This window comes from Castanea sativa, chromosome 6, assembly GCF_040712315.1.
Source record: "Castanea sativa cultivar Marrone di Chiusa Pesio chromosome 6, ASM4071231v1".
Classification (NCBI taxonomy): domain Eukaryota; kingdom Viridiplantae; phylum Streptophyta; class Magnoliopsida; order Fagales; family Fagaceae; genus Castanea; species Castanea sativa.
The window spans coordinates 20,532,673-20,676,851 of record NC_134018.1 but is presented as its reverse complement, the minus strand read 5'-3'; the positions used below and the strand labels follow the sequence as shown (position 1 = coordinate 20,676,851).

Sequence of the window (144,179 nt, the reverse complement as noted above, 5' to 3'; positions counted from 1 at the left end):
GGTATTGAATGCTCTTTTATGGCTTCCTTTATTGCGTCCAGGCTGGGAAGGGGTGAACAAGGATGCCTTAAGGGTTCGTCTGTACAACAGTATTTACTGGGCCTATCAGCTGCCCCCCCAGATTTTGTGGTCGTCCTTACATGTAATGACGATCACAAGAAGATGGAAGGTTTTTTTTTTTTTTTTTTCCAGATGTGACTGTTAGGGTTCTGTTCCAACCGCATTTAATGCGTAGTGGCGGCGACGTACGCATCGTGGTCACGTGGCATGCTTTGACTGGTGGAATTCAATACTTCACTCATGTGTCTTTTGGGTTTCTCGCCGATTTCCAGTTTTCCGTGCCCAACTCTATTAAACTGTCCTCTTTTTCTCATTCCTCCTTACTTTCTCCTATTTACGCCATTGTTGCTCTGTGTTCCTCTTCTCGGAGCTCCTTATCGCATTTCTCCTTTCTAGGATTTTTCCTTTTGAAGTACGGTTTCTTTCCCCATGCTTTATTCATTGTAGCAAACTTTATTGGCAAAAGATTACTGGTATTTTCCTTTTCTTGTTTTGGGATTTGGAGTCCCCCCCCCCCCCTTTTTCCTTCTTTTGGGTTCCATGATAGATAGCTCTGAGGTTAGGAGACTCTGTCCTTCCCTTTCGTTTTTCTTTGCATGTTTAGGGGCTTCTCTAGGCTCCTCTCATTCTTTTGGCTCTTTAATTGAGGGTTTTGTGTTTGGGGGTAGTGGCTTAGGTCTAGCGTTGGCTAATCTACTTCCTCTGCTTCATGACTCAATGGATTGGTTTGAGGGAATAATGGGTGAACGGAGAGATGTCAGAAGTGAGGTCTAGTGAGTTAGAAACTGGGTTGTCGTCTAGCGATGACCCCGTTGAGGTGGAGGAGGATACCATGACTTGTGGCCGAAGAGAGGTTAGGGTTTTTCATGCCCTCGGAAAGGTGTATGGTTTTGACTCTGACACCCTTTCTGGGTTTAGGGATAGGTTCCAATTTCCTGAGAGGGTTTGGATTTGTCTTCCTTATGGAAAGGAACGGGCCTGTCATATTTTGCCTAGGGAAGTGTGTTTTTATGAGGCTACTTTCCTGCGTGGTCATAGGTTTCCCATCCACCCCTTCATTATGGAGCTTCTAAATCATTTCAACATCACTCTTGGGCAACTTATGCCAAATTCGTGGAGGATTGTGATCAATTGGATGGAGATATGGATGGCTGTCATTGAAGGGGACATGATTAGGGTGGATGAGTTCATATATTTGTACCGTCTAAAGGAGCCAAAGGAAAATGGGTACTACAAACTTGTGCCCTGGGTTAGAAAGGCTAGGATCATTACGAATCTACTATCGTCCTTCTGATATTAGAAATCGAGGTTCTTTTTTGTATCTGGGGACAGATGGGAGACTCATTTCGATGAATTCTAGGGTGATGTTCCTAGGTTGCTTCGTCGTTGGAGAGCCTTGAGTTTAGGTGCGTCGTCCTTCTGCAAGTCATTTTTATTTCTTCTTGTTGTGTCTGTGTAGTTAAGAAGTGTCCAAAGTTCAAGAGGAGGTACAAGAGGCGTGTCAAAGTAGCTACTGAATATGCCAAGACCATTGACGACTTCGACGACTTGGTTGACCTAAGAACCTTATCTCATCATTACCTTAGTCTAGAGCCTTCCTTCTTCGTCCTGCGTGCCATTGAAATCGAAGAGAAGAAGAGTAAGTGTTTATTTGGTTCGTTACTGACTTGGATTTTTTTTACAAGTGTTTCTCTTTTGCAAAGATGACAACGAAGTTCAATTAGGGGATGTATGCCAAGATGAGGGCCAAGAAGAATGAGCCCCTCTCCAACCTCGGGAAGAAGGTGATGCGTGTAGTAGAGAAGGGGACTCCCGTCACGCCTATTGCCTCCGTCCCTAGGGCTATGAGGGTTGTGTCTCTTGCCACCTCAGTGGAAGAGATTACTCCTTGCCCAAAGAAGCAGCGAGTGGCAGACATAGGCAAGGAGAAAGCCGACTCACGCTCGTCAAACATCTGGGACGATGTTGGCCTGGTGATGACGAGGGCGCAGGATGCCTTCACTATTGAGGAACTCAAGGCCCTCATTGACGTGCCATCCAATGAGATCGTGAGTCGTCACATTCACAAGCTCGTCCAGGTGAAGTACTTGTATCACTTATTTTTCCTCTCTTTTCCTCTTTTGCATGGATCTGAAAGTTGGATGCTCTGTGTGATTTTCTTTTTAGCTGCTGGGGGAAACCATTCACATTACATCGGAGTACCTGAGTCAGGAGGCGAAGGCCACGTCGGTGGGATCCAAGGTGGAGGCTCTGAAGGTGGAGAATTTGAAGCTGAGGAAGGATCTCATTTCTGCCATGGACAAGGCCAACACTTCCAAGGAAAAAGCTAAGGTTTTGGCTGACGACTTGAGGGCTGAAAGGCAGCTGACCTTTGGAGAAGGATGAACAACTCCAAGCTGCAAAAGAGAAGGTCAAGACCATTGCTGCCAAGGCTTTTAAAGCCTTTCAACAAACTGATGAGTACAACATTGTGCTTTTCAGTTGGTACTACAAGGGCTTTGAGCTCTTTCGGCGGCATCTTGTCAAGTACCCCACTAGCGTGGACTTGGGAAGTTTGGACCTGGAGGAGGTAGACAAGGAGATGGAGGCGAATGGGGCTTCTTAGTCCGTTGTAGTTGCTCTCGAAGGGAATGCTCCAAAGCCTGATCCTGCTGGTGGTGACGAGGCTGCTACATGAACCTTTCCAGTGCACATATATACTTTTTTTTTTAGGTGCCTAGTGTGTTTTGGGGCTTCTAATTCCAAGACAATGATTTTTGCCCTGTGTTTTTTGGGCTTTTAATTTATGTTTAAGGACAAGATATGTTTATAATATTGCTCATTTTCATACCTTTAATGGTTCTTTTCTTGTTATGTTTGATGTATGTGACTGGCGCTTTTGCAAGAGTCTTTGTCTGCTTACCCCTGTCTATGGGTACTTAGTCACTTGTAGATGATTTACATCCTCCTGTGGAGTTCACTTAGGCTTCGTTAGTGACTTACATCTGTCTAGCGGAATTTTCTCTTTGGCTTCGTCAGTGATTTACTTCCGTCTAACGGAATCTTATCACTTAGCCTTTTTTAGGTGACTTATATCCAACTAAATTTTGTCACTCTGGCTTCGTCAGTGATTTACATCTGTCTAGCGGAATCTTATCACTTAGCCTTTGTTAGGTGACTTACATCCAACTAAGGAATTTTGTTACTTTGGCTTCGTCAGTGATTTACATCCGTCTAGCGGAATCTTATCACTTAGCATTTTTTAGGTGACTTACATCCAACTAAGGAATTTTGTCACTTTGGCTTCGTTAGTGATTTACATCTGTCTAGTGGAATCTTATCACTTAGCCTTTTTTAGGTGACTTACATCCAACTAAGGAATTTTGTCACTTTGACTTCGTCAGTGATTTACATCCGTCTAGCGGAATCTTATCACTTTGCCTTTTTTAGGTGACTTACATCCAACTAAGGAATTTTGTCACTTTGGCTTTGTCAGTGATTTACATCCATCTAGCAAAATCTTATCACTTAGCCCCTGTGTTCTAGGCTTGCGTATAATAAGCTGGAATATTGGCTAAATAGTGCTTTTATTACTTTATTTCAAACAAGGATACAATTGTCTTTTACATTTATTGATGATACTTCTTCAAATGCTTAATGTTCCATGGCTAGGGCAATTTCTTCCTGTCCATCATCTCTAGGTGGTAGCTACCTTATCTTGAGTAGTGGATAATCTTTTAGGGCCCTTCCCAGGTTGGCCCAAGCTTCACTTGGGTTGGATCCTTAGTGGTTGGTGTGACTTTGCACAGGACGAGGTCTCTTATGTCGAGTCTTCTGAGCTTCACCCTCTTATTGTAGTATTCGGTCATCTTCTGCTGGTATTTCGTCATCTTCTGGGATGCTCTTTCTCTCACTTCGTCCAGGCAGTACAGGTTGACTCTCAACTGATCGTCCTTGCTATCTCCACTAAAAACTTCCCTTCTCATGCTGGTGACCCCTACTTCGATTGGAATTACTGCCTCGGTGCCATAGGTGAGCCTGAAGGGAGTTTCTCCTATCAGGGTTCTTACCGTAGTTTTGTAAGCCCACAAGACATTGGGCAATTCCTCTGGCCATGCCCCCTTTACTTCTTCTAGCCGGGATCTGATGATCTTCAGCAGTGTCCAGTTCGTCGCTTCTGTCTGTCCATTGGATTGGGGGTGTCCTGGAGATGAGAACTGATTCTTGATCCCGAATCCCGAGCAAAAGCCTCTGATGTCTTGGCTGTTGAATTGTCGTCCGTTATCCGATATGATTATCTGTGGTATCCCAAATCTGCAGACTATGTTCTTCCACACAAAGTTCTGGACCTTTGCCTCCGTGATGGTTAGTAGTGCTTCTACTTCAACCCATTTTGTAAAATAATCAATTGCAACCAGTAAGAATTTTACCTGTCTCTTATCTTGGGGTAGTGAATCCACGATGTCAATTCTTCACTGGGCGAATAGCTATGGGGAGGTTATGGGTGTCAACTTCTCTGCCGGGATACGTGGAACATTTTCAAACCTCTGACATTTGTTGCATCGTTCAACGAACTCTCTTGTGTCCTTCTGCATAGTAGGCCAGCAGTAACCGTTTTGATGATCTTACTTACAAGTGATCTTGGGCCTACGTGGCTACTCTCTTTCAGACTTTCCTGGCCTTCTCGACATCTTGCGGAAGTCGTCTATCTTGAAGGAAAGATAGAATTGGGGTCATCAAGCTGCTTTCTTTTTGAATTGCGAAGGTGTGGATCTTTTCAATGCTTGGACGCTTCTAAACTTCCATTTTTAAATCTATGCCCATTGATCCCGCCTCTAATGATGCCTGCTTTGCTATCTCGTCTGCCCCCATATTCTGACTCCTAAGGACCTATATGAACTTTACCTGATCAAATTCTTGGGCCAAATGCTTTGTCAGCCTCAGGTATTTCTACATTCTCTCCTCATTTTCCTTATACTCTTCCTCTATCTGTCCCACGACCATCTTAGAATCGCTTTGGAGGAGCAAGTTTTTAGCGCCCAACGCCTTTCCGACCCTTAGTCCCGTCAGTATTGCCTCATACTCCGCTTCGTTGTTGGTGGCGAGGAACTGAAGCTGAACTCCGTATTTGAGCGTATCTCCTTCTGGGGTAATGATAATGACCCCTACTTTGCCCCTTTTTCAGGCTGATGGCACGTCAGCCTAGATCGTCCATCTCCCTGTTTCATCCGGTGCCTCGTCTTCATCAGGGATTGTGAATTCGGCGATAAAGTCTGCTAGCTTGTGCTTTTATAGCTTTTCTAGGGTGGTACTCAATGTCGAACTGGCTAAGTTCGATTGCCCATTGAACCATTCTTCCTGCAGCCTCGAGCTTGCTCATTGACTTCTTTATGGGTTGATTCGTCATCACCAGGATAGGATTCGCCTAGAAGTAGGGGCGCAACTTTCGTGAGCCTACAATCAAGGTGAATGCAATCTTCTCAATCAATGGATACTTTGTTTCAGCTCCTTGGAAGGCTTGACTGGCATAGTAGACTAGGAGTTATGTTCCATTCTCTTCTCGAATCAAGGCTGCACTCACGGTTGTAACCGATACTGCTAGGTATAAGTATATGTCTTCCCCTTCTTTGGACGGGCTCAAGAGAAGTGGATTGCTCAAGTAGTGTTTAAGCTCCTAGAAGGCCTTCTCGCACTCCTCCTTCCAAGTGAATGCTTGCTTCAGAGTTTTGGAGAAAGGTAGGCATTTGTCTATCGTTCTAGAGATGAACCTGTTGAGTGTTGCTATCATTCTTGTTAGTTTCTGGACTTCCTTCACCATCTTTGGTGATGCCATCTCTAATATGACTCGCACCTTTTCTAGGCTTGCTTCTATCACCCTCTAGGACACCATAAACTCTAGAAACTTCCCCGATACCACCCCAAAGGCACACTTGCTGGGGTTTAGCTTCATTTGATATTGCCTAAGAGTGGTGAATGTCTCCTTGAGGTCGTCTAAGTGTGCAGATTCTTCCTTGCTCTTGATGAGCATGTCATCTATGTATACCTCCATGTTTCTCCCAATTTGCTTACTGAACATCCTACTTACTAACATTTAGTAGGTTGCTATTGCATTTTTTAGTTCGAAGGGCATTACCTTGTAGCAGTCAAAACATTGACTTGTGATGAAGGCAGTTTTCTCCTGGCCTTCTTCTGACATCTTGATCTGGTTGTATCCCGAGAATGCATCCATGAATGTAAGGAGCTTGTGTCCTGCCGTGGAGTCCATCAGCTGATCTATTCTTAGCAGGGGGAAACTGTCTTTCGAGCAAGCCTTGTCTAGGTCTGTGAAGTCTATGCACATCCTCCGTTTTCCATTCTCCTTCTTTACTAGGATGACGTTAGCTAGTCAGTCTGGATAATAGACCTCTCGAATGAAGTCTACTACCAGTAATTTGTTTACCTCGTCCATGATTGCCTTGTTTCATTTTGGAGCAAAGACTCATCGCTTCTACTGGACAGGCTTCTTCTCGGGATCTACATTCAGTTTGTGTTGGATGACCTCAGTTGTTATCCTTGGCATATCGTCGTGACTCCATGCAAAGACATCCAAATTACCCTTAAGAAATTGGACTAGTTTCTTCTTCATCTCTTGGCTCAAAGTAGTCCCTATCCTTGTAGTTTTTGCTAGTTCTCTGTCTACCAGCTCAACGGTTTCCAGGGCTTCCACTTTTTCTTCTTCTTTCTCTTCGATCATCCACGTATGGTTCTCCTTTGCACTTAACACTGTTTGGTAGCATTTCTTAGCTAGCACTTGATCTCCCTTGACTTCGCCCATGCCATTCTTTCTTGGGAACTTTACTTTTAGGTAATAGGTGGACGTGGCTGCCTTCTAGTAGTTGAGTGTAGGCCTTTCATTTATCACGTTGTATGAGGAAGGACAGTCTACCACTAGGAAGTCGAGCTAACGAGTCAACTGTCGGGGGTAGGATCCTACCATGACCGTCAGTGTCACTATGCCTTTGGGATACACTATCTCCACTGAAGCTGACGAGGGGGGACTCAAAAGGTCGTTAGCTTTCGGGATCTACCTTAACTACTGGAAAGCAAAGAGGTAGATAATGTCCACAGAGCTACCGTTGTCTACGAGGATCCTCCTGGTGTTAAACCCCTTTATCATAAGCATTATGACCAGGGGGTTGTCCTTCAGCTACTTTACCCCTCTAGCATCTTCCTCTAAGAATAGGATGTCCTTGTTCTTCCTTCTTTGTTTCAGGGGTGGTATCCTGTGGATGTTGTTTACCTACCTCTATTACGCCTTCTTGAGGGATCTGAAAGACCCAACTGTGGATGGTCCTCCTGTGATCATCTTTATTTCTCCTATTACACTCTGTTCCATTTCCCTTCTCATTTCCATAAGAAGGCTTGAGTTTGCTCCCTCAGGAGTAGTTAGTCGCCGGTGGTCGTTCCTTCTTTGGCTATCTCCCTCATCATTTCGGTTGGTCCCAGAAAAGGTTGTCTCCTTGCAGAAGCTGCAACCTCATCTCTTCGTTCTGCCTCATAAGCTCCTCTACACTGGCTGTGAGTGTTTTGATTTGCAGGGCTAATGCTGGAGAATCTTGTGGCGTGCTGGACTCCATTTGGACTCTAGAGTTAAATGGACCTACACTCTCGAACCTAAGTACGAAAATGTCGTTCCCATAGACGGCACCAAACTGATGATGCTGAGATCGTCAGTCAAGTAAGTTTGTCCAAATTAAGTCGGCATGAGCTCCATCTCTATACCTGCAAGGTCATGAAAGGAATCCTCTTTGGATGGTCACCGGTGTGGTGCCAGCCACGGAGTCTTCGATGGTAAAGTCAGCAAATGGAAGCTAAGAGAGATTATAAGAACTAGGAAATATCAGTGCTTTAGCATGTGTGTGTATCAAAAAATGTACCTCCTTTAGTTCTGAAAGGGGGATATATATATATATATATATATATATATATATATATATATATATTCCCTTCTTCTAGCTGTTGTTCCTTATTTATGGTGCCTTTAGTGCTCCATCTGTAACGCCTTTGGGCTCATTAATATGGGTTTTGATGGGCTTTCAACAGTCGCTTGGATATTTTGTAACTGTCCAAGGTATTGAATGCTCTTTTATGGCTTCCTTTACTACGTCCAGGTTGGGAAAGGATGGACGAGGATGCCTTAAGGGTTTGTCTATACGATAGTATTTACTGGGCCTATCAAAAACTAACAAACTTCTTATGTGAAGGTAAAAATAGAAGAGAGAGAAACCTTCATTCAGTTTAGAGATAGGATCTCCTAAATCCAACTATGACATCCCTTAACATTACCGCTGATCTCGCCACTATGATTCTACCAGAGCTAGAGTTCTTTGTCTTGACAACGCCTTTCGTGGTTTTGTCGTGCCACTCAACAGCAATCACTAGAAGTTCAAGGAAGTTTAATTCACACCCTTGGAATCTTCGTCATCATAAAGTCATGTACAAGCGGGTTGGTGATGTCAACCTAATTATTTAGTGGGTTTGGGTTTGAAAGTAACCAAGACGGTAAGGTTCTTCGGCAGTACAACATGTTAGGAAATATGTGGAACTTGTTATGAACATATGTCATTTAGAATTGGCTAATTCTTTGATAAAACACACTTTACTTGTAATTGGGTAGATCTAGGATGGTTTAAGTCTTCAAGCAACATTGTGTTCAAGTCAAGAGTTAAAGCCATGCAAGTTTGTTCAAGAATCAAGTGAAGAATTGCTGTATTTTAAAAATCGATAGATAGCTCGACAGATTGTATCTATCGAGGTTTAAAAGGAGCTTTTAGCCTGAAGATCGACAGCATCTCGACAAATAACCTATCTATCGAGACTTACGAAATCAGAATTTCCAAATCTGATTTTCGGCCCATGCTGAAATATTTGTGTAGGGTTTATTTTCTCACAACCCTAGACATATATAAGGCTTATTTAAAGACCGTCATAGTGGGTATGCACATAGAGAACATATGCAAAAAGTGACCGAGTGCCTTATTCTCTCTGTAAGAAGTCACTGCGTCTTTTGCGCCTTAGGGTTTTGTAACTAAGTACTTCTTGATCTTCATTATTGATGAAGTGAAGAATTTTGTAGCCAACAATCTTCTTCAAGTTGGTGGGTTAGTCACGTACTGGGATCCGTGCATCATTGGTTAGTCACGTACTGGGCTTCGTGCAAAAGGGTGGCATTCATATATTGAAGAGTTCATAGGTTCTAAAGTGGTAGAAGATTTCTGCTGTAAGTTCATCTATAGGGATTGTAGAGTCTAGGGACAAAGGTTTTGTACTAAATCTAAAACTTCTCTTTACTATAGTAAATTGCTTTTCGGGAAGGTTTCCCCCCAGGTTTTTTATTGTGAAATTAGTTTGTTTCATTGGTTTTCCTAGGTCATCATATATTGTCTTATTTACTTTTCCGTTGTGCTTGATATTGACATGATATTGATGTTTTTTTGTTTTAACAAGGTTTATTCATAATAAATCTAATTGACAACTTGGATTTAAAACTTGTTAATTCTATCAACCGGGGTTTAAATTTCCCAACCCAATGGACTCCTAATTATTTAATGAAATAGAAGCCGTAACAACATTCATACCACTAAAAAAAAGAATATAATATTTCATATCTCATTACATTAGATTTTAGATTACACATTGCCATCTCTCAGTTTTTGGTTGCTTGGTTTTTGGTGCTGAGTCATCCAAGTCATGTACTCAACCTCTGATACAAAACCTTCCTCCTAACACTTCTTCAATAAAACATTTTAAATAAGCTTAACATCTCCAAGTTGCTAATAGAATGACCATGAACCCATGAATGACGATTTCTTGTAGAAAATTTAACCCACGAACAACAATTTCGTGTATAAAATTGAACCCATAAATGGAAACAAGACAAAGAAATCCAGCTCTGGCAAAATCAAAAAAGGCGAGATCAGTGGTAGGATTGAGGGATGGTGCAGTTGGATTGAGAGACATCCTCTCTCTCTCTCTCCTAGGTCTCTTTCTCTCTCTAAACTAAATGCAGGTTTCTCTCTCTTAGCTCCGCTGGATTCAAGTAATTTTTTATGTTTACGTGTGATACATGTGATTAGTTTGTTGGTTTTTTAATGTCAAACTAACTATAGTACTAATTTAGCACATGTGCAAAGTTTATGGAGTAAATTGGCTGAAACAAAAGTTCAAGGGGTGTAATAGCCACTACTCTAAATAATGTTACACCTTTCAATAACTTGTCATTAAATTCGTATTTTGAAAATCCAAACGTTAAATTGCATGTTTTAAATGTTCTAAATATGCATGCCAATTTTCATACTAATCAGATGTAAGTTATCATTTGATTCATAAACTCATCATTTATACATTATTTAAACTACAAAAACTTGAATTTAAACAATTGATTGATGACATGGCTATTGATCTTTGATTATCTTTAATTATTTTAAGTATGGAGAATATACAAAAATAATGTATATCTCTAGAGATGATCATCTTTAAATTCTTCATATCTTTGATGATCTTTAAATTTTCTAACCCTCTTGGATACAGTAGGTGATCCTGGAAGCTCTTCGAAGAATGATCTCTTGTTCCACACACAATAGCAGACATATTATCGTCTTTCTTTTGCAATCTACAACAAACAACAATCCCAATTACTACTCCTACAACTAAACGAATCTCGGCATTCTCTTACAACCTTTTGTTGCATCATGCGCATCATTTCGACCAATTGATCTTTCAGAAGAGCGATCTCATGAGTGTTTTCCTTGACAGGGGAAGGACCACTTGTAGACATCTCTTTAGCACGAGACCTAGTGATGATAGGATCACAATGTGACAGTAACTTGGATTGTTTCCTTTGAGCAATCTTTTCTCTTTATAATCCTGGAAAGGAAAAGAATGGGATGGGTAAGAAATGGGGTACATTTGAAAATTTGACAATGTGGAAATACAAAACAAACACGAAGTTAGTTTAGGTTCTTTCTTATATAATATGCACCTATTATTTTCGAAAATATTGGCTTGAACCTTGAGCGGGTTTTTATCATGGTGAGTTTCTATAGTGATGTAGAATTAATGCACAAGCTTGGAAAGTAACCGGAACTTTCATATAATGCTTGAAATTGTGGGATGGACCCTTCTCTTTTAATTGCAAATAAAGCAATGCTTTTACAAAACTTTGGCATTTTACAATGCCCCCAAAACATGGGTTATATACAATGGCTCCAACAGTGGGCCATTTACAATACAAGGGAATTCAAATTTACAATGAAAAGGCTTCATTCTAGATGGCCTTTCCTTCTCGGAGAAGATCTTGAACTCTTGGCAATGTCCTCCTTGGCGTGGAGTTCCAGCTACTTGCCAAAAATTTTATCTGTACGCATTTACATGACGAACCATTAGTGTTTGCATGCATGCCCTTGTAGGGTTGGAAACCCTTAGGGATTGGGTATGATCTAATGTGCAAGCAACGGGGTTGCTTTTCCCTAGGGATTAATCACAAATGCTGTGGGAACAGGATGGATAGAACCTGGAGTAGAGCACATCTCCTTGACACAAGCAAAAAGGGCAACCTGCAAACAGAAACTAGACACTTTCCCCTTGACTCATTTTAAAAGCAATCCTAAAAAGGATATTCTACCCTAGGCTTGGATGTTCACTCGGCTTTAGCTCTTCCTAATCCTCATGGGTTTTGACTTAGTCTAGGCCAATTATATGAGACACAGCTTAACTAGTAAGTTGGTCCTATTCATAGGGGGAACCTCGATCATCTAATAATTCCCTTCATGGAAGTTGTGGGATAAAGCAGATCAAAGGGGCCCTTTTCAGCTACTCTTGACCACCCATGGACCCAGAAGTGCCTACAAGTTGGCCCTTAGTAACTATCTAAGGTATACGTATCCAACATTCGCCTTCAACGCTGGGTTTGGGTTCGACCCAATGTGAGGGGTGATGTCATGCATTTTGAAATTAAAGGGGAAAGACTTTCCAAGCACAACAAATATATGAACAGATAAAGGTGTAGCAGAAAATAAGTCTACTACCCTAGGTTTGCACATGTGAAGGAAAGCTATAAAGCATGCTTAGGAAAGTAGGAAAGCTTTACATATAAGAAAATACCTCAAAGCCGGTTTTGGAAAACCATTTGAAAATATTCTTGAAAAGACTTTTTAAGTTTTGAAAATAGTTTACTAAGGATATAGAAAAAGCATTTTTCAAAAAGAAAGCCCCGAAGGCTAATGCCAATTTCAATGTTTTTGAAAGCCAATGTCCAAAGATTAAGATCTTATCGAAATCTCTAAAGGCTAAACTCTCTAAGTGTCTCCAGTGGAGTCGCCATTCAGTTGATGCCTCGCTACGGTTCGACCACTTATCACAGCGATGCTCACGCACTTGAAATGTACAGGCTCGGAGCTTGGGTGCTGTGAAGAGAGGTATACCTCTGGTGTGTGACCAGAAAATGAGTCAATTTTAATCGAGTTATCAAAGGTAAGTGAAGTCGCCACTAATCATTGGCTTTTTTCTAAGGTGTGATTGGTCACCTAATTCTATTTGATTTTATTACCAATCCTAGGCAAAGAAAAAGGGCGTTTTTTTCTAATCTAATATGGATGGATAAAAAATCTTGATTCATGAGTTCGGAAGTTTGGTTACGTGTGGGGAAGGTGTTAGACACCTCACAACGCCTTTCCAAGGACAGTCCTTTATTTTGGTAAAATATTAATTTAAGGATAGTGGTAACTAAAAACGAGCTATTAGCATTAGCTTTCGGGGTTTTAAAAGAATTGGGCTTTGAGGTTTGGTTTCGGAAAGGGTGTGATCTCGATCAATGCTTCTCTAATGTGTTTGGAATAGATGCCAAACTCCACAACGAAAATCCAGCAGTGCTTCGCCTCAAGTGCGTTATAGCACATAAAACGCTATGGCGCTCCAATAGGGTTTCATGCTTGTGTATACAGCACGTGCCAACATGGTTGTGCTAGGACAAGCCGAGGCCCTTAAAAGCATCAAACATATTAATGTGCATCGCATACATGGAGAAACCAATGTCACTTGGTGACATGGATCGACAATCACACCGCGATGATCATGCACACAATATAACACGAATATGCACCTACAGCAATAGCCTTGGGCACATACCCACTCTACAAGGTCAAGAGCACTCGTGACTAGAGAGGATCACTCACGTAGCCATGAGAGTCTATCATACAAAGTGCATAATCACCCACACACACACACACACACATATATACATACATACATACATACAAACATACATCATGCACAATGCTATCACATAGAACGGAAAAGTACAGTAGACATTGCCAACGTCCCAAGGGTATGGCCTAGCAAGGTACAGGAAATGTAAAACAAACATTATCATACCCAAGGAACGTAGCCCAAGCAAAGTGTAGGAATGATAAAGGGTACATGGAGAGGAAACCCTAATACGATGCTCTAGAGAAGAGGCCAAGAGAGAGAGGGAAAGATGTAACCACTCGGGGAGGCTAGGCCTTCTAATCTACTGAACATTGCCCTTTTTGGGCATGCTTCTTCTTGCTTGCGTCCTTTCCCTTATTGCCTGTTGTCTGTTTTTAGACCCTTTAACACAAGTTGTTTAACCTAGTTATTTAGCCAAGTGATTACTTAGATAAATTATGTAGATCTAGGTTAACATAATAATATCATATCATGTAAATAATGCGGAAAAAACAAAGAACACATTGATATGATAACCTAGGAAAACCTAACCGGTAAAAAAAACTGGGGAGGATTTAACCTAGCTATCCTCAAGGTAAAACAGATCTACTATGAAAGAATTGAAGTTTGTACAATAAAACTTAGACCACTAACATCCTATTGCTACCTCGTGTAGAAAACTTACTACCACGACCACGTGACAGCTCCAAGTCCAGGATTACTTCTTTCCTTGATCTGCAGCAACCACAAGTTCACCTACTTGTGACTTTAAGACTCCACTCAAAGGTTTAAGATCTTCTATAAAGTTCTTTATACACCCTCTCAACCATCAAGTTCTTGATGTGAATCTTGATCTTGATAGTTCAAAGTGTGTGTTTCAAGGTAAACACCTGTAGATGTCATAGAAGATTCAACACACAGCACTTCAAAGACTTATAAAACGTAGTTAAGGTTTTTCCTTTTATATGTGAAGTAAAACACTTAACCTTACATGTCACATGGGCTTGAGTTGAATTGAAAATTCTACAGAAAATTAAATTTGCACGAGTTTTGATCGATTGAGTCTAATTTTCAATCAATTGAGCCTTGCAGATTTTGTCTAATAAATCTTGCAATCACTCGATTCCAATTTTACAATTAAACACACTTGGAGCAAGCCTAAATCTAGACTCTATGTTTTGATAATGGTTTTCTAACATAATACATATTGAAGTTCTAATACATTAGTCTCTAAGGTCTTAGAACCTAACACCTGGGCCTAAGAGGTCGTGCCCTCACTGCAAGCGTCCTTGCTCCATGCATGTACATGCAATGACAAAGGAAACAAGCTAGCAAGCTAGCAAAGAAACAACTAGAAAGAAAGCATGCAGAGGGATGAACTAACAAAGAGAGCTAAACAGGGGTGTAGACACCGCATTTTGTACCTCTTACAACTCAGGCCCCCATTCCCCAATGATGCTAAAATTCTAAGGCCCAAGGTTAGTTTAGGGCCTGATCAAATTACAAATTGATTTAAGAAATGTTAAAATGGAAAATATAACTCTTTATAAGAAAATAAGTCTATTTTTGGAAAATAAAGGCCAAGGAGACCCTCGGCCTACGTATGCAGGCAAGGACCTGTGTATGCAAGTCTGATTTATGTGTATGCAGGCACATACTTGTGTACACAGCTAGAGTTTCGGAAACCTATGAAAAACAAGTTTTCTGCATTAAATACTGAGGTTTGGAATAATTTTCACATCGTCTAGGGGTTGTTTCAAACCTGCTATTTTCCAACTATAAAGCCTTACATGGTAAATTTCAAAGACACTGAAAATCCTAATGGAAAACCTAGGATTCACTAGAAATAGTGAATCAAAAATGGAGTTTTTCACAAAACATTCTCAAGTCAATTTTATTTTGATTGAGATCTTTTCTAGTCTTGATCCCAAGTTTTGAAGTTTACTAATCATTTTTGTTTGGTTGTGAATAAATTTAATTGAAGGGAATGGTCAAAATTGTTGGGAAATTTAGACCTTAGTTGATAGATTTAACAAGTTTTAAACTCAAGTTGTTAATTAGATTTATTATGAATAAAAGTTGTTAAAACAAACAAATATCAATATCATGTCAAAAATAAGTGCAGCGGAAAAGTAAATAAGACAAGATATGATGACCTAGGAAAACTAACGAAACAAACTAGTTTCACAATAAAAAACCTGGGGGGAAACCTTCCTAAAAAGTAATTCACTATAGTAAAGAAAAGTTTCAGATTTAGTACAAAACCTTCGTCCCTAAACTCTACAATCCCCTTAAATGAACTTACAGCAAAAACCTTCTACTGTTTCAGAACCTCTGAACTTTTCAATATATGAATGCCACCCTTTTGATGCACGAATCCCAGTACGTGACTAACTCCTTTGCATGAATCCCAGTACGTGACTAACTCCTTTGCATGAATCCCAGTACGTGACTCACTCACCAACTTGAGGAAAAAGAATGTTGACTGCAAAGTTCTTCACTTCATCAATAATGAAGATCAAGAAGCACTTGGTTACAAAACCCTAGGGTGCAAAGACGCAGTAGCTTCTTTCATAGAGAATAAAGCTTCGATCACATTTTTCATATGTTCTCCTTGTATTCTTATGTGTGACGGCCTCTAAAATAAGCCTTATATATGTCTAGGGTTGTGAGAAAAGAAACCTTACACTTACATGTCAGCATGAGCCAAAAATCAAATCTGAAAATCTAAATTTCGTAAAGCTTGATAGATACAGCTGTCGAGCTAACTGTCGAAACCTTGATAGAGCTATCTGTCGAGGAGTTGTCGAGCTTTAATGAATCAGCACTTCTTCACTTGTTTCTTGGACAGATTTGTATGGCTTCAATACTAGTCTTAAACTCTTGTTCTTTGAAGTATTAAACACATCCTAGATCTACCCAAATACAAGTAAAGTGCGTTTTGTCAAAAGATTAGCCAATTACATAAAATAATGACATATGTTCCTAATATTGAATCACATATGTCCAAACAATCTCTCCCTTTGGCATTCCTTGACAAAACCATAACAACAAATGAACATATGAGAGGAGTCATAAATCACTCAACTCATACTCACTTGTTAAGTACAATAAAATCTATCATAACATAAACTCTTGACAACCTGTATTTTCGAAACACTTAAACAAAACTCATCAAGACATCTTTGTGTGAAACAGAAATAATAGATTGCATACAAAATATAAGAAACATGTGCATAAAGAGAGAAAAGAAACAACACATATAGAGATAGGTGAAGAAAACATACATCATCACATATATATCAAAGATAAGCACAAAGTATGTAAACATGGTCACACGATTGGTGTATAAGAAGAAGAAGCTAAAGTAGCTCCAACAACAACAAGGAGGTAAATACTCTCCTTAACAAGAAAACATACATCTCCCCCTTACAAGGGCATGTATTTCTGCCCCTAACTTATAGAATCTTAAAAGGAAACCACTATTTCTCCAATTTCTCTCCCTTTTTGTCATGATTGACAAAGGGTACAAGAAGCTATAAAGCCTCATTTGAGAAACATAAAGATGATAAAAAATGATCAAGGGGCACAATGAATCAATAAAAATGCATGAATGTAATGAAACAAGATGCTATGGATGACAAGATTAAAGAAATATGTAAAACATGTGAAAAACAATGCATGCAAGAGAATCTCGATCGATCGAGAGATGTCGAGAAGCTATTGAGGCAACCTCGATGGATCGAGAAGGTGTCGAGGATCTATCGAAAAGATAGAAACTTTCTCGATGGATTGAGAAGCTATCGAGAAGCAATCGAGATTGCGATATGAAAAAGTTAAAGAACTCGATAGATAGCCTAGTAGTCGAGAGGTATTAGGAGCTGTCGAGAATGCTTAAAAAAACAAAATTTCAAGAAGAGAAAAACACAGATATGAATGCAATCAAACATGTAACTCAACTAAGGATCCAAACAACATTTTAAGCTCTTAAAATCATCTTTCAACAAAAAAATGTCATGCATTTTGATTCAAAACACACACACACACACACACACACTAAACAAGTCTAACCAATTTTATATTTCAAAAACAAGTTAAGACAGTTTAGTGAGCATACATTAACACACGTAAACCTTGTGATGGCCAAATTACATTGTACCTGCACATGTATCAAAATTAGCAAAGAATATTGCGTGCTGTGTGTGAAAACATCGCAAGACTGCATAAATGTATCTATGTTATGACGATTTGAGATATGAGTAAATTAATTTAACTCACACACGATCATAACTATTTGATGGAGACTATCACTTTCAAGGTACATCCTATAACTCCCACATCTCCTAGAATACACGCTTGCAATCATATATAAAGCATTTTAATCTTTTTGCTTTTTATTTTTCTTTGCATATTTTTCTTTTAATTAAGCAAATCATGCATGAGTATATAAAAGAAAAGAAATACCCAATTATGTTAAGCTTTTTGACATTTCACTTTTGCTATGCCGAAGCATACGGATGTCATTTCATGATTGGTGGGTAACAGTGGTGAGATGGTTATTTATGCATTTCTCTTAAGATTTTCTAGTCCTTCCCGTCAAAAAGAGTGATACGAGTGTTAAGTACAAGAGATTACTTAACCTTACTCATCACAAACAAAGAGTCATAAAACTCACTTGCTTAGTTATGCATAGAGATGCTCATCTAAACTACAAGAGATACAAAGTTTAGAAAACTTTGTTTCATTGGTCATTCAAGGTACACAAGTACTAAGCAGAGGAAAAGCAGAAAGATAATTAAGTCTTAGGATCCTTTATCACCCACACAGCATGAGTCTTTGGCCGTGAAAATGAAAAGGCACGTGCCCTAGTATATCTACTAAAGGACATAGAAGAATTAAGATTCTTCTGAAATTGAGTTAAAAAGCTCAAGACTTTTAATAACTCTCCAAACAAAGGTATAGGTCCTTAAGAGGAAACTTGTGACCATTTAGACACTTGCTTTTGAAGATACAACTTAAAGAAATTAGGACGAATGTATCTAGGAACACCACAATGGTGACAAACATGAGGTCTAACAAAGGATTTAGAATTAGCCAAATCAGTCTTGGATTTCATACCTTTATTACCTTTCTTAGATTGAGGCACAATGACAGTCCTTGATCTAGAAGCCGTGGAAGAAGAGGGGCCGGAGGAAACAGCATATCCTAAGCTAGTCTTATCAAACCTAGGCTTTTGAGCACTCAATACCTCATTAAGCTTTGCACTAGACATCCTCTCTATTTGAGTTCTAGCTTAACTAAGCTCAACCTCGAGATTCTTGACCTTTTCTTCTAATAAGGTGTTCTCCACAACAAGAGTCTCAACTAACCTTGTAGTCTCATCTAGTTTGACTAATAGATCAGTTTTTTCAATTTTTACCTCATTAAGCTCTTTACTATAAAGATGAGAAGTCTTTTCAAATTTTACGAATTAAGTGCATAGATTATCATAGGCTTCTTGAAGGGTCATCTTCTTGGGTACTTCATCATCAGAAGAATCCTCACTATCACTAGCACTTTCCACAATCACCTTATCAGTTGAGGCAGCAAAGCCCATAACGTGACTACATTCATCCATATACTTATCAGAAGAGTCATTCTCAGTGTCACTCCAAGTAGCAACCAACCCTTTATCTTTTGACTTTTTGGCCTTTTCCCCCATTAGGTAGCTTGGGCTCTCTATCCTCATATAACCAAAACCCTTGCAGTCATGGCATTGGATGAGGGGTTTCTCATTCTTACCCTTCCTAGAGGATTTAGATTTCCTAGGACGTTTGCCCTTATCCTTTCTCCTAAATTGAAGAAACTTGATAATCTCATTAGTTATGAAGATTAGATCCTCATCCTCATCCTCATCATCATCTTTAGAGTCCTCAATCTCTTCCTCTATACCTTTAAGAACCAAATTTTTACTCTTTCCACCTTTTCCCATTGAGCCTAATCCCATCTCATAAGTTTGAAGGTTTCCTACAAGCTCAATCAAAGGAAGTTGATCAATGTCCTTCACTTCTTCAATGGTAGTGATCTTAGCATGGAATCTTTCAGGTAAGGACCTAAGGATTTTTCTAACAATTTTAGATTCTGCTATAGATTCTCCAAGGTTGAAAGCAAAATTCACAATATCCTTGAGTTTATCATAGAACTCATCCAAGGTCTCATCCTCCTCCATCCTTATTTCTTCAAAACTACTTATGACTCTTTGAAGCTTCACAGTCTTTACTACCTTGGTACCATCATAGGTGGTCTCCAGAATGGTCCATGCTTCCTTGGCAACTTCCGTGGATGATATTTTCTTGAATTCCTCATTGGTCACCCCACAAAACAAAGCATTCAAGGCCCTACTGTTGAAATTTGCCGCTATGATTGTTGCATCATCCCAATCCACTTGCGCTTCCTTTAGTTTAATCCAGCCAACTTCAATAGCTTGCCATACCTGTTCACTTAGAGCCTACAGAGAAACTTTCATATGAACTTTCCAGTACGCATAATTAGTGCCATCAAATAAAGGAGGAATCAAAAGAGATTGTCCACGATCCATGACAACGGGGGTCAAGGATCATACTTAGGAAATTAATCCAATTAGAGTGTACCCGCTCTGATAACACTTGTTGAAAAATTTAGACCTCAGTTGATAGAATTAACAAGTTTTAAACCCAAGTTGTTAATTAGATTTATTATGAATAAAAGTTGTTAAAACAAACAAACACCAATATCATGTCAAAAATAAGTGCAGCGGAAAAGTAAATAAGACAAGATATGATAACCCAAAAAAACCAATGAAACAAACAAGTTTCACAGTAAAAAAAACTGGGGGGAAACCTTCCCGAAAAGCAATTCACTATAGTAAAGAGAAATTTCAGATCTAGTATAAAACCTTTATCCCTAGACTCTACAATCCCCGTAGATGAACTTACAGCAGAAACCTTCTACCGCTTTAGAACCTCTGAACTCTTCAATATATGAACGCCACCCTTTTAATGCACGAATTCCAATATGTGACTAACTCCTTTGCATAAATCCCAGTACGTGACTCACTCACCAACTTGAGAAAGAAGAATATTGGCTGCAAAGTTCTTCATTTCATCGACAAAGAATATTAAGAAGCACTTGGTTACAAAACCCTAAGGTGCAAAGACGCAGTAGCTTCTTTCAGAGAGAATAAGGCTTTGGTCACCTTTTTCATATGTTCTCCTTGTATTCTCATGTGTGACGGCCTCTAAAATAAGCTTTATATGTCTAGGGTTATGAGAAAAGAAACCCTACACAAACATGTTAGCATGGGCCAAAAATCAGATCTAAAAATCTGAATTTCGTAAAGCCGATAGATACAGCTGTCAAGACCTCGATAGATTACTATCTGTCGAGCAGCTGTCTAGTTTTAATGAATCAGCACTTCTTCATTTGTTTTTGGGACAAATTTGCATGACTTCAATACTAGTCTTTAACTCTTGTTCTTTGAAGTAATAAACACATCCTAGATCTACTCAAATACAAGTAAAGTGCGTTTTGTCAAAAGATTAGCCAATTACATAAAATAGTGACATATGTTCCTAACATTAAATCACATATGTCCTAACAAAAATCAAGCTAAAGAGCTTTTTTTTTTAGGTATATGTTCTAACCTTTTTTTTCCTTTCATTTCTGCTTTAATCTTGTTTTCAATCTTTTTTCTTTACTTTGTTTGTAGTTAGTAGGGGTGTAATCGGTTTGGGTCGGTCGGTGTTGAATGCAATTTTCGCACCAAACCGAAAATTTTGGTTTTAATTTTTGAGCACCAAAACCAACTTGTAAGGAAAGGACACCGAACTGACCGATTACATTCAATTTCAGTTCCATTCGGTCAGGTTTCAGTGTTTGGAATGTGAGAAACAAAAGCAATAAAAAAAAAGATTTTTTTGCATCAAACGGAGATATTATTGAAAGACAAACACAATAAAAACAGACCCTGTTTTCAACACAAAATACAAAGCAACACAGTAAAAACACAGAATCTGTTTTCAACATAAAATACGGAGCAACAAATTAAAAACCATAAAACACAAACTAAGATTAGCAGCTACAAAGTTTCTTTAACACAAACATCACGGGATGACACAAAACCCAAGGAATCCCATTACAAGCATGGGTGATTTGGGATGAGAGAAAAAAAAAATCAAGAAGAAGACATACTATAGCAAGAAATGAAAAGACTGAATCGGTGCTGAAAGAAATCAAGATAATAAGATGTATATGGATATAAAAAAAGAAAAAGATGTAGGGTATATGTTTGTGAGAGGGAGAGAAAATTGGATGAGGGACTGAGGGGCATGTGTTTGTGAGAGGGAGAGAAAATTGAGTGAGGGGCGGCTAGGGTTATAATTTTTGAAGGGTGGCTAGATATAAGTTTATATATAAGATGTTAGGGTTTAAAATTTAAATCTCAAAATGGAGTGGCAAAGGCTCGAACTAGTGAGCAAGTGGCTGATGCGTGGACGACATTCCACTAAGCTACTCACTATAATATGTTTTAAACTTACATAAATATAAATATATATATATATATATATATATCAGTCGGTTCAGTTGGTTTTGGGGTGAAAAAATCCAGTACCGAAACCAAAACTAAAATATTTTGGTTTCAAGAAATTCAAACCAAAACCGAACTGTACCAAAACCGAATTGAAAAATTGAACTCAGTTCAGCCGATTTTGGCCTGTTTTTTTGGTTTATCAGTTTTTTGCACACCCCTAGTGTTTAGATATGTTTGTTTAGCCTAGGGTTTAGTAGTTTTTGTGTTTAATAGCATGTTAGATTGCTAGATTTATCGTTTTAAAGTTCTGCTTTATATGTGTTCTTGGTTTCTAGGTTAGGGTTCTTCAAGGTGTGTCTGCATGTGCATGCTTTCTGCATAGGTACGCAAGCTTGAAGTATGCGTACGCCACAACTGGCCTACGTACACAAGCCTATGTATGTGCATGCATACTTGTGCCCAAAAACCCTAATTTAAGTTTTTAGCTTTTGTTTCTTCTTTTCTTTTACATAATATGCCTCTATTTTGACGTTCTTGTATGTTTTTGAGTATCTATTCCTCTATTTAACCATGTAAGGTTGAATTTATTTAACCATGTGTTGCCTTTATTCCGTGCCAAATTTGCTTGTAATTTCAGCAATTAGATATCCTGTATTTAGGTGGGATTAATGTAAGGATTGTGTGTAAGAGAGTGTGAAGAAATTCAAGTGTGTGTGTGCATTTAAAGGATTCTCGCCAGTGACTCGTGACTGGCAACTCGCCAAAATGCCACAAGTATGAAGCATGCAGGAAGCTAAAGGGTCAAGACAGCTAGAGCACTACAGGACAAAAAATACAGCCTGGCTTGGCAGTTATCTCGCAACTCAAACTTGCGACTCATTCCAGTCGCGAGAGTGAGTCACCAGAATGCCCTGTTTTGCAGAAAAATGAATTTTCACATTCCTCACTTACCCTACTATAAATACCCTTATACCCACGAAATGTGTAAGGTGGATATTGAGAGAAAAACCCTAAGAGGGGTTTTTACAACACACCCACCTTATTAGAGAGAGAGAGCTACTCATTCTTAGAGAGAAATCTTTGTAGTCTCTTCTCCTTCCTTCTCCCATTGTTATACCCATTGAGAGGAGATTTGTACCCAAACACAACCCACACCTATTTAGAGTGTAGAGAGTGTTTTAGAGCTTGGGAAGTTTTGGGTATTTGCCAAAAGAAGCCGATGAGGCTTGGTGGATGCAATCAGGTGTATTGCGGGATCTAGAAAGCTAGAAAAGACATGACTCTGTGAAGTCTGTTGGTAGCAGGAGCTTGGAGAGCTCAAGTACATTGGGTAAAGTAGACTTGGAGGGTCTGTTGTTATTCGTGTACTCCAAATTTATTCTCTGGTGGATCATTTTACCGCTTGGAGGGCGGCGGAGAGGTTTTTCACTGAGTTCTTCTGTTTCCTCTTCGATAACATGTGCCGATGTTATCCTTGTGTTTGCTTCTCTCTTCCCTTACTCTTTAACCATTAATTGCTGTTGTGTTTGTGATTAATTATGTGTTAAAGTAGTTTGCCAAATTGGGTATTGCTTATATTTCATATTCCGCACATATATTGTTTGATTATAAGCTTGTTTTGGTTATTTTCAAATTGGGGGTCTAAACATTCACTAGTGTTTTACACGCCAAGTGAACTTTCAAACCACTTGTTTGCCTTTAACATGCTAGATTAGGATTTTCCTTGTATTTCCTGCTTTGATACCATGAACATGCTTTCACATGTCCATTCATTGATGCATAGGTGTTGAGATGCAATAAGATAAGTCATGCATTCACATGAAAATGCATTTGTTTGTTATAAGAGCTTTATCTTCCTTTGATGAACATGTATATGCAAGTCTATATACCATGCTTTGAATGATAATATGATTTGTTTGCTGCCTGTGTTTCTGCCTTGATATATACATGTTCCTGCCTTGGTTGTAATTTAATGATATGTATGGCAGATGTATGCTGGGTTTGATATGATGCCATGATAGATGTATGCTAGTGTTATTTGATATGATGAGATGTCATCATAGATGTATGCTAGGGTTATATGATATGATGAGATACCGTGATAGATATATGTTTGGATTTGTGATGATATGAGATGCATGATAGATGTATTTTAGGGTTATGGGACGTTTGATGCCATGCTGATTGTTAGATGCATGTTAGTGTGTGTGTGTGTGTGTGTGTGTGTGTGTGTGTGATACAATGTTGAACATTCCTTTAATGAGATTAAGATGTAAGACACAATAACTAGAAGCCGACCCATGGGTTGGGTGGGGTCGGGTGCCTGACACCTTCTCATCCCTATACCTAAACTACAAACCCATAATTTAGTAGAAAGATCGGTCCTTCCACATAAGGGCGCTATATTCAAGGTTCCTAGACCATAAAACTAGGTGGTGACTCCTTTGTTTCTCCGCACCAGTTCACTTGGCTGAGGCATACTCCCTAAACACTGCGCGTTGCGCCCACAGGAGGTAAACAAGCATGTTATCAAACAAAAGGGAGTGTCTTAGGAGGATAAATGTAGGTTTGGATTGGGTGTCCATAGTTCCATTGATTTAGAGTATGGATGACACGTGTCATCAAACAAAATTCCTATAAGGGACTCATGTATCAAAGACGGGTGTGAACCCGCATGAGATAGGAATTAGGCTTGATGACACAAGTAAGCAAGGACCCATGCATGAACATGTAGGCAAGCGTGCAAAGATGCAAAGAAGCAAAGAAAGCCAAATGGGTGGCACAAAGCAAGCAAGGCAAGCATAACATCATCGCACGAGGCGTAGAAAGGTATGTATCAAGCACACCAACATCACAGAGATGTGTCTCACAAGCCGTCACATCCAAACAAGCCACAAGAGGAACTAATTCTACCACATAAGCAAGTGGCCCTAAAGACCGACAAGCGCAAGCCTACGGTGGGCAAAAAGCATGGCAGAGCCTAGATCTAAACAAGCAAACATGGATATAAAGCATAGAAGCAAGCGTGCATACACATGCATAAATGAACTGATCCAGACCCTTTGATATAGGCCTAGGTGTGTAGATGTAGGCCTAGAACACCAGATCTAGATCTACACCCTACCTAAAGGGCCAAAACGCAAGAAAGAGATATATCAAGAGATAAAAAGGCTATAAAAGTACATCGCATAGCAACCAACATGTACATCAAGACACATAAACTTGGTAAGGAGCATATAAACATGTAGATCTAAGCATAAACATGGCAAGGAACACATAAACATGTAGATCTAAGCATAAGCATGGCAAAAAGCACCTAGGCACATGGATCTAAGCACAAACACAGTATTTAGACATATCCTAGCCCAAGAAGGTTGGGCCAACATCATCAAAGTCATAAAACATGATAGAAAGCAAGGAGACGTGCTAGAAATGCTATAAAACATGCTAGGAAGCAAGATAAAGCAAGAGATATACTAAGGAAAGTAATAAAGCATGTTATGAAGCATGATAAAGCAAAGGGTGTAGATTGTAGCTAAAAAGTTACATCTACACCCTTAAAACCTCAAATCCAAGGTCCTAAGACCAAAGAGAGGAAAAATAGTGTAAGAACACTACCTCTTGATTGTTGAGAAAATAGAGAAATCAAAGGTTTTTTTGATGTGTTTAGGAGAAAATTTAGAGAGGAAAAGAGAGAGGGTCTGCCTAAAAAAGTGCTCCAAAATGCTCAGAATTGTTTTTTTTTTTTTCATCTGAGGGGGGTTTGGGGCTATTTATAGCAAAAAAGTGACCCTTCGACTTTCGACGCACATTTAGTGGTCGCCGGGTCCAATGCTGACATCAGCAATTTAGGCTTCTTCCCTAGTTCAGCTTTGGATGCATATTTGAAGGCATTTCCAAAATCCGATTAAGCTAATCTTGGTTTCCCTGGAAAGATCTATATGCCTAGTTTCTAGAACACTAAAGAAAATGAAATTTCAATAGTCAGATCAGAAGTTATGACCTCGAGAATTGAGTTGATGCACTTTTCACAGTTTTCAAAATATCTCAACTGTTTTAACACTGATTTCGACCCATGAATAGTCATTAGAAAAGGAATTCAATAATCTTTATAGTGACGCTAGTCTTAACCCATTTTGACTGCCAAATCAAAATTAAGGTTTTTGGGGCCCCTAAGAGTTAACCTCTGATCAAACTTGGTCAAAGTTAACGAAAATCACTGAGCAGCTTGGGTTTGATGTAGAAACATGAAAAATGTGTTTTTGGGATGATTTTGATCAGTTTTAACTTTCGGTCAACCCAAGGTTGACTAGGGGTATTTTGGTCAATTTGACCAGAAATGGCACTTTGAGTGCTCTGATGCCCAAACGGATTGCGCCACATCAATCTAGGTTTTTCCGCGGCGCCATGAAGGAAAGTAAATATTTTTGGAATTTTTGGGGTCTAGCATGCAAATCGAGCACGAACAAAATATAGTATTTACAAGGTAAAAGTAAAGTAAATGGGCCCTAGAAGCCCAAGAAAATAGGTGAAAAGCCCAATAGGCCAACATGACATGAATGGCAGCCAGTAGGCCCTTAGGCACAACAAGAAGTAAAGGTAAAGTAAATGAGCCCTAGAAGCCCAAGAAAAGAGGTAAAAGGCCTAATGGTCCAACATGGCAGGAATGATAACTAGTAGGCCCATAGGCATAACAAGAGGTAAAAGAAAAGTAAATGGGTTGTGGAAGCCCAAGAAAATAGGTAAAAGGCCCAATGGGCTAAAATGGTAGGAATGACAGCCAATAGGTCCATGGGCATAGCAGGAAGAGAAGTAACAAGAGCAAAACCCAACGGACTACATGGGGAGGGACTTCTGCCAAGCCAATGTCCAAGCCCATGGGGAAATAAAAGGAAATAGTACAAGCCAAAGAGCCCACACCCTCCATGCCGTGGAGGATAAGCACGAACACAATAGACACACAGCAGAATGAGACATGGTAAGAACAGCAGAATAAGACATGGTAAGAATAGCAGAAATGGCGTGGGAGTAAAAGAAGATAAATGCAGAGGGTAGTGGAACTCACACACAAGGGCTAGAGCACCACCCCCTTGTACCCAGTCAATATAGGGAGGTAGGCCCTCGGTCAAGGGTGGTTTGGTGGTGGGGGAAAAGTGGTCTATTTTGGGATTCCTACCAAGACTTATTTTGGGAAAAATGCCTTTCTAGGATGGCATTTTATCGAAAAGAGGTAAGCAAAGGGCTGGGACCACCTTATGCATGTCATAAAGGTAGGTAGAAAGAGGAGCTCAAGCCCTTATCCATTCGGGTAAGGCAGGAAAGGTAAGGAGAGAAACAAAACAAAGTAGAGTTTTGTCCTAGAATGGAGAGTGGTGTAACAAGCACACTATGAATAGAGGTAGTGCCTGGGAAACCAACAAGTTAGTGGGCAATCTTGAAGGAATGCCCGCAAGAAACCAAAAGCGGTTGGTGAAGCCTTAGGGACAAAAGGGAGAAATCTCATTGAATCAATTCACTATAAAAGGAAAAGGTAGCCATAGATGAAAGGGGGAGGAACCCACGGTGAGAGAATAGCAAGAAACTAAGAGTAAAAGAACTGAGAGAAAGAAATAAAGAAAGTGGTAAAAAAAGAAAGAGAGAAAACGCAACAAAATAGGGGCATGCATCAATAGATCATCTTTTCCCTCCTCTTGACAAGCCCATTCATTGGAACTCTATAAGTCATAACCCATAACCATTTAGGCCATTTCTCGAGAATGAACGACTTTGATGGCAGAAGCCTATAACAAGGTTGTCCATGTTGTATCAGTTGTTCTACTGTAGCACCTTTTATTATATTTGCTATATCAGTTGTTCTGCTGTAGTAACTTTTATTACTTTTGCTGTGTCAGTTGTTCCGCTATAGTATCTTCTATCATTGTTGTAACATTTGTTTTGCTATAGCATTTTCCTTATTATATCTGTTGTATCAGTTATTCTGCCGTGGTGTTATCTGTTGTGTCTGCTGAGACGCCCAGTCTACTGTAGCACTTTCCGTCTCGTTTGAGCATTGGGAATGTTTGCCTTACGCACAAGCTGGCCTGTGGTATAATCCCATTGGCATAATAGGCCAGTCCCAACTCCTGGAGCCATCAATCCACAGGCCTGAGTGTAGCAGAACAGGCCCTGGCCCATTAACACAAAAAGGCCAAATTTGCCCCTCTCTTTCTCCCTTCCTATCAATCTCCCGTAAGAATCAATAGAAAACTCAGGCCACCAAAACAAATCCATTGCTGGCTGCCATCTCTAATCAAAGACTAGCCCAAACACCATCAACTCTAATCAAGCTAACTCCTAAACAAAATCTAAATTTACCATAATTAATCACATGGACAACTTGACCATCAAAACTGAAACTGTCATTATCTAATATATGAATATCCAACTTTGACTCACAAGACGATATTGAAAAAAAAACTTGAATAAACTTGTTTCAATGGGCATTTCATTTAAAAACTTATTAAAATGGTCCTCCACGTGTTATTCAAACGAGGACCACTTGGTGAGTCACTGGGCACGTGTTAATGCCACTCTGCACGTGTTAATGCCACTCTGCGCAATAGCAAAGGTACAATAGATAGAGATTTTAGTTGAATCTCTAATTCGCTTCTTATTGGTAATAATGAAGGAAAAATTGAAATAAAAAAATATGTAAAGAGTTACAAATTAGTGCAAATCTGCTTTCATTTTCTTTTAGAAAGAAAATGGTAGAGGTGGAGACGCATTTGACTTGACGACCGGTGTTTGGACTTTGGAGTTGGCCAGTGATAATGGATCCTATCATTGAAGATTGAAAGTGAAAGAAGAAGAAAGGGAAATATTTGAGTTTTACCGTGAATGATTTGAAATTTTTATGAGAAATATTACAATTTTTTTTTAATGTTTTTGCCAATGGGTTCATGACATGGCGTAATCTTAGCCTTTTATTTTAAATTGATGGTGAGTATTTAAAAAACTCTACATAGTAGAATATTCTAAGAACTTTAGAAGATTGTAATCCAAAGTTAATACAGATGAGAGCCCTTCAATTGCAACCGGTTATGGGATTAGAACTTCTGAACTTGGAAGCATCCCGACTATCATAATCTTCAAGAATGGTGAGGAAAAAAAAAAGACAAAAACCAAAGCAAAATAAATAAATAAAATTATAGGTGCTGTTCCCAAATTTACCTAGGCTACCAACGTAGAGAAATTCTTTTAGAGGATGTAAGTAAAGACTAAAAAAGCGCCTTTACTGGAATAAATAAGTTGTTTCTAGTGCTTGTTCCTTTTCTTTTAGCTTCTGAGTCCCAAGTGTTGATACATTGCTCCCATAATAAAGTCATATTAATTCCTCCTGTGTAGTTATCAGATGTAGGGGGTGTTCGTGGTGCGGTGCGGTACGGTTTTAGGCCAATTTTAGCACCGCACTTTACGGTGCAGTTTAGCTAAAACCATAACTGCACCGCATCTTATTTTTGCGGTCACATGTGTGGTGCAGTGCGGTTTAAAGTTTAGCCAAAATCATAATCACACCGCACCTCATTTTTGCAGTCACATATGCAGTGCGGTGTATAAGATGCGGTTTAAATGATTTGAAGTTAGTATATTTTTCAAATTTTGAGTTTTTTCTATCCAGCCCAAAACTAATTTTTCCCTTTATTTTGATCCAAGTTTTAAACTATTGAGTTAGTTTTTCTTTATTTTGGGTTAGCTTTTCTAATCAACACTTACTAGGGTTATCAAACTTTTTTTTTTTTTTTGAAAATTAGAATTATTAAATTATTAATAATATATTTAATATTAAAAATAATTAAATATATTAATATATAGAGAGGGTGCGGTTTGTGCAGTTTTTTTATTATAAAACCACAAACCGCACTGCACCATGTGGTGTGGTGTGGTGCGGTGTACTATTACTTGCATTACGGTGCGGTGCGGTTTTGCCATTTTGCGGGTGGTTTTGGTGCGATTTTTGCGGTTTGTACAGTTTGGTGAACACCCCTAGATGCAGCTGTAAGTTCAGACTTCAGTTATACTTAGAACATATACTTACCGATATATATACTTGTTATTCGAATGTCTATCTTAGAGTTTATGAGATGCCCGTATGTGATTATATAATTTGGACAGTATTGGCTTATGTTTCTTTGTATTATTATTGAAGACCCCTTTATGAGATTCGCAAAAAAAAATAAAATAAAATAACAGAAGACCCCTTTATGAGTGGCAGTGTGAGTCTGTGCATGTATGTTAGTATCTACACATTTAATTGGGGGATATTGGGTCTAGGGAAGCCACACCTTTTCTCAGCCTTTTGGCTAATATCAAGTGTAGGTCCAATGAAGCTCTAAAGCAAGCTAAAGATAGATTCTTTGTTGGAGGGATCATTGGATAAACCGCAATTGTTGTCTGAGTTTGGTTGGCAAGTGCAAAATCTAAATTATTCTTAGGCTAGCAAATTACACCGCTGTGTTTGATGTTGGCTTATTTGGAAAGGGGGGGGGGGGGGTGAGGGTGTTAAAAGGCTTTAAAGCATGTTCCCAACGCCTATTGTTTAAATATTGTTAGAATATAATTCGAATGCACTTAGATCTATAGTTGCAGGTTATTTGTACATCACACATTATCTACCTATATATAAGATAAGAACCTTATACTTTATTACTCATAATTTAATACACAATTTTTCTAACTTCCGCACTTATAAACAAAATGTCTTTCAGTCACTAATTTATAAAGGGAGACAAGGTTGAACTTAGAAGTTAGCATGAAATAGCATTGAGTAGCCATGAATACCGTTAGATGAATTTGAAAAATTAAACAAGAAATATTTTAGGTTAAATGCGAAATTGGCACTTTACAATTTCAAATTTTTCTATAGAATTTATTATTTTTATCAAAATTTGCAATGTTGCAATTATTGAATCAATTAGGTGAGAATAGCTTGACTTAATAGTTGACCTCCAGGTCTCTTAAAGGTCTCCCATTTCACACGCTTTTTTGAAGAAGAAAAAAAAATTATATATATATATATATATATATATATATATATATATATATATATTCTCAACTTTATTGTCTTACTACTTTTATCTCCCATAATCTCTCTTTAGCATATATAACAATTTTACAGCATTTTGGACACCGTATATTTTTGCCTTCAGAAGTTAGGTTTGTTTATCCAAAGAATTCAAGATGTTCTTCATTCGACTTCTCCTTGATTCAGCTGTCACCTTTTGCTTCACAAGTTTTGTTTTTGGAGCCACTGTATTGGTAGATGATGAAAGTATGTTCTCACTCTCTCTCACGCACACACAGTTGTGTATAGGATAGCTTGAGTTTTTTTTTTTTTTTTTTTTCCTTTTCTTTTCTTTTCTATTTTCTATAAAATTATTGTTTCCATGTGTATGGAATGGAACTCAAATTTGGTAGAAAATATTCACAAGTATAATTGATTTGATTTTCTTTTTAACATTACTAATATGGTTTTTTTTTTTTTTGTGTGTGATGATAACGCTTCACAGTACAAGCTTTACGTGATATAGCGAAGACTTTGGGAAAGACGGACTGGAATTTCAGTGTAGATCCATGCACTCCACAATCTGGATGGGTCAGAGATACAATAAAAGATGCTGTTCACTGCAATTGCAGTATCCCCAATACCACCGGCTGCCATGTTGTCAGAATGTATGCTCTCTCTCTCTCTCTCTCTCTCATACGTACGTGAACCAAACATTTATTTATCTGCCAAACCATTAGAGATGCGAGCGTGGTCGGATGAATCTATTTTGTCCATAAATAGAACTATGCATATAAAAATGTGATTTTTAACCTCATCCAAAATAAATAATTAAATGTGATTTTTAACAATTAAGCATTTTATTTCGTTACCAATCTATTTTGATATATGTGTGTGTGTCTATATATATATATATAATATTTCATTTCTTATTACAATAGAAAAATTTCATAAAAGTTAATATTTCAAAATTGACCTAATCAATTCATTTAAATTATTATTATTTTAATTAAAGTACTAATTAAGCTTATGCAACAACGAAACAACTGAAATAAGACTCTGCGGTGGTTTTAATATTTCAGCTAGCATGCTACCCAAGCCAACTCCATCTCTAACACATTTTTTTCCCCCACCTACCTGTTTCACTTGCTTATCATATTTATTTAATTTATTTTCTTGATTTTTCTCCTCCACACACATCTTCCAAGTCTCTTACCCTTCCACTTATCCACTTCTCATTGTTAAATATCTTCTCATCTATATCATTTTTTCATTTAATGTTTAGGTTTTCTTTATGTTCATCCCCAACCCAGGCCAGTACTTGTACCAGGATATACTTGTACCTCATTTTTCACTCTCAGTTTCCTCATTAGCAACTTGCCATGCATTATGGTCTCATCGTCAGCCTTTTCTTTTTTTATGTGTATAGATTTGTTTAGGTTTTAAGAATTTTTTTTTTTTTAAGTCCAAACTTCATGCCAATCAAATCTTGCATTTTAGCCAGTATTTACCAAAACACCTGAAACGATCCAAGATGGCTTGGAATTTTCTCCGAGGTGAAATGGAGTGGGGTTGGGGGGTTTACCATTTCGATTTGTTTACCGGTACGGTATTTTCCATCCATTTTGGCCAAAACGGAACAAAATTCATAACATTGGATAAAATAGTGTTATTAGTGATACCATGTAAAAATGATGTTACATGAGTTATAACCTATTGTCTTACTAAGTTGCAAAATTCTTCATATCAAAAAGGAAAAAAAAAAAAAGTTGCAAAGCCAAAATAATATACAACCATTTTAAGAACATAATTTATAAAAAATAAAATAAAAACTTGTTGAAATGACAATGTGATGGATACCAACCTTATTTTGATATAGTTACTCATTGCTACTCTATCTTCTTTTTTTTTTTTTTTTTTTTGGTGTATAAATTATATATAAACCATCTCAGGAACAGAACTAGAATTTTATGAATAGGGACAAAATAATAATAAATATAAAATTGAACTAATTTATTAGTATCATACAAGAAATATGAAGAATTGGGGGGCCATCATATTTCTTTTGAAAATTTTAGGTAAATTTAGGGCTAAAAATATAATATTTAAGAAGTTTGGGGGGCCAACCATATATTTTTTGAAAATTTTAAGAAACTTTAGTGGTAATTTTATAAAATTAGAAAAGTTTGGGAGGACCATGGTCCTCCACCCTTCCAAGTGGATCCACCCCTGTACCATCTTAACCAATGTAAAATAAATTGTGAATAATTTTGTTGCACTAAGATTTATTCAACAAAATAGCTTGATATTCATGAGTAACATACTCTTTCACCACTCCAATCAGGGGTTTGGACTTTGTCAAATTTACATTCAATAGAAAAAATAAAAAATATTGAATTGAGTTGTGGTGATTAGTTTCAATCAAGTCTTCTAAAAAAATGGGTCTGTGGACAAACTTTATATTCTTTCACAAATTACACAAAGCTTGCTTAGCAAAAGGAAAAGCTGAAAACGGAAACATTTATTAAATATTTTACTTCTTGAGGGAAAAAGGTCAAAAAACTGATATTAATTCATTGAATTGTTAGACCTGGTCTTCGTTTCTGCAATTATTATTCCGCAATAATTGAAAAGTTTGATGATGAGGCCGTCGGTATTGATAAATTGTCAATTGACTCATAAGTCAAAAGTTGGACAAAGCTTGTCCTGTCTTCGTATATGAGGAATAACATTAAGGACCACACCATTCGTTTCGTTTTTATTTTCTGTCCCATTTCTCTTTTTCTAACGCGTCGCGCACGGTGCAATTGCTCCCTAAAAGAATTCACTATTTGACAAAGACTTTATTTCTCCGAAATTAAAGGTATACGACCGCGTTGGTTTGGTGTCAAATCAACTATTGCAACTTGCAATATATCTTTAAGTATTAGCATTAGGGCGTAAGTTTTTTTCTAGCATCAGTAAACAATAAGGATACATTTGGTAGATTATAATAAGTGTTGTAATATAATAGTTATTTTTATAGTTTAGTTATTCAATAGTTTGGTTATGTTTTTATTAAAGGAAATAGTCATTTCTTGTGAATAGCTATTCTTTAAAACTAGTCGTTAATCCGTACAATGCACGGAAAAACTATTGACTTTGAAAAAAAAAACGACAATGAGTAAATAGACATTTTGAAAAAAAAATTGAAATTAATTTAAATAAATAATTAATCAACCAAAAATATAGCTTTTAATAAGAAAATAAAAAATCACATGAACCTAAGTAAAAAGCATTTAAGGTGAAGAATTAAGATCAACCTACTGAGATGCAAATACCAAAAACCCCAAGACTTAAAATTTCAAAATTTATAGAATCCTCAAATTCTACTTCAGAACCAAACTAAATTCAACAAATTTATATATAACATACCAAATAAAATTTTTTGTTCCCTAGGTTGGAAGACATAGGTTGTATCTTTGATTTTTCTCCAAAAAATAGAGAGGTTTTGTTTGCCATGTACAATATAAAAAAAATAATTAGTAGAAATTTTAACCCTAAAACCAAACCCACGATTATCAACGTGAGTCTCTTTTTTTCAACGTTAGTCTTTTTTTTTTAGTCCTATTATAATTTTTGTTTTATATAGATTATCAATGTTTGAGTTTGGCTTTAAGTTTGACTTATTAGAGAGATAGAGTTTTACTCCTTGTTAAGTTTTGATTAAACAAGAATAATTTTTTTTTTTAAATGATAATAATGAGTTTGAGTTTAAGTTGAACTTATTAGAGAGATAGAATTTCACTCCTGGTTAAGTTTGAACTAAAATTAATAATTTATTTAAATAAAATAATAATTTTATTTAAATATTGTGCTGATGTGAAAAATTGTGAGAGTTTCAGGGGTTTCAGTTATATATATAGATGAGGAATAGTTATTCATCTCTAAAAGAGTTGTAATAGCTATTCCTTAGTAGGTGTATTAATTTCTAAAAATTAATATATTTCTAAATAAACAAACTTTTCATATGCACATAACAATTATGAAAATAAAAAAATCATAAAAAATAACTAATCTCTCTTTCAAATTTAAAAAAATTATTATTATTATTTTTTAGGATATATAATTATATGAGTAAGATATTTCATAACATATATCTTAAGTTTGATTTAAAATATGTTCATTCCATTGTCTTCCACGTTCTATTATTGTGTTGTCACCAAACAAATGAATAGTAATTAATGTTACAGTCTACCAAATGTGCCCTAAGAGTACTAGCATCCAAGGATGCCAAAAAAAAAAAAAATTCACATCTTTAAACACCACTTTATTTATTTTACCTACTTATTTCACAACTCATCGTACATCCCAGTTTTTTATTTTTACATACAACACAAGAAATTAGTATAAAGTATAAACTATATAATAAAATAATAAAAAGTACTCTCTCTTTCCTCCTAGTCTCTTTTTCTCTTCATCCACAATCACAAACGCCACACTCCAACCACAAATATAACCAACCACCACACCCACGATCAAAATTAGCTACCACCACCACAACCAAAGCCAACCTCCATTGCCACCACAATTAGTATCCATCCAAAAATCAATCCCATAGAAAAAAAAAACTAAACTAAACTAAACTAAACTAAACCAAACCACAGCACAACAACCATTGCCAAATCCATACCCACAAACCCAAATAATATATATAAAAAAAAAAAACACAAAAACAAAAACAAAAACCAAATCAAAACCACAATGCACGACCACCAACCACAAAAAACACAACAACCACCACTGTTAAACCCACCACTGCAATCTACCACCACACAGATCGGACTCCACCACCTCATGACCCACCAAAACCCAAACCCTTACATCCACAACTCACACCCACCATAGCCCATGCCCACCATGACCCCATGCCCACCAGCAACCCACAACCTGAAACCCTCCACTGCTAAGGCCAATCTACAACTACCCACCCAAGGTCAATTCAAAGCCCACCCACCCAAACCGATTTGAAGCCACCCTAAACAGCCAACCAAAATCTTGGGGGAGAGAGAGAGAGAGAGAGAGAGAGGCAAGTGTTACCGTGAGAGGAAGAGAGGAGAAAAGAAAGAAGAGAAAGGAGTTTGAAAGTGAGAGGAAGAGAGAGAGTGCGTGTGAGTGATGAGAAGAGGCATAAAACATGATGAAGAGAGAGAAAGATGAGATATTTGTGAATAAAATATATTTTTTTTTTTTTACATCCTAAGCTACAGTTGGTTCTCATATATGAGAACTAACTGTTCACAGATGGTAAAAAAAATTTAAAACCCATCCCCAAATGTAGCTTCTTTTTGCCCTGTTGGTTGCTAAAATAGCAACTTGGGGGGTTTTTACACCCTCAATGCTAGTGCTCTAAGGTTGTATATATACAATCCTATTGTTCATGGATTGTAAAATTAAAAACACATTTTAATGGAATGAGAAAGGAAGAGATGAAATGAGGGAAGAGAAAGATGGGAGAGAATTGATTTGTTTATATTATTTGTTGGTATAGCTTATATTATTTTAATGAGTTGTATGTAAAAATAGAAACTGAAATGTTGGGTGAGTTGCAAAATAGGATAGCAAAATAAATAAAGTAAGTTCTAAGGATGTATAATAGACATTTTTTTTTACATTCCTGGATGCTAATGCTCTTAGCTAGTTATTAGAAGGAAAAACAAATAGAATAGTGCTACTCAATTATATATGCCTTTTTCTCAACAAAAAAAAAAAAAATTATATGTGCCTACATAGTTGTCAAAAATATGTGTATATAGTTGTCAAAATTGAATTAATATCATGTATAATAAAATACACAAACACTTAATATTTTATAATAAAAAAATATAGATAGACATAATATTACATATAAAATGTATTTTTTATTATAAATTCAAAATATATTCAACTAATAACCAATTTAATAATCACTTATGTAATAATATTTAAGAAAACTAACTAAATTAATCAAATTAACATATGTTTAGAACATATACATTCAAATGGATTAAACTCAAAAGTAATAATACATAATATATATGAGTCAAAATAATAATTACTTTTATCATCTTGCCTAATCAACTCCATCTAAGTCAATGTTATCGTCATGCTCATCATCTTGCAAAAATATTTATTCATTAGCATTTTCTTCATCATCATCAACATTTACTATCTCTTTCTTGCTCTTTTATTCTAATTTTTTTTCTTTATATTTCTTCTTGGCATTCTTGCTTCTTAGACTTATAACAATAATAATAATAATTTTAATTTAATACATTATTCATAGCATAGAAAAGATATTTGTAAATATGAAAATAAAGTGTCAAGTATATATCTCAAATTTTGTAGGAGAAAGAGAAGAGGGGGGGAATTAACAAAAAAACTCATTTTAAACCCACATGTCAATGTATTGTACAATAGATACAATTATTGATACGATACAATTCATACGATATGTACTTATGTATCATATGATTCATAAGTGCTTTCATTACAATACAAAATCTTATGTACACCATACAATGAGTATCATACGATACTAACAGCAATAGGTTGAGACATAATTTGCAACTTTGTATATTAAAAAAACCCACAATTTCTCCACTTCGGTCAACCATTGATTAGTGTTGGTAACATAGCTAGTTGAGTTATAAGGTTTAGCCAATAATAACTTTACTTAATGATAGAATCATTTAAAAAATTTTACTTTCCGCTTCAAATTCACCAATCACCATTGGTAGCACCAACAAGCTAAGCTACAAAACTCTTGGTCTATCATAACTTTACGCAATAGAATCATTTAATAGCATCAACTTTCCATTTCAAATCCAATTAATAAATAGAATTTTTCTTATTAATTAATCATAGAAATAAAATAAACTTATTTACCTTGAATGTGGCATGTGAGACAATAAAAGAGTGATGGTTTGTTGGTGACTGGTTGGAGAGAGAGAGAGAGAGAGAGAGAGAGAGAGAGATGTTTGATGGAACTAAGTGAAGATTTTTTTTTTAAATAATGGAAATAATTTTTTTAAGTTAGAGAGAGAAATAGAATAAAAAAGGTATATGAGTGTCTTCTTCTTCTTCTTCTTCTTTTGGGGGGGGGGGGGGGAGGGGGAGATGGAGTTCGAAACATAGATACGGGTGGTGGCAAAGGATGTTATAACTATCGGATTATCATTTGAACCCTCTTCTTATTATAATCATACACAAACCACTTTCCTTGGGACGCGTATGAGATATAATTTTGTTTTAGAAAGAGACTAGGGAAAATGACACAGAACTGTTTATGGTTTTCTTGGTCATATTTGTAAATTAGCAAATATGACCCACAATCTCAACCAATCACAGGCACTAGTAAGGCTGTCCACTTCCATCCTATACCTTCATATTTTTATCATCTTCAATTGCAAAAACACCATCAATTCTTGAAAAGTGGGTTGTCTTGATTGGCAAATCACACAACAATTTAGTGAATTTGACCATATTCCAACATATCTTCTTTTGTATGATCTCCCATTTGGAAAAAAAAAAAATCCTAGCTCAAATTTCAAGTACTCAAAATGATTTTTAGCAGAAAACATTTTTGGGACAAACTGTTTATTTTCTAGTGTTTGACTATGTTCATAAGAATGTTTTGGAACACAAATTCGACAATTGGCTTGTACGAAAAACCAAAAAACTTTCTATATATTTTTTATATCATATTAAATTACAGCTTTGATTCACCACTTTAAAATATTAATACCTAACATATAAAATCATCCTAAAATTACGAAAATCAAAATGAAATTATTTAAAATTACACTAACAAGTACGTACAATCAAAATAAGAGTGCAATAATAATAAAAATTAATAAAAACTATCAATTAAACTTCTTCATATATATACAAAATAGGATAAAATACAAAGTGCATCATCTAAGTTTTACTGAGATTTATTTCAAACTTCTAACTTTACTTTCGTTCAATTGAGTCCTCTAAGTTTTAAAGTTATTTAATTTAGACCATTATCCAATTTAGTTTAACAAAATTTCCATTAAGTATGCAATAAACTAATGAAAAAAAAAATTGAAACAAAATTCTAACGTAAAAAATCTATAAAATATTTTTATTAATTATATTTTTTTATGTGAAAAAAATATTTTTTTTAACAAAATTGACAGAAGGCCTAAATTAAATAAATTTGAAATTTAGAGGACTCAATTGAGCGAAAGTAAAGTTAGAAAACAAAAATGAATTGCAACCAAACTTAGATGATGCAATTTGCATTTTAGCCTACAAACTGCTATCAACTTTTAATTTTAGGTGAGACCCAAACTACTCATTCACCAAATTACACTTTTGCTTGCATAATTACAAAACACTTGAAACGTTCAAAGGAACGCTTGAAAATGTTTTTGCATGACTTAAAAAATTTTTAGTCATATTGTGATTGCTTGGAAGTTCTTTTGGGGTATCTTGGTCATTTCCATGGTTTCATTTTTTTTTTTGGTCATTTTAGGGGCATTTATGTTACATTCAAGATTTTAAAGATATTTAGTCATTTTTGAAGTGTTCAAGGTTATTTGATCAATTTGTAATTTTGGGGGTGTTTTGGTCATTTTGGAGATTTTAGGTTGGGAAGTGCATTAGTTGAGTTGAGAAACTCTTAACCAATTCATTACATGTGTGGAAACCAACCCAACCAACATGGGTCGGGTTCGGTTAGGTTGGGTCAGTAGGTTGTGTATACGTATTTTATATATTTTACACCTTGTAAAAAATTAGTCTTTATTAATTATTTAAACACTTTTTTCAATAAATTGTTACTATTCATATAATATACTTAGATTATATCAAATTCATCAAAATTAATTCTTATAATACCAAAATCTATAAATTTAAAATTTAAAATAATGATATTAAAATAAACTTATATAAATAGTGGATTAAATGGGTTAAAAAACTATCCACCTGAACCCTACCCAACCTAAGACTCAAAATAGAATTCAAACCTAACCCAACCCACTAACCAATGAAAATGAAGTCAAGGCATCGAGCCTGGTCAGTTTTTTTTTTTTAGGTTGGTGGGTTTGATTCACACCCCTAATTTTAAGTGTATATTTGTCATTATAGATGTTTCCAAAGTATTCTAGTCATTATAGAAGATTTTGATCATTTTGAAAGTTGAGTGGCATTTTGGATGTAATGATGGTATTTCGATTATTTTGGAAATATTGATGGATATTTTGCCATTTTGAGGGTTTTAGAGGTGTTTTGGTTATTTTAAAGGCCTCATTGTAGTCAATTGGGGGTTTTGAGAGTATTTGTATTATTTTGGAGATTTTTAAGAATATTTCTATAAGTTTGGAGGTTTTGTGGTATTTTACCGGTAAAAATGATGAGTTGAGTAACGACCGCATAACAAAACTAACCATAGGTGATTAAAATAATACTTTTCAAACTACAAAGAGACAACATAAAATTAGTCCTAACCAATAACCACAAGCTGGTAAATTGTTATCAACCCTTAAAAATATTATAAAATTCCAACCCCTTAGTCCCTTTTTGGTTTTGCCCTTGGTGGTAGGTGGCATCTTGGGGCCACCCCAATAGATACCTCCTTATAGTTACCTAGTGTGGGTGGGCTGGGAGATTACACATATATGATAGAATAATCAAGCCTTGAAGAGTTATGAATACCTGTGTTAACAATAAAAGAAAACAGTAGGTGCTCTGTTTGTTTTGACATTAATAGTTTTTGAAAAATGAATAATTTAAAAAAAATTATTCTAAAAAAACTATCTCATTTTCCTATGTTTGGTAGCATTCTTAAAATGAGTTGGAAAAATAGCATTTTACTTTCATTATTAAGCTTGGCGTAAAATAGAGTTGTTTTTTTATGCCAAGCTAAATAAAAGAAGGTGGGAATTACACTTTACTACCCTAAACTATACTCTTGATTACACTTTGCACCCTAAACTTTTCAAATGTGTTGGGAAATTTAGACCCCAGTTGATAGAATTAACAAGTTTTAAACCCAAGTTGTTAGTTAGATTTATTATGCATAAAACTTGTTAAAACAAACAAACAAACATCAATATCATGTCAAAAGTCAGTGCAGCGGAAAAATAAATTAGACAAGATATGATGATCCAAGAAAACCAACGAAACCAACCAGTTTCACAGTAAAAAACCTAAAGGGAAATCTTCCCGAAAAGCAATTCACTATAGTAAAGAGAAGTTTCAGATCTAGTACAAAACCTTTGTCCCTAAACTCTACAGTCCCCGTAGATAAACTCACAGCAGAAACCATCTACCGCTTCAGAACCTCTGAACTCTTCAATATATGAACACTACCCTTTGATGCACGGATCCCAGTACGTGACTCATTCCTTTGCACGAATCCCAATACGTGACTCACACACCAATTTGAGGAAGAAGAATGTTGGCTGCAAAGTTCTTCACTTCATCAACAATGAAGATCAAGAAGCACTTGGTTACAAAATTCTAAGGTGCAAAGACGCAGTAGTTTCTTTTAAAGAGAATAAGGCTAGGTCACCTTTTGCATATGTTCTCCTTGTATTCTCTTCTGTTATGGCCTCTAAAATAAGCCTCATATATGTCTAGGGTTGTGAGAAAAGAAACTCTACACAAAAACAAAAGCTTGGCCCAAAAATCAGATCTGAAAATTCTGATTTCCGTTACCTCGATAGATACCTCGATAGATAGCAGGTGTCGAGCCTTATTAAACCTCGATAGATAGCTATCTGTTGAGCAGGTGTCCAGGAGGTGTCCAACAAGTGTCCAGCTTTAGTAAACACATTTTCTTCACTTGTTTCTTGGTCCAATTTTCATGGTTTTAATACTAGACTTGAACAACATGTTCTTTGAAGTATTAAGCACATCCTATATCTACCCAAATATAAGTAAAGTGCATTTTGTCAAAAGATTAGCCAACTATATAAAATATATCCTTAACAAAATGCATGTTTTGCACTCCAAACTATGCCTCTTGTTGCATTTTTCACCCCTGACGTTAAGTTTTCTATTAACTTGGATGAAAAAATATGGCACCACGTAAAAAGACCTAATTGTCATTCTTCTCAATGCTTTAAAAATAATAAATAAATTACATTTTACCACCCTAAACTATACTCTTGATTACACTTTGTACCCTAAATTTTGAATTTCCATCCAAGTTAACAGAGAACTTAACGACAGGGTGTAAAGTGTTACAAGGGTCATAGTTTAGGGAGCAAAACGTGCATTCGAAAAGTTTAGGGTACAAAGTGTAATATAGGGTATAATTTAGGGTGGTAAAGTGTAAACTATCTCTTAACTTCTTCTTAAATTTCTGTAAGATTCTCTTTCAAAAGTTTAACCATAGTTAGTATAAACATAGCCAATAAATTTAGAATAAAAAAGCAAAATTCTCCAACACTCATTGAAAAAAGAAAAAAAAATGAAGCAAAACTCGTATTTAATATTTTAAAATACACTTTAATTAAATTTTTAAAACAATGGATTTTAATTTAGGGAAGATAGTTTGGAACCTGCCGTTAAGTAAATGGAATGTTAGTATACAATATTTTCAACATTAACTTAATAAAGTTTGGTTAAACGGATGTTAGAGGGGGGAAGATATTTTTCCCCTCAGGTAGGGCTATAAACGAGCAGTGCTTTGCCGAGTTATGCATGTTTAAAATTAGCTCAACAGTAAAAGTCAAAAGTTCAAGCTTGGCTCAAGCTTGAGATAAGCCAAAAATAATGTTTGAGCTTTAACTCTTGGAAAAGCCAAGGAGTTTCAGCTTGGCTTAGCTTGACTCAATTAATTAGTCAAGCCAAGTTCAAGCTTAATATCAAGCTTAAACTCAAATCAAGCTTTTGAGCTAGAGATCAACAAAATTACATTATGAAATACTTAAATATCCAGAAACCAAGTAAACAAAAATAAGAAAATAGCATACTCATTTTTATCATGTTTTTGGTCCCACCTATGATTAGCCACCGTTCAAATTACAACTTTACATTATTAAACCCATCCATTCATCCTTACTTGTCTATAACTACAATTGTTCGGAGTAGAATTTTTACATCTATGAGATGATGAAGAACTAAAAAAGGACTTGTTTTGTAACTGTTATGAATGAGAAATGACTAATAGGTTTCATAAATTTACATTAAGGGTCTGTTTGGATACCAGTTATTGCTAAAAACTGAAAATACTGTAGCAAATTAGTTTTTAAATGTGTGAATAGTATCGTGAGACCTAATTTTAAAGTTGTTTTTGCTGAAAATACTACTTGTAAGTTCTGTAAATAGTACACATGACCCACTAAAAAAACATGTGAGCTGAGAAACGCACAAAATGCGCTTCCCAAACTCACACTAAATGATGGCTGAGAAAAGACTATACGTGGCCCACTTAAATTTATTTATTTATTTTTAGAATATAACTAAAGTATAAAGTGGTGTTTGGTTAGTAGAGGCAAAGAGAAAATGGGTAGTGGCCATCACTGTTTTAAGAATCGGACCGAACCGGCCGGTTCAACCGGGAAAACCAGTGCAGTTCGGTCCGATTAAATGTCTCAAAACCGGTCAACAACCGGTCAAAAACTGGGAAAAACCGGTCAAAAATCGGAAATTTTGATAAAAAACAATTTGATCCTCGATTCGGTTTTTAAAACCATGGTGGCCATACCGTATCATTATTAAAATTTGTAATAATGATATGGCCCTTTTTTTTTTACTCAAAAAAAAAAAAAAAAAAGAAAAAGAAAAAGGGAGGAACCAATGTATTGGTATGACTTCCTATCCAAAAAAAAAAAAAAAAAGAGTATCGGTATGACTAAGACTAACCAAATTTATTTGTGTCTTCTTTAATTGGTATGAATTTTTAATTTAATTTTTTTAAGGAAAAAAATAAAAATTAAAAGGAAAAACACATTTTTCTACTGCTGGAAATACAGAGATCTGAAAGAACAAAATCTCTCGGGCACTCTGCCACCAGAACTGGTGAACTTGCCGTATCTTGAAAGAATGTAAGTACCAATACAAATAATTAACCTATCTGTGTTTTTGTGGTTTTCATCTCTTATTTATAATTTATGGCATCTCCTTATACAGTAACCTGGGCCGTAACTACCTTAACGGCACAATCCCTCCAAAATGGGGCTCCACAAGGCTTGTCAACATGTACTCTCTCTCTCTGTCCCTGTGTGTGTGTGTGTGTGTTTTTGTATGTGACTTTCATATTGTTACTTGTCCTGTATTGCAGTTCTCTTATTGGAAACCGGTTGACCGGTTCCATTCCCAAAGAGCTTGGAAATATCTCCACTCTCAAAAGTTTGTGAGTTCTTACTCTTACTGCGCACCTCCACCATTTGACTCTGTTTCTATACAATGTATGATGCCCCCTTATTGATATTGAATTAGTTGAGTGAGGGTGGTGTGGATGTGTGATAAATACCATGTCGGGGCAAATTTGCGAAATAATATTATTTTGATAATAATGATTTAAATTGTTACTGTTTTGAAATCATTTGGGTATATAGCAAAACCCGATTCTGAAGTGTTGAAAAACACAATGGCTTATAATTCAGTCAAGTCCGCTGAAACCGTGTTTTGAAAACACAATTTTAAGTGTTGAAATTGAAATTGTATCTCTTAAACATGATTTTATATTAGAGGCTAAGATTCTCAAATAACTCGAAAACGGTACCAATTTAAATAAATAATATTTAAAAAGTATTGTTTTACAAAATTTCTTCCCATTTCAGGCATATACTAAACTAGCCATTTTAAGGGATAGCGCAAATGTGGCCAGCATTTTTCCTTGTATTGTTACACAATGTTTTGTTATAAAGGAATTCCAATTTGTTATCAACAGGGCCCTTGAGTTCAATATGCTTTCTGGAAGTCTTCCTAAAGAGCTTGGGAACCTAATCAATATAGAAAGGCTGTAAGACCCTTCATTTGAATTACTATATTTTAAAAACTTATTGCATTATACTTTATTTTTTTCTTTTGGTTGGCCTCCCTCCCTGTAGTAAGAATGTAGGATGTAAAAATGTCATTATGATCAAGCAAAATTGATTTACATTAATTTATTTTTACTTGTATAAGTGTATTGATGCATATCTTTTTTAGCTTATTGGCTTTTCTAAATTGGTATTGTTATTGTCATAGACACTTTACTTCAAACTATTTTACTGGGGAGGTACCTGAAACGTTTGCAGGGCTAACGACAATGAAAGAGTTGTAAGTTTCAAGATCTTGTAAAAAAAAAAACTGTCTTGAAGATTTTATGCATCTATTTTACCTTCTAAATTCACGTAGTGCTCCTCCCCCCAATAATGCAGTCGGATTGGTGACAATAATTTTTCTGGAAAGATACCCGATTTTATTCAGAATTGGACAAATCTCGAAAAACTGTGAGAATTTGACTGTTTTCTTTTTAATTTTTTTTAAAGAAAAGAATTGAACTTGATGTATTATTTACTTATTAAATCAAAATTTCTTAACAACAGGGTGATTCAAGCAAGTGGTTTAAATGGGCCGATTCCTCTCCACATTGCTTTTTTGGAAAACTTAAGTGACTTGTCAGTGTGGCTTTATAAATCTGTAGCTATATATTGTTTTATGGGCAACTGCATTTTATTTTATTTTAACTTTTTACTCCTATTCAAATTTGATATCTAGGAGAATTAGTGACTTAAGAGGACCAGAAGCAAATTTTCCTCCACTTCATAATATGACAAAGATGAAAATTCTGTGAGTTAGATGCTTCAATTAAGAGTATGATTTTATTATTGTTATTATTTTGCAACTCAATATAAAATATTTGGTTCTGTTTCAGGATACTAAGGAGTTGCAATATTACTGGGCAACTACCTGAATACCTTGGGAATATGAATAAGCTGAAAACCTTGTCAGTATATGATTCTTTTTTACTTAATTGTTTGCTGTACATTTTTTTCCTACTATTTTAAGGGTCATGTAGGATAGGCTAAATCAAATTATTGACTCTGCATTTTGGCTGTCTGATGGTAGCAATTATCCAAAAGGCAGGTTACATGCATGTGTGCATGTGTGCACGCACACTTGCAGACAGTTTTAAGTTTCAACTACCGACCATGGATATACATGAATGTATGGTAGCATAAGTACAAGACACCTATATATATGCTGATGGACTATAAATCCAAATGTCTTTCTCCTTTTTATTCCTTCTCAGAAAAGAGTACTATTTTTTTAGGAGATTAACCAGTCTGAGGTCATGAAAATGAAGAGAAAGGCTTCTATGGTAAAATCATATCAGGAACCCACAAGAAGTGACATCCTTGAGAATGGAAATAAAATTTTTCTTTAACTTAGTGAAGAAAAAGAAAAAGAGTTGTATCTTAAAACTTTTGAGATTCCTGTACCCCTGGAGCATTACCATGTAAGCAAATGATATCTGAATGCACATGTGGGACGCAAGCTCACTGTTTTCTGTTTGTGTTTATCTAAGTCATGTGCATGTGTTGTGTCTCATTCCATCTCAGATGAATTAGATGCTTGATACAAGTATGTTTACTCAATAGTTATTGTTGGTACATATTTTGTGAAGTGATATGCATGAGCAGGAAAATGACAAATTTGAATAGCCATTTTGGCTCAAAGTTACCACTGCACATAAATCAAGTTCATTTTTATTTTCAGCTTCATTGAAAGAAAAAAGAAGAAGAATTTTTTGTTCTCATTTATTTAAAATCCAAATCATGCTCAAGTCTACAGTAGGATTTTTCCCCCCAACTTGCTTGAAAAAAAAAATAAAAAAAGAGATAATTTTTTATGTTCATTTATTTAATAACCAAATCAAGTACAAGTTTCCAATAAATACTTGTTTATGAGATAGTTATGTTAAATAAATAGTCTTTTAGTGTGTGTATTTTTTATTTTATTTATTTATATTTTTTCTTACGTTTCTTTCTATTGCAAACTTCAATATTATATTTGCATAATACAATTTTTCGAGTAAATGATTTGGATTTTTTTTCCTTTTTGGGAGAGTTTTCTGTTTCACTAAAATTTGATTATATAAGTTCTCTTGCAGAGACCTCAGTTTTAACAAACTAACTGGAGGAATTCCAAGCAGCTTTGTTGGTCTTCTAGCAGGGATCGATTTCATGTAAGCGTTTTGACTTTAGATGTAGATTTCCTTACACCGAAGTAAAGGAAGCTGTCTAAGAAATTATGTGAAAATGTTTGATTTTGATCCATTCTGAACATACCAAGTAGCCACTATATCAATTTGATTAATTGTACAAATCCAAAATTTTGGCCTTAAAACATCTCGAGTAAAATAAATAAATCAAGTAATGATAACCTTTTTTGCATTAAATTAAAATGCAATATGAATTTTGGGCCTAAAATTGGCTAGTGTGTGCCTAATCCAACAATAGGCTTCAAGGATAGAGTTATCAAAAAGCCTTTAGAGTAAAATCTGGCCATCCATAAAATGATTACTGAAGTTAAATGTAGACCATTCTTGGGGTTCAAGTGATAGTCTAGTAGAGATGGCATCCTTTATGGTGCCTCATGTCCATGGTTCAAACCTCCCTCCCCCTTCCTCACTATCATCTACCTATATATATGTATAAAATAAAATAAAAAAGTTAAATGTAGACCCTTCTTTATTGTCTTCTGAGTCAGAGTTCCTCTGTCATATGGTGGATGTAATTGACAGTCCTACTTCTATTGGCTAGAGGTGGGGGACCTTTTTATTTTTCCTCCAATTCACCGCTGTTAATATATATTCTAAAATCATGAGAATGTGTACACGTGTGTGTTTGTATTTCAAGTTAGCCATTTCACTGAGCTCAAAATTTGTGTCACTGGCAAGTCATATCAATGTGCTGTGTAACTACATAAGTTGTTCTGAATCTTGTAGATTGAATTTGTTTAGGTATCTAACTGGAAACTTGCTAAGTGGACCAGTGCCTGGTTGGATGCTAAACAAAGACAGAATGTAAGCTTCTCTTCCAAATTAATGTGAAGGAGTTTGTATCATATGCATTAATAATTTTAAATTCATGCATTATTTGTTCCCCTTTACTTTGCTAACTCCTGTGGAGAATGTCTTGTATAATGTAGGCAGTCTAGGTTTAACTGTATTCTCAACATCTGTTGATAACCACTGGTATTAAGTACTTATTTGCATGTTTGGATATAATTTCTTCCATCTGATTTGTTGTGGATGGTTATATATAAAGGAATTTTTTTTGTAATGAATATTGTTCTTTAAAGGTTAATTTACAAAATCATCTAAGATAGTTAATCAATTGCAGCATAAACGAGTGCATCAAAATATATTAAATAGTGGAGTCATAGGAAACATGTTGCCTATACACTTCCCTAGCATTTTGCAGGACTCATAAAAGTATTGTGGGGATTCCAAAAGTTTCTAAATGTTTCCTACTCTCCATAGTCTTCAGCTATTGTATATTCATTCAAAAAATAAAAAAAGGAATCATTTATTCGATAGAATTTTTATCACTTAATCGCTTCAGGAGCATCAAAAGCCTAATCTTCTACTTCTACGTGATCTTTTCCTTTGCACTGATGCACATAAATTGTCCTATCCCTTGCAATCCCTCACCCATGCATACATCAATTATTCTATCCCTTGCAATCCGCTCATGCATCATCCAAGAATCGAACGTGATGAGCCGTATCACTAAGCTCCAGCTATCGTATTATATCTCCTTTTTAACTTCAAACTTTAAATTTTAGTATCTTTGTATAGTTCATAGTTTAACATGAAGGAAAGAGTCTCCTTATTTTAGGTTAGCTCTTATGGTCTTGATATTTGCATATGGGGTTGGTTATTTACATTATCAAAAACACAAAGGTATATTGGGCTTAGGTAATGTAATGGTAAGCATCTTTCCCGTATAAGAGTGGTTGAGCTTATATGTGGGAGTTTGGATGAAAGCTTTATCTCCTAAAATATGTAGGATTGAGTTTCACTGAATTAAAAATGAAATATTATTACCCCTTCCATATATGTTATCAATTATCCTGTGTAAAATAAAAGTTTATTATTCATGCTTCATTCTGTTAGGTAATGAATTACATCATAATTTTTATGTGCAGTGATCTTTCGTATAACAACTTTCCCAATGGAAGCTTTATTTGTGATCACCAAAGCTTGTAAGAATGCTTTTTTCTGTGTGTGAGTGCGATCTTTTATTTACTAGCTAAGCTTTGGACTTGGTGATATTTTATGTAGGAACTTGTTTACAACCTCTTCAAAGGGGAGTGACAGGTAATTTTTTTTAATTTCACCTTTCAAAGCATGCATTACAAAGGTTTTTTGATATTAATTTTCTGGTATATTGTCTTGATTCATTTTTTTTATTTTATTTTATTTTATAATCTTCAATGTAATATTGTCTTGAGTCTGTAACATTTAATCACAATGTAATATTGCTGACTTGCTTTGGTACCTGGATTGCCTTATCAGTGGAAATATTTCGTGTCTGAGAAGCTCTTCTTGTCCAAAAAGTAAGTTCTTGTTTGGGCTATTATAAAATTGATTTAGTATAAAATTCTTCAAGATTTACCTATCAAAAAATTTAAAAAAAAATCTTCAAGATTGTTATGCTCATGATTGCTTTGGTTCAGATCTGTACCAGTTCCTCAAGTATATCCTGAAGGGTTTTCTCTCACGCTTGTAGCCATACTGAATAATGAATCTGTTTTAAGAGATCCTGCTTTACATCTATGTTTTAAAATTCTTCTATGCTACACAATTTTGCGGTTGCTAAATCATTTTACAGTTTCAAGTCTTTCTTACAGACTTGCAGTCTTTAATGTAACTAGGCACTAACCATGTTTTAATTTTTTGTGTTTGGAATTGAGGGCCCCTCCCTTGCTTGTGGCCCCCAAGATTGGAAATTTATTGTAAATGCTTTCAAATTTATGAATCTTTCTCATCTAATTTATGTCTTACTAAACATGTTTATTTTTAATAAATCTTCCAAATTTTGTCTTTCTGAAGTCTGCAGAATAATGCTAATGCACTGGGATTGAACTTTTGTTGTTAGGATCCATTTATGGCCTTTATGTAGTTATCTTATCTAACAGTGGCATAAGTCTCATTGGATATAGCAACACATGAGGGCATCCTCCTAATAGTACTAAACACAAGAATGAGCAGTGTCCTTGAATGACCGTCTCCTTTGGCTTGATTCTGCACCAAATGAAACTGTATCATCACACACTCCTCCCCCAACCCCCCCCCCCCCCCCCACAAACAAAAAAAAGGGAAAAAAAATATTTTCCTTATATAATTTGCATTAATATTAATTTAAATATGTTTAAAATGTTCAGCTGTTACTAATCCATTTTTCCTATTTCCCCAGTTGTCTACTACCTCCAGATAAATTGTGGCGGACCAGAAGTAACTATAGATGGAAATACTATGTATGATGACGATACAGATCCAGGTGGAGCTTCAAAATTCTTTAGGAGAGGAAATTGGGCATTTAGCAGCACTGGTCACTTCATGGATGATAGCAAACAACAGGACATTTATATTTTGGAAAATTCCTCCAAACTCACTATGGCTAATCCTGTACTATACATGACTGCACGCCTTTCTCCTCTGTCTCTTACTTATTATGCTTTTTGTTTGGGAACTGGAACTTACAAAATAAACCTCCATTTTGCGGAGATAAAGTTCACCAATGATAATACATATAGCAGCTTGGGAAGGCGTGTATTTGATATTTATATTCAGGTATTTAATTACATTATCTGACCTTCATCAACCAAAGTTCTTATGTTTATAGCTTGTTACTAGCTGGTCACTAAGATGTTTAGAATATTGAAGGGAGAGCTGGTGGAGAAGGATTTCAATATTGCAGATGAAGCTGGTGGAGTTGGCATGGAAGTCATAAAACATTATCTTGCAGTTGTGAATAATAACACCTTAGAGATCCGTTTTTATTGGGCTGGGAAGGGTACAACTGGCATCCCTGGAGGAGGAGTCTATGGTCCTCTTATTTCGGCAATTTGTGTTCATCCTGGTAGGTTTAGACCTTGCATTAGCTTCTTGTAATCAATTTTGGACGCTTAGAAATAGACCATGTATTAACTTGCAAATCCATGTTTATCTTCATTCTATAAATTCGACATTGTCAAGAAATTCTTTTAGGGTAATGCCCTAGGATCTACAATCTACTCATTTATTTAACTATGTGTCTAAAGTCTTTTGGGTTTTGGCATTTCAATTAGGAATTTTTTGGGTCTAATTTTATTAGTTTGATATATAGGACCCTAGAATGTGTCTAAAGTCTTATACTATTATTGTGATGATTAATGCATTCCTTCATCAGTATGTGGGTACAAATGCCACAGAATTCAGATGGAGTGGATTTTATTTTTATTTTGTTTCTTAAAATCTCTACTGGATTCAGGACAAAATAAGCTGATAATTGTCCTTGTGTTTTGAAAATAGTCGTGTTCATTTAAATTTAGAACTTGAGAAAAGAGCGAGTCTTGATTATTTCCTCATTGAAGTGGTTGTAATGGTTTTGATGGTTTTTTGTGTTCCTTTATGCATTACATAGTTGGCTGGATAATGATTTTACCCCCTTTCTGAGGCATCTAATATTATATCTTTTGAACTATTTCTTTAAATAGACTCTACAAATGGCAGCGGTGTATCAGTAAGAGTAGTAGTTGGAATAGTGGCTGTAGGAGCATTTGTTCTATTTCTGGTTCTGGGTATCCTCTGGTGGAAAGGCTTTCTAGGACAGAAGAGCAGAATGGGACAAGGTATTTAGTATTGTAAATGCATATTGATCTGTTCCTAAGGATAACTTATATGCTCAGTGAATTGGATTTTGCATTGGAGCTTTTTGCATTTGTATATATATGCCCCTGATACGCGTGCTTGTAGAATGACTTTAACTATTCAAAACATAATAAAAGATATTAAATATTTACCATTTTATGCTGCTAGAAAACATCATTTTTCCTGAATGCCTGGTGTAGGAATTGACTGCATATGGGTGTTTTAGAACTTATGATTTATTACATCTGCTCAAATGTTTTGACAAAACCTTAAAAAAGTGTAAAAATTTTCAATTTTCCTAGATTTAATTCATATGTGAATTTGATTCTTCTACAGATCTAAAGGGTTTAGACTTGCAAACTGGTTTGTTTACCTTGAGGCAAATCAGAGCTGCAACTAACAAATTTGATGCTTCCAATAAAGTTGGAGAAGGTGGTTTTGGTTCTGTTTATAAGGTATTTAACACTAAATTTAACACTGATATATTCAATTTTAACTTTCATTATTGAGTTTTGACTCCACACAAAAAATAAAAAAATAAAATAAATAAATAAAGTCCCTATCCTTGTTGCAGTTTCTTCCTTCTTATGTTAAGATGTTGAAAATTATATTCTCACAGGGCCTCTTGTCAGATGGTACAGCAATTGCAGTAAAGCAGCTTTCTTCCAAATCAAAACAAGGGAATCGCGAGTTCGTGAATGAGATAGGCATGATTTCTGCTCTTCAACACCCTCATCTTGTTAAGCTCTATGGATGTTGTATTGAAGGAAATCAACTTTTACTAGTATATGAGTACATGGAAAACAATAGCCTTGCTCGAGCTTTGTTTGGTAAAAATTTACTTCGTACACTTGATGTTTTTGGTATTTGTAACATGCTGTAAGTAAGATAATGTATATATGTATAATTGATTTTCTATTGAATTTGATAAATTAAAGGCTCAGAAGAGTGCCAGTTGAAGTTGGATTGGATGACAAGAAATAAGATCTGTGTTGGGATAGCAAGAGGTTTGGCTTATCTTCATGAAGAGTCAAGATTGAAGATTGTTCATAGAGACATCAAGGCTACTAATGTTCTGCTTGATAAATATCTTAATCCTAAGATATCTGACTTCGGTTTGGCCAAGCTTGATGAAGAAGCTAATACACACATAAGCACCCGCATCGCTGGAACTTAGTGAGTTACTGCCTTCGTTAATTTCTCTTTTATGAATATTATAAAAAAGTGCTGATAATAAAATTATATTTATATAAGGAAAATGTAGGTGTTTTTTCTTGTAAGAAAATATCATAAGGATAATGGTTATGTGACATTAGGAGGACAACAACAGCAACAACAAGAACAACCAATTTTTAATCTCAAAATATTAGGGTTGGCTATAGATCCTCAATAGAGTAGTTAGAGTTGGCTAGATGCATTCTTTTTTACTATCATATTCGTTGTTACCTCCTTAATTGACATGTCTATTTTTACTAATTCTACTAATTTTATTTTAGGTCTTCCTCTACCTTTTTCCATTCTCTTGACTTGAATCAATTCTCTCTTTGTCATTGGTGCATTAATCACTTTCCTTTCTACATGATCAAAATATTTTAAGCTATTCTTCCTCATCTTTTCATTAATAGGAAAAATCCTATCTTTCCTTATATTTTTTCTTATTTATATTAACACCCTCATTTTAGTTATGCTAATTTTACGAACATGTTGCTTCTCAAAACTCAAAATTTGTACCTTAAAAAAAAAAATCACCATTCAATACCATAGAGCATAACTACTCTTACAAAGATAATTCCTTTAACTATTCTACTACACAATGCTCCTTATGCCCTTCTCTATTTCATCCACAATGCGTTCGCATTCTCTTCATTCTTTTCATCTTTATGAAATGATTGGAAACTGATTCTGAAGACATACCTATTCTTTAATAAGAATGAGATACACAATGATCATATTTTGTCTCTTGTATAATAAATTCATACCTTCTTCAATATCAACTAAACCCACATAAATTGTACATGTAACTAAAGCATGGATATGTTGATTCTACGGTTATTGATGTGGTCTCATTTATGCTACCATGACCATATAATAATCTCTTTTTTAAATTTGATTATATAATAGGTGCACCATTTATGTGGTTAAAGCGTAGACTACTATTGTCATGTATCATGTTCATTGTATTAATCAAAATGAGATACACAATGATCAAATTATATGGGTGAAAATACCATTTTGGTCCCTACATTTTAATTCACTATTAATTTGGTCCATATATTTTGGTAACAGTCAATTTAGTCCCTATTATTTTCAACTTGTAGTCAATTTAATCCATGTTATTTTCAATCTGTAGTCATTATGGGTCCAAATTTGGGTTTTTTTTAGTTGTTGAGTTGATATGTGTGTCTACTAGAGTTGGAGATTGGTAAGCTTGATTTGTGTTTTTGTATTTGGTTGCCAAGAAAGTTCAAGAAAATGCAAGGAAAGTGATGATTTGACTATAGGGAATAAATTGACATGTTGAAAATAACAGGGACTAAATTGACTTCAACCAAACTATAGGGACCAAATTGACAATAACTCTCAAATGTAGAGACCAAAATGGAATTTTCACCCCTATATGTGTCTTGTATCATAAATTCATACCTTTTTTTTATCATCAATTATACCCACACAAACTCTAAATGTAGCAGGAGAATGGATATATAATTGTTCAAGCTAAACTTAGATACAATATTTTAGATATGGCTACTTAAATAACCCTCCTAATATTTAGCCATCTATCTACTTAACCAAAATACTATGTGGCATTAACACCATCCATTTCTTTCTTCTTTTTTGTTTTCCCCTGTATGTGTTAACACCATATGCACAAAAACACGAGAAATCCTAGAACCCCAATTTCTCTAACTTCTCAATTTTCACCCTCAATCGCTGACTTCTAAGTTTGTGAAGAAATTAAGCTCTGCTTGCTTCTTTCTCTCTCCCTTTCATAAAAACTGGTCCAAGACATGAACAATCACCCAATATAAAAGGTACACTTGAGAAGTTCAATTTGACCACGTGGAAAGGAGGTAACGAAAGTGCCCGCATCTACTGCTTTAAGAGTCCAACATAGCTAAACTTAAAAAAAAAAAGAAAAAAAAAAAAAGAACACATAAAGAAGTCATGTGCCCAAACCCAGAACAAGCATTGCAAGCATTGAACTTACATCATAGAGCCGATAACCAATTAAAAAAACCTATATTTTATGGGGAATCATTTTAATGGGAAGGAGTTAAGTTTTTCTCACGGAATGGGTTTTTTGGTTCTCTTGGGGAAACAAAAGTCAGATGGTGTTTACATTGTTTAGTGTTTTGGTTAAGTAATTAGGTTGTTGAAATTTAAGAGGGTACCTAAGGAACCATACTTAAGATATTGTATCTAAGTTTTTCCCTGATTGTTCTATGTCCTACACACAACAAACACAACATTTGAAGTTTATAAACATGTTCTCATAAATGTCTGCATTATCACATATTAATCATTTTGGTATAGTTGATTATAGTCATCAACCATCAACATACTGTGTGCTTGCCAAAAACCTAAAGTAATAAGCATAGGGGATCTGTGATCAAACACCGAGGTCATGTTTGGAATAGAAGACACATAGAGAGAGTCAGAGAGTTCTAAGTGTCATAGCTTATGATGCTATAGTGGTGTGCCTCGAATTTTATAACATGTTGACTTGTTGTAAGGAGGTGTTTAGGGATCCCATATTAGTTTAGGTTAAGTTTGCTTATGGATTTATGTATTCATTAGACTTCTCCACCTACTAGCTTAATCCTTTTGGTATATTGGAGATGGAAAGCATGTGGTCTGCCAAGAGGGTGAGTGGGATGTTCATGACCTGGGTCTCCCCAGCCGATATCTGGTTAGCTGGAAGCAAGGTTTCACTATTGAGAGCTGCCCTATAAAATTAAGGAAGGTGATGGTGGTTTACTTGAAATTGACCTCATTTGAGTTTTTTGTAGGGTCTGAAGTTGGGGTTATTAGCACACAAAGAGAAGAAGTTGTGCATCAGTAGTAATTATGGAATTGGAAAAATCCATCGGTTTTGCGAGGATTTAGAGCTGAGATTTGTCATCCTCAAATCCTAACTTAAAATCCAATTGGAAATTTTAAATTCTCGCACCAGAATTTGTAAATATTGAACCCAAATGATGGCTATGATTAGCGCACCCAAACACACGGTATCTTTCTCAACTTGCCCCTCTCTCCCTAGAAAATGCAAGTATTCATTTTTTTTGCATAAAAAATGGTCCATTGATGCAGACAGTCAATAAGAGTTGGTCTAGTTTTGATGCTGGGCCTTCTTGCCACATTTCATTGGTTACTTTAATTATTACTGAGTCTTTGAAGTTTTTTGGTTAGAAAGTTGTTGGTTCAGTTTTAATTAAAAGTATGGTAGGATAAGGGCAACTTGGTAATTTCTATATTTTCTGGAACGTGTTATCATTGGCTGTTGGAAAGGCCCCTAAGTCTTATTTTGTGTTTTGAGTCCTTTTCCTATTAGGTTTAGAAGTTCTTAAGTATTCTTTGTTATTAATAATCCTAGTCTTTATAGAATTAGGTTATTTAGGAGTCCTATTCCTTCTAGAAAAGGTTTTAACAAAAGCTTATATTAAGGTTTTATTGTAGTCAATAATATTCATAATGAAATTGATTCTAATATATTTCCTACAACTCATTTTAAGCTTTGAGAGTGTGATTGCCTTTTCCCTACTTAGGTGTGATTGGCTTAGGGTTTACCTTTCTTTAAATCTTGTTTTATTCACAGTTTTAACGCCAAACATCCATTAACATCAATCCTAATTCAAGAACCCTTCAAAATCTCATCAAGAAATCCAATTTAGTGTTGAATTCCAAAAAATCCTACATCATGAATGGAAGTTGTCTTTCATTCCGCCTCATGCTATTTAATTTTGTTCTAGTTGTTTTCTTACAAATTCCCTTTAGATTGCCTCATATATATGAAAAAACTTCCATTTAGATTGTTTTCTTAGTGTGCTAGAGTAGTGACAATTAAACTTCTAAAAGTCATAATTTTGGGTTACTTATCAGCTTAACTTATCTTTATACCAAAATGATACGGACAATGCCATGTACATGAATATGGATAAGGTTGAATTTATGTTGTATGCTGTGGTCAACAAGTAAACACTCAAGCCAGTCTAAGAAATCCCACATTGTCATGTATCATTATAGCCAAAAACAATATGAAAGAAAATCCTTCATATATTTTCGCATAATCTTGAGACTTATATAAGAATTTGTTCCATTGCTAGTTTGCTACTACATCAACAAAACCAACAGCATGCTGCTATCGATGTCAAGTGTCAACATCTCATTATACTCTTTATCTAGGAAATTTTAATTTAATATTTGTAAAGGTTGCAACTCTAGAGGTGGCTGGACTATGGCTTATGGCACCATGAGTTAGGTCCATGAAGGTTTTGTTGGCTTTTAAAAGCATTTCTTCTTCATCTTCAACCTGTTGAGACCATTTTCATCTTACTTTTACATAGATTTTCATTTAGGAACTTCATTGATGAATTCGTAAATGCTTCATTAAATGACATCAAACTCACAAGAATTTTGATTTTTTGAATGAAGGTATTAAGGAAACACATCTAGAATAGAAGATATTCGGGGAAACTATTTATTAATTAGGGAAGAAAACAGAGAAAATTGAAGGGAATTTTTACACTCAGTTTGGTTTGAAGGAAATGGGTGAGGAAACAAAAGGGGAAAAAAAAACAAATGTTTATAGGAAAATTTTAATATTGAGCTTAATGCAAGGAAAATGTTTTGAGTAGCCTTCAATTCAACTTTGTTGAATATTGCTATAATAAGCATTCATCTACCTATTAAAAAAAGGGTAAAACATTGAGATATGCTTGGTGGAAAAGTTGTGCATAATTTTGTGTTATTGCAGTGGATATATGGCACCTGAGTATGCAATGCGGGGTTATTTGACTGACAAAGCAGATGTTTATAGTTTTGGGGTTGTTACCTTGGAAATTGTTAGTGGGAGGAGCAACACTAGTCACCGACCAAAGGAGGAACCTTTTAATCTTCTTGATTGGGTAAGTTTGATCTTTTACTCTTTTCATTTTATTGCTTTTTATTGTTCTTGTTTAATTGTTATTTGGGCTATTTATGTTTTTGGGAAAACACAAGTTAGGGGGGTATTTTATATATATACATGCAAGCTATGGTCATTTTGATTTATTCCAAATATGTTTAAAATTTTGGATTTGAAACCCTACTATTAGATATTGGTTTAATTCAAGCTTGTCTGCCTGTATTCATTTTTGAGACAGCCATTAAATGTTACTCAAGCTCAAAAAGACAAAATTTTAATGCACCAAAACTATGTCATTTTGTCTAGGTCAAGAAATAAGTCCATACCCAATTTTTTTTTTTTTTTCTTGCTAAGAGCCTTGTAGCTCTACAAGCAGCTCTTAAGTGTTTTTAACCAAGACACTTATAGCATGGTTTAAAAAAAAGACCAGACCAATTGGTTCAATCAATTCAATAGTGAACCGGTGCTAATACCAGTCAAGATATTCACAAAAACTGTTAATGCATAAAAAGTCCGCTCAAAACCAAAGAACCGGTAATTTAACTGTCCTGAATTGGCAACCGGGATGATTGAACTAGTTTTGAGTGAAGAGAGATTTTTCAGATCTAATTAGATATTTGGTCGACGATTTGAATGGTTGAAGTGGTTAAGGAGAATGCAAAGAATAGGAGAAGCTGGATCTTGGATCTAAACGAACAATAACTGTAAACAATTTCGCTGGAAAGGAATCTCAAAACTTGGATTTGAAGTTTGCAATGTGAATGGTACACTTGCTAGTATTATTCTTTGCAACTTATTTGTCAGATTCTAGACTTCAAACTTTAGATGGCTCTATAAAATATTATTATTGTGTAGCTCTTTTATTATCATTATTTTCATCATTTGTACTGCTCTCTTTCAACTTACAAGTTACAACTTACAACTTACAACACACAATACAAGTTATAATAATAATAATAATAACAACAACAATAATAATAATGATGATGATGATGATGCTGATGATGGTTAATTCCGTTAACTTATTCTAATCTTTGGGTTAATATTAATTAGGACCAAAACATTTCAAAACTGATTAATTTGGTCTCTGAACTTAACTTAGTCCCTAAACACCGTTAGGCTTGTTAGTAATTTTTTCTCCTCTCTTACGGACCAAATTGGATTAGGAACAAAATTGATCAGTTTTGAAATGTTTTGACCTGTTTGACATTAGCCCAAACCTGAGAGTAGGTTATTAGAATTTACCCCTAAAATATAATAATAATAAAAGAAAAAGAAAATACAAACTATTTGGTTCTTCTCCCATCTGATATATTATTATCCCATAATTGTGCCAATGATTTTATTGTTTTGTATTTTGTTTTGGTTCAAATACTCCTAAAAGGTCTTTTTTATTTTTAGATTTTCTTTGTTAAAACATTTAGAACATATTATTGCTTCCATTTTTTTAGTATAATAAGATGGAAAAAAGTCACTCACAAATTATTTTAATTATCTAAAATATTTTCTAGTTAATATTATTAGTTATTATAAGTGTATAATTTATTTGTTTAATTTAATAATTATTTTTTAAATTATTTATGACATTACCGGTTCGACCATCGATTCCACCTTTGTTGGACTAGAGAATTGGGAACTAGTCCCCTTTTTAGTTCTTTCTCTGTTCTAGCTTTTAAAATTATTGTTTAGTTCAAATCCCCTCTAGCTCTTAATTTGGGTTAACTGAATCAAGGTGACATCATTGATCATGATGACCACAATTACCAATTAGCCAATCAAACCACCAAATCTCGAAATCCCCAAGTCTCTACATGATCGACCCAAATCTCTTTGCACTCCCTAAACTAAGAGCCTTGAAGTCGAATTCAAAAAACACAATAGCCTTTAGCTATTTGAATTTCACTCTATTTAGATGCCTAGAAATGTTAGGATTTGAATTCTTTTCTTTTATTTTTGATTTTTTTTAGTTTTTATGTATTTTTTTTTAAATGTAAAACTTTTTTGTTAGACTATTTAATTTATGTGAAATAATTAAAATGACATGTCATGATTTTTTTGGACTAATTAGCACATGTGACAAGCATGAGTGGTATTTAACGGCTACATTATCAGCGAGCATGGATGAAAGGGCTTATGTCAAAATACTAAATAACATTAAAGGTTCAAATCTAAATTTTTAAATATTAGGGGGCAAAATCTAAATGATCCCATACTCTAAGGGCTCAATTTACAATATAAAATTTTGATGGTCACATTTTCATTTAACGCTAATTCCGTATTGATAAAAAGTTTTATAATCAATGTTAAGAAATTTCACTCTTTATTTTATTCCCTTACTCCTAAATTCTTCTTTCTTATTTATATACTGGCTAAGCATATGTTAATGTCTTTATTCTGATATGGGCGTAGACTGTTGACTAGTAGCAAATTGAGATGTGTCTCTACCAAGAGCCTTATAACTCAATTGATATCTCTTTGTGTTTTCCATAGAAATATTTAGGATTTAATCTTCATCCCCCGTTATAATTCTTCGTTTTTATGTTCCTGTTTCTAGGCACACCTTTTGAAAGAGGAAGGGAATATAATTAAGCTAGTTGATCCAAGGTTGGGCTCAGACTATAACAAAGAAGAGGTGATGGTCGTGATCCATGTGGCTCTCCTATGCACTAATGTTTCTTCAGCGGCTAGACCCACCATGTCTTCAGTTGTGAGCATGCTCGAAGGCAACATTATTGTTCCGGATTTGGTTTCAGATATGAGTTTATTACATGATGAAATGAAAGCGAAGGAACTGCAAAAGTATTATCAAATCAATGAGGAAATCAATATGAGTGAGAGCACGAGGCGAACAATGTCAATGGACGGCCCGTGGACTGCTACTTCTTCATCTGCTGCTGATCTCTACCCAATCAATCCAGAATCCGGTCCCTTGGAAAATAGATTTTAGAGAATCTTAAAGGTTTCTCATCACTTCTTAATGTTACAAATGATTGATGCCCAACTATTTTAAGAATCATGAAGTTGAAATCATAGAACTTTATATTTTTGGTTTTTTTTTTTCAAAACTCAGGGAGGAGAGCGAGACACAATATTGATAGATGGTGGAATTCTCTTGCAAGATGAGGATGATAATAGAAACTAGCCTCCTTACACGAGAAAAGTGCATGTTCAGAGGCTTTAGCCTTTTTTTTTTTACATGATTTTGCATTTAAGAATTTGAAAGATGTTATTGTTTTGATAAAAAGAGAAAAACGTTTTGACGATTTTAACGTTATCCCCGCATGGTTTAGAGGCTATAACAGGGAGGTGTTTGACAAGAGCTTTACTAAACAAGGTTCTACATTAGCTACAGCCCTATATTTATTTCCTTAATGTTCTGCCTTACCCAATTGTTGTTAGACCATGTGTGATGCTCCAAGTTGATTAAATATTAATTGAGTGTGTGTTGTGTGAGTGTGTTTTGAGTCCTACATCAGGCACATGTTGGGTTAATCTAAGTTTTATTAACAACTAAAATGACTCTCCACCATTGATACTGGAATTGTAAAGGAATACCCAAACTAAATAACGTCTTGCATCCCAAATATCAAATAAGAGTTTCTCTTACCTGATTGAAGAGTTGGATTTTGAATATGCAATTGACTATCCATCCAACCTCCCATTGATTTTAAAATTGTCAATCTAACATTTCATAACTTGAAGTTTCAAGCTCCATTCCACTGGTTTCAAGGTCCACTCCTCTAGTAACAAAAGTGTAGAGGCTTTGCTAGGAAAGGTTTAAATTTTACTCCAAGTCAATTTAAGAAAATGTGCAACATTGTAGCAAGAACAAGGTTTATAATTTATAGAAAATTCCCACAAGTCAGTAAACTCTAGACAAATTTAAGGCCCTAAAAAAAATTTAATACCAACTCAATTAAAATTTGATTCTAAATTTAAGACTCGGATTGTTAAGTTCCATTCTACCTGCCAGAATCAACAAATGTGAATTACCACAATTTTTTTTAATCGCCACAAAAAAATTTTCTTGTAAATTCACAAAGTGCCATCAAACTATATTTCAATGATAGAATCAGGTCAGGGCTGAGGGGGGCCATGGCCCCCTGCCCCCCAAATGTTTTATGAAAATTCTTAGTATATATATACACACATAGAAAATTGAAAATTTCCCAAAATATATATTATTGGCCCCCCTCCTCTACCGAAATTTACAAATTGACCCAACCCTTTTGTCTGTTATCTCAAGAATAATAAGAAAAACTTTTGGACCAACCAAAAATGCTCGCAAAACATATCATATTTCCAACCTTAACAAACCCAATTGCCCCAGAAATAACAAGAATAACCTTTAAACAAACCAAAATTATCAACAAATTAAGCAACAATCCAATCTAAACAAAAAAGACATACAGAACAACCAAAAATCTGAAATCAAAAAACACAAATCCCCAATTTTTTTACCCACTTACCGCTCGGTGTTTGTCTTGACTCTAAGTCTAACTTCAGCACCTACACACTACATAGTTGCTCAATGATGGTATGTTGGCTCTCTCTCACTACTGCTTTTATTTTTCTTTGTATAAAACTTAGACTGTGAAACAGATGAATAATTTGAGCTTGGTGGTGGACTGGCATAAACCAAGTCAAAGTGTCACTATCAAGTGACTATTGTGTGTGTGGTCATTGATTAATCTCATTGAGTTGGGGTGCAATGTGTTAGGCTATAATTTGTATTTTTATTTTTATAATTGTAGTTTTAAGGAAATATAAACTTGCTAAAGTAGTGGCATTAACCAATTTTGAGTGTTGTGTTAATAAAGTAGTGTTAATTTGGGGCCTCCGGGCTTTGGGAAATTATTTAGTTGTGTTAATAAATTAATTAGTGCCAAGCAACTAAGGTGAGTGACTGAAATATATTTTTTATTATTTATTATTGTGAAATTGGGGAACTTAATGGACATAATCTAAGTAAAAATTGTATTTAATTTTTTTTATCTTGTATATATAGAGAGCAACGTAATGCTATGAATACTATAAATTTTAGTAAATAAATATTACAAATTGATGTGCTATCAATCATAAAACAGTAATTAAAATATTTATTTACTTTGTGTTGAAATAGAACTAATCACATTTATTACTATATTAGTATATGTTTTTTGAGTAACGTTACAGATACAAACTATATTACAGACTATTAAGGTGACAAATTCTTACTAGTTCTAATCTAGGCCCACAACTAACATCACATTGAAAAATGTTAAAGCCACATCAACAGTTTCTAAAAATATTATAAAATAGTTTGTTTTTATAGCATTACTTATGTTTTTTTTTGGTTGAACTGTTACAATAGTATACGTTATGAATCCTATATAGTTTTTCTTTAATCCCTCTTTCCCCCCTATATATTCTATTTAATTTCAATAAAATTATAAGATAAGGAAATGATGAAATATCTGAAAATATTAAACAAATAGTGGAATGTAATATTAGAAACATTCGGTTTTTATAAGATAAAGTATCATGTCATTATTCATTAAAAAAAAGTCTCATGTCCTTACAAATCAAGAACCTATTAGAATTGTAACCAGATCAACATAATTATTCAAATAGGATCAAACTTCGTAATTAATTCATTTAGAGATTTTCATCTTTGATTTCATGATCAAAATTTAGTGCACAATCAATCCTACGTGATTTGTGATTTAAAAGAATATCGAGTTCTATCTTTTTAGATGATGTAGTTTGAAGTATTACAAAATGATAATTTTCTTTCCTCTTTTTTGTTAATATTAAATATATGCTAGCTTAGATTTTCATAGGAAAAAAATTGTTTATACCTTAGCCCCCTAGGTTTAAATCCCGATTCCATCGCTGCTATATTTTAATGTGAAAATTCATACACACACCATGCACATGATATTACTACAAGAAAAAAAAATGTTTATTACAACGAAAAAAAAAATCATTGCTATAAACTAAATCATTGCAATAGCTGATGCAAGGTGTTGCAATAAAATTTGAGGTAATAGATTGGGCAACAAAAAATTTCATTGCAATAAACTCTAGATATTTTAATGACAACTTTGATACAATGATATGTATGTTGTTGCAATAAAAAATTTACTATTTTGAATATCTTATAGCAATAGACTATTACTTCACGAATTTAGATTGAAAATAATTCGGATTAAGTTATTGCAATGATATATTTGTTGGAATTAATGATTGTTTCATATTTGTCATTGTAATAGATTGTAAAATAATTGATATCAAATTATTGCAATGATATATTTGTTTGGGAAAAATCCTAAACCCCTCAATGTCTACGTGTGAATCAAAAATAAATGACTACCAAGCAATAGCAATATATATGGAAACAAAAATTTCAGCAAGCACCAATAGAAACACAACCACAAGAACACCAAATTTTACGTAGAAAACCCTCCAGTGTAGAGAGCAAAACCACGAGGCATCTCCGAAAAATATTTTCTATGAAAATAGAGATTACAACTCTCAAGTTTATGCCAAACTTGAATTCACAATAATTCGATATACAACAAATTAATCTCAAGGAGTAAATACAATTTCACCACAAAACCAGTAGCAAAGATCTTCCTCTAAACACTCCAACACTTTGTGGTTGTAGCACTCAAATCTCCAAGATTACTCCACCAATTTATCTTCTTGTGTGTGTAGCTTGAGCAAAGAAATTAAAATGTATCCTTTATCTTTTTCACTCTAACATACTCACTGTATTTTCTCTCTATCATGGGCTGCACCTCATTGAAGCTCTCTATGTGTTTCTCTCAAACACTCATTGGAACTTCTCCTCACCAAAGTGGCCAAACATGACCCTTTTTGCTTCAGCTTCTCCCAAGGCCGAATGGCTTCTTTTCTTTTCTTTTCTTCTTATTTTCTTTAGCATGTCCAACATGTTTGCTCAACTTTGCATTAAACAATGGAAAAGGTTAACCAATGCCAAAGAACTATTTTTAGAACATTTTATTGAGAGAATGACAAAACAATAAATATTGTTGACAGCTTTTTATATTTCCCATAAAAATAGTGTCAAAACTTTCCTATTATGATTTATTAACACTTGCCCTAATTAAGAGTATTTGTTAACATGACCCTTAAACAAAAAGTTGACTTTGAAAGTTTGATAAGCAAGCTCATTTGAGCTTTGCCCATTCATGTGGGCTGGACCCACACGGTGCTTTGCGCCCAACAATATGCACTTCATGTTTTTCATTGAAGTAAATAATAATTGGCAAATGTTAATAAACACTGTGCGGTGTGTGTTAAGTTTTTTTTTTGAAAGCGGTGCGTGTTAAGGTTAAAATTGGATAAATAGGAGAAAAAAGGACACTATAGAAAATTGACCCTATAGTGTATAAGGCTAGCAAAAATATTGACATAAAGATGGATGTTAAGGGGCACCATTAATGCAACCCATTATAAAATAATTGATATCAAATTATTACAATGATAAATTCATTGCAATAAAATATCACATGTTATTGCAACAATTTTTTGTAATGCAATAAAGTATTAAATCCTTTATTAGAACCAGTGATTATAAATTATTGCAACAAATTATTGTTAATACAATAATTTACCACTTTTAAATTATTATTATAACGATTTTTAACTTGTAGACACAATAATGTTTCTAATACCATTATACTATTTTTGTTGTATTTACATGTTTATAATACCATTATATTATTTTTGTTGTATTAACACTTGATGTAATTGACTTATTTTAGTGCAGTGTGTGATACTTTGAGGGACGAGAACTCAGAGTGATGAAGTTGAAACATTTACTTTGAAGTCTTTTTGAGTGGAATTCATCATTTCTTTCGTTCACATAAGCTCCACTGTTGTTTATTTTCTTCTTTTCTTTTGTTTTTTTCCTTTTTGTTTTGTGCTTTCTTATTATGTATTTCAGACCGTATACCAGCGTTTTTTGTTGTTGGTTTTTTAATGAAAATGAAAAAAATAGGGAGCAAAATAAGGTTGAAACAAACTCAATTGTAAACAGGAGAAGCAGTAAGAAGGATAATAGCCGAATGTAGTAGAGACTAGAGAGCTATGGGATGGTAAGTAAATGAACTACAAGAGAACCAATGGTTTCCCTCTGAATTGCTCTCCCTTCGGAGCACCCACAATAGTAAGAAGAATCTGCATGTAAGAGCTGCTGCTTCAAAAGCTGCCACTGCTTCAAAAACTGTGGCAGCTTGAGCCTAAGCTTTACATTTGACAATGTTATTGTGATCACTGATGATGTCAAAAACCGTCAGTAAGCTGAATTGTCCTTACGTGCCCTAGATAAAACTTGCGAAACAAAAAAGAAGAAGACCTTATAGAGAGCACCGGTGTGGTACCGGCCAAATACCCTCTAAATGTTAAGTTAGAGAACTTTTTTACAACTCTAAAGTGCTAGACTTGGGGTAAATTATGCGTACCTTGATTTGTGAGGGTTTTGGGGTTTTTATAGTAGTGTAGAGTCAACTTGATTTCTTGATGGAGAGGCTATTTCCTTGTAGGGTAGATCCTCCTTAATGCGTATTTTGAGGGATCCTTTCCTTGTGTGGATTCCTGTGATTATGGTTGAGCATAGAGTGCAAGACATTTCCATATTAAGTTCCTTGGAAATTACTTAGACCACGTAGGCACCACGCGGCTTTGGCAACCGTCCGCGTTGAGTTTATCCACCTCTATCGAGTTTGAGTTTGTCTTCTCTAAAGCATCCGTCCATTTTTCTATCTGCTGTTCAAGTCATGATTCCATTTGTCATTTCTTTGGTTGTTAAGTTGTCTAGATTGTCTCCTTGGCAACGCCGTCTCTTGTCATTAACTTTGTGAAGGGAATCTGTATACCTTGTGATTCATCCCTATCAGCTACCCCTTCACTCCATGGGTCCGTCGCCTAGTATCCCAGACAGACACTTGGGGTGACGGTCTTAATTAGATCTCGGGAGTCGCGTTTTGATTTGACATAGTGATTGAGGGTCATAAATGCTGAGGGACACGTGGCGAAGTTTTAGTGGCTAGTTACTCAGATCAAAGCGTCGCTTCGTCTTCTGCGCCGTTTTGCCTATATATATGTCGCCTCTCCCCTTCATTTCCACATTTCGCAAAAATTTCCTTGTGTCAGAGCGCCACTGTCGTCTGTAGGAATCTGCCAGTCCTTCTCTTTACCGCATCTATTCACTACATTACTTCCATCGCTTTTTCACATCGTCAACCTGTAAGTGCTCTTCTTCCTATACTCAGTTATTATTATTATTATTTTAAGTGTTATACGCCTGTGAGTATATAGACCTGTAGAGTCTTAGGAGTTTATCTGTCACTTGTAGGTGTAATAGGTGTCTAGTGGAGCATCGAGTGAACAATCATGTGTCTGCAAAGGAGCGGGCTATGATGAGGTGTACCCATCTAGTCAAAATGACCTCGACACCTCTTATTTTGAAAGGGTTCTGTTTGCCAACTCACCTTCTGTGGAGGAGGATGAGGATTCGAGTGCGGACGGGTTAGAGAGTGATTCGAGTGGAGACATGGACAGCGAGGAGTACGTTGAAAACGTTGAGTCTCCTGTTAGCTCCGTCGTTGGCCCTAATGGTCTTAGGAAGTTTGTTATTCCCCTTTTGTGGATGGTCAATGATTTCAATTTGACCATTAAGAAAAAGCACTTTGACACCTTACGGGAGAGATATCAGATCCTCGACGACGTCCCCATCCGTCTACCGTTTCAGTATGAGAAGTGTTATTACTATGGCGCTAATGACATTGGGGTGTATGAGCAGATGTTCAAGGCAGGGTTCCGACTGCCTTTGACTGCTCTCCGCCATCGCTTACTCCAATATCTTGGATTATCCATCACCCAGGTCACTCTTAATGCTTGGAGAATCTTCCTTGGTGCGGAGGTGCTGTATGGGGTTCTAAGCAAAAGGAGACGTCAATTAACTGTGGAGGAGTTTTTTCATTGTTACCGTCCCTCTGAGATCATCAAGTCTAGGGGGATTTACAGCTTTCTTCTAAGGAAACCATCACTTAGGCTAGTGTACGAGACACCTGATTCTAATAGGAATTGGAAGAATATGAATTTCTTCATTCAGGGAGACACCTGGGTGTGTAACCTTGATAAGCGGGAGAAAATGCCCCTTGTTGATAGAACTTGGGACATATTGCCTCCGTCTGGTAGGTATTTGCTCAATTTTTGCTCGTTTAGTTATTTTGTCTGTTTTACTCCTTGATCTAACCGTCTCTTCTTATTGCAGCTCAGGACTGTCTAGAGGTCAATCTTGAACAGTGGAGCTTTTTGGAGAAAATCTTCAGAATTTCTTTGGAAGAGAGGATGTGGAAGAAGCTCATCACCTTGGACACATTAAACTGGTACTGTGAGGGTCTTGAGCCTACAACCACTACACGTCGTTACGACGCTCAAGTACGCCAACGTGAGTCTGTCGCCTACTCTTTATCTTCTTCTTTAACCTTTTTTAGTAGTTCTTGTATAACTTTTTCTTTCTGTCTTCTTTGGTGCAGAAATGGAGGATGGTAAGAGGAAAGCTTATATTTGTTAGCAGGCTACCGCGCAGGTGAAGAAGAAACTAGAAGAGGGCGTGCCCCCTACTATAGGGACGAGCCTATTAAAACCATTCACGAAGAGAAGGACGACGGACAAGGGTGACCGTCCTGAAAAAAAATAGTCTTGGTTGGTAATTACCACAACTGTCAAGGAGATGCCTCCAGGAACCAAGTCGCCTTATGCCCCCTGTCATGGGGTTGGGAAAGGCCTGATGATGTCCAAGGGCCCTGTCGCTAAGCAATGCCCCCCTCTCCTCCGCGACGACCCGTGATATGCACTTGGGCAACTCTTGTCCATTATTAAGGAAGAGGATTATGAGGACTTGGATAACCATGCAACGCAAGCCATGGGGGAAACTGCCATTTTCAGTTTGGTTCAGGTGTGTGACCATCTACTTGTCCTTTCTGTCCTCTTTTCTTCCATTTCTTACTTACCCTTGTATTTTATTTTCAGGGGGCGTTGATGACAAAGGGGCTAATGGACCGTTGCCTGGCTTGTGAGAAGCTGGTGGACCGTTTGAAGGAAAGGGCCGAGACCGTGGAGACAGAATGTAACGAGCTCAAAGCCTTGTGGGAAGTCTAGGTCAAAAAGCTTGACATTATGAGGAAGACCTTGGAGGAGACGGAGAATCAAGTCAAGGCTCTGAAGAATGTGCTAAAAGACAAGGAGGGAGATCTCTTCTTTGAGGGAAAAGGTTCTTCAAGCTAAGGTAGACGAGGAGACGGAGTTTCGTAGCTCTGTCAGATTCCTTGCTGAGCTCGGAGGCTGCTATACCGACAGTTTCAACAAGTACCTTCGTCAGTTCAAGGTTCTTTTTCCTAACTTGGACGTGTCCCGAGTCTCTTTGGACGACATGGCCCAGACACCAGCTAGATCCGTTGGGTTCGAAGGCCCCGACGAGCTTTTTTCTGCAGACCCTACTCCTAATGCTCTAGGTGACGGGTGAGCCGTCCCCCAGGATGTACAAGCCAAATCCGTCGGCAATGAGACCCATCCAGCTGATGAGGCCAAGGTGGCGAAAAAGGTAGTGGATAAGGAGGCTCCTGTTGACCAGCCATAGACTTCTATAGTTTTTTTTTTTTTTTTAAATGATTTGGAGAAAAATGGTTGTTGTGATATTAACATTGCCCACGAGTTTTTTGGGCTTTTTAAATTATAAGTTTATTTACTTCCATTCTATTTGAAAGATGTTGTATTTTTCACCCGTCGGCTTGAATATGTTTTAATCCTGGACTGATTCGTCTACTTTATAAGCGTGACTTAGTGGATTCTCAGTAGATTTGTGGTCCGTCCACCTAAGAACGTCCACGTACTTTAGCGTACTTTGGAACGCATCCATCTAGTTAAAGACTCTAACAAGTTGCAAGGCGCCCATTGGAGGTACTTGTCTAGTCATGGACTATAAATTTTAAGACGTTTCTTGGAATGCATCAGTCCACTTATGGACTTGTGTAAATGATGTGCATTGATAATAGCTTAATTTTGCATATTTGTATCATTGTTAGAAGCATTATTATACTTATTTTGAGGTAATTCATGCATTTTATATTTGGTTTTGGAATAATGGTGAATAATCAATTTTGTGCTTAATTGAATCTTATTGCGTGAATTTATTTTTTTGTAGGAGAATGAAATTAAATAAGTGGATTTGTGCAAAGAAGAAAGCTAATGGACTTTACTTTTACAAGGGCCATGATGAAGTTAAAGAAGACCAACCCAATTAAATTTAAGTCCAATTGGAGCAGGGAATCAAAGGAAATTTGCATCAAATCCAAGTTCAATTCCGATTAGGATTCCAGCCTGCACATCAGTTAGTATTTTTGGCATAACTTTTGGCTCAGATGTCCAATTGAGATGATTCAAGTTGGGCTGGAAAGTTAACTTAAAGGGCTAAACTTTGTAGTTTACCAAAAGTCCGAATTCTGAAGTTAAATCGGCCAAAATTGTCGGTTAAATGAAGTCTAAAAATCTGGAATTTTCCCCAAATGGGAATTCAACTTGTAATAGGATTCTTTGACCTATTTAAAGGCTCTTTAGGGCAAAATTTAGGGGGGCGAGTGCTAGGGCTGAGGGCTGAACATAGAGAGTGCGGCTACTTCTTTGGTTTTCTTCCATGACAGTTAGTTATTTTATTTGTCTAGTTTAATGTTTAGTATATTATTCTTGTGTTTTATTTTAATTATTATGAGTAGCTAAATTTATAATTAGGGTTGAGGATGAAACCTTGTTAAGGATTATTAGTAATATTTATGTGATTTGATTTTTCCCACAATAGTTGTTCTTTAATTATTTAAATTGTTCTTGCTTCATATCAATTGACTAAGACGAGATTCTAGATATGAGTTCAATCATGTTTTTCTCATGATTTAGGATTTATCTTAATTAATTGAATGCTTGGTTTATTAATTCCTGATTATAAAATTGGATATCCCTTGTGATCTGTCTGTCAATTGATATAATTTATGATTTGATTTTTAGAATTGGATATATCTTATGATTTGTTTGGCTATAGATACAATTGATGATTTGATTTTATACTTAAGAAGCGAAGAAGAACATGCTTTTGATTTTTAAAATAAGGATTTTAATGAGAATATTTTGCATGATAGCAAGATTGATTTCTAGATTATCATGTAGTGAGTTGGGAAAAATTAATGATCATAAATATATGCTGATATGACTTACAAGGCGGATTCCAAAACCTTAATTCCTTTCCCTTGATTGTTTACATCTTTTTATTGCTTTATATTTTTTGCTTAGTTTAACTATTTGCTTAGTTTATTTAATTTCAAAACAACCAATTTTTATTAAACTAGATTAGGATTAATTTGGTTAAGATTTGATTAATTTTCCTACGTTCATTCAAGTCCCTGTGGGTTCAACCTCGTTCTTGTCAAACTATACTTCGGTACGGTTCGACACTTGCGAGTATTTTAAAATTTCACAACAAGTTTTTGGCGCCGTTGTCGGGGACTTGGTTAGGAAAATAAATTTGGTCTTAATTGAATTTTTTCTTCTACTAGTTGTAGTTATTTTTTATTTTTATTTTTTTAAAAACAAAAAAACAAAAAATTCTTTGTGCATGGTGTATGAGAACTTGGATACGTGATAAAGAAAATCGTCTTGTTAGTTTTGATTATTCATCCAGAATGGGAGAAACAGGAGATGATTCAAAAACTCTTAGGGAGTTGTTCTCACCCATAACCACCAACCCTCCATCTTGCATAGTATTGCCTGCAACCACTGCTGCACATTTTGAGTTAAAGCCACAGATAATCCATCTTCTTCCTACTTTTCATGGATTGGATAGAAAAGATCCTTATATGCATGTGAAGGATTTTCTTGAGATTTGTGCTACTTGTAAGTTCCAAAATTTCACTGATGAGTCTGTTCGCTTGCGTTTATTCCCTTTTTCCTTGAAGGATAAGGCAAAAGCATGGCTTAATTCTTTGTCACCTGGATCTATCACTTCATGGGAACTATTGGTCACAAAATTCCTCTCTAAATTTTTCCCAATGGCCAAGACCAATGCTTTGAGGAGAGAAATTGCAGATTTTTATCAAGATGAACAAGAGAAATTTTATGAGAGTTGGGAGAGATTTAAGGACTTGATCTTAAAGTGTCCCCATCATGGTTTTGAAACATGGAGACTAGTACAATATTTTTATAATGGTTTGACTCAGACTAATTGTAACATGATTGAGTCCATGAATGGTGGTGGATTTTTGAGTCTTGTAGATGATGAGGCATACAAATTTCTTGAGAATTTTTCTGAAAGTTCGCAATAATGGGATTTTTCCAACCGTAAAGAGAGATTTGCCCCTGGAATTAAGAAAGGAGGATTGTATGAAGTTAGTGAAGATTTAGACATAAAAGCTAGGTTGGACAATCTCACTCGTAAGGTTGAGGCTTTAGCTTTAGGTAGAGGGATGAATTCTGTCAATCAAGTTCAAAGTGAAACATGTTCTATTTGTGCAAGTCCTATGCATACAACACATATGTGTCCTTCCATAGCTGGGTACCCTGATTTTTATACTGAGCAAGCAAATTCACTGAATAATTATGGAAAACCATTTGCTAGTCCATTTTCAGAGACATACAATCCAAATTGGAGTAACCATCCTAATTTCTCATGGAGGCAAAATCAGCCTCCCACAAATGTAGGTGGACAACAAGTGCATCAACAAAGTCAATTTCGTCCACCTACTCAAGCATATCCTCCCATTCCTCGATCACCTCCTCAGTTTGTAGCACCACCAAGACAACAATCATCATTGGAGGAGTCTCTCAAAACATTCATGCAATCAACTAGTCAAGCCATTCAAGAGATGAAAAGTTCCACCCATTTGAATATTCAAGCTATTTCAAAGTTGGAAAATCAAGTTGGCCAGTTAGCAACCCAAGTTGGAGAGAGGGAAAAAGGAAAGTTTCCTAGTCAACCTATACTTAACCCAAAAGGACAGTATGCCATCAATGGTTCTTCTAGTTCTACTCATGGACAAGAACATGTTCAGTCTATTACTACCCTTAGGTCTGGTAAGCAAGTTGATAATCAAGTGAAAATGCCAGAAGTGGAGGATGATGAAAATATTCTGTTAAAGGAAAAAGGTACTCATAGTTCACATGATGATCATGGAGAAAAGAAGGACAACCCACCCTCCATTCCAATTCAGGATCTTAGTTCCTCCTTTGATAAGAGGTTTGTTCCTAAAGCTCCATTTCCTCAAAGGTTAATCAGTCCTCAGAAAAGTGCACAATTTGGAGACATTTTAGAGGTTTTTAAGCAAGTGCAAATAAACATTCCATTTCTTGATGCAATTCAGCAAGTTCCTGCTTATGCCAAGTTTCTAAAAGATCTTGTGACAATGAAGAGAAAGACAAATATCCCTAAAAAGGCATTTTTGACAGAGCAAGTCAGTTCAATTATTCAGAATAAATATCCAGTGAAATGTAAGGACCCAGGATCTCCTACAATTTCATGCAAGATTGGGGATCATCTCATTGAGCGAGCTTTGCTAGATTTGGGGGCAAGTGTGAACTTATTGCCATATTCTATATACTTACAGCTAGGTTTGGGGGAGTTAAAACCAATGACCATGACACTTCAGTTAGCTAATAGGTCTGTGAAAATCCCTAGGGGTATTGTTGAGGATGTGCTAATTAAGGTGGATGCATTCTATTTTCCTGTTGATTTTGTTGTGTTAGACACTGAGCCTGCTCTAAATGCCAGTACACAAATCCATGTCATTTTAGGTCGCCCTTTCTTAGCCACGTCCAATGCTTTAATCAATTGTCGGAGTGGTGTAATGAAGATTTCTTTTGGGAATATGACCGTTAAGCTTAATATCTTCCACATAAGTAAACAAGTGCTAGACAATGAGGATATCTGTGAGGTTGACATGATTGAGAGTCTAGTCCATGATACTTTCCTACAATCGAGTTATGAGGATCCTCTAGAGGCTTGCTTAAATCTTTTTGGTTGCAATTTTGATATTGAACACTCAATTGAAGAGGTCAATGCATTGTTAGAGTCTGTTCCTTTCTTAAGTACTGATAGCTGGCAACCAAAAGTGATCCCTCTTCCACTTTCTTCATCCCCACCCCCATTTGCTGTGGAACCACCAAAGTTGGAGTTGAAACCATTACCTGACACACTTAAGTATGCCTTTTTAGGTTCTTCTGAAACCTTACCTGTCATTATAGGTTCAGATTTGGATGACCTTAGGGAACGCCAATTGATAAGTGTACTTCAAGCGCATAAGGAAGCTATAGGTTGGTCAATTGCTGATATCAAAGGTATTAGTCCATCTGTGGTTATGCATAGAATTCACTTAGAAGAGAATGCCAAAACTTCACGTGAACCGCAGAGACGTCTAAACCCTATTATGCAAGAGGTAGTGAGAGCTGAAGTTTTGAAGCTTTTGGATGTGGGTATTATTTACCCAATTTCTAATAGTAATTAGGTGAGTCCAGTTCAAGTTGTACCAAAGAAATCTGGCATAACAGTTGTCAAGAATGAGGATGATCAGTTAGTCCCAACTCGTGTGCAAACGGGATGGAGAGTATGCATTGATTATCGTAAGTTGAATGCCATGACAAGAAAAGATCATTTTCCTCTTCCTTTTATAGACCAAATGTTGGAAAGATTAGCTGGTCATGCTTATTATTGTTTTCTTGATGGATATTCTGGATATAATCAAATTCCCATTGCACTAGAAGATCAAGAAAAGACTACCTTCACCTGCCCTTTTGGGACATTTGCCTACCGTCGCATGCCATTTGGTTTATGTAATGCTCCCGGTACATTTCAAAGGTGCATGATTAGTATTTTTTCTGATATGGTGGGACGATTTTTGGAGGTATTTATGGATGACTTTTCAGTATTTGGATCCACTTTTGAAGAATGTTTGCACCACCTATCCTTAGTGTTAGTGCGGTGTAAAGAGAAAAATCTTGTTCTTAATTGGGAGAAATGTCATTTTATGGTGAGAAAGGGAATTGTTCTTGGGCATGTCATATCAAAAAGTGGTATTGAGGTTGATAAGGCCAAAATAGATTTGATATCTAACCTTCCACCTCCTCGATCTATTAAGGAAATTAGATAATTTTTGGGTCATGCAGGATTCTATCGAAGGTTCATCAAGGATTTTAGTAAAATCTCAAGGCCCTTATGCAACTTACTTGCCAAAGATGCCCCATTTGTGTTTGATGCTGAGTGTCTCCATGCATTTAAGAGACTAAAAATTGAGTTGACTTCTGCACCTATCATTCAACCACCTGATTGGAATGTGCCTTTTGAGATTATGTGTGATGCCTCTGATTATGCAATTGGTGCTGTTTTAGGACAGCGGGTTGGAAAGGTTCCCCATGTGATTTATTATGCTAGTAAGACTCTAAATGATGCTCAAATGAACTACTTTACAACAGAAAAGGAGTTGTTGGCAATTGTTTTTGCCTTGGATAAATTTAGATCCTATTTGTTGGGGTCTAAGGTCTTAATTTATTCAGATCATGTTGCACTGAAGTATCTCTTCTCCAAAAAAGATGCTAAAGCTCAACTTATCCGATGGATTTTATTGTTACAAGAATTTGATCTTAAGATTCGGGACAAGAAGGGAACTGAAAATGTAGTAGCTGACCATTTGTCTAGATTAATCATTGAGCACACTGATGACAGTTTACCTATTCTTGAATCTTTCCTTGATGAGCAGTTGCTGCATGTATCCCAAAGACCTTGGTATGCTGATATTGCAAACTATCTTGTCACTAATCAAATACCTTCGCATTGGACTAAACAAGATAGGTCGAAATTTCTGGCTGAGGTAAGGTATTTCTTTTGGGATGATCCATACTTGTTTAAATACTGTTCTGATCAAATAATTAGGAGATGCATATCTGAAAGTGACCAACAAAATGTTATATCCTTTTGTCATGATCATGCTTGTGGAGGTCACTTTAGTTCAAGAAAGACTGCTGCCAAGATTTTGCAATGTGGATTTTATTGGCCTTCCATTTTTCGTGATTCCCATGCATATTGTTCAGCTTGTGAGAGATGCCAAAAGTCAGGCAGTATTGGAAAAAGAAATATGATGCCATTGAACCCTATTTTGATTGTTGAGGTATTTGATGTTTGGGGTATTGATTTCATGGGTCCCTTTCCTAATTCTTTTGGTAACTTATACATCCTTGTTGCTGTTGATTATGTTTCTAAGTGGGTTGAGGCCATTGCATGTAGAACTAATGACCACAAGGTTGTAGTCAAGTTTTTGAGAGAGAATGTGTTTGCACGGTTTGGTACACCACATGCCATTATTAGTGATGGAGGAAAGCACTTTTGCAATAGAGTTTTTGAGCAACTAATGAAGAAATATGGTATCACTCATAAGGTTGCAACACCTTATCACCCACAGACAAGTGGTCAAGTAGAGATATCTAATAGGGAAATCAAGAGAATATTGGAGAAAACAGTTAACCCTACTCGGAAAGATTGGTCTTTAAGACTCAATGATGCACTGTGGACATACCGTACAGCCTTTAAGACTCCCATTGGAATGTCTCCCTATCGAATTGTGTATGGTAAGACTTGTCACCTCCCTATTGAGTTAGAGCATAGAGCTTATTGGGCTATTAAGCGATTAAATTTTGATCTTGACAAAGCAGGTGCTGAAAGGACACTCCAAATCAATGAGTTAGAGAAGATTCGCAATGATGCATACAATTGTGCCAAATCGTATAAGGACCAAATGAAAAGGGTTCATGATAAAAACATCTTGAGAAAATCATTTGAACCTGGTCAGAAAGTTCTTCTTTATAATTCTCGTTTGCATCTCTTCCCAGGCAAGTTACGATCTCGATGGACTAGTCCATTCATAGTTCGCACCGTTTATCCCCATGGTGCTATTGAGATTGAGAATCCTAAAAATGGTGATATGTTTAAAGTTAATGGCCAACGTTTGAAACCATTTTTAGAACTTGAGCCTCCAGAAGTTGAAGAAGTCCTCTTGGATGATCCTGTTTATCAGGATTGATTCCAGTTGTGTTTATCAGGTTTGCAATTTTTTTTTCTTTCTTTCTTTTTCTTGTTCATTTTCTATTTTTAGATTAATATTTTTGTTTATTTTCTAGTTTAGTTTTATTCTCTTTTGTTCTAGCTGATATTTGACAGATATTAAAATTTATAACAATCAGCTTGATCAAGGTACGTCTCCTCCTTCTCCTTACCTTACTTGTTACTACTTGGTTCTCATGTTGCATATTAATTTTTTTTGCTCTCTTTTCATTCAAGACATATATTTGAGAGTATCATTTTTAACATTGAGGACAATGTTTGGTTTAGGTTTGGGGGGGATGTATATAGATTTCTATCTTTTTGTTTTGTTTTGTTTAGTTGTGTTAAAAAACAAAAACAAAAAATCTTTTGCCTAGCTTGAGGTCTAGGTTTTAAGTTTGTTATACTACTCCTGCTTAAATAATTTCAGTGCTTTCATGCTCAATTCATTGCACATGTACGTAGCCACTCAGACACAACTCGTTGTTGAAGGATAAAAATGATTAGAAAATCTTGATGATAACAATGTGGAGACTGTAACCCTTGTGAGTTTTGAGCCAATCATTATTTTTTGAGGGCTATTTATTGTTTCTAATCTTAAAGTTCATTTGAAAGTGCATAACATGTTTCCCTTGTTGTAGTCTCATTGTTCTTTCTTTTGGCCAAGAAAAAAAAATCTAATTTTATGCCACACTTGAATCTTTTGAAGTCATTGATGTTGAATGAACTATACTAGTCTTTGAGAGATGACATTAGGCCATTTTTGTGTACTTTGAGCCATATATGTGTTTTTCTTTTTCTTTCTTGATATATTATCGCTAGTCACCCCGTTGAGCCTTTTAATTAGCCTTTCTTTCTTAAAACCCTTATCCATAGTGTTTCAAGATGGAATTTGATCAGTATGTTTCATGTGGTGGTTTGTGCGAGAATTCAAAGAAGAACGAAAAAAAAGAAGTCAAAGAAAAAAAATTCAAAAAAAAGAAAGAAAAAAAAAAAAGGTTCAAGAACAAGGAAAAAAGAAAAAAAGAGGAAAAGTGTCAAAAAGAAGAAAATAAAAAGGGTTCTCATCAAATTTTGAGAAGTGAAATGTAAGGAATGAGTACTACTTTGAAGAAGAAGAGTTGAAAAAAAAAAAGTGTTGAATGGAAATTCCAAAAAGTGTTGACATTCCAACTATCTTGAAAACACTTCTTATATTTACCTTCACCCATTTTTATTTCATTCCCTTTGCTTTTTTCCTACATTACGTCCTAATAAAGTCCTTATTTGATCTTGAAGATTGTGTAGTTCAGATATTGATATGACTGAGAAGAAAAAAGGTATGGTATAAATTCTTTTTGGCATCCTTTCATGAGACTACTTGTTCTTTCTTGATTAAGCGTTTTTCATGTGATTTATATGTGAGGTATTTGATTTTGCTTACATTATTCCGCTCACATATGTTGTTGAGAGTGTTACACCCCATTTCAGAGTGATTTCATTTGTTGAGTGATAACACTGGAAAGATTTGAGTTGAAGCATACTTTCAAATAGAGATTCGAGTCAAATTTATTCTAAAACTAAGAGTATGTTTGGGTTGGCTACCACTTTTCACTCACATTGAGTTTTGATGGCATGAGAAATTTCTTTAGCATTTGTAGTGTTTTTAAACTTGAACTAATCCTCTTTGCAAAAGGCAATTGAAAAAAAAAAAGTTTGATTTTCTTTGTTTTGTTTATTTTAGTATTCATTCTCAGAATTTTGTGGGTATATTTCCTGCAAACCCTCACGAGACTACAACTCGTCCACTAGTGTAAGCTAGGGGTTTAAAGGCTTGTTGCATACGCTAAATGCAATCGAAATTTCCAGCGAAAGTGGATTAGTTAGGATTTTCTTTTTCTTTGTTTTTTATTTCTTTGTTTTCTTTTACTCTTTATCTATTTTGCTCGAGGACTAGCAAAATGTAGGTTTGGGGGTATTTGATGCGCATTGATAATAGCTTAATTTTGCATATTTATATCATTGTTAAAAGCATTATTATACTTATTTTGAGGTAATTCATGCATTTTATATTTGGTTTTGGAATAATGGTGAATAATCAATTTTGTGCTTAATTGAATCTTATTGCGTGAATTTATCTTTTGTAGGAGAATGAAATTAAATAAGTGGATTTGTGCAAAGAAGAAAGCTAATGGACTTTACTTTTACAAGGGCCATGATGAATTTAAAGAAGACCAACCCAATTAAATTTAAGTCCAATTGGAGTAGGGAATCAAAGGAAATTTGCATCAAATCCAAGTTCAATTCGGATTAGGATTCCAGCCTGCACATCAGTTAGTATTTTTGGCATAACTTTTGGCTCAAATGTCCAATCGAGATGATTCAAGTTGGCCTGGAAAGTTAACTTAAAGATCTACAACTTTGTAGTTTACCAAAAGTCCGAATTCTGACGTTAAATGGGCCAAAATTTTCGGTTAAGTGAAGTCTAAAAATCTGGAATTTTCCCCAAACGGGAATTCAACTTGTAATAGGATTCTTTGACCTATTTAGCTCTTTAGGGCAAAATTCAGGGGGGCGAGTGCTAGGGCTGAGGGCTGAACATATAGAGTGCGGCTACTTCTTTGGTTTTCTTTCATGACAGTTAGTTTTATTTTATTTGTCTAGTTTAATGTTTAGTATTTTATTCTTGTGTTTTATTTTAATTATTATGAGTAGCTAAATTTATAATTAGGGTTGAGGATGAAACCTTGTTAAGGATTATTAGTAATATTTATGTGATTTGATTTTTCCCACAATAGTTGTTCTTTAATTATTTAAATTGTTCTTACTTCATATCAATTGACTAAGATGAGATTCTAGATATGAGTTCAATCATGTTTTTCTCATGATTTAGGATTTATCTTAATTAATTGAATGCTTGGTTTATTAATTCCTGATTATAAAATTGGATATCCCTTGTGATCTGTCTGTCAATGGATATAATTTATGATTTGATTTTTAGAATTGGATATATCTTGTGATTTGTTTGGCTATAGATACAATTGATGATTTGATTTTATACTTAAGAAGCGAAGAAGAACATGCTTTTGATTTTTAAAATAAGGATTTTAATGAGAATATTTTCCATGATAGCAAGATTGATTTCTAGATTATCATGTAGTGAGTTGGGAAAAATTAATGATCATAAATATATGCTGATATGACTTACAAGGCGGATTCCAAAACCTTAATTCCTTTCCCTTGGTTGTTTACATCTTTTTATTGCTTTATATTTTTTGCTTAGTTTAACTATTTGCTTAGTTTATTTAATTTCAAAACAACCAATTTTTATTAAACTAGATTAGGATTAATTTGGTTAAGATTTGATTAATTTTCCTACGTTCATTCAAGTCCCTGTGGGTTCGACCTCGTTCTTGTCAAACTATACTTCAGTACGGTTCGTACACTTGCGAGTATTTTAAAATTTCACGACAGTAAATTTCAGGGCATCTCTTGGAACGCACCCGTCCACTTATGGACATTCGTCCACTTAGAGATTTGCATAGATTTTATGGCGTCTATTGGAATGCACCCATCCACTTATGGACTTGCATAGATTTTATGGCATCCCTTGGAATGCATTTGTCCACTTATGGACATCCGACCACTTATGCACTTTCATAGATTTTAAAGCATCTTTGAGGATGTGTCCGTCCACTTATGGACATCCGTCCACCTATGGACTTGCATAGATTTTATGGCATCTTTGAAGATGCGTCTGTCCACTTATGGACTTGCATAGATTTTAAAGCATCTTTGAGGATGCGTCCATCCACTTATGGATGTATATAAATTTCATGGCATCCCTCTGGATGCATCCGTCCAGTTAAGGACATAGTCGTAGACGTGGCTTTGTAGAGATTCATATACACATAACATATCTGAATAACTCCTCTTATTATGATAAATATGTGTGTAAGCCAAAAGGTGCTCTTTGAAGAAATAAAAATTTGCCCTTTGGGCTTAAAAAAAAGTAATGTAGATAATAATTATATAAAAAAAAAAAAACTAGAAAGGAATAAACTAGAAATGAGGAGTGGTCTGTATGCCATCGTCTACTGGTAGTATTTCTTTAGGTGCTCAATGTTCCATGGATGGTGCAACTTTTGTCCGTTGAGTGTCTCCAAGTGATAGATTTCTTTCCTCTGCCATGAAGGGATTTTGTATGGTTCTTCCCAATTGGGTCCTAGCTTTCCCTGAGATGGATCCTTTATGGTGCCCGTCACCTTCTTAAGGACGAGGTCTCCTACTTGAAATTCCCTGTGCCTGACCCTAGAATTTTCCGTCTCTACTCTTGTCGTGGTTCTCCACCTTGTAGCTTGTGAGTCCGACCTTGGCAAGGATGACGGCCTTGCTCCCGTATGCTAGCCTTAATGGTGTCTCTCTTGTAGGCATTCTAACTGTCGTCCTATATGCCCATAGTACACTTGGTAGCCCATCTGACCATATGCCCTTGGCCCCTTCGAGCCGAGTCTTGATGATTTTAAGCAAGGATCGGCTTGTGACCTCAACTTGTTCGTTGGCCTGAGGGTGGGCGGGTGAGGAGCAGTGATTCTTGATCCCCAATTGTAAGCAAAAATCCCTGAATGGCTTGTTGTCAAACTACTTCCCATTGTCTGAGACCAATACTCTAGGGATACCATACCTATAGATGATGTTTCTCCAAATGAACCTTCGTACGTTTTTCTCCGTGATAGTAGCTAGCGCTTTAGCCTCCACCTATTTGGTGAAGTAATCTATACCGACCATTAGGAATTTCAGTTGTCTTACCGCCATCGGGAATGGGCCCATGATATCTAAACCCCGCTGAGCAAAAGGTCGTGGATCTGTCATCAGGGTGAGCTCTTTTGTTGGCTTCCTGATGATATTGTCGAGCCTCTAACACTTGTCGCAAGCTTTGGCATCATTCTGCATAGTAAGCCAATAGTATCTTGCCCGAATCAGCTTATGCACTAGTGACTGTGACCTCGAATGGTTCCTGCAGATCCCTTTGTGAACTTCCCTCATGACGTAATCTGCTTCCTCGAGGCTTAGGCATCTTAGGTATGGTCGGGAGAAGTCTCTCTTGTACAAGACATCCTTTATTAAGATGAATCGTGCTGCCTAAACCTTCAGCTTTCTTGCAGCCTCCTTACCGTTAGGTAACGTGCTGTCTTTCAGTTAAGATACAATTGGTGTGGTCCAATTATTGTTCGAGCCTATTTCTTGCACATCGACGCCCTCTATCAAAGGCGAAAGCTGAACAAAAGAAAGTACCTTACTGGGGATTAGCATGTGTTCAGCAGACGTGGCTTTGGCAAGACGATCAACTTGTTCGTTCTATTCCCTTGGGATTTGGACAAACCTGGCCTGTAGGTTAACCGTCCGTCTCTTCACTTCCTTCAAGTATTTCTTCATCCGTTCATTCTTGCATTCGTAGTCACCGTTCACCTGACTTATGACCACTTGAGAATCGCAATAAACAATCGTACTTGTGGCACCTGCTGCTTTGGCAAGGTCCAAGCCTGCCACTAAAGCTTCGTACTTCACTTCATTGTTGGTCGTAGGGAAATCAAGACATACTATGCACTCAATCTCTTCCCCTTCTAAAGAGTGGAGTACTACACCTGCTCCCCCAGCTTACCTGTTGGATGACCCGTCGATGTGGACACTTCATTGAGAATGCTTTTCTGCCCCCTGGCCTTCCATATTGGTGAACTTCACAATAAAGTCAGCAATTACCTATCCCTTCATGGCCGTGCGCGGACGGTATTGTACGTCAAATTCACTTAACTCGATCGCCCATAGTGCCATCCGTCTAGCAACTTCAGGATTACTCCTTGGCCTCTATATCTATCTATCAGAATAACTATAGTGTGTGCTTGGAAGTATGGTTTGAGTTTGTGAGCTGCGGTCACTAAGGCGAAGGCTAGCTTCTCCATTGGGGGGTACCATTCTTCTGCGCCTCGAAGTGCTCGGCTAGTGTAGTACACGGGCTTCTATACCTTGTCTTCTTCTCTAACCAAGCCGCACTAACGGCAGTTGGGGAGAGGTACGCCTTCAGATCTTCGAATGCTCGTTGACATTCGTCCGTCCACTTGAAGGACTTCTTCAATGTGCAGAAGAAAAGTGAGTATTTTTCCATTGCTCTAGACATGAACTTGTTCCGTGTTGCTACTTTGCCATTGAGGCTCTACACTTCTTTGGTGTTCCTAGGTGGTGCCATCTCGATTATGGCCGTATCTTGTCTGGGTTGACCTTAATCCTCTTAGGGACACTATGAACCCCAGGAACTTTTCAGCCGTCACCCCAAATGTGCATTTGTTTGGATTCAACTTCATGTTATAAGAGTGAAAGGTATCAAAGGTCTCCTTAAGGTTGTCCATATGGTTGTCTTCTAGGCTTTTTACCAATATGTCATCCACGTAGACTTGAACATTCCTCCCAATCTGATGTGCGAACATTTTGTTCATTAGCCTCTAATACGTGGCGCCCGCATTCTTGAGACCAAATGGCATCACTTTGTAGCTGAAGAGACCCTGGCTGGTGACGAATGAGGTCTTCTCCTAATCAACCTCGTCCAGCTTGATCTGGTTGTAACTAGAAAATGCGTCCATGAAGCTTAGCAACAGGTGTCTTGCTGTCGAGTCCACCAAGATGTCAATCCACGGAAGTGGGTAGCTGTCCTTGGGGCACACTTTATTTAAGTCCGTGAAGTCCATGCACATCCTCCACTTCCTATTGGCCTTTTTAATGAATACCACCTTGGCTAGACAGTCGGGATAGTACACTTCTCGTATGAACTCTACTTCTTGTAATTTGTGAACCTCTTCTGCTATGGCATTGTCTCGCTCTTGTGCGAACACCTGTTTCTTCTGGCGGATAGGAGCAAAAGAGGGTGATACATTCAACTCGTGGGCTATGACCAAAGGATCAATTCTGGGCATGTCCTCGTGGCTCTAGGCAAAGACGTCCTGGTTCTCCCTTAGAAATGCCATGAGCACCAGACAGACTGGCTGGCTGGCAAGGGTGTCAATCTTGGTAGTTTGCTCAGGTCTGGAGTCATTGAGGAGTATCTCCTCTAACCCCTCAACCGACTCTACCACCATCCGCTATTCTTCTATATTCATGGTCTGTAAATGATCACCCATCTCTAGCATGGCTATGTAGCACTCACGCGCAGCTATTTAGTCTTCTCGCACCTCTCCTATTCTGTACTCGGTGGGGAACTTAATCATCAGGTAGTAAGTCGAAGTTACGACCTTCCATGAATTAAGGGTAGGACGGCCCAAGATGGCATTGTAAGCGGATGAACAGTCAATAACCAGGAATGTGACGTCCTTGGTAATCTACTAGAGGTAATCTCTGACCGTTACAGGTAAAGTGACCGCACCGACGGGGTATACTCTTTTTCCTCTGAATCCAACGAGTGGTGCGTTGGTTGGAACTAGCCGTTCTCTCTCAATTCTTATCTACTAGAATGCTGAGTAGTAGAGGATATCAGCAGAGCTCCCATTGTCAATAAGGACCCAGAGAGTGATGTAGTCCCCCATCCGTATGCTAACAATAAGCCCATCTTCGCATGGGTGGTGGAGACATCGGGCGTCCTCCTTTGTGAACCTGATTATGGGGTTGTCGATCCGTGCCATCGTTGGGACGTAACCTATCAGCTGGACATTCTGGACCATTCTAAGGTAGGTTTTGGACGCCTTCCTGGATGAACTGGAAGCTACGGTGCCCCCTACTATCATCCTTATATCTCCTAGGGGTGGTCTAGGACTCTCATTTTCCCTCTAGGCAGCCTTCTCTTGTGGTGGCTTTGTCTGTTCCTTGCTGGCAAACCTCTGCAACTTTCCTTGTTTGATAAGGGCTTTTATCGATTGCTTTAAGTCGTAGCATTCGAGCGTGTCATAACTGTGATCTCGGTGAAAACGGAAATACTTGTCTCTTGACCTCTTACTAGGGTATCCCTTCAGCTTGCCTGGCCATGTCAGGGCTGCTTCATCCTTGATCTACATCAGGACTTGGTTAATTGGGGCTATCAGCAAGGTGAAGCTTGCAAACTGCCCGTCAGTCTCCGGTACTTGTGGCCTTTTGTCCCTTGTCCTACCTTGCATCTTCTTACCTTTCCCTCTTCTTAGGCTTCTCTTCTCAAGCTAGTAACACGTCCTCTGCATTCATGTAATTAGTAGCTTGGTTAAGTACGTCCGACATGGTCTTTGGGTTGTTCTTGTATAAGGAAAATATAAATTTCCCCTTACGTAACCCATATGTGAACGCAGCAACGAGTATCTTATCGTCAGCTTCGTCAATCGAGAGGGCCTTCTTGTTAAAATGGGTTATGTAATATCTTAGCATCTCATCATCCTATTGCTTGATACTTATCAGGCAGGTGGTAGTGCATGGTTCGTCTCCTTGGTTGTTGTTGTTGGTTGCCATCGAGCGAGTAAGTACCATACAACTCTTTGTCTCGGAAGCAGTAGTATGGTTTCTACTAGTTTACCATTTCTCACAGATGGTGCCAACTGATGATGCCAAAAATCGTCAGTAAGCTGAATGGTCTTTATGTGCCTTAGACAAAACCTGCAAAACAAAGAAGAAAAAGACCTTACAGAGCCCCGGTGTGGTGCCGGCCAAATACCTTCCGAAGGTTAAGTTAGAGAACTTTTTACAACTCTAGAGTGCCAGGGCTAGGGTAAATTATTCATACCTTGATTTGTGAGGGTTTTGGGGTTTTTATTGTAGTGTAGAGTCGACTTGATTTCTTGGCGGAGATGGTATTTCCTGGTGGAGATGGTATTTCCTTGTAGGGAAGATCCTCCTTAATGCTCATATTTTGAGGGATCCTTTCCTTGTGTGGATTCATGTGATTATGGTTGAGTGTAGAGTGCAAGACATTTCCATATTAAGTTCCTTGGAGATTACTTAGGCCATGTAGGCACCACGTGGCTTTGGCAACCGTCCGCGTTAAGTCCATCCACCTCTGTCGAGTTCGTCTTCTCTAAAGCATCTGTTTGTTTCTTTGGCTGTTAGGCTATCTAGACCATCTCCTTTGGCAACACCATCTCTTGTCATTAACTTTGTGAAGGGGATCCGTATACCTTTTGATTCATCCTTATCAATCACCAAATGTACAAAGAGCTGAAAAAGGTAACGCATTAAGTGCAGTGGTAGAGATCTCAAGTGATACTGCTCTGTTGGTTTTAGTCTCAGTTAATGCAACTTGTGCTCTGATGATGCAAAAAATCAATAGTTGAGCTCCTCGTCGTAGCGGATGGACACTATGAATGGGGTCGTCTCTCTAGATAAGAAACCTGCAAAATGAACTGAGTGGAAGAGTAACATGCCAATGGGGCGTTAGCCAAACTGCCTCTGATGCTTAAGTCGGTAAGGAAGAAAGATTCTAGAGAGGAAATGAGTACAGAGTGATTTCGTAGATTATTTGTGTGTAATTGGGCGTACCTTAGGTTTCTGGTGCTTTCTCCTTTTATAGTTGTTTGCTACGTTAATGGGCAATGAATTCCTGCATTTATGCTCAACGGCTAATACATTATGGAATTCATGTCTGGTGTGTATAGCTCATTCGTTACCGTTACTTCGTCTATTACTCTTTGCCATTAATGAGCGTAATAAATGCGTAACGTCTTCTTTGATCAATGATGGTTATAATAGCATTGAATGTAGAGTTGTTTATCATCATCAATGGTCTTCTGCCCATTGGTCCTTTGGTTAGGCTTTGCCTGTCTAGTTTCATTAATGGAGGATTCATTTAATGCGTGCCATAGTCATTCGTCTGAAGCACAAAGCTAGCTTAAAGGATGATGCTGGCTATTGTGAAGATGGTCCATCTTTTATCTACATTAACACTCGTTCAATAGACATGATTAGTAGAGTAAAGTTAGTAAAACTTTACCTTAGGCTTTCATCATGACATTATTACTCCCGCGCTTATGTGTCTTTAGGTTTTCGTCATGACATTATTAGTTATGATGATGGTAATAGTTCTTTGCATTCAGTTGCGCTTGAACAGCTGAGTTATGATGGTATTAGTTGTATTTGAACAACTTTCTCACGTTTTGTATGTGTTTGAACAGTTTTTTTTTTTTTTTAATTGAGTCATGTTTAAATGACGATGTTAGTTGTGTTTGAACAACTTTTTATGTTTAGCTGTGTTTGAATAGTTTTTAATTGAGCCATGTTTAAATGACGATGTTAGTTGTGTTTAAACAACTTTTTATGTTTAGCTGTGTTTGAACAGCTTTTTTATTGAGTCATGTTTGAATGACGATGTTAGTTGTGTTTGAACAACTCTTTATGTTTAACTGTGTTTGAACAGCTTTATGTTAAGTCATGTTTGAATGACGATGTTAGTTGTGTTTGAAAAACTTTTTAGGTTTAGCTGTGTCTGAACAACTTTTTTTTTTTATTGAGTCATGTTTGAATGACGATTTTAGTTGTTTGAATAACTTACCATTTTTAGTTGTATTTGAGCAGCTTTTTATTAAGTCATTTTTGAATGACGATTTTAGTTGTGTTTGAACAACTTACCATTTCTAGTTGTGTTTAAACAACTTTTTATTGAGTCATGTTTGAATGACGATTTTAGTTGTGTTTGAACAACTTGATATTTTTAGCTGTGTTTGAACAGTTTTTTATCGAGTCATGTTTGAATGACAATTTTAGTTATGTTTGAACAACTTACCATTTCTAGCTGTGTTTGAACAGCTTTTTATTGAGTCATGTTTGAATGACGATTTTAGTTATGTTTGAACAACTTGTTATTTTTAGCTGTGTTTGAACAACTTTTTTATTGAGTCATGTTTGAATGACAATTTTAGTTGTGTTTGAACAACTCTGATTTATTCGACTTTTGTAGTTGTGTATCAACAACTTTAATGGCTATGATGCCATTCGCTGTGCGTGAATAGCTTTTGATTTGAAATTTTAATTACGGAGGTCCTTGAGATGTCTCCCAAGGATGACTCCCAAGCATTGCACATGTTTTGATAGTGATAGATCATGGATAATCATTGTTAAATACACATGGATAATGCTTTCATGGATTATTGATCTTATAAATTATGAAAGTAATGGTTGTCATACATACTAATATGAAGATTAGGCAATTTGAAATGTAAAGCGTTCCTTACTGGTAGTACTTCTTCAAGCGTTCTATGTTCCATGGTCGAGGCAATTCCTGGTCGTCTAAAGACTTCAGGTAGTAGGAGTCTTCTCTAGAATGACGGATTACTTCGTAGGGGCCTTCCCAAGCTGGCCCTAATTTTCCTTGGGGTGGGTCCTTCATTGCTTGTGACACCTTTCTAAAGACAAGGTCTCCTGTGTTGAACCTTCTCACCCTAACCTTTCTGTTGTAGTACCTGGCCATTGCTTCTTTGTGCTTGGCCATTTGCTTCATAGCTTCTTCTCTAACTTCATCAATTAGGTCCAGATTGTTGTTAAGCTCCTGGTGATTCTTCTTCTCTTCATATGTTTTGACTCAGAAGCTCGTCAGTCCTACTTCCACTAGTATGATAGCCTCCATGCCAAATGTCACTTTGAATGGTGATTCTCCTGTGTGGACTCTTGTGGTCATCCTATATGCCCAAAGGTCATTTTGTAGTTCTTCAAGCCATGCCCCCTTTGCCCCCTCAAGCCTAGCTTTGAAAATTTTGAGTAAGCTTTTGTTCGTGACTTCAGTCTGGCCATTGGCCTGAGGATGTCTTGGAGAAGAGTAATGATTCTTGACTCCTAAGTCGTGGGAAAATTTTCGAAACTTGGGGTTGTCGAACAGCTTTCCATTGTCTGATATTATGACGTGTAGGACTCTAAACCTAAAGATGATGTTTTTCCACACGAAGCTTGTGACTTTAGCCTCTGTTATAGTCGTCACTGGCTTTGCTTCTACCCATTTTGTGAAGTAATCAATTGCGACGATCAGGAATTTGAGTTACTTTTTCCCTAGAGGGAATGGACCTATGATATCAATTCCCTATTAGGCAAAGGGCCATGGTGAGGATATGGGTGTCATCATCTCTCCTGGTCTCGTCTGGACATTTGCGAAGCGTTGAAACTTGTCGCATGCTTTGACAATGTTATATGCGTCTTTCTATAGGGTTGGCCACTAATATCCTACTCTGAGTGCCTTTCCTGCTAAGGATCTTACCCCAGTGTGATTTTTACAGATTCCCTCGTGTATCTCGCGGAGCACACAGTCTACTTCTTTTGAGCTAGCGCATCTCAGATATGGGAGTACGTATCCTCGTTTGTACAGCACGTCATTGATAATGACGAAGCAAGCTGCTCTGATCTATCTTCCTTGCTTCCATCTTATCTTCAGGGAGCCATCCTTCTTTCAAGTGACGAACGATGGGCGTCATCCATTCGTCTTGTTCTTTTATTTTCAAAACTTGTTCACCCTCTGTGCTCGACTGCCCGTTTATCTCTACACATAGTTCAGAGGTCGCATTGTAATTATCTGATGAGGCCAATCTTTGCTAGAAAGTCAATTTATGAATTTTTGGCTCGAGGGATTTGTACAAAGTTTAGATTATCAAAGTACTGTGAGAGTCGTTGGACAATTTTCAAATACTTCTACATCCTTTCCTCTTTGGCTTCATAATCTCCTTTCACTTGTCCAATTATTAGCTAAGAATCAGCTTGGACGACAAGGTTCTTTGCTCCTAGAGCCTTTTGCTAGACTTAGCCCTGTTAGCAATGCTTCGTACTTTGCTTCGTTATTTGTTGCTGGGAACTGTAATCTGACTGCATACTTCAATGTTTCTTTTTCTAGAGATATAAGCACTACTCCTGCTCCTACTTTCCTCATTGCAAACCCATCCGTTTGGAACGTCCATGTTTCCATAAAAGGTTCTTCTTCCTTATAGGGGTAAGTGAACTCTACAACTAGCACCTGGCTTTGATTGCTGCTCGGGACTGATATTCAATGTCAAATTAGCCCAACTTAATTGCCCATTGAATGAGTCATCTTGCTGCATCCATCTTGTTCATCATCTTTTTTATAGGCTGATTTGTCATGACGACAATTGGGTGTGCTTTGAATTAAGGACGGAGCTTTCTAAAGGTGACCAACAACACAAAAGCTGTATTTTCCATCCTTGGGTAACCTGCCTCTGCTCCTTGAAATGCATGGCTGGTGTAATAAACGGGCTTCTGCACATTCCCTTCTTTTCTGATCAGTGCTGAGCTTACTGCAGTGTTGGATACCGCTAAGTAGAGGTACAGCTTCTCTCCCATCACCGAGGGGCTTAGCAGAGGTGGCTTCGTCAGGTACTCCTTTAACTTAGCAAGGACTTCCTCGCATTCTTCAGTCCACTGAATAGCCTTTTTCAATACCTTAAAGAATGGCATGCACTTGTCCGTTGCCCTAGAAATGAATCTGTTTAGGGCTGCAACCTTTCCTGTCAGGCTCTGCACCTCCTTCACCGTCTTTGGTGATTTGACCTGGATTTGCCTCTATGCCTCGTTGGGGCACCATGAATCCTAAGAATTTTCCTGAAGCAATAGCAAAAACACACTTTGCAGGGTTTAATTTCATATTGTACTTACATAATGCGCTGAAGGTTTCTTTGAGATCTTCCAAGTGGTTGGCTTCGTCCTTGCTTTTCAAAAGCATATTGTCTACGTATACCTCCACATTCCTTCCAATTTGGTGAGAGAACATGCCGTTCACCAATCTTTGGTAGGTAGCTCCTGCATTCTTCAGTCCAAAGGGCATAACTTAGTAACAGTACAACCCTTGGCTAGTAACAAACGAGGTCTTCTCTTGATCATCTTCATCCATAAGAATCTGGTTGTATCCAAAAAATGTGTCCATGAAACTCAAGAGCTTATGTCCAGCAGTCCAGTCTACCAGTTGGTCAATCCTTGGCAAGGGGAAGCTATCCTTTGGGCAGGCCTTATTCAAATCTGTGAAGTCGACGCACATCCTCCACTTGCCATTGCTCTTCTTTGCCATAACCACGTTTGCAAGTCAATCTGGATATAAAACTTCCCTGATGAAATCAGCTTCTAGTAGTTTCTCTACTTCCTCAGTTACAGCTTTGTTATGTTCTGGTGCAAACACTTTCCGCTTCTACTATACAGGTTTGTATTCCTAGTTGACATTAAGACAATGCTGTATGATCTTCCTATCAATCTCGACCATATCTTTGGCAAAAACATCTTGGTTTTCCCTTAAGAAGGAGATCATTTTCTCTTTCTCAGGGGTTGGAAGTGTCGTTTCAATCTTCAATATCTTCGTCGAGTCTTCTGGGACAATCTCCACTTCTTGTGGTATTTCTGACGGTTCAAGAATGGGCTCTGGTTCGTTGATCACCCATGTGTGATTCTCTCCAGATGCTAAGGCAGCTTGATAGCACTCTCTTGCCAAAACTTGGTTTCCTTTGATTTCTCCTACCCCATGGGCTGTTGGAAACTTCACTTTCAAGTAATATATTGATGTTGCTACTCTTAGTCTGTTGAGTGCAGGTCTTCCCAAGATGATGTTGTATGTTGAAGGATAATCAACTATAAGGAAATCAATTTCCTTGGTGACCTGTGCCGGATAAGTTCCTGCAATCACCGTTAGAGTGACGATGCCTTTAGGGACGATTCTATCCCCTGCGAAGCTTACCAGAGGTGAGGTGAAAGGCATGATCTTCTTCTTATCCAACTTCATTTGCTGAAATGCAGGCAAGTAGATGATATTTGCTGAGCTTCCGTTGTCAATGAGTACGCGGTGGATGTTGAACTCTTCTACTCCAAGCATGATTATAAGTGGATCGTCATGGGGTTGCCTGATGCCACAACCGTCTCTCTCTAAGAAGACAATATCAGGTTTGTCATTCCTTGGCATCTTCATTGGAGGGAGCCGTGAATGGATGCTATTTATCTCCATTCCCTGTGCCTTTTTCAGGGATTTCAACGTTCCTTCTACTGTTTTTCCTCCCAAGATTGTCTTTATTTCTCCAGCAGGGGGTTTGGTGTCCCCTATCTCCGCAGTTCTGTCCTGGTCGTCCTTCCGTTGGTACTTGTATGGCTCCGTCTTTCTGACGTATTTCCGCAACTTCCCTTGCTAGATTAAAGCTTCCACCTGGTCTTTCAAATGCCTGCACTCATCAGTACGATGCCCGTGGTCCTGGTGGAATCTATAGTACTTGCTCTTGTCTTTTCTTTCTATTGGAGTGCTAATTGACTTCGGCCATTGCAAGGAAGGATCGTCTCTTATCTGCATAAGAACCTGCTCAATCGGCATTATTAGAGGAGTGAAGTTGGTAAACTTGGGTTTTCTATCTAGAAGCCCCTTCTTTTTCCCTATGGTCTGTCCACCACTTTGTGTCTCCTTCTTCTTATCCCGATTGCTTTTGTTCCTTTGTCTCTCTATCCTAACACAAACTCTTGAAAAACTTTGTAAGAAGAGAGTTCATGTCAAGGAAGACTTTGACAACTTGTATTTCTGAAACACTTTAAACAAAACTCATCAAGGCATCTTAGTGTGAAACAGAAATAAAAGATTGCATATAGTAAAGAAACGTGTGTATAAAAAGAAAAAAGAAACAACACATGTAGAGGTAAGTGAAGAAGATATACATCATATATATATATATATATCAAAGACAAGCACGATGTATATAAACATGGTCACAAGACCGGTGTACAAGAACAAGGAGGTAAACACTCCCCCTAACAAGATGAAACACAACTCCCCCTTACAAGGGCATGTATTTCTCCCCCTAACATATAGAATCTTTAAAAAAAGTCACATATTCTCCACAATTTCTCCCCATTTTTGTCATAATTGACAAAGGGTACAAGAAGCTATAAAGCCTCACCCAAGAAAAATAAAGATGATCAAGGGGGCAAAAGGAATCCATAAAAATGCATGAATGTAATGAAAAAAGATGCTATGGATGACAAGATAATAGAAAGATGCAAAATATGTGAAAAACAATGCATGCAAGAGGATCTCAAAAGATCGACAAAAAGAAAGAAGGGCTTGATAGATAGCAATCTGTCAAAAGGTGTCGAGAAGCTGTTGAGAAACTTTAAAAACAGTATTTCAAAGAGGAGAAAAACACAGTTGTGAATGCAATCAAGTATGCTACTCAACCAAAGATCCAAACCACATTTTAAACTCTCAAAAACATCTCTTAATCAAGAAAAATGTCATGCATTTAGATCCAAAACACACACACACACACACACACACACACACACACTAAACAAATCTAACCAATTTTATATTTCAAAAACAAGTTAAAATAGTTTAGTGAGCATACATTAACGCATGTAAACCTTGTGATGGCCAAATCACATTGTATCTACACATGTGTCAAAAGTAGCAAAGAATATTGCATGTTGTGTGTGAAAACATCACAAGATTGCATACGTGTCTCTATGTTATGACGATTTGGGATATGAGTAGATCAATTTAACTCACACACGATCATAACTTTTTTATGGGGACTATCACCTTCGAGGTACATCCTATAACTCCCACATCTCCTTGAATACACGCTTATCATGTTTTAAAGCATTTTGATCTTTTTGCTTTTATTTTCTTTGCATATTTTCTTTTATTAAGCATATTATGCATGGGCATACAAGAAGGAGAAGAAATACCTAATGATGTTAAGTTTTTTGATATTGCACTTTTGTTATGCCAAAGCATACAAATGTCATTACATGATTGGCGAGCAACAGTGGTGAGATGGTTATTTATGCCTTTCTCTTAGGATTTTTTAGTCCGTCAAAAAGAGTGATACGAGTATTAAGTACAAGAGATCACTGAACCTTACACATCACAAACACGAACCACAAAGCTCACTTGCTTAGGTGTGCATAGAGATGCTCATCTAAGCTACAAGAGATACAAAGTTTAGAAAACTTTGTTTTATTGGCCATTCAAGGTACACAAGTACCAATGTACACAAACACACACTGTTTTTGTATTTTTCTAATTTTTCCCTTTTTTTATTTTGAAAACAAAACAAAATAAAAACTAAACAATCAAACAACATGAAAGCATGAAAGAAAGATGCATATGCATGAAAGTATGATTCCAAAAGCAAATAAGAAATAAAACCAAGAGAGTCCTACTTTAGATAGAAAGAATTAAAGCAGAGGACAAACAGAAAAGACAATTAAGTCTTAGGCTCCTTCCTCACCCACACAGCACGAGTCTTTGGCCGTGAAGATGAAAATGCACGTGTCCTAGTATGTCTACTAAAGGACATAGAAGAATTAAGATTCTCTTGAAATTGAGTTGAAAAACTCAAGGCTTTTAATAACTCTCCAAACAAAGGTATAGGTCCTTGAGAGGAAACCTGTGACCATTTGAACACTTGCTTTTAAGGATACAACTTAATGTAATTAGGATGAATGTGTCCAGAAACACTACAATGGTGACAAACATGAGCAGTTTTAGAGCTACTTGGCTTCCTAGTAGGAGGCCTAACCTTAGAGGTTGACAGAGATCTCAACTTAGGACAATTTGGCCTAATATGACCAACAATATGACAATGATGACAAGTGGGGACAAATTCAGAATTTTTATTCAATCTAGAAGTTTTAGACATAGGTTTAAAAACTTCAGTGTTAACATCAGAATTTTTACCTTTGTCTATCCTAGCAATATTAGCCTTCAACTCTTCATTATTCCTTTTAAATGGAGGAATATAAAAATCTTTTTCTTTTGAGTTAGGCTTAACAACAAGTTTAGCACTAATTAATTTTCAACTTCAATTTTAAATTCAACTAGTTGCTCTTCCAAACTCTTAATTTTGGCCACTTGAGATGAAATTTGATTTTTAAAATTCTCATTCAAATTATTGGCTTCATCCAATTTTGCAATCAAATCATCTTTTTCAAGTTTGACCTTTTTAAATTTAGCTTTTAATTTTGTAGAACATCTAAGAGATTTCATACAAAAATTATAAAGCTTGCAATAGGCATCTTAAATATCATCATCATCATTCAACATAAGATCATGCAAATAAAAAAAATCAGGAGTTTCCATGACAATAGGGGTCAATGGATCACACAACAATTATTAAAACCTAATCAGAGTGTGCTCGCTCTGATACCACTTGTTGGGAAATTTAGACCCCGGTTGATATAATTAATAAGTTTTAAACTCAAGTTGTTAATTAGATTTATTATGAATAAACCTTGTTAAATCAAACAAACATCAATATCATGTCAATATCATACACAACAGAAAAGTAAATAAGATAAGATATGATTACTCAAGAAAACCAATGAAACAAACTAGCTTCACAGTAAAAAAAACCTAGAGGGAACCTTCCCGAAAAGCAATCCACTATAGTAAAAAGAAGTTTCAGATCTAGTACAAAACCTTTGTCCCTAGACTCTACAATCCCCGTAGATGAACTTACAATAGAAATCTTCTACTACTTCAGAACTTCTGAACTCTTCAATATATGAACGCCACCCTTTTGATGCATAGATCCCAATACGTGACTAACTCTTTTGCACGAATTTCAGTACGTGACTCACTCACCAACTTCAGGAAGAAGAATGTTGGCTGCAAAGTTCTTCACTTCATTAACAATGAAGATCAAGAAGCACTTGGTTACAAAACCCTAAGGCACAAAGATGCAGTAGCTTCTTTTAGAGAGAATAAGTTTTCGGTCACCTTTTTCATGTCTTCTCCTTATATTCTATTATATGACGGTCTTTAAAATAAGCCTTATATATGTATAGGGTTGTGAGAAAAGAAACTCTACACAAATACATAAGCATGGGCCGAAAATCATATCTGAAAATCTGAATTTCGTAAAGCTCGATAGATACAGCTATCGAGCTAGCTGTCGAGACCTCGATAGATAACTATCTATCAAGCAACTGTCGAGCTTTAATGAATTAGCACTTCTTCACTTATTTCTTAGACAAATTTGCATGGTTTCAGTACTAGACTTGAACTCTTGTTCTTTGAAGTATTAAACACATCCTAGATCTACCCAAATACAAGTAGAGTGCGTTTTGTCAAAGGATTAACCAATCTTAAATGACATATGTTCCTAACATCAATCACATATGTTCTCACACAAGGGATCTTTGGAACCATCATATGACTCCAACTATGGGAGGCAGAATTTTGGTGGGAGTGGACGGTTTAGTACTTCAATAGTGAAGGGTGAGTTCGTCCTTCGAATGATCCCATCCAGATTCTCTCCGCCTTTGTCCTTCATAGCACTTTTTAGTTCGTCCACCTCCTTCCTCATGTTGCGGAGCTCATTCTCCTCCCTTGTGGAATCTTCTCCTGAAGTTCTGTCTTGCCTATTGTCTTGAGAATTGGATTCTTCATCATTTTGGTTTTCACCTGTTCGCCGATGTTCTGCATTTTAAGACTCCATCATCTTTCGTAGCTCTTCATTCTGGCGAGTAAGCTCTTTCACATTTGCCAAGAGGGCTTGGATTTGTTGTTGTTGCACAACATCTGGCTGAGGTCTGGCTTCTGCTTCCATCTCGCACTTTGAGGAACTCTTTTGTCACGGGGAGAGATGGCTTGAATGATTAGCGTTTCCCACATACGGCGCTAAACTGATGATGCAAAAAATCAACAATTAAGCTCCTTGTCGTAGCAGATGGGCGATGTTATAAGTGAGGTCGTCTTTGTAGATGAGAAACCTGCAAAATGAACTAAATGGAAGAGTAACACACCGGTGGGGCGTCAGCCAAACCGCCTCTGATACTTAAGTCAGTAAGGGAGAAAGATTCTAGAGAGAAAATGAGTACAGAGTGATTTCGTAGAGTATTTGTGTGTAATTGGGCATACCTTAGGTTTCTGGTGCTTTTTTCCTTATATAGTTGTTTGCTGCGTTAATGGGCAATGAATTCCTGCATTTACGCTCAACAACTAATACGTTACGGAATTCATGTCTGGTGTGTACAGCTCATTTGTTACTGTTACTTCGTTCGTTACTCTTTACCATTAATGAGCGTAATAAATACGTAACGTTTTCTTTGATCAATGACGGTCTTAATAGCATTGAATGTAGAGGCGTTTATCATCATCAATGGCCTTCTGCCCATTGGTCCTTTGGTTACGCTTTTGCCTGTCTGGTTTCATTAATGGGGGATTCATATAGTGCGTGCCATAGTCATTCGTCCGAATGACGAAGCTGGCTTGATGTACGAGGCCAGTTTGATGGAAGAAGCTAGCTTTTCTATTTTAAGACGAGGGTAATTTTTCTCCTCATCATGCTCCAACATTCCCACCATCTTTACCCTTACACGCCCCTTGTGAATTCTATACATGAATGAATCTTTTGCTAATGGATTTCGGTTTTGTCTTTGAAGGTTCATTTTAGCTGGGCTGGGCATGTACGAGCTTCTACTTTTTGTTGGGCTTTTTAGCTGAGCTGGGTATGTATGAGATCTTCAAGTAATCAAGTGTGATAATAAAACAATTAAAGCAACAAGGACATTTTATTTTTAGCAAAAAAAGAAAAGAAAAGCTAGGTCATTTTATTTTAGTTTTGTATGGTACAATGAAAAGTCCAGGCATTGAAATTTACTGCCACTTGAAATGAAATTTCAAAAGAAATAATGTACGTGACAAATCTAAATTGTTTTTTGGTTAAATTAATTACTATTTATATTTACCAGAGGTAAAGGAATTGAAAATATAATAATAGTAATGAGGTTAATTTGTACCAGTGGACAGGACAAGGATGAAAAGGCATGCACTAGCTGATCAGTTATTTTATTTACGAGTTTGGTTATACTTTATAGTCTATACACCAAAATAACTTCAAAGCTCAAACCCGCCTGGCTTGTCTCGAGGCTAGTCAGGTATACATTGGAGATTACACATGCTTATAAGATGAAAAGAGCATAGCAAGTGATAAACCTCTTCTCATCCCCTTTCTCCTATATATATATATATGTGTGTGTGTGTGTGTGTGTGTGTGTGTGTTTCTCAAAAAAAAAAAAAAAAAAAAAGATGAAAAGAGCAAACTAATCAGAGTCAAGAGCCTTCTATTGTTTTTAAGATTCAAAAATACTTATTTCTCTCTAATTATTGAATTAAAAATAAATAAATAACCAAACAAACAAACACAAGCATAAAAGTCGACGAGGTTTCAGAGGTTGAACATGTTGGATGTCAAAAACAATAGCTTTCACTTTCTTTGACTTTCATTTTGAGAAAGCCATTAAGAAACTTAAATTAAACAAATTTTAATAAAAAAAGAACTTAAATATATTGTGTAATTGACCAAAAAAAAAACACAAATATATGAAATTTTACAATTTATTTCTACGAGTTTTCATATTTTGAAATTGACACATGATATTTTATTATCAATTATCAATGGCGGCACCACGTTATAGTTAGGGTGTTCCCAGGAACACCCTGACTTGAAATTTTTTTTTTATATATATAATAATTAATTTTTTTATTTCTTTACCCTTAAAAAAAATAGGAACATCCTCAATCAAAATTAGGAACACCCTCAAATTAAAAAAAAAAAATTTATTTGTTCTACTTTCAAGCCAAAAAAAAAAACCCCAAAAAAAAATTTCAAATAAAATCTAGAAAAAAAAAATTGTAATAGAGAAAAAAAATTGTAAGAGCAAAACAACGGACGGCATCACGGCAAGCCCAACAAATGGCAGAGGAAGCAAACCCACGGTTTCTCAAAAAAAAAAAAACAAACAAACAAAGAAACCCCAATACAGATCAAAAACCTCAAATCAGTTATCAGTAAATCAGTACATTAGAAATCACTAACGCTTTTCTCAAAAAAAGAAATCACTAAAGCTAAAGCATTAAGCAAACCTAAAAAGTAAAAACAGAGCAATGGCGCCTCCATAGAAGTTAGATCGTTGCTCCAGTCGCTCATCGGACATCGTTGCTCCAGTCGCTCATCGGACATCCGAGATCGCCAGATCGGTCCAGCTCCAGTTGCAGTCGCTCATCGGACATCGTCGCCCCTCATCGCATCAAAGACAGAGATCGGTCCACATCGTCGTAGTTCCAGTCACCATCGCCGTCGCACATCGCCACCATCGCACAGGTATTTCTCTCTCTCTCTCTCTCTCTCTGACTCTCTCTCAGTCTCTCACTCTCTTTATCTGAAATCTAAAATGAATATATGAAATGAAATAATGAATGAGTTACTTATGACTTATGAGTGTCTCTCTCTCTCTCTCTCTTTATTAACTTTATCTAAACTAGTGAACTATGATTGGTTGAAGCACTCAGTTTAACTTTACTAATTTTTTGACTTTTTGAATTTGGCATTTTGGCTTTATCTTATGATTGATTCTTATCCGTTGGCTGATGTTGGTGTTGGTGTTGGACTATTGGTGAGTGGTGAGATATTAATTGTCTTTTAGTGTTATTGTGATTGTGAAATTTTCTGATTGGCGGCTGGCTCTTGTGATTGGGGTATTAGGCAGGCTTGTCTGTTGAGTTTGGTGGGGGGTGGATAGGCTGATGGGCACATGGGGCCGGGTAATTGGGTAAAGCAGGGTAATGTGCACATTAGCACATGGAATGTGTAATGTGCACATGACTGACTCTTTTAATGTAATATGCACATGACTGGCTCTTTTAATGTAATGTTAGACTAAATAATAATTTAATTAATCAATAATTAATTGAGAAAAACAATTAATAACAAATAAGTAATAATTTAATTAACCAATATATTATAAAAGACAAATAAATTAAATTATGTTAGGCTAAACAACAATTAATGAAACGATAATATAACAAATTATAGTTTATAAAAGACAAACAAATAATGGGCTGATGAGGAATACCCTGAAAAAAATTCCTGGTGCCGCCACTATCAATTATCATTATTTATTGTCAATGTAGATGTAGATGTGATCATTTTCTTTTATTAAGTTTATATAACATTTTTTATTTTTTTTGTAGTTGTCATTATTTATTTGTTATTATTTTTTATAAATTATTAACCTTATATTAATTATTGATCTACATAACTATACTCATCTATATATAATTAAAAAAATATTATATACATAAGTTTTATTTTTTTCAAGACAGGTTTCATTTGAACCCTCAGAATTGCAAGTGCAGCCGCCCCTGCCCCACAACTTATGAACCCCCTGAATCTCATGCTACTTGCGGTTACTTATTATACAAGTGAAGTATTAAAAAAATGTTTATAGTGCCAAAAACACTTTCGCATTCAAACAGTCAGTCTTGAAATCCAAGAAAATGAAATGTGACTTGTACACATGGCAACCACTGAACCACCAATTGGAGAGTCTCATCACTTGTAATATTATTATTATTATAATTATTATTATACAACTTAAACTAAACCCGGAAGAATTTGCAAGGCAACTTCGAACTCCTTGCAGTTACATATTCTGCGTTAATAATAGTCAATTGGTTGAACAGTCTCTAATGAAAAGTTCATATAACACTGGTATACGAGCTAATAGGCATGGTGGTATTATGATGTTATCATATATTTAATATATATATATATATATATATATATATATATATAATTTAGAGTACAGAATTTTGCGTGTCAACTTTGGTTTTTGCACAGGTGTGGAGGTTGAATGATCTGATCCAATGAAATCCATGACTTGTCTGACACGTTGTACTCTTTTCCTCGTATAAATATTTAAAAGTTCATATAGCATTGGGTGTAGAAGTTAAAGAGCAGAAAATAAATTGTGGAGCCAGGAAATCTCTGGAAAAAAAAAAATGTATGTGACAAGGCCTCTTTCTATGTTCCAAAAGGATCCTTCGGCACTCTCATTGCCACCCCCTGAAGGTCCAAATTCTGGTATTTTGGTCATCGAAGATGAAGAAGCCGAGCAGCAATATAATTGTTTTGGATTGTGTAAGAGTGATGAGCTCAAAGACTTGCCTTTCCCACAAAATAAGAACCTAAACCTTCGCTATTCATCAGGCGGTGGCGAGAACCAATATGTCTCTTATTTTTACGCAAACTTAAACCCAGTTCTTAATCAGCCATTGTCTTCCAATCGGTACTATGCCATAAAGAGACGTGGAAGCCATAAAGGGTATGCGTATATATGTTATCAAGTTGAATTCAATTTTCAGATATAATATTTTAGAAGAGATATAATATTTTAATAGTATTGTCCTGTCTCGTTGTAAATTTGTAATATTTGTAGTTTTCTTCTTGGATCCCTAGAAACTATTTTGTAATTAAAAATTAAGTAGTGATATGATACATGCATGTTACACCTCGCTTTAAATTGGTTGAGCTCATTACTGATAATATATAGATTCTAATCCAACCCAAAAAAAATAAAAAACCCAAGATAGAAATTTAGGCAACCAAAAAAAAAAAAAAAAAAACAACAACAACAACAACAGCAACAACGTATAAACAACCTCCAAAGGTTTTGTACCTTAATTGACATCTTCCAAAACACTAAATCATCAAATAGTTAGCATATTGTAACTATCTAAAAAAATTGTATATATCCAACCCTTTACTCTCTACAATTCATCCTACTCCACCTTTTTCAATAATATTATATGGATAAAGTTTTAAATTATATATGGTGTAAATTTTGGAACTATTGATTACATTTTTTTCTTATACACTTCATGCTTGTAAAATTTCAAAATGATCAAAGATTGATAATTATTCATCTATAAAATAAATGAATTTTAAGTTTTTTTTTTTTTAATAATTTAGAATTATACATAAAGCATGAGTTTATGGATCAACTAGTACATGACATTCAATAAACAAGATCTGGTGTGCATGTTAAGAATAATGAGAACATATAATCCAAAAACATCTATAAAATATTTAAATTTTAAGTTTTTTAAATTTTAGAATTATACATAAAGCATGAGTTTATGAATTAAATAGTACATGACATCCAACTAACAAGAAATTAGTTGTGCATATCAATAAGAATGAGAACTTACACTCCCATGGTAGAATTTTTAAAATTTAGAAAGAATTACAGTAGGTATTAATCACAATAGCTATTAACATACATTTACTGTGATTGTGTTTGTATATGATGTGGCAAGATTCTACGGGAGAGTTTAACTATGTAATAAAATTTGAGCTCAATTAAATGAAAATATATATACACACACACTCAGGAAGATTTTGGTGAAGTGTTGGCTAATGGGAATATAAGCTAACTTTGTCAAAATATTAATGCTTATATATTAACTTCAATTGACCTTTTATCAGGGAAGCGTATCAAAATTCAAAGGAGGAGGACATGGGAAGCTGCTTTTGCTTCAAGTATGTTAGTGATGTAACACCAAAACCTTTGGATCCCAACGACATACACCAGCAATTTGAGATTCATTTGAATGAAAGAGGATGTCAACGGGGTGGTTTTGTAGCCAAACCTATAACACCAGATGGGTTTCCTCCAAAGTTCCTTCGAAGAAAGGGGTGGGAAGTGCATACCTCAACTCCTAACAATTTTCAATTAGGTAATGCACTAGGCCTAGATAGTGCCCTTCGTGCTCGCCTTCCAGAATTCAACTTCTCGCTATCATGTACAAGTTCTCAACCAGTGGTTGTAGGAAAGTGGTATTCTCCTTTTATGTTTATTAAGGAAGAAACATTGAAGGACCAAATGAGTACATCAATGTATTACGAGCTAACACTTGAGCAAAAGTGGGAACAAATATTTGCATGTGAAAATAATGGGAGCTAAGGAAATGTTGTTGATGTGGATGTTGTTCTTCCAAGAGAAGTGGTTTCAGTTGCTGAGAGGGAAGCTATGGATTTAAAAGTGGTCAATGGAGTAATGTGGTTCAAGGGTTGTAGTATAGAAGGACAAGAAAGAAGTGTGGGATTGAACTTGGAAGTTTTTGAGAGAATGAAGTGGGAGCAGGAAAGGGTTGGATGGGTTGGGGGAAATGATAGACAAGTGAGCTTGAAAAGAGTAGAGGAATTTGGAGGGACAGGCAGGTGGGGGAAATTTGGTTGTTATATTTTGGCAGAAAGATTTGTGCTAAAGCGAATGGACGGAAGTCGGGTATTAACTTATGAATTCAACCACTTTAACAAGATTCAAAGCAAATGGGAATGATTCTTTCATATCTTAGTAAATATTGTAAAATTCATATAATTTTGTGCATGAGTGATATTGATTTTTTTTTAGAGAGTTTTCATCTATGGCGTCCATGTATGATACTGAATTTTGTCTGTGTGTGTGATACTGAATTGTATACCTATTTTGCTTTCTTTCACATTATTGATTTATTGTTTGTTGTTTAATTATTAGGCCTTATTTGGGAGGAGGGAATGGAATGGAATGGAATGAAAAGAATAATTTTAGAATATTTTTCCCTTCACTTGTTTGGGAGTTTTAATGGAGGGAATGAAAAGTTCATTCCCTTGTTTGGGAGTTTTAGTGGGAGGGAATAGAATGGGTAGGAGGGAACACTCATTCCTCTCTATTCCCTTAAAACCTCAAATTTTTATTCCCCTCGAAATTGGAAGGAATGAGAGGGAATTGAATTAGATTTAATGATTTTTTTACTAAAACTCCCAAAATACCCCTATATATTCAACCATTTATTTTAAAATAGGGGTCTAATAGTAATATTATCATAAAATGATTCCATTAAATTCCCTCTATGTTATTCTCAAACAAGATTACTTACATTCCATTCATTTTCATTCCTTTCCATTCGTTTACTTTAAAACATCCAATCAAGGTTACTTAGGTGGCGTTTGGTATAGGTAATGTTTTAGGATTTTCAAGAATGTTTAAAAATTCTCATGTTTGGTTGCAAATTACGCTAGGGAATTAGATGCCAGAGGAATCTTTAAACCCCTCTCAGTAGGAATGTGAATTCCCTTTAAAACAGGTGGGAATCCGGATTCCCAAGCTTAAAAGAAATTATATTTTTTATAAATTGACAATTTTAACCCTTTTTTCTTATCATTTAAGCAATTAAGATAAATTATAAAACAAATTATCAATATCTTCTCTCTTGTCTTTATCTTTTTCCGCCAAAACAACATAAACAGGATAAATAACTCTACTAATAGTTATTTTTGTATTATTCTTGTCATTTTGAAATGTTAGATCACAGTGTTAATGAATGTGTTGCTAATTAATAGTTTATATAATGTTTTTTTATCTATCTATTTAGAGGAAGATATTTTTTTAAATGACTAATTAATAGTTTATATATATTTTTTCATTATTTATTTAAAGGAAGATTTTAAAAAAAAAAAAAAGGCTTGGTACTTCACATTTAAATCAATGGGAACAACAAATAATTCATTTAAGATTTCTGGAAATACACCAAACATTATCATCTCACATTCCTGAGAATCTCCCAATGAAACCAAACATAGGAATAGCTACATTCTTGGGAATGTGATTCCTAGGAATCACATTCCTAGGAATCTAGATGCCAGGAGTAATGTGAATTCCCCATACCAAACGCCACATTAATTCCATTCCATTCCATTTCATTCATTTCCCTTACTTAAATACATTCTATTCCATTCCATTCTTTTCCATTCTCTTATGATCATTCCATTCCATTCCCTTATGAACTCTCAAACAAAGCCTTAAATTCTTTTTTTCCCATTGCTTTTAGATACATTCATATACATATATTTTTATTGAAACACGCGTTTAAAAAAAAAAACAGGTGGAAAATGTGCTTAAAATATCATTTTGTTAGGAATGATTTATACAAATACAAAAAAAAAAAAAAAAAAAAAAAAAAAAAAAAAAAAAAATCATTCTTTTGTTGTCTGCATGCATGAGTGTAGCTGTAAGGTTATGCTAATAATCTTAATCATCGGCCTAAACTAATGTGCTTATTTTAATATTCAACAATGCTAAATTACATGCAAAAACACTTTTATGATCTATTATGACATTATTTTCAATATGGTCCTTTAAGTTTTCACAACTTTTGTTTTAGTTCCTATACTTTTAAACTTCTTGTTATTTTGCACCCTTTCATTGTTTTACTTACTAAAAATGCTAATTTTAAACTACTAGTGTAGCCTATTAGTCATGTAGACATTTTCTGTAAGTGTGATGACAACAATGGCCAAAATGAAAGCTGTGAAAACTTAAGGACTAAATTGAAAACAAGGCCAAAATATATGGACAAAAATGTATTTTGCCTACAAAGAAAATACTTACCTTACCAAATTGAAAGAATTTTTCATTAATGCTATTGCTTCATGTGTCCTCAGAAGAGCATCTTGACAAATACAATGCTACCACTTGTGTCATTGACGTCCCACTACAGCATCTCTTGAATCGGATTGTATGTATAGACTCGGAACCTATGGCCCTTGTCCACCATAAAACAAGTAACATCCTGACAAAAGGAGAGTCATGTCTAGATTCCAATCCTATTTCATTTAAGGTTCTGAGAGGTTTCGAGAGTAGCTATTTCAATATCCTCTTCTTCTTTTTTTGGTTGGGTTGAGTGGACTTTAACCAAGTTAGGTTGCCTGATCGGGTTTGGAGAGGGAACCCATGTATTTGTTGGGTTGAACAAATTTTTTGGTCGTGTATTTGTCTGAATCTATATATTTGGTATTGGTAGAGATTTTTTTTTTGTTGAATTTATGTTGGTTGTATTTGGATGGCAACATTTGGATTTGGATTTGAAATCCATTGATTTTAAAATTTCTTGTTTGGGTCTTTGTAAACAATGAAGGATTTAGAATTCCATTGTTTGGATACTTAAATTTAGATTCGGATTTGGATTTAAGATCAATAAAATATATTTTTTACTTATTATTTTTCTTCATCCTTCTATATTTTAATTTTTGTAACATTTTTAATAAATACATGAGGTAATGAAAAAGCTATTGATAATCCAATTGACAAGATGATGACTAAATATCTTTGATCATAACCAATTAAAAAAATGTATTGCCAACTATTGATTACTAATATATTCTATACAACAGAGAGAGAGAGAGAGAGAGAGAGAGAGAGAGAGAGAGAACCAAATGCATGAGTTTTTTTCACAACTTTCAAAATCTCAAACTAAAAAATTATTCTAAAGTTCTTAACAAGTTCGGCTCAGCTGGTCAAGCTCAGCTCTAATAAGTTTACTAGTCTCAAATTCCTCAAACCCAAGTTCTAGGTTCTCATGTATCTTCCTCCTAATAATCACCATCCAATAAAAACTCATTGGCATATTAGTCAATTCAAGGAAGTTGACTAGAATTTGAGGCAACACTTCAGGCTAAGATAGGGCTCTGAATAAATTAGTAGAGACAGAAACACATGGAAAATGAAAGTCAAAGAGAGTCATTGGGAGAAATCATTAGTTCTGCAAAGAAAAACATTTAGGATTTGAGATTTATAATGGTGCTTTCTTTCTTTCTCTGACTGACCCACTCTCTCTATCTCTCTATTTCGCTCAAAATCATACCCAAATGTACATGTCTCAAGTTCCTCCTCTCTCAAACCGATCTCTCTCTCAAATCGGTGTTTCTTTCAAATCGATGGGTCTCTGATCAGATGGTCATTATTGCGTTTTGCTCTCAATGGGTTTTGGTGTTTTGGATTTGAGATGTTTTGGTGTTTTGGTGATAATGGTTGGTTTTTGGTCTCAATGGGTTTTGATGTTTGGTTGCTAAGAAAATGCAAATATATATATTAGTTTTTTAATTTTGTGTTTGCCAAACATGTTATTTGAGGAAGAACATGTTCTTCCAACAAGATAATGAAAAGAAAAGAAAAACTAAAAAAAATTATTTATTGATTTGTTTTTTTTAAAATAGTTTAGAATTTGTTTTTTTAGCATTTTTTCAAATTAAAATGTTGACATGATATTTTTAAAATGCTAAATACAATTTTTTAAAGATATTATTTTAATGGCTACGTCAGCATTTAGTGTGTCAACAGTGTAATCCGTCTGCTATGCAAGCAATTTCTATTGGTGAGTTGACGATATAGACCAAAATGAAACGCGTTTTTCATTTTAGGGATTTTTTTTTTTTTTTTGAGAAGGTACATTTTAGGGATTAAAAGTGGTAAAATAGAAAAATATGAGCCAAAATATAAATGAGTCTAAAATATAAGAATTAAAAGTGCATTTATGTCTTACAAAAAAATAATTTCTAATCTCAACTATTGAATAAAAAAAAAAAACTATAAAAAGTAAAAAAGTGAAGTAGTAAAAAAATGTTGCAGCATTGCAAAAAGCCAAAAAACACTTTCATTCAAACAGTCAACCTTGGATTCCAAGAAAATGAAATGTGACTTGTCCACATGGCAACCACCAATTGGAGTACCCATCATTTGTAATATTATTATTATTATACAACTTAAACTTTTTTTTTTATAGAAAAATATACAAGTTAAAATCAAGCCAAAAGATTTTCACAATTCGCACAGAATTGTCTAGGGGACGTCGAACTCCTTGCAATTACATATTCTGGGTTAATAATATTCAATTGGTTGAACAGTCTCTAATGAAAAGTTCATATGACATTGGTATACAAGTTTTTTTTTTTTTTTTTGATGGGAATACTTGACTTTTATTCATTAATTGAAAGAAAGGAAACATCATGAGTACATGCCATCTCTACGTGACTAAGGCACTCCTCTAGCCATGCAATGTGGTTTTCTACATTAGTTTCATGTTGGGCCAGCAAGTGGGCCGGCACATTTGCCTACCTTTTTGTATGTGAAAAAGCAACATTCCTAAAACCTTTCCCAAGGTGGAGAATTCCAACAATAATGTTGTGCATTGAAGACGACGCCTCGCTCAGTCCTTGAAGCGTGTTACAGATGCATAGTGAGTCACCTTCTAGCGTTACATCCCTCACCCCAACATCCAGTCAAATTGAAACCCAACCTCCATTGCCCCACCTACTTCTTTTTGGAAAATATGGCTCCATCAACATTTACTTTGTAATGACCTGGTTGTGGAGGCCTCCATTTTTTCACATTTGGAGGCTGTCTTGTAAGAATCATAGGTTGCACATTTGTCGCCTGAAACTCATCCAACACCCTCAACGAGCTCCTAACAATGGCTTTTCCTTCTTTGCACTTTCCCCCATGTTTGACAGTGTTTCTATCCTTCCATATTCCCCAACATATTGCAATGGCATGTTCCACCAACCCTGGGTATGATTCCGTCCATTTTTGTAATTGCCACATCACATCCATAAACTTTCACTGTGGGCTGACCTCAAACAGAATGACCAGATTGCTTGAGGACCAGGTCTCTTTGGCTTTATCACATAGCCAAAATAGGCGGCACGTGGATTCAGATGCTTTTCCACATGAGTCCCAGATGTTATCCTTAGTGATATTTCTCTTCTACAGGTTCTCTTTGGTGGCTAAAATATTCTTGCATGCTTTCCAAGCGAAATGTTTGAACTTGTTTGGCACGTTCATATCCTGGAGGCGCCTCCATGTCTGTTTTAAGGTAGTAGGGTCAGAGCTTTCAGGTGTAGTACCATTAGACTATATAACTTGGGCCAATTTGTAAGCACTTCTTACTGTGAATTTCCCATTTTGTAGTTTCCGACCATATCATACAATCTCTCCCTCTGTGAGCACTTAGAGGAATACTTAGGATAGCTTCCACATCTTAGGGAAGAAAACATTGGCGGATCAGATCTTCCTTCCATTCCTTTCTATTCCCATCAATCAGGTCGCAAACCCTTACCACTTGCTGACTTGTGCTTTCCGGTGTTACGACTCTATGAGTGCTCGGCTTTTGAAGCCATTTATCTCTCCATACCTGAATCTTTTCTCCATCACCCACCTGCCTTCTTAACCCCCTTTTAACCACGTCTTGGGCTACCCAGATACTTTTCCATGCAAAGGATGGTTGGCTCCCCAAACTTGCCTCAATAAAATCACATCGTGGGCAGTACTTGGCTTTATAGACATGGTAGAAGAGTGAGGACGATTTTGTTTGTAATCTCCATCCTTGCTTCGCCAAGAGGGCAAGGTTGAACAGCTTCAGGTCTCTAAAACCCATTCCACCTTTTTCCTTTAGCAAACACATCTTCAGTTCATCCATGCTAGCTTCTTCTCATCCTTTACTTGCCCCCACCAGAATTGCCTTACCATCCCTGGCAACTCGTCACATAAAGTGTTGGGTAGCTTGAAGCAGCTCATCGTATAAGACGGGACTACTTAAGTGACCGCCTTTATTAATACTTCCTTCCCTGCACTTAAGAGCAATTTTTCCTTCCAACCTGCTAGCTTGTTTGACACCCGTAGTTTTAGCTAAGCAAAAGTGTTTCTTTTCGACCTGCCTACCAAGGATGGCAGCCCAAGGTAAGATTCATGTTGCTTGATGATATGTGCTTCAAACATAGCTTTTATTGTTTCCTTGACACCATTGGTTGTGTTACAGCTAAAAAATAGTGAGGTCTTGTTCCTATTCAGTTGCTAGCCGGATGACTCTTCATAGACTTGTAGGACCTACTGGATTTCAGAGCATTCCTTCACTGTTGCCCTCCCAAAAATCAAACTATCGTCGGCGAAAAATAGATGTGAGATTCTAGGCCCCTTTGCAGATGCTGCTATACCCCTTAAGTCCTTGTTTCATACAGCCTTGTGCAGCAACGCCAACAAGCCTTCAGTACATATCAAGAATAAGTATGGCGACAGTGGATCCCCTTGACGTAGCCCCCGCGTAGGGACAATCTGACCACATGCATGTCCATTGACACGTACTGCATAAGTGACTGATGAGACACATCTTATAACCAGACGGATCCAGTCCTTATGAAATCCCAGTTTGGCCATTATTTGTTGTAGGCAACTCTATTCTACATAGTCGTAAGCTTTGCTCATATCTAGCTTCAATGCCATCTCCCCGCACTTTCCCTTCCTTTTCCTACTGATGTGATTCATTATCTCATGAGCCACAAGCACATTATCAGTGATAAGCCATTCGGAGACGAAATCACTCTAGTTTTCACAAATTATATCCTGCAACACCAACTTCAGTCTGTTTGCCATCACTTTGGAAGCTAACTTGTAAGCCACATTGCATAGACTGATTGGTCTATAGTTAATCACTCTTTCAGGGTTTTTGGTTTTTGGTATAAGGACAATATATGTTTCATGAAATTTAGGGGGAGCTGCACCATGGTTAAGAAAATCCATCACAGTCTATATAACAATAGATTTAATCGTAGGCCAAAAGTGCTGATAGAATAAGGGAGGCATACCGTCGGGTTCGAGCACTTTTATGAGATGCATCTATTTTAAAGCTTTCTCTACCTCTAAAACTTGAAACGTCTGTAAAAGTTTGGCATTCATTCTATCGGTCACTTTGGTGTGGAGGGCCTCCAGTAGTTCTATACTGACAACGAGTTGAGAGGATGTAAACAAGTTCTCGAAATATTCCACACAAGTTCTGCCAATCTCCCCTTCATCCTCCTGCCAATTATCTTCTAAATCTCTGATTCAGAAAATACTATTTCACTGGTGTATGTTAGAGGCTTTGGCATGAAAAAAGGAAATATTACAATCACATGATTTCAACTAGTAGTTCTTAATCGTTGATGCCACATGTCTTCTTCCACCGCCAGCATTCGGTTTAGCTCCACCCTTATTTCTTCAACCTCCTCCATATCGACACCACCATCACGTCTCCTTTCCAACCATTGAAGCTTTTTCTAGAATGTTGAGATCTTCCGACCTACGTGTCCAAACGTATTTTTATTCCAGGAGGAAAGTGACCTCCTACATTCATCCATGCATTGTGTAAAAAAATTTTGAGTACCCTTGCTTTTTCCTCTCTCCCAAGCTTCAGACACTACTGCCTCACATTATTCATCCTTGAGACACATTGACTCAAACCTGAACATTTTAGACTTCCGATGCTCTCTCTGCCTTGTTCGTGGCACTCTCAGTACCAGCATGCAATGATCTGACGTTGATGTCGCCACATGGTATAGCACCACTCTCAAGAACATTGTCACCTAGGATGAAGATACTAAGGCCCTGTCTAGACGTTCTCTAACCAAGCCCCGTTCACCCAGCCGCCTACTCCATGTAAAGTCTAACCCAATATATCCCATTTCTCGGAGGTTGTAGTGATTTACCGCCTCCCTAAAGCTCCTCATCTGCCCTTCAGGCCATAAGTTACCCCCCACCTTCCCTCCTATGTGTAATATTTCATTAAAATCCCCCATGCAAATCCATGGAAGATCACTTCTCATACCCAACTCTTCCAATAGTCTCCATGAGTCCTCTCTTTTATTAGTTTCCAGATGGCCGTAGAACCCTGTGAATCTCCACTTCCTATTACTATGTTCTTTAGTAACTATAGCATCAATATGATGAGGAGAGAAATTTTGAACGTCCACTTTCCTAGAGCTCTTCCATATGAGCGCTAAACCACCACCCCGCCTTATACTGGGAACTACCAGACCTTGTTGCCGATCCAGTATGCTCTTGATACCATCCATTTCTGACACTACAAACTTGGTCTCAATGATGAAAACCAAAACGGGATCTTCCTCCAAAACCACCTTCTAGAGTGCTTTAACTGTACAGGGGTTCCCAAGCCCCTGACAATTCCAGTAAATGGCACTCATTCCTCCCGGCAGGGCTATCCTGCAACCGCCACCAATCCAAGTTGTGTTGCCATTATTTTACTAAGCACCAGAACCTCTCCCTCTAATTTCTGTTTTTCCCCACCTCCTCTCCCATCGGTATCTCCTCTAGAGGAAGACGTGTCTTTCGCTTTAGCCCAATTTCGTTATCTACAACCGTCACCACCTTCTCATTACCCTCCTCGTTCCTTTTGTTTATACCAAGATCCTCCCTCTATGCATTCTCCTTTCCTGTCACGTTACTCCTCTTTTTATTCTTTTTATGAACCGAGCTCCTTAACTTCCTCATTTGTGCCTCACATAATGGACTTGAATTATGAGGTCCAATGGAGAATAGGCCTTGGGCTTGACTTAAAGCTTGGCCCATAGAAATATTACTTAGAGTGGGTAAGTCTGTGTCCACATCCATAATTAATTTGTCCACTGTAGACATAGGCCTAGCCCAAAAGTCCACTGTCCTCTCCTGCTCATTCTCCTTTTCATTTAATTTTGAATCAACGGAAATTCTCTCATTGTTTTCCTCAAAATCTGATGAAGGGTTTGAAAAAGGTAAATCTTCCTAATTCATATCAATATCGTGGATAGCGGCATCAATCTCTCGCAACTGATCTTCGAAATTTGTACACACCAGATTGCTTGGGATTTGCTCCTTCCCACATGGGCGTAGGGTAGCTATACTTGCCGTTTCAGGCCTAGTAGGGTCCACGGCAGCCCTCATGTCCGCTTGACCCTGGTTTGCGACTGTCATCTCTATCCCAAGGGCGGACCGTGCTTCCTTCTTGCCGGGCTCGTCTTCACCACTTGGACCTTCACGTCCCACAATATCCCGCTTCGATGCAATGACCAGCTGTGGTCGCTGAAGACGATCCGGTGATGCGCGAAACCAAGCACCGAACTACTTATCCTCCGCCTTGAGAGTTTCTTTGCTCCGTATCCATTGGATGCAATCACACTCGTCGTGATCAACCTTCCTACACCAATAGCAGAAGATAGGTAAACGTTCTTATTTAAATTCTACCCACCTCGGCAAAGCTTTGCCAATGCGAACCATCCTACCCCGACTCATTGGTTGAGTTATGTCCATCATCACTCGGATGCATAAGTACCCCCCCCCCAAGGTAAATCCTTTCTCGTCAACATCCACCTTCTCCACCTTACCTAGTATACTCCCTATACGTACACCCGCATCCTTCGTTTGGCTCATGGTGGGTAGCCCATGAATCTGAACCTAGAACGACGCTTCACGAAACTGAACTTTGTTGATTGCTTCACCCACACCGAGTTTATAAAGGATCACCAAATACTTGTCGAACAACCAAGATCTAAGCAATAGAACTCTATCAAGATCTTTCTCGTCCTCAAATTGGAATAGGACCTTATTTTCGCCCATATCGCAAACCTCGAAGTTCTTCTTAGTCCGCCACAGCTATTTCAGCACTCTCGCCACCAATTCTAGGCTTACACGTCGCTTCGTACAAAATTTTCCCACCCGAACCCATGTTGTTTCCGTCACCGGTGGTATCAGGTCCACCTCGCTTCCTTCTTTTTCCGTTAACTGTAGACCTGCGCACTTAGTTGCAATCTCATCCATGTTGGCTATGATGGGTGAGATACCTGGCCCTTTTTCCACTACCGAAACGAAGAGAGATATTTTCCTAAAGGCAAACCTATTTTCACCTCTATGGTTCTGTAGGGAGCCTAGAGAAAAAAAGTGGATATTATTTCTATTTAGAATGTTACTATACAAGTTAATTAATAGGCATGGTGGTACTATGATGTTATCATGTGATTAAAAGTATATATATATATATAGGTTCAAGTTACACATTTTCTAGGGAAAGGGGATGAGATAAGCGAATACACTCACATGCCAACACCAAAACTGCATGCAACAGTTAGTGTCGCGGAGCAAGTGATAAACCCTTTCTCGATATCACACCTTACCGATGTGGGACGACTTAACAACACTGAGTATCTTTTTTTTTTAGAAACACACACACACACACACATATATATATAGGGGAAGGGGGATGAGATAAGGGAATATACTCACACGCCAACACTAAAACTGCATATATATATGTGTGTGTGTGTGTGTGTGTGTGTGTGTGTGTTTCTCAAAAAAAATATACTCAGTGTTGTTGAGTCGTCCCGCATCGGTAAGGTGTGATATTGAGAAAGGGTTTATCACTTTCTCCGCGACACTAACTGCTGTATGCAGTTTTGGTGTTGGCATGTGAGTGTATTCCCTTATCTCATCCCCCTTCTCCTATATATGTGTGTGTGTGTGTGTTTCTCAAAAAAAAAAGTTACACATTTTCTAAACCATTGATTTCCATTAGATCTAATGGTTAAAAAAAAATAGTGTTATGTCAAGTTATTAAATTCTCTTCTAAAAATAAACAAGAAGTCATTAAACTCTCTCTCTCTCTCTCTCTCTCTCTCACTCTCTCTCTCTTATCTTCCTAGATCTCCACGAACTCCACCCATGGACATACATAACTCACAGTCACAAATAGAAGCTCTTCCTCCCATAATTCAAAATAAAAAAGGTGTTCCAAGGTTCCATATATACATTGTAACGGTGTTCCTGTGAGAACTAGATAACACCTTAACCTTTTCAGCCTAAAAATCTGAACACCAGTACCTAATTCCTTCTTGTTTCTTAAATTTTCCTACAAAGTGACATTTATTGAAGACAAAAAAAACATGTAAAGGAATTGTCAATTCCTTAAAGGTAGCCAGTCTGGAAATATGAAGGAAGGAATTTAGACAATCAAATCAAGTTGGTCCACAATGATTATAACAATCATGATGAAGAGGCTAATTATGTTGTAATTGATTACATGTACAAGGATTATTCAGAATCATTTGGCAAAAATTTGAAGGCCAATTGTTTATTTGGCGAACCACCTGATGGATTACAGGATTGAAAAAGGTTAGGAAAAGTAGAGTAAATTTAAGAAATTAAAAAAGCCAATTGGATGGTTTTTTTTTTTTTTTGGGTTATGAGAGGAGTTTCTATTTGGGACTGAGTCATGTGTGTCCATTGGAGGAGTTCATAGGGTCCACACAAGAGAGAGAGAAGACAACATTGGAGGTGAATGAATTTAATGACTTTTTGTATATTTTTATAAAAGAATTTAATGACTTAACGACAGGATGCTAGTCTTTTTTTAACCATTAAATCTAATGGAAACTAATAGTTAAAAAGACGTAACTCTTATGAAGTTATATCAGATGTAACTTGAAATCATTTCATATATATATATATATATATATATATATATAATAGACAAAGCTGAGAGAAAGTTGATTCCTGCATTTAAGGACGTGTTGACAAATAGAATAATTGCCTATTTAAAATTCAGACACCCATACAATTTAATCTTAAAAAAAGCATAAGGTGCATCGTTTGGAGAGGCTTCCTATCACAGCGTTAAAACAAGCTGATGTCTCTGAGTATAAATACAACACCAACTGCTTAAATGGGTAAATTGCTTGCCCGTATACGGAGAGAGAGAATAGAGTTGTTCGTCGGACCCAAGAGAAAGAGAGAAATATCCAAGGCCGGCGATTGTTCGTTCCCTGGCCAGACTTAGACCATCAAAACAGCAAGAACAGAAAGAAACCGTTAGGCCATATATCAACCACCCTAATCGTCGGAGTTGGCACCGGTTAATTTTTTTTCCATTTTTTAGATTTGGGTATGAAATTTTACTTTTAATTGAGTTTTTTTGTTGGATAGGTTTTGATTTGATTCATTTTTGTTTTGGGTTTTAGGGTTTTCTATCAAAATGTTTCTAGATATTTGCTTTTGTTTTGAGAAAAAAGAAAATCGTTTCAGTATTTTTAAAATTTTAACTTTTACTGCTTCAAACGTTCTTTTAAACCCCATAGAAATCCTCTCACAAATCCTTCCTCTGCATCTTCAACGTCCCAAAACTACCATCTCTTATCCATTCACAAACCCGAAAAAAAAAATAGGGATTCGTTTGGTCCGATATTGAGCGATCCGTTTCGGTACTTAAATCGTTTGGTTTGGTGGAATTACTAAACTTTTACAATGTTAAAAAAGGTCCACCAGCCCTAATCAGTTTTCACTGTAGTTGGGAGCGAATGGCTATAAGAGGCAAAGTGGCAGAGAGCCAGAGGGAGTCAGAGAGAGAGATAGGGAAATCTTAGGGACTTTATCAGACCGGTCTCCCTCCAAATTCCGCCTTGAAGTCACCGTTATACCTCCTAAAACATTGCCGATAAAGTTTTCAGTTATGATTTTAAAAATTACTGACAAAATATGTTTTTGGCCTTGGTATTTCAATTGAATTGCTTTTGATTTAGGCTTAATTTTGGGTATGTAACTGTTTAGGATGATTACCAGATAATAATTATTAATTATATAGTTAAGGTTTCAATATGTTTTATTTGTTTGTTTTCACAGCGTTGTTGGGATAATCATTTAATAATTTTTATGTTGTCCCTAAATCTGCTAAATTGGTTATTGTTTATTTTAATACCTTATGCATAGATTTGGATGATGGATGAATTAGAAATTGAATTCATGGATTGATGGGGTTGTAGACGTAGTGGGTGTTGACAAGTCCAAACATTTATAATAATTCAGCCAAAAAAATTTATTGAGTTGTATAATTATCATGCATGTATTTTTTTTTTTAATTTATCAATTTTATTTAGGTAGTTCTTGAATACAAAGCATGATTTGATCAAGTTCTTCCGTCATGAATTGAGATTTTTAGACGTGTTTTTACAAGTTGGTTTTGTAGAATATATCATGCGCAACTTGCTATATATAAAAGCAAAACAACTATCATACGTAATTAGTTAGACACCATTTAGAACAACTATAAAAAGACAGCCTAAGATTTGTTAAAAAACAAACTCTGCCATATTTTTTTCCTACCGTTTGGAGGAGAATGAAAAAAAAAGGCCCCACGTAGGGGAAGATAGAGAGAAGCTGGAACCACTACCGGTGAGTTTTTATCTTTGCATTTAAGTTTGTTTGTTAAATATGATTAGGTTTTGATATTTTGTTTGGATTGGTTTCGATTTGGATCTTCAAATTAAGTGTTTCTCTTCGCTTTTCAGTTTCATATTTTAATCAGGGTTTGACATTTGTTTGGGTTTTTTTTATCTCCACATTTAAGTTTGTTTATTAAATATGATTACGTTTCAAAATCAATTTCTCTATGCTTGAAATTTGCTTATTTATTAATTGTTCTGTTTGGTATTAGAATACCCAACTTGATAGCTGTTTATGGCAAAGTCAATAAGAGCTTGCAACCCAGGTAACTTAACTTAATCCATTTAATATAGTCTAATTTTGGTCTTACCTTCAATCTGCTGCAATTTAATTGTTGGGTCTCAATCATTTTTTTTATAAGAGCATGTTATGAGCAACTTAAGCCAAATATAAGAGCACATTGTGATTACCGTAATATATTAGTTCTTAATATTTATATTCATATTTATAATGATCTTATGTGTAAATTTTGACAATTTGTAAACAACTTTTTTCGTTGGAGAGATTTATCCTTCAAATAGGTGAAATTAGACAAATATTTAAGCCTGAACATGTTAACACTTAAACTTAAATCTGGAATTTTGCAGATTGTACAAATATGTGTTTTAACTTTTAATGTGTTTGAAAAAAATATATTGATTTGAGATTGACGTACTCTCTTAGAGACAGCCTTTAAATTTGCCATTATTGGGGAAGTTTGCAGATTGTACATTTGTGTTTTAATGTGTTTAGAAAAATGAATTGATGCATTCTCTTAGGCTTAGAAATGACAAGGTTTCATGTAGTAGTGGTGCGCTATGATGTTAACATAGTCATATGAGATATTAATGGATTAAACTACATGATAGCCAACTGTCTCTTTGAGTTTATCTAATGGCCATAATTCCACACTATAACTATTTCATTTTTCATTCATGGTATTTTGAATTCCGAGTTTTAAGACATCACATGCATCATCTGAGCCTATATTATTTCTCATTTATAGTGTTCACTTTGATGCAGTTTCTAAAATTACTTGATCAAATGTACTCTCTACATTATTATTAACATGGTCTTACATTTCGAATGTCTTATTGACGTGATTTCAAATCAAATATCTACTACTATATATAAAAGCAGAAGCTAAGAGAAGGTAAGTCTCTACAATTAAGGATGTTGCTACATGTAGGAAAAAATCCCACTTAAAAATTTGCCAATTTCCAGAAAAGAACCCGAAAATTTGTGACTTTAAAACATCAAGCCTTTCAATTTCATTCTCTGAATTCTATTTTGTTTTTCTTTTCTTCTCTTCCTTCTTTCTTTTTTCTTCAATCCTTATATGATGGTTGCTGTTGAAAGGTAGAGATAGAATTATGTTCTGCTTTTTTTTTTTTTTGAAATTTAGGTGTTAATTATGTTTTACATTTGGGTATTTGGTTCAATTGGTTATGATTTAGGTTTATTTGGTTGAATTTTTTTTTTTTTTTTTTTTTTGGAGAAAAATTTAATGAAGCAGTGAGCCATATCACTAACACAAGATTATGATTAGTGAAAACCAGAACAACTACGAATAGTTCGAAGGTTAAAATTCAAATGTTTTACTCAAAGGTACAAGCTCTTATAGTATATTACTATTTGTTGAAACATGTTGCTTACATTATAGTTGTCTTTTTCTAATTTTTACGTTGGATAGACCAAGGTTATACAATGGTTGATTGCAAAACGGAATTTTATTGCTTCATATAATAGAAATTGGGTTTTTTATTTGTGTAGATACAAAGGACAAGCTGTTTCTTCCGGAGCTTATCAGACATGTGTATATCTGTCAGTTTTTTCTAAGATTGGTGGATGAATGATATTTGTCTAGATGTATTTTTCTAGATTATTTTGATACTTGGCTATTGTGGTTTAAGTCCAAATAGTGCAACTGGTAGAGCAAAGGCCAGGCATTATTAAAAAATTGTGGTGGCCACATGGAGTCTAGGTTGGAAGTTTATTTTCAACTTCAAAATTGATTTTTTTTGGCTTTGGTTTTCAGGTGTGAAATATTTTGTGTAGTGAAGTATGATTGTGATTATGTAAAAATTGCTTCGGTTTAAAAGGGGTCGGTGCTTATGGTTATCCCCTAGTGTTGAACTTTGTCATAAATTGAGTGTAAAAAATCAATAATCCAGAATGTTAAAGTTCATTTTGAGTTAGATGATTTTGATTATTCCAAAATGTGGTTTATTATGTCATAGCAATGCAAGCAATGCCTTTAGACAAGTTGTCGTTTCTCAAAGATGATGAGTTTGAGCTTTTACAAGAGTATGTTAATTGTGATATTCATATTAAAGCTAATAAAGACAATGTAATCATTACTACCATGTAAGCTTCTTGAGGATCAATAACTATATTCTCTTAAACCCACAACCTTCAGAAAAACCTTGAACCAAATCTACATTAGTTATAACTTATAAGATTTCAGTTATCATTTTTTCTAAATCATGAGTTGATGCCAGGTTGGTCATTTTCAGAACAAGTGTCTTTTTTTTTTTTTTTTTTCCCTTTCATTCATGCCTTAGGTTTAATCCCATAATCAAAGAAGTGTATAAATGGAATTTTGAGTTATTTGCATTGCGTCTGTGTGCTAATTAAGAGATACTTTAGCTTACAAGTATTTTTCCTTGATATTATTTATATACACATTGATTTTCCAGTTTATAATGTTTACATACTAGGTTTAATTCTTTAATGCATGTATGAATTTAGTTAGTTTGAATGTAACTGACTGATATTAGCCGATTAGTGGCAATGCTAAAAATATATTCCAAGAATTCCAGATTGGGTTCCCCTTTGAAACAATTGTTGGTGGCAAATTATTTGATGATGTCTGTCATCTCCTTAAATTAGATTCAATACAGACCAAGAGTGGGGAACTGAGGGAATGTCTATTTCTTTTTTATATATTATTGTTTTAATTTTTTGGTTTCTTCCTTTCTATTTGGTGTGTGTGTGTTATATATATATATATATATATATATATATATATATATATATATATATATATAAAGTAGTGTTGGAACTGTGCAATTATTGTTGCATGAAAATATGTGATTTTATTTAGGTTGTATTTTTATTTGCAGGTATATAGAGTTGAATGCAAGAAAATTCCCAACAAATTGCTTTGTAATATATACCCACCACAAAATTAAGTTTAGTCCCTTGCAAACAATGGTTTCTTGCATCTATTATTTTATTTTGTGTATGTTTGCCGGAATTATTTTTAAAAAAAAAAAATTTAAGGACATTGTAATACATAACTTTAGATTTTATGAGAATTGTTTCATATTTTTCATCTAAAATCTTATTCTTGCTTGATATATATCATGTGCTTGATATTTTGTTTCTAGATGAAAACTATTGTAACATATGAAGGGAGTGATATTTTCTATTGTATTTTATAGATAGAATTTTTGCAAGTATGGGACAAATGAGGGGCTGTACAACGTGCACTTGACGAATTTTAATGTATTTTTATGTTGATCGTTTTCTATTACATAAAATGATCCCGCGCATTGCGCGGGTTAAACACTAGTATATATAATAGCAGAAGCTAAGAGAAAGTGGATTCCTACAATTAAGGAGGTGTTGACAAATAAAATAACTGCCTATCTAAAATTCAGACATATATAACTTAAAAAAGCGATAAATTACATTGTTTGGTAACGCCATAACGCTACAACACCGTTTAAAAGTGATAAACTATAATGTTCCACTGTGTTAAAACATTGTTGGAGCCTTCTTGGTATAAAAGGGTACTAACCGCTTAAAATAAAAACAAAAAACAAAGATGGGTACATGGAGAAAGGAGAGAGAGCTCGAGAGAAAAGAAAGAGAAATAGAGAGACAAAGATAGAGAGAAGGGGCGATGAAACAGAGAGAGGCCGAGAGAGAGAGAGAGAGAGAGAGAGAGAGAGAGAGAGAGAGAGAGAGAGGGTTCTTTTCGCTTCCTTTGCAATTTTCTTAACACCGATGCTTGCGATCCAGAGATAGAGAAGGAGAAAAAAATAAACCTTGCGATATAGAGATGAGAAGGAGACAGACATTGAGAGAACTACCACTGGTAAGTTTTTCTTTGTTTTCATTCTTTCTTAGGTCTGGGTATGGGTGTGAAATATGAATTAGTTTTGAGAAATTTGGTAGGATTGATTTTTATTTAGGTATTTGGGTAACTTTAGGTTTTGATTTGATTTTTTGAAATTTGGGGTTATATATGATTTAGGTTTGGAGAGGGCAAAAACAAAGAAATAATAGAGAAGGAGAGAGTTCTTCATTCCCATTTATTTTTTCAATTTCTTAGGTTTTGTCGATTATTGTTTTTTTGGTTAGAATTTTGTTCCTGTTTGGCAGTTTTTTTTTTTTTTTTTTTTTTTTGCCTTCGTTTACCATTGAAATTAATTTCTGAATTTTTTTTCTTTTTTTTTTTCTGTTTCTCCCTCCAGTTACGGAATACCGTTTCCCTATGCCAGATAAAGACATTGGGACTTCTGCAATAAGAGAATTAAAAGGTATAGTTAGATTTTAATTTCTTTGGTTCTTGCTAGAATTAAGATCCTTAATGAATGCAAATATTGAAGTGTTGTCTTTACATCTGAACTCACATGACTCAATTTGGATTGTGACTTATCATGTTTAAATAAGAAAAAATAAATTTTGAATTGTAATGTAATTAATATTTGCATTCATTGTTACTATTTGTCCTTTACTATATGTTTGTTTGATGTTTTTGAGTTACTTTCAAATTCTTGAGTGAATATGTGTGGTCTATTTGTATGTTGTTGAGACCCAACAGTTGTGTTTTTTAAAGCAAGAGGAATTGAATAACACAATCCAAAAAAATTGAGAAGAGTCATGAAAGTTGGTACTAAAGACATAGAAAAAAAGGAAAATTGAAATGGTTTGTGGTTTATAGCATTTCTATTTTTACTGATTGTGTGTTTCCCTGTGCCAGTTTTTTAAATTTTGGTTTGTGTTGTCTTTCATTCCAGTTTTCGGTATTTGTGGATTTCTCTGTTTTTTGCTAACTTTGGAACAATATTTTGCCAGATTTGGATCTATACTACTAGACTTACTATGGATCTGGATCCTCTCCATTTCCCTTTGAAATGGAGAGTGTCCAGTTGAGGGTCCGGATTTGTTTAAAAACCATCAAGGGTCAATATACTGCCACATCATTTAAAATGGTTAAAAACTTAACTCAACCACTTCTAACTGTTGTTAAACCAAGGGTAACTCAGCATATTCTTCTCTCATCTGAAATTTCAAAAGTTCAAACTCTCATCTTCAAGGACAGAGACCTCTCTCCATCCCACGGTCCTCACCGTCTCCGATGCCACCATTTCCTCAACCTTGCTTGCTCAGCCACTGACTACCCACCTCCAACCATCTCTTTCTCCACTCGCTGCCAACCTCGCCTATACTCTTCTCCCTTTAATTTTTTTTACTTAGAGAGAACTAATTAAGACAAAGAAACCAATTGAGCCACTTGATTAAAAGCCAAACCACCAAAACCCCAACACCAAAAAAACTAAAACCCAATTAGAATTAACCTTTATCAGACACCCCAGATGATCACAGATACCAAAAGCACAGAAATTTACATCTAAAAATCAATCAAAACCAAAACTGCCAACATAATCAATCAAAACAAAATTTCAATTTCACAATAATGAATGTGAAATAACTAACCTCCCTGCTTTCACGCGTACGAGTTCGAATGTCCAAATCAGGCACTTGAGGAGACCTAAGGAGAAGCGGCATCGGAAGAGCGATGCGGCGGCGGAAGAGGCAGCGCTGGCCACAAACCTCACGCCGATCTGACCCACAAAACCCAGCAAACCAATCTGAACCATAAAACTCAGCAAACTGATCTGAACCTACAACCCACACACCAACATGCTGATTTGAAAAAAAAAATTAAAGGAAAATAAATAAATAAAAATTAAAGGGAGAAGAGATAGGCAAGGTTGGCAGCGAGTGGAGAAAGAGATGGTTGGAGGTGGGCAGTCGGTGGCTGAGCAAGCAAGGTTGAGGAAGTGGTGGCACCGGCGACGGTGAGGACTGTGGGATGGAGAGAGGTCTCTGTCCTTGAAGATGAGAGTTTGAACTTTTGAAATTTCAGATGAGAGAAAAATATGCTGAGTTACCCTTGGTTTAACAAGAGTTAGAAGTGGTTGAGTTAAGTTTTTAACCATTTTAAATGACGTGGCAGTATATTGACCCTTGATGGTTTTTAAACAAATCCGGACCCTCAACTGGACAGTCTCCATTTCAAAGGGAAATGGAGAGGATCCGGATCCACTTATTGTTAGTTACTTAAAGTTCAGCGGCGTATAAAAGTACACGCATTTTAGAGAGTATATCTCACTAATTTCTTTCATTATTAAATTCTGTTATGGAGTATAAATCCAAGTGAATAACCACATTGCGTTGCTAACCCGTGTGATGCATGGAATAGTTAGCAAATGTTAAATAAATAAATAAAAAAGTAAAGAAACATCTATGAAAATTAACAACATCAAAATTTTATTTTATATATATATCATATAGAATGACAGCCAGTGCAAAGTTCCAAATCCAATGATTTCTCAAAGTTTGTGCACAAACTCAATTATACAGATACACAGCTTAGGTTGGAAGAATTAAGCAAAAGTGAGGATATAAGGATCAATGACCATGGAATATAAAAATATATACAGTTGAGATGGGAAACAACAAAGGCGAATTCATTCCTCTTTTTCTTTTGGGTTTGATTCTTTATTTATTTAATTTCATTAATTAGTAGTGTAGATTTTACAACTTGCAAATTAGAAGTGAAATTTAAGAATACTATGCCACATGCTTAGTGGGGTGACTGATTTTCTCTATTTGGTAAACCAAATTTGGTTCAACAGTTGGAGTTCAATTCTGTTTTGATTGTTATATTATTATTTTAGATTGAAATGGCAGAAATTGTATTATCATCAAAAAGAGAAGTATGAAAAGTATAACGCGGGTTCTTGCAGGACACGATCCAAGCCTATGCAGTGGCCTAGGCTCTAGGAAAAAAAAAATAGGGAAAGAGATAGTATAAGTATCATAGATTTGACCACTAAGTACCAAAAGCCCATAGTGTTAAATACCCACAGAAAGCCTTTGGTAGTCATCAAACAGTGTTGTTTCAATTGTTTATTAATGGACTGCCTTCAATGTGTTTGATTATAGTTGTGAATAACTCTCACACTACTCTATTTCAAATTAAATCATCTTGAAGCAACCAAGGTTTAGAAGATGGGACACTTCAAGTCTTGAAGGATGGGGTTTCAACTTAGTCGTAGGTGATGCAAGTGCAAGGAATTGGTGAAGGAAGGTATTGCTATTGCTAATGTTTCTTCATACATTTAGATTGTTGTTCCATTCCTCAATATATTTGTCTCTTTCAGTATATGTTGTCAATGTTGATCTTAAGGTTAGCGACTGTGGTTTTTGAAATAAAGTGACTCTATGAGACCTTTAGTTGGTACTTTAGGCCATCTTGAATACTTATATTAAAGTCTTTTTTACCTCAAGGTTAGCAGTTGTGGTTTTAGAATAAAATAGCTCTATAAGTACTTCAGTTGGTATTTGTTGGCTGTCTTGACATCAATGCAATACTTAGCTTAAAGGCATTTTTAATGTCTATATTACTATATATGCATTGTTGTTGGTGTGTTGCCCTATCATGGTTTATGAGAAATAATGATTGGCTCTAGCACCTAGTAAAGGCAGATGGGCATAATCTGTTTTGACCTTGGTAAAATTATTGATTAATCTAATTAGATACTTCCCAAAAATACTTAGCATCAAAAGCCGAGAAATCAATGCCTTTTCACAAAAACCAGTTGAATCAGCTCTCTCTCTCTCTGCTTGATGATTTTTTAAGGTAGAACAAATATGCTGGTCCAATACATGTGAATATCAAACAACAAATGACAAAACATTGGATGTCCATGAATTGATTCTCACCAAAATCTTATCTATTATAGGGCTGCAACTTATCGCCCATAGCTTCAAACAATCTGATAAACTGGAATTGGTTCGTTATCCATTTTTGCTTTTGACAATATTTGATTCATGATAATTATAGCCACTAAATTTTCTAAATTTCTATTTTAGGATTTTATAAAGTTACAAGAAAGGTTAATTTTAGAGATACCTCAAGCCAAATAGCAACATAATTTGCTTTAGGAAGGTTTAATTGTTTTCTCTCTCTCCATGAGATATAAACATTTTTATGTATTTTCCTTCTTTCTAGGTAGAGGAAAGTGATGTACTTTATGAAATGTTAATTTATGGTTCAAAACTTTGGTAGTTAAGAGGACTAGAAAAACTTTATTTTATTTTTTTGTCTGCAATATTATAGATCCATATTTCAAAATTTCTTTTCCTTAAATCATTGGTTGTGTTGTAATTCTTAACTAAATTATTTGACCCATGAAATTTACGACTATATATGTTTTCTATGTTGGTGTTTTAGCTTTGCTTGAACTTGCAAGAAGGATAATAAATTTTTTCCAAGGGTTTGCATCTAAAAGATATAAATTTTTTTTCCTCCCTATGGGATCTAAATGATCACATAAAATCTGCATTGTTATGGATGCATTATTAGTCGTGGTCCAAACCTTCATTTTTCAGATTTAAATTTTCACTGAATTGCTGCATTACTTTTTACAATTCAACCCATATTTTCAATGTTTTCTTAGGCTTCGTTTACAGTATTTCTTTCATCTTTCTCTACTGCAATTTATAATTGCTATGCTTTTTTTTTTTTTTTTTTGAGCAATCAGAATTAATGGCTACAATTATATGGATGATCCTCTTTGCAGTTTCACTAAGAATAGTTAGGCATACAAAAGTGCTCACCACAGCTAAGAAAGAAAACCAAAAAACCATAAACTGATACCAAAGCAGTAGTAAAAGTGTTAAACTTGAAACTAAAATCTTCTAAATAGTGTAGCTAAGCAAGATGTTTTGCACAAATCATGCACCTGTAGAGCAGTAAAAGATAGAGCACACCAGTTATACATCACACGCATGATACAATGCACTTGAAATTCCACTAGACATGAATTGGATCTTACCTTCTATTGTAGGACTTTAAAAGTAGGAAGTAAGGCTATAGCATTTGATGCAACATGAAAAATAGTTTGCAATCTCTGCTCTAATGGTTAAGAGATGTCATTTTTTGGTTTCACATGTTGTGCAAACCAAAAACCAGCTCAGCTAGATGATTTCATTATTTGGTTTCAATTGAAATCTTTGAACAATGGAAGGACATTCTTAAGTATGAAAAAAAAATTGTTCCAATAAATCATTGAGGATTGACTTTGAGATGAGAAAAGTTGTACAGATCACTATAATCCATAGAAACATCATGCCAAGTTAAATTAAATTAAAGGGAGTAGATATATCATAGAGTCTAGAGAGAATAATTGCGCAGATCACTATTACCCATAGAAATCCTTGGGTAAAGTATAAGCGAAAACCAGATTTTGCTTGTACTTGAGCTCACTACATTTTCTGTTTTAGAGCATTTTGGTTTCTTAAGTTATTTTTAAACTTAATTAATCCGTGCCTTGCTACTTTGTGTTTTGTCAGTTGGGCATGAGATATAGATGTGGTTTTGATCTTTGAAATATGAGTTGAGCATGAGCGTTATATCATTTTTGTGAAATGAAAGTTATGTTTTTCTCACCTCTAAGTTTAAATATTTGATCGTCTGGGTGTTTCTTTTAAAAATTATTAGATATTATTCTTATATACTTTAAATGAAAACATGACAAATGTTAATGACTAACTGATTAAAAAAATTTGTAGGTGACTATCTACTGTCATTCACATGGGCAACAAAGCTCTACATCAACTTTGACATTTCAAAAGTCACAAAGGAAATTATGCCAAAAGGACTGGATGGATAACTTTCTTACATAATAGAAAAATAGTTGCTGAAATAGAATACTTGGAAGCATAAAAAATGCTTAAGAATTATGCACCAAGTTCTATTCTTCATACCCTTTTCTTATTTACTTAGGTGCGGTTTGGATACGGATTATTGTTGCTACGTTTTGCTTTTCTGCGTTTTGTCCTCTTTTTTTCTTTTCTTTTTTTCAACGTGCATGAACAATAACCGGTACTGTTCATGCACGTTATTTCACTTTGCAGGAGACCAATTTCACTGTTCACGCACTGTAGCCGTACTGTTCATGAGACCCACAAGCACTTTATTCAGAAAAAAAAATATTAAAAATGGGTCCCACAGCACTATTCACACGTTTAAAAATTAGGCCAAATCGGCCCAATACCACATTTTTTTAAAAAATTTAGGCAAAAAACACTGTTTTGGAAGTAATTGGGGATATACCACTTTTTCAGTACTCGAGCTCACCAAACTCGAGTACTGGATTTTACACTTCCACCGTGGCATGCCAGCATGGAATCGCTATTAAAAAAATGTCACCTAGTACTCGATTTTGGTACACTCGAGTACTGGAAAATCTGGTACCCGAGTTTAGGGAACTCGGGTATCAATCTGGATTGACACTGGAGCTGCTGATGGGATAATGCCGATTGATACTCGAGCTTCGTGTACTTGAGTACTGTGAATAGTACCCGAGTTATTGAAACTCGAGTACCAATCTGGATTGGCCCGAAGTTCTTGGGTCATGCCAATTAATACTCGAGTTTCACGGAACTGTCACCATCAACTTGATTTTTTACAGTATTATTAGTAAGCTCCTGCTCCTTTATATATGCAAAGTACCCGAATTTGTTGAGCCCATTCATTGTTGCCAATCAACATAACAAAGTAGCAAAATATATGCAATATTCCTGCCAAATTACCCAGATAAAGCCACAGAATGTGATATAACTATGACTTTGTTCCTTAGCATCTGACATCTCAACATCCTCATAAAAGTAAATAAATAAACTTTAAACAAGCTTCTTAAATTGAAAAATGGGAATTTTGTATTACGTAGGGCTTTATCGATATAATAACATAATTACACAACACTCAAAATGTTGAGCTCCACTTTAGCCATTCAACTCTAATCCTCAGCATCCCAACTATTTTCTCCTTTCAAGCTTAATGGCAATACACGACAAGAATGATCACTTCCGTTTATGTTCCGACTACTAATCACAACCGTTCCCCGACCGTCTCCTGAAAAAGTAAGACTCAAATCAGTGTTGAATTGAGCATGTCTTTACTTAACAAGTACCTCAAGATGTTAAAAAAAAAAAAACATTAAAAAAGAATGAAAAGTGGCACAATGATTTTCAGAATCATGTCTGCAAAAACATTAGGCAAGGATAAGATGTGGCATTGTAATTGAACAAGGAGAAGTCCAAGTCAAATCATGCACCTTTTTTTAAGCGGATAAAAACAAATCTATTAAAAAATGAGGAAGAAGCTATAATATACGGAAACATTAATTATAAAGTTTTAGTATCTTATGCTCAACGTATCCAGCTCAAGCTGACTTCTACATGTAAATTTATAAAATGGCTTCAACTAAAGAGGAATAACCAAAAACACAGCTTGATTGCGAAGGCACAAAATACAAGTTGGAGAAGAGTCTTGAATCGTAATAAGGCACAGAAGGAGACTAACCATTTACAGAACATTCAATGAAAATTCTGTATTACAAATGTAAAGTTAAAAGGATAAATAATAAGAAGTAAAGCAGGAAACTGAGACAAACTTCCCCAGCCAAGGAAAAGCCTTATCCACAAAATGCAAAGGAATAGTCAACATATTTTAAGTGTATTATTAGAACATGATTTCTGGGACAACACTAAGCCTACCTATCAGTTCCAACAACTATGAAAATCAGTCAATGATTTGAGCATTTCAATTGACATTGTGATACCTTATTTTCTATCAACTGAGGAGTCAAGGAGAGCGTCATTATGAAAGTACATCAAAAAGCTATATTTATAGGGATGCAGATCCACACAAGCACAAGCAACAAATATTTCATCTAATATTGAAATTACTCTCCAAATTAGTACCTGCGGGAGGAAAGCTTTTCGGATTCCATAGTTAGAATCAATATCCAATCACCCTCCTTTACCAACAGGAATAGTTTGTCTATATCTACGATATCCTACAGATGTATTCCCCTGATATATTAAACTCACAGTTAGACCATACACTTAATAAGTAAATTATTACATTGCGGATTCATTATGGATTTTAAGATAACCAATCAGAATTAGAGCTTTTAAACTCAGAATTAGAACCATTCGCGCAATATAGTACACGGATACTTTCAGATGACTTATAAAAGATGTATTTTAGGATGTCAAGTTACACGCATATGATATTTCTAGTAAATTATACATAAAATTCACACCTGTTCAATAATAGGAAGATAGCCTCCAACATTTGGCAGTATTGTACCATCTTCTAGTATCCCACCATCACCCCCAACTCCAATAGCAATGTCATCACGACCCATCATGTGAAGAATGTCATAAATTTGATTCACAACATGTCCAGCATCATTCCATGCATTTACAATGATAGTGACTGCCTGCAGCAATATAATACAGGATTCACTATTTCTCTCTGTAATAATAAATGTAGTTTGTGCATTTAAAACCTGAAGTGGATAAGTTGGTAAAGTATACCACTAAAAACCACTGCAGATAAAGGTACATTATGTAAGTAGATGATGAATGGAACAAAAATGAATAATTGAAGTAACAATCTATCTAGAACCAATAGTATCTTATTAGTTATCTGATCTAACTTTAGCTAGAGAAAAATATCCTAAATTCACATGCACTGAATCCTAGATATGCTTCAATAACATGGCAAATCAAACCATTTATGTAAATTATTAGACTCGAACATCATTCATTAAGGAGTAAAAGAAGCATGAACCACATCTTCCAACAAACCCATCATATAACACAAAAATTTTGAGTCTTCAATTGCTGTGGCAAGATTTACTCATGAAAGTTTCTTGAAAATTCAAGTGAAGCACATTGGTATGTCTTTTCACATTGGTATGTCTTTTAAAAATTATCTCTAATTTTCTCTTCCAATGCAAATACTTACAGTACATGATTTGTAGATGATAATGAGCATGGTAAGGTTAAGACAGAGAGAGAGAGAGAGAGAGGAAAAGATGCATGTACATATCGAGTAGTCAAAAAATGTTTGTACTCTGCACGTTCAAGAATTAGAAGGATGTCAACTTAGCGTACCTAGTCCGCGAGACCACCACTCGTCGGGGCCTCATTCCGCTTAGGGCATGTTCTTCAGTTATGCCCCTCTTGGTCACACAACCCGCATTGCACCTTCCTCCCGCCCTTCTTCCATGGTGTGGTTCTAGGCCGTTTCCCACCCTCGTCCATCTCATTCCTGATTCGTGTTGAGACAGGGCGACCTTTATCTCGAATCAATTAGGGGTTAGGGTGGACCCTTCGAGTTTCTTTAGGATCTGGCCATGATAATCTATCTTTCAAGATAGGGAAAACGGGAGCATAGCTCCGAAACAGTGCGTCCACGCTATAGCATTGGTCAATGTACTGCTCTGCATCATGTCGATACCTAATACAAACTGCAATGACATGTGAACATGGTATCTTATACAATTTCCATTTCTGACATGTGCAAGTTCTTTGCAACAAATTAACTCCATGTGTGTGATCCCCATGTCCAGCAGTCCCTAGATTATGCGGTGTATCTACTTGATATGATTGTTGTTGCGCACTCAATCTCGTCACCCTGTGATGCTCCGCCTTCTCCTTATTTCTCATGAAGATATCCAAGGCATATTTACACCATTTTTTCCCTGAATTCAACTGCTCTATGCTCTTATTGCGACGATCATCGAAATAAGCATTTAGTTTGAAACATGTGTATTTCACCATTGCTGTAATGGGCAGGCTACAAGCACCTTTTAGAACACCATTGAAGCACTCAGAGACGTTTGTAGTCATCGCCCCATAACGGTAACCCTCGTCAAAATTTAGAGCCCATTTCTCTTTGGGCACATCCTTCAGATATTGGTGCGCATCCCGGTTCACATTTTCAATTAAATCGAAGGTGGCATTGAACTTTCGCTCCTGGGTTGCACTTGCTACCCTCCATACTAGATTCTTTAAAATTTCATTGTTCCATCTAGTGTTGACGTTACTGCATAGATGACGAAGGCAGTAACGATGTTCTGTCATGGGAGGCTGCAAAAAGTCTCGATTAGTGTCTCTGAAGATAGCTTGTATCCCAGGGTGTCTGTCAGATATGACACACAAGTGTCTCCGGTCAATAACATACCTTCTTATACAAGCCAAGAACCAACCCCAAGTCTCTGTGATCTCACTCTCTACAACAGCAAAGGCTAGTGGATAAATCTTATTATTAGCATCTGTTGCCATTGCAATCATCAATTTCCCTTTATATTTTCCATAGAGGTGGGTTGCATCAATGCTAATCACAGGCCTACAGTTCTTGAACCCAATAATACATGGACGAAACGCCCAAAATACAGACTTGAATGTACAGGTTCCCAGTTCATAATTATCGTCCACGTTTAACTTATACTTTGTACCCGGACTTGCATCCTTAAGTCCTGCCAAAAAACGCGACAACTCTGCATAAGACTCCTTAAAATCCCCCTATATAGCTGCAACGGCCTTTTGTTTGGCATCCCAAACCTTGTATGTGAACCATAATGATTTATGTTATAAATGAATACAAGTCAAATAATTATAGTTGAAGAAAACAAATCAAGACTTGTAAGGCTATAAGATGAAGATAATATTTCTTTCTCTTTATTCCTTTTTTTTTTTTTTTCAATTCAATTTCATTTTTCATAACATCAAGTATTCATGGGTTTTGGGAATTACAATCATGCTTATACTTCCATGTATTGAAAAAAGAATGCAAGTTAAAGAATACCTTGTAGTGAGATACTTCGTGTTTTAAGTCTACCAAAGCAACGTGATGTAAGTTCTTTATCTTATATGCGGGGTCTTCTCGTATATAGCGCTCAAGTACATATGCTAGGAACACAAATCAATCATCCGTCCATCATGAGCATTCTGAATTTTGTCGCACGTGTGGGGGCCCTTGCATTTTGCGATCTTCTAGACATTGTCTCCCTTGCAACAGATCGCACGGACTGACTATGGGTAGGAATCATCCTCACAACTCACCATAAGCCTCTCTGAGTTTGAATGCTCAGTTTTAAACCTAAAATTCTCTCGCAGTGCGTACCAAGTCAATGCATGTCGCACCGCGAATTTAGTCGCAAATACCATTCCTTTCATTGGTTGCTGCCCAGGCGTCCAACTTGATACTTCTGCTTGCATAACCGATGATGGATCAAACATATTATCCCAAGTGTTTTTGGTGAACCATTCTGGCGTAGGATCGGGACCAGGGCATGTGTCTCTATTCTCTTCTACAACCACATCCTCGATATGATCAACATCATCATGTTCACCCATGGTTTCTAGAAGCTCCTCAAACTCATCCCTAGTAACATCAATATGGGTTGCATCGTCACCAAGTCCGTGATCATATTCGGGTTCAGATGTGCCCCCATGCAGCTCATCATCAGATAAATGCTCTCCTACATGCACTACCTGGGGCCCTTGCCCCTCCTCAATGTGTGAAGCATGGGGAAATATTTGCCACAGTTCAGTACCATACTCATCTCCTGTGTTTTCTGCACACCCTTGATAAGATTGTAATGGTATTGAGTCAATGTGCTCATCAATAGTTCCATCCAAAACAGTGTGGTGTGAACCCTCCCCAGCCTCTACTATGGTGGGCTCAACAGTGACATAGAGATCCGAAGCAAAAAATCCTTTCACCACCATTTGCTCAACAATTTCCCACATCATCTTCACTTGGGCGCCACTTGATAATTGTAGTGAATTGTTGAAAACATGGGTGTCTAGAACCCGTTGAGGTGCTCGATACACGATGGAAATGTTATGCCTAGAGTGGTCTAACCTCATCACCTTCAATATTCTTCGTTGCAATTTCATAAGGCCTATCCCACGCTTCACCCTAACACAATTTTGCTTTTGGTTCGAGCCTTGGTATGACAACCCATGCAAGTCATGATAATACATCTCTCCATCGTAGTATACATAGAAAAAGTGAAAATCCATCACTGACTTGTTATTAACGATATAAAAGTTGTCATAATGTATAACCACTTGCAATAGATCTTGCGTATGATAAAAACAATTTATATTCAAACTCAATCATAGACATATAAATAATTGAATATTTGACAAATATAAAAGCAATTAATAGTATATCGAGTTCTGTGTTCTAGTTAACTCAATTTATAAAATTTCTCTCATAAAAAAATTATAAAATCTCTTATTGTCAAATAATGGTTTTTAAAATCAAATCACGTCTAAAAAAATTATTAGTGTTTTGACATAATTTAGAACCATAATCAAACTGACAATTCAAATACAATCATATTTACATTTTAAATGAGAAAAAAAATTAATAATAAAGTCAATTTAAAACAACATTGTGCAATGAGTTATTATTACCATATAACTAAGGCGATGGACTACCACACAAACTGACATATTACTGTAATATTACTGTAGCAAAATAGACTAGATGCATTACTCTTAAAAGGATCCGGTTTACTAGTGTTGGTGTGCATTGGCTATGGTTAAGGTTTTTATTTTTATACATATATAGTTGATGATTTATGTATTTGAATCTTATATATTTTGATTGGAAATAAAAAAATGCAAAAAGTATTAGCGTCTTGATCAGAATTATCTAAACCCATTTGTTTCTTTACTTTATTAAACTCTTTTGGTGAACATAAGGACATTGACACAAAGCTAGGATAGTTTGATGATACTTTTTTTTATTCGAATAATGGAGGTTTGGAATTATGTCGTACATCTATAATTGACTAGAAAATTTTGGAATTAATGTATGTTTTTGTCTCTACTATGATAGGGTTCAAAATTTATGGTATTTTACACAATAATTGCATGCCTTTCACTAAGTTTTTTTATTTTGGTGTAGATAAAATTCAAACGTAAAAAATTTCTTATTTGAGTATAAAATACAATATTAGTTGAGTTAATTAAAACACCAATTGCAACTATTTCTATCTAACATATAATAAAAATTGTGAATATAAAAATACATTATTGCTCAAATACTATATTAGTTGAGTTAATTAAAACACCAATTGCAACTATTTCTAACGTATAAAAATTGTGAATATAAAAATCTGGACTTGCTCACTCCATATGGCAGATTATCCCATGTGACATTATAGTCCTATTTGGTATGTCAAAAAATATCACTTACAAGAGCATTTTGTTGAAATTTTAGACTACTTTTGAATTTTATGTCCATGAAGACAAGCTCTGAAACTTAAATTCAGATGTGTAAACATCAGCAGTTTACATGGTTAAAATAATCTCAGTAGGGGGCACAAAAATGCCTCATGCAAACAAAGCACGTTGGTCACACAATCTAAAACAAAACACTTAACCATTATCTCTACTTACTAGTCATAGCAGTGTTGACCCAAAGGTTAAATGGACAGCACGTTGGTCTTGAATGGAGAACTGACACTGAGACTCAAAGACTTGCAAATGGTGACCCAACTACTAGTACCTCCAGTTTCTTACACAGTAATTGTGCTCTGACTTGAGTTGGAAATATAGGTGAGTAGAGTTGGAAAGATGGTCACAGTTGGACAGCTTCTTGCAGAATTTGGAAAGATAGCCGAGAGTAATATGCTTACTAAAAATAGATGAAAGATGAAAGCTGACGGGGAGGGTATTGTGAAGGGGTACTCGAGTTCCACAGACTCGAGTACCATTAATTATCCATTGTAGTGGTTACTGCTGCCAGGGAAGTCGGTGTAAGTAATAAGTATGTGAAGGGGTACTCGAGTTCCACAGACTCGAGTACCATTAATTATCCATTCATTATATTAGTTGTAGTGGTTGCTGCTACCAGGGAAGTCGGTGTAAGTAATAAGTATGGCACTTACTACTCGAGTTTAAAGAACTCGAGTACAGTGTAATAGTACCCGAGCCCTCTAAACTCCAGTATGGCTCGGGTACAGCGTCTAAGACGTGTGTTTGACACAGCGTGGTACTCGAGTTTAACGGACTCGAGTACCGTGTCACAGTATCGGGTCCACTAAATGCATTGCATGACATGCCAACCCCAATGTTGTACAACTGCACCGTTGTACTCGAGTTTCTGAGGCGCGAGTACTTTGCTATAGTACCCGAGGCCAAAAAACTCGAGTATGGATCGGGTATGCCTCATTATATGTGTACAAACATACAGCTTAGTACTCAATTTCTTTAGACTCGAGTACTTTTTAACAGTACCCGACTTTCTTAAACTCGAGTACAAAGCTGTATGATTGTATCCATTTCATACCCGAACCATTCGAGTTTTATTCTAACTCGGAACTCGGGTTTTTTTTTAGTTTTTTTTTTATAGTTCTCTCTCAAGGGAATAATATAAATGAATATCACTTTGAAAAAATATATGTATCACAGAGATCACTTATTAAACGAATTGGTAACTCTTTCAAAACTACTTAACTGGTACCACTTTAAACTGTATCTTACTAACTTTGTAGCAGTCTGCAGATTTCTACCAAGCTTGTATGCATTGTACCAAAAAAATAAACCCCCAAAAACGCGCTCAACCTCGTATGCACTGCACTTTATGTAATGTGATTGGTTACCTCCAATCCATGCTCATTATATTTTGAAGTTACACGATTAGATCTTGAATGTCAAATTCATACAGTGGTAAAAATCAAATGTAAGGACTGAAATTAAAAAACGTCAAAGGGTCTAGATCAAAAACACTTTAGAATCTTAACCCTTGGACCAATTTTTTTCTTTTTAATCTTTTTAACTCTTTTTTTTTTTAACCTTCATCTCTCACATTTTTTTAATGTTTTAACTTCTATATTTTTAACCTTTGTCTCTCACATTAAAGGAGGTATTGTACGGTGCGGTGCAATAGCTAACAAATCTAAATCCTAATGCATCAATGGGTCTTTACTTCGGTTTACTTCCTCGTAGGCCTGCACAATCGCATCACATGTGGTTTTTCCTTCCATTACAAGGAGGGGGAAAAAAATTAAGGGTGGCTATTCCGTTACCATGCTGATATTTACAAGTAGTCACTAATTAATACACACAACTCATCACATTGTTACCACACTGATATTTACAAGCAGTCACTAGTTTATGTACATCTCTATCTCTACCTCATCTCATTGATGCCATAAAAATGACACCCCACAGTACAAAATGATGGAAGCTGATCTTAAGCTCCAGGCGTTCTCCTTTGGACTCACTGCCAACAAGTCTGCCCAAAAATTTGCTTTCTGGTCCACATGAAGAATCTCATTCGTAAATCATAAAATTGCCACGCATGAATCATACCCTGATTTACCATACCGGTGCAGCAATAGCCCCGGACTTTTAAAAGAATAAAAAGAATATACCCTTGGCCTTGGTTGTGGATGTTCAGTGCAGAGCTTGGCTCTTTAACGCAACTTCGAGAATCAAAACAATTCCACATACAAGGGGTAACCTTGCGGACTCATTTGAATCTCCACTGAGTGTCATATAAGAATCCCCTTTTTGAACAGAATGATCTTCATGAACCCCATTTGGTTTCTGATTGACTTTGAGATTATGAACCTGTTCCTTGGCAAAACCATTTTCAACTGAACTCTCTGCAATGATTTCACAGATTAAGACAAATTAGTGTCCAAATTAAAGCTAGTATTCAACCAAAAACACATTAATTACATGTCTCAACTCAAGTTATAACCTAACAAATTATTCATCGCCTTTACACAAACTATCTTTAAATTCTCAGATCAGTAATTCATACGATATTATTTCTTTCTTACACAAGACTTCCATATTGAACACTGAGATCTTAAATTCCCCCAAATGAATACTCTTAGAGAAAATGAGATTATGAAGTCCTATGGCAGCTATTCTAATCTCACTCAAAATCCTAAACCCCATAGGAAGAGCACAGAAAAAGGTTTAGAAAGTCCTTAATGTTGGTTGAAAGCTCCCATCTCAATTTTATAGTTTGCAGATAGTGCCTTGTGATTTAGCATTGCCTTCTATGGAAAGCTAAGAATGGACCATTTCAGGTTAAAGTCTTTATTAGCTTATGAGGTTGAGTTGACAAGTATGTTCTGTACTAAGCACACACACGCACACACACTTTAACTTCCTTTAGAATTTATTTTCAGAATGCTCTATTGTATATAATGATAATATTCCTTCTCCATTCCAATTCTATTAAATATCAAACTTGATGCAGATTAAGGGATTACAAATTTTCTTTTTTAATTGGTAAGTTAACACGCACAGCCCATGGGTATTGACCCTACAACCTCAACCTCTAACCATTCTTGTGGGAAGAGGATGTGTGATTTGAGCCAAAGCTCATTCACTAGATCAAAGGATTACAATACCTCTGTAGCAATCTTAATCAGAATAATTAGTTTTTAAACTAATCTATTTTTTTAATAAAACAGCAGAAAAGTACTCTTATTCCATATGAGACCAAGGCACTATTGCTTAAATGAAAGATGAAATACAGCTAACAAAAAGCTATTAACTTCTTCTACACATACCAGATGGCATGAAAAAACATCCAGCACTAAGAAGTTCAGTTCTAGATATAATGCATCTGTGATTCACAGAAATAAGAACTTAAAAAAAATAGAAATATGAACCTTAAGGGTCATGTAGTCACAACTAAGTATATGTCTTCCATCTTTAGCAAACTTAATATCTGAAATTGAGGCAATTATCTCAGTGAAAAAAGCACTTCCGGTTCCTCAAACCTGTACCATTGAAAAGCATTATAAAAACCTACAAGTCAAGAAGTGAACATATATAAAAATATTCTCACGCTTTCTTTTCTTTTGACAAGTAAACACTGCTTACGCATCGAGATGCAAATAAAAGATGAGGAAAGTAAGTAGACAAGACAAAAGACTGATAGACAGCTTACAATTTGCTATGAGTATCACATAACGCTGACTGCCGCATATCAATGAGACGGATTGAGCCCCTTGAGCTACTGTATGCTAACGTATTACAGTGAGTAGGATGAAACTCCGCTGATGTTATCACCTCTGCACAAGTAAATTCAAGCAATGAGAATGCCGAAGCTCTTTGATCACTTTAGCATTTTAAATTATGTATGAAATTGAGTTGTGTACATAAATACAACATTTCAATAATCAACAAAACTCAATGAGAAACAAATAAAATGTCTTCTCATCCATTCACCCCAGAAAAGGGGAGAGAATTAGAAAGATAGAGTTTTCTTTTTGCACATCCAAATCCTTTTTCTTTTCTTTTCTTTTTTGATAAGTAACACATCCAAATCCTTTATACTAAAAATGATAAAAAGATCAGTCAAATCATTTAATTTGCCACTCAGAATGCCATGGGTTCTACCAGTAAGATCCTCCATGTTTGCAGGCTTGACGTCAACGATATTGAAACTTTGGTTGCTAATTTCTAACTTCCAAAGATTTATTCGCAGATCATCCGCAGAGATAAAAGTTTCACCATCACTACAAAAAGGGGAAAAAAGAATATAAGTAATTAGTGAATGTCATGGACATGAAAGCCATACATATGATGCATTTCCAGAGAAAATAATCAAACATCACTACAGGCATGCAGAGAAGCCTAAAGAATTACAAAGAAGAGAAAATAATCAAGATACTTCAAGTTAATTAATCAAGATACTTATATTGAAATAGACTACTCCAAGTGCATAGTACCGCACACAGAGAAGCCTAAAGAATTACAAAGAAGAGGTCATAAGTACAGCATAGAAAAAGACTTCAAGTTAAAGCAAAATCCTTCTCTCTCTCTCTCTCTCTCTCTCTCTCTCTCTCTCTCTCTCTCTCTCTCTCTCTCTCTCTCAATAAACAGCGCCTGATAAAGCCTTCCATTTCACACACCATACTAGGAGGAAGTGAATCAACATGAATAACTTGCATCCTTATTGATGAGGAACTCATAAATTAGGCAGAAGCATATTCAAGTATAAATAAAAGCACAAAGTCAACATGAATATGCAACATAAAGGAGGCATGCAATACAGACGACAAATTTAAGATAGAAGGGTTAAAGAATAAATTATATCAGTAAGAAAATTGCACCTGTTGTTCGAAATAGAATTAATATGATAGTGATGTGCATGAGCATAGATTCTTCGACATCTAGCCACAAGGCTTGTCTCATGACTAGTCACCTGAATGTCACAAATGTACTAAGTGTTAAAGGAGCAAACTATATAAACTTGAAGCCTGGCAACAATGCCGTACTTACAATATCTGCCAAGCGAGATTATTTCTCAACTCCAAAACCATATGATGCTAGAAAATAAGAATATCAGATTGAGTACAACTACCATGGGTAGCCGTAAGGACGATAGACCCCCAGATGGGAGTGAAGTATCAATGCTTGAATAACCAGAGGATCTCTCATCACATCCTCCATTTGCCATACATGATTTGGAGCTTGCTGATATACTTGAGGAAACAACTGGACCATTTCCCATGGCTCTTGAAAGATCCATATTCAAGTCACACACTTTCTTGACCTTCTTCTCTTGGACCTGCCCGACATTAAAGCAATAGCAACAGAAAACACCACTAGTCTTAGAAAGTTCCACTTCATTATTCAAATAGACTGTTAATATTTTCAGGACTATTATTGCTCACTAGGTTGTTATAATAGTCGGTGCAAATCTTATTCTTACCACACTACATCTGTGTGTGTTGAAACAAGGAGGGGAGGGAGGAACAGCATTCAAAAAGGCTAATTAATGAGCTGTGTCCTATGAGATATCAAGAGATTAAAAACTAGACAGTTAAATGGTCCATTATTAAAGGTAGCTTTGTCCTTGTTATTTACAGAGTAGGGAGTTTTCACTGGTCCCTTTTCTTTTATTTGACAATGAGTTTGGCCCCAAGGGAAGGGGAAGGGTAGATTCCAACAATCCAACAAGTGACCTACTTTCAGATTTTCTTAGGAAGCCTAAGAAAATGGTAAGGTCCAGAAGGCACTCTTTCTGATCATCCAGATAAAAAATACAAAAAGTCCTTTTACATCAATTTTTCTATCTCAATGCATTGAATTCTATTTTCTGAGACTCAATGCAATAAAAATTTCTGATCACCTCCATCAATAATACCATGCACATTTTCTAGCCAATATATCCAAAACTAATGCCTGCATATTATATATGTTCTCATAAATAACTAGTTGAGACAGGTCTTCTTATGCTTCTTAATGGACCCTCATAGCAGTAACCATAACATCATAACCATCACAAAATTTCTTGTCAAATGTTTCATTCACTCTTAACTGTTAACCACCTTCTCAGCTACTCTAGATTATCCAATATGTATATTTATGATATCAAGAGCAAAAATTCAAAGGTGCCTTCACCTTCCAAAATTTGATTGTTTTATCATTGGTGGATAGAAGAAACAAGGCACCATTAGCTGCCTGGCACCATCTAATCTTGTTGATTTTCTCCTCAATTTCCAAGCTCTTAAGATAGTCAAACTGAATTCAAAAAGAAAACCAAAGATTGCAAAAAATTATTAAAATCCATATTGCAGAAAAAGGGACATTGTTTTTTTTTTGGACAAGTGTATTGCAGAAAAAGGGACATAAATAAACAATAATCATATGTGACCATGTAAAAGTAAAAATACCTCAGGTTCATGGCTCTGGAACTCAGTTTTATAGCGGAACTCAGGATGTCTCCCATTTGAATAACCCATCCTCTCTAGTTCTTGCCGATGTCCACCATGCTACATATTATATGCTCATATTACAGACTATATTAAGAAATGGTAACAACTAAAAAAAATAATGGAAAAATACACTAAAAAAAGCATTTACAAAATAAACAAGTTAGCAATTCACAGACTTACATCCCTTGTATCAGTTCTTTCAAATAAAACCACCCGACCCCCACGATCTCCTGTGGCTAAGTGGTCCCCAGTTCTATCAAATTCAATAGCAGAAATGATATCAACTGCAAACATAACAATCATCATGTAAGCAGGTTAATTCAGTAATAATCTCAAACACTATAGACATTCACGAAAAAAAAAATAGAAGAATTATTTTTTTTTGGGGGGGGGGAAGAGCCTTATGACACATGCTACATTCTAAAAGCCTATTCACGTTCCAATTAATTCTATATATAATCCCTCCTGAGAAGAAGAATAATGTGAGGGAAAACCTCACCATTGTAGAGATAACATCCACCAGCATCAAACTACACACCCAATAATTCTAGTAAATGTAAAGAAACTATAGTTAATCACAACTATCCCGCCTAAACTAAGAACACATTTCTAATCTGCACCCTCAACTACAAATTCTGCAACTTTAAACTAGAGAGGCATATGCAATGTTAAACTATAAAAATTCTACAATTAACACCCTATTCCAAGATTAATGTTCCTACTAATTTGTTAATTTAGATCCTAACTTGGATGATGGTCCAATGTCGCAAATTAATCTCGAATAAGAATACTGAATGCAGGCAACCATAAGGATGGGTAGAAAGTGAGGCGACTTGACCTTGAAAAGCAGAAATAATAAATCCAATTTTATCTGTAGGGACACATTCTATACATTTCTGTATAACATGATATCCATTTTGATCACGTACACATTTCATAACATGTCCATCAAGCTCATGCACAAGTTGTATTTTCTGATCAAGCTCAATAACTTCAAGGGCCTAAAATAAAAATCCAGCACAGGATCAAGAGTCAATGAGAATGCTATTGAAGTGGAGACAATTTTACAGTAGGATCGGTGAGGGCCATGGCCCCTAAATTTTATTTTTTTAAGTAGTGAAACTTTATATTAATTTTATTTGAATCCCTTTATAATAATGTTTATACCCCCAAAATTTTGACATATTTCAATATATCCTAGCAACAAATCAATACATTCACTTTGGCACCCCAATTCACAATTTGCTAGACCCATCCTTGGAAATGTAAGATTGAATAAATAATGGTAATGTTCTATAGCATTCAAATTGATTGTTCAAATTCACTCTCAAACTAATACAAAAACATTTTTGATAAGTAATAATGTTTCATTGAAAGAAAAACTAAGCTTTACAAAAACCCAGAGCACACAGGCAGTGTACTATGGATATCAGAACAAAAGACTAAAATGCATAAAAAATTACGAAAACATATGGTATATAAAGCGAAAATTCTGTTTTTATCACTCCAAAAAGGTCAGCTCAAGAACATACTATACAACCCAGGATATAGATTACAGGAAAATATTTTCTTACACTTGTTTACATCCACTATTTTACATCAAATCCACAATTGATGCAGGGATGTCCACATTTTAAAACATGAAAACAGATGTTAAAAAATGAGTGTAGGAGTATCATTGCCCATTTATTACGATAAACTAAATTATTCAAAAAGAAAAAAGAAAAGAAAAGCACTGCAACTATGAAAGTAGTCCACCTCTTTTAAAATGTGATTCTTGAGAAGATTCCTAAGATCTATCTAAAAGATCAGCAACACAATCTATAGATACCAAAGATCATGCATTTTTTCAGAAGACATCATGCACATGATAATTGTGTCAAAAATGATTCTCTATTAATAATATTATATGATAACAGAATTAATATATTCAAGGGGGAAAAAATGCAGATTCAATTAAAATCCAAATATTAAATGTTTTAAATGTATCTCTCAAATTCAGCAATCAGGAACTCAAAGAAACTTCAGGAAAGATATAATGCACTTTTATTACTTCCCCAAAACAAGGTTTCAAGAAAGAAGGGCTATTGATATAATTTAAAACTTCTTGATAAATTACTGATTTTCCCAATAGCTTAAATTGTTAGAAAATGATGAATTTAATCACATAATCATAATTATAACATTCCCCCTTATATGTGAACCCAAACTCCCCCTTAACAAGTGGACCCAACACATGGGATTTTTTACATTTCAAGTGGGAGGTAAAGTGAAGACAAGGATCAAACTCAAACCTCTTGCTTTGATATCATGATAAATTCTCGATTCTCTCAAAAGCTTAAGCTATTAGGAGATGATGAATTTAATCACTTAACCATAATTATAACACCTCTCAATCATTCAAGTGCACCCTGAGGATAGAAGCCATATAACCAACCTTCCTAGTGAGAAACCAATGACTCATTAATCTATCATAGAGATAGTGAAAAGGGAAGATTAATTAGGTTGACCATTGTCAGACTGTGAATTCAACCAAATATGATTGTCTCTCCAGCAGAGAAACATCAAACAAACTCACTGTCAATCAAATACCTCTGTCCCAAGAAAAATCACTAGCCATTATACTAAGCAGCCATTCACAAAACACAAACTTGACAAAAGTAAATTTCCATCCCAAATTTATAGAAAAATTAAATTTCTTTGACTAACATATCTCTTCTTCTAAATCCTCAAGAAAATTCTGTCAGGAAGAAAACTTTAGTGATGCAATCTTGAAATCTACCACTGTTATGGACCCTACATGCTATCTCCATCCCTAAGCTTTTATGGTACCACATGGAGGTCAAAAAGCATCAACTTAGGATTCTTTTTCTTTTTTTTTTGTTCTCTCTCTTTAAAATGTTAGTGCATAATCTTAAGATCCATCAGCAATGGGCAGCACATTTGGTGGAATTATAAGCCTGCACATCTATCACCACATTCTAACATACCTTCTGGATTACACGACAACCATACATCTGCAAACTTAAAGACAACGTCATTCCTGCAAGTTGATCTGCAAGTTCCTTTCTCTACTCAAGACTTCCATGTTCAAAAAACTGTAAAATACCAACATGACTTAATAATCAAGCCAGCCATTCAGAAAGTTCACGTCAAGCAAAAACATACACAATTATAGAAATCTACAATTTGATGCACATGAATTTGGAAAGCATACCTTTTGGATAACGTAATTACCAAAAACATCTGTCATTAATTTTGAAGCATGTGGAAGAACTTCTTTGAAAACAGATGCCTTGTCTTCACCATTGCAATATTCCAGCTTCTGCTGTATAAATCGACTCCCATGTTGATCAACACTGACGTTAAACACAAATGAAAATTTTTATTTTTAGAATGGAAATGATATTTGAATCGCATTATTTAGATCAAGGGAAAGAAAAGAACAAAAAATATAATTTAGAATAGATACTACAGAACCTTGCCTGAATTCTACAATACACCCTGCAATATCAGAGAGTTCAAACTTCTGTGCATTGCTGGACTTCAGCTCTTCGAGAAAAGAGTGCCTTTTGGGTTCCACCAAGCTGTAGAGTCCTCTTTGCCCTTGCCATCCAGAATATACTCCTGCATTTCTAACTGAACCTTGTGGAAACCTCATTTCATTTCGCCGACCTGGATGATTCATTCCTCCCACTGGAGATGATGGCAATAGTGGACTAGAAAGAGGTGATGCTGGAAACTGTGTCAT

At 35.9% G+C, this 144,179-nt stretch overlaps 3 protein-coding genes, 1 long non-coding RNA gene, 1 other non-coding gene and 1 pseudogene across 8 annotated transcripts; 4 read left to right on the top strand and 2 right to left on the bottom strand.

Annotated features, from left to right (window-relative positions):
* Positions 1–30,920: 30,920 nt before the first annotated feature.
* On the top strand, positions 30,921–60,983 carry LOC142639207 (putative leucine-rich repeat receptor-like serine/threonine-protein kinase At3g14840). 4 transcript variants are annotated; one of them, XM_075813334.1, is made up of 25 exons: positions 30,921–31,118; positions 31,357–31,519; positions 43,823–43,894; positions 43,980–44,048; positions 44,131–44,202; positions 44,743–44,814; positions 45,042–45,113; positions 45,215–45,286; positions 45,383–45,454; positions 45,555–45,626; positions 45,712–45,783; positions 46,951–47,025; positions 47,803–47,865; positions 48,993–49,049; positions 49,129–49,164; positions 49,363–49,403; positions 50,264–50,640; positions 50,734–50,929; positions 51,546–51,680; positions 52,036–52,154; positions 52,319–52,529; positions 52,638–52,875; positions 57,674–57,824; positions 60,378–60,782; positions 60,894–60,983. In XM_075813334.1, the coding sequence occupies exons 1-24, from the start codon at positions 31,028–31,030 to the stop codon at positions 60,768–60,770; spliced, it is 2,991 nt and encodes a 996-aa protein (XP_075669449.1). In that variant the 5' UTR covers positions 30,921–31,027; the 3' UTR covers positions 60,771–60,782; positions 60,894–60,983. The 4 variants fall into 4 exon arrangements, with proteins under 4 accessions (XP_075669449.1, XP_075669448.1, XP_075669450.1 ...); XM_075813333.1 differs by having other exon boundaries at positions 60,378–60,983; XM_075813335.1 differs by lacking the exon at positions 44,131–44,202 and having other exon boundaries at positions 60,378–60,983.
* Positions 60,984–71,944: 10,961 nt separating this feature from the next.
* On the bottom strand, positions 71,945–72,053 carry LOC142641872 (small nucleolar RNA R71). Its single transcript, XR_012845545.1, has one exon. It is a non-coding gene; the product is annotated as a small nucleolar RNA R71 (small nucleolar RNA).
* Positions 72,054–72,414: 361 nt separating this feature from the next.
* Positions 72,415–76,944, top strand: LOC142639618 (uncharacterized). Its single transcript, XM_075813769.1, has 3 exons — positions 72,415–74,145; positions 75,685–75,821; positions 76,434–76,944. The coding sequence occupies exons 1-3, from the start codon at positions 72,415–72,417 to the stop codon at positions 76,942–76,944; spliced, it is 2,379 nt and encodes a 792-aa protein (XP_075669884.1).
* A 23,700-nt stretch (positions 76,945–100,644) lies between these two features.
* LOC142637894 (uncharacterized) lies at positions 100,645–103,125 on the top strand. Its single transcript, XM_075811857.1, has 2 exons — positions 100,645–101,006; positions 102,170–103,125. The coding sequence occupies exons 1-2, from the start codon at positions 100,684–100,686 to the stop codon at positions 102,645–102,647; spliced, it is 801 nt and encodes a 266-aa protein (XP_075667972.1). The 5' UTR covers positions 100,645–100,683; the 3' UTR covers positions 102,648–103,125.
* Positions 103,126–119,677: 16,552 nt separating this feature from the next.
* LOC142638023 (uncharacterized) lies at positions 119,678–126,682 on the top strand. Its single transcript, XR_012844960.1, has 4 exons — positions 119,678–120,654; positions 121,034–121,099; positions 123,844–123,939; positions 126,426–126,682. It is a non-coding gene; the product is annotated as an uncharacterized LOC142638023 (long non-coding RNA).
* Positions 126,683–136,133: 9,451 nt separating this feature from the next.
* LOC142639617 (serine/threonine protein phosphatase 2A 55 kDa regulatory subunit B alpha isoform-like) lies at positions 136,134–141,517 on the bottom strand (annotated as a pseudogene).
* Positions 141,518–144,179: the final 2,662 nt, after the last annotated feature.

Excerpts from the sequence above, each read along its gene's own strand:
- LOC142639207 (XM_075813334.1), top strand. The coding sequence starts at position 31,028 with ATGTTCTTCATTCGACTTCTCCTTGATTCAGCTGTCACCTTTTGCTTC. Across the intron at positions 43,895-43,979 it reads TTGCCGTATCTTGAAAGAAT|TAACCTGGGCCGTAACTACC; the intron begins GTAAGTACCAAT and ends CTCCTTATACAG. Across the intron at positions 52,530-52,637 it reads CCTTGCTCGAGCTTTGTTTG|GCTCAGAAGAGTGCCAGTTG; the intron begins GTAAAAATTTAC and ends GATAAATTAAAG.
- LOC142639618 (XM_075813769.1), top strand. The coding sequence starts at position 72,415 with ATGTGTCCTTCCATAGCTGGGTACCCTGATTTTTATACTGAGCAAGCA. Across the intron at positions 74,146-75,684 it reads ATTTGGATGACCTTAGGGAA|AATCAAATACCTTCGCATTG; the intron begins CGCCAATTGATA and ends TATCTTGTCACT. Across the intron at positions 75,822-76,433 it reads AGATGCATATCTGAAAGTGA|GACATACCGTACAGCCTTTA; the intron begins CCAACAAAATGT and ends TGATGCACTGTG.
- LOC142637894 (XM_075811857.1), top strand. The coding sequence starts at position 100,684 with ATGTATGTGACAAGGCCTCTTTCTATGTTCCAAAAGGATCCTTCGGCA. Across the intron at positions 101,007-102,169 it reads AGACGTGGAAGCCATAAAGG|GGAAGCGTATCAAAATTCAA; the intron begins GTATGCGTATAT and ends ACCTTTTATCAG.